Source organism: Myodes glareolus, chromosome 9, assembly GCF_982192425.1.
Source record: "Myodes glareolus chromosome 9, mMyoGla1.1, whole genome shotgun sequence".
Classification (NCBI taxonomy): Eukaryota; Metazoa; Chordata; class Mammalia; order Rodentia; family Cricetidae; genus Myodes; species Myodes glareolus.
The window spans coordinates 72,171,059-72,312,956 of record NC_142034.1 but is presented as its reverse complement, the minus strand read 5'-3'; the positions used below and the strand labels follow the sequence as shown (position 1 = coordinate 72,312,956).

The 141,898-nt window shown below is 48.2% G+C and overlaps 2 protein-coding genes, 1 long non-coding RNA gene, 1 other non-coding gene and 1 pseudogene across 5 annotated transcripts; 3 read left to right on the top strand and 2 right to left on the bottom strand.

Moving 5' to 3' along the window:
• Positions 1 to 42,466: 42,466 nt before the first annotated feature.
• On the bottom strand, positions 42,467 to 52,398 carry LOC146892911 (uncharacterized). The gene is made up of 2 exons (XR_015003572.2): positions 51,315 to 52,398; positions 42,467 to 42,777 (listed from the first exon to the last, which is right to left on the bottom strand). It is a non-coding gene; the product is annotated as an uncharacterized LOC146892911 (long non-coding RNA).
• A 123-nt stretch (positions 52,399 to 52,521) lies between these two features.
• Positions 52,522 to 81,112, top strand: Vdac1 (voltage dependent anion channel 1). Of its 2 annotated transcripts, none has more exons than XM_087910646.1 (9): positions 52,522 to 52,660; positions 66,953 to 67,022; positions 67,639 to 67,688; positions 69,374 to 69,526; positions 69,648 to 69,700; positions 76,009 to 76,236; positions 77,804 to 77,954; positions 79,206 to 79,263; positions 80,179 to 81,112. In XM_087910646.1, exons 2-9 carry the CDS (start codon positions 66,956 to 66,958, stop codon positions 80,268 to 80,270), a joined length of 852 nt encoding a protein of 283 aa, XP_087766772.1. In that variant the 5' UTR covers positions 52,522 to 52,660; positions 66,953 to 66,955; the 3' UTR covers positions 80,271 to 81,112. The 2 variants fall into 2 exon arrangements, with proteins under 2 accessions (XP_087766772.1, XP_087766773.1); XM_087910647.1 differs by having other exon boundaries at positions 52,530 to 52,660; positions 66,956 to 67,022.
• Positions 65,834 to 65,960, top strand: LOC125402820 (small nucleolar RNA SNORA20). The gene has a single exon (XR_007232760.1). It is a non-coding gene; the product is annotated as a small nucleolar RNA SNORA20 (small nucleolar RNA).
• A 6,354-nt stretch (positions 81,113 to 87,466) lies between the features above and the next one.
• Positions 87,467 to 98,524, top strand: C9H5orf15 (chromosome 9 C5orf15 homolog). The gene is made up of 3 exons (XM_048437641.3): positions 87,467 to 87,635; positions 93,784 to 94,298; positions 96,783 to 98,524. Exons 1-3 carry the CDS (start codon positions 87,503 to 87,505, stop codon positions 96,912 to 96,914), a joined length of 780 nt encoding a protein of 259 aa, XP_048293598.2. The 5' UTR covers positions 87,467 to 87,502; the 3' UTR covers positions 96,915 to 98,524.
• Positions 98,525 to 124,063: 25,539 nt separating this feature from the next.
• Positions 124,064 to 124,513, bottom strand: LOC148120970 (small ribosomal subunit protein eS25 pseudogene; annotated as a pseudogene).
• Between the last annotated feature and the right edge of the window lie 17,385 nt (positions 124,514 to 141,898).

The following is a 141,898-nucleotide window of genomic DNA, read 5'->3' as shown; positions in this document are numbered from 1 at the left end:
CATGGCTGTCTGCAGTGCTTCAGTAGCCTCTGGCCTGACCCCAGACTTCCTCACACGGGGCAGGACAGCGCATGAGCTGTCACCAACCGAGCCCCTGCAAAAGATCAGGCGCTACCATGCCCAAGCAGGGGTTCAGTGTCTTAAGACAGGCACCCCCGAAGGAAGACGGCAACTTGGGTCTGTTATTGCCAGTGAAAGGGCTTTGGGTGAAGATCAAAGCCTGGAGGAAGTAGGTGGTTCTTTGACAAAAAACATTGTATTTTTAGAAGTTCTCTGTGGTGTAGGATGTTTTGCCCCGGGCTGCTTGCTGAAGGGGCGATGCCGGAGGTGGCCCCTGCCAGGCTGCCATCTTGGGCTGAGGGCTGGTGGGAAAGGTTTTCTGGCATAGGCTGGAGCTGGGAGACTGAGAGTGAGGGGAATCCCTCCGTTCCTGAAGGGGGCTTCAAGCCCTTCCCACCATGTAGCCCAGGCTGGCCTTGAACTTGTTCTTTCTGCTTCCACCTCTCTGGGGCTGAGGGGTCTCACCAGGGCTCCACCAAACCCCACTGAGGCCTCACTGAGAGGCTCAGAAGCTTGACCGGCCTCCACCCTCCTCCCCACTGTCAACAGGCACATGCCCTCTCCTTCTGGAGACTGGGTCTTGCGCACAGCAATCCGGCAATCACGGAGAACAGTGCTTTCATTCTGTAATCAGGGCTAATTGGTGTGGTCTACAAGGGGAGGGATGCCAAGCTCCAGGGGAAGAACAGCAGTGGGCTGCTAAACCAAGTGCCCAGGAATCCAGGAAGGGTCAGACTAGCTCTGGGGGTCTGGGGAACCTCAGGTAGGTGACAGGATAGTTATGGAAGGCCCCCAACTTGGCCTGAGTGTTGGAATAGTGGGAAGGAGGGCCAACATGTCCATAGAATGGATGAGGGGGTTGAGGATGAAGGCTTCAGGGTCCTTCCTGTTAGTTGTTGGGATCCCTTGTCCTTTAAGGTGCCTGGGAGAGTTGAGCTGGCCCCTCTGTTCATGCAAAAAGGAGCAGGGGAGGTAGGGGGCACCCAGTCCCCCTTTGCTCTCTTCAGTGTCTCTCCCTTATAATCAGGATATCTTTGCCTCAATGTTTATGCCAAAATCCCAAGCAGCCAGGCTGGAGTGGCAAGTTGTAATTTGCATCATTTTGCATCTGGGCTACAGGCTTTAAGGACTCAGCCTCTTGCAAATGGGAACCACATTGGAGTGGGAAACCAAGAGGAGGCCACATTAGGAACACTCCCAGGAAGCCACCTGCTTCTTGTTTGGGAACTGCATCGGTTTGTTGCCCTGTCCCAGTGCCCAGTGGTTTCTGGAGATGGCAGAACAGTCATGGGCATTCTCCTTGCGGGGCATCCGGTATTGAGGCTGGGGTGAGCCGCTTGCAAACCTCAGAATGGCCCATGCCAAGCTCTGCAGAGACTGTTGGGCACACTCTGCTCTGTGTCCCCTAGTCTCCACAGAGCAGTCTCCCTGAGAAAGAAAAATGTCGTCAAACCCTAGAGTCTGGGGAGTCCTGGGGCCCCCGGTTGAGGGCCAGGTCTGGAGAATTCCACATTCTCAGAATAGACACCCTGAGGTTGGCTGGGGAGCTACCTATGCTAGAAACCAAGGGACTGAGGTCAGTTAGGCCTGTCGGCTCACATCTGTAATCCTAGTACTCAGAAGGCTGAGGCAGGAGGATTGCAGTGAGTTGAGGACAGTCCGGGCTACATAGTGACTTTAAAGCCAGTCCAGTCTACCAAATGAAACACATATTCTCACAAAAGCAAATTAAGCCAGGTGTGGTGATACGTGCCTATAATCCCAGCACTTGAGAGGTAGAGGCAAGAAGATCAGAAGTTCAATGACAAGGCAAGGAGCATAGCTATGTTGGTAGAGTGCTTGTCTAGCAAGCATGAAGCCCTAGGTTTGGTTCCCCAGCTCTAGGAGTGGTGGTGCATGCCGGAAATCCGAGGACTCAGGAAGTGGAGGCAGAGCAATCCTCAGCTATAAATAAGGCCAGCCTGAGCTACATGAGGCTCTGTCTTAAAACAGACAAAAACAAAAGCTAAACAAATAAGCAAATGTACAATGACTGCACACACACACACACACACACACACACACACTCACATATTAGTATAAGTAAAATAGCTTTTAAGAATGTCGTCATAATGGTAATCTTGAATGAGGATCATGTGTGGGGCTGGGGCGTTTCCAGGAATGGCCATGCGTTCATGCTTTTGGTCAGTGCCTTAGCTTGTTTGCTAGGGTTTTGTTTTTAAGTAATATAATGTTGTTATTCATTCTTTGATACTTTTATGCAATGTATGTTTGATTATATTCACCCCCTTCCTGCTCCCAACTCTTCCCAGATGCCCCTCCTCCCACCCCCTTACCCCTTAGTGCAGACTGCCTCACAGCAACAGATGTCCTGCTCTTCTGGCTTTTAAAATCTTCCCTCCCCCTCTTCCCCCACGTCTCCTGAGCCCCATGCGGAAGGGTTGTGTTCTCCATGTACTAACTGGGCACAGGCACGCCATGTCAGCTGATCTCGGCATTTTGACCAGTGACGGCTTTCTGTAACCATCTCTGTCTGCGGCAAAGACAAGCTGCTCTGAGGAGGAGTGAGAGCACACCTGTGGGTGTGGGGACACAAATTTAGAATGCAGTTTGAGGTTATGTAAGTGTGTGTGTGCGCGCGCATGCGTGTGCGTGTGTATACTATAGAAGTATATAGAATGCTGTTAGAGATTAGACCCTCTTGACCAACAACTTGAAAGAGATTTCCCATACCTGGCATTGGGGGGTTTGTTAAACAGTTTATGGTTTTAGGGGGAACGTTGTCATCCAAGAGTGTGTGTTAACACACATGTGTATGTGCGCGTGAGTGCGTTGCACACACACACACACAGCACTCAGGCTGGACTCAAACTCACTATATCTTTGAACTGGTCGTTGTCCTGCCTCAGTCTGACCAGTTAAGTGTTTGGGTCACAGGCATGAGCCCAACCGAGCTCTGTTTCTTGCTCCTCAGGTTGCTGTGTGACTGTCCCTGCTGCCATTGTGTATTTCTTCTGTGTTTTCTTTGTTTGTTTTAGAATAAAAGAGTTAAGGGGCTGGGATGGCGCTTACTGGTAGAGCTCTTATTCAGACTTGGAAGACACAGGGCCAAGGCTTTAACCTCTAACATTACAAAAAGAAAAATCAAACTGAAAATATTTGGAAACCTACAGCAGGGGTATTGAACAACAGCCTGGCCCCCATTGCTCTCCCTAATTGGCTTCCTTCTGGTCTCATTTTTTCCCCTTTAGTCTTTATACAAGATTTTACTTGTCCCCTCTTCCACAGCTGTGGTCAGCCCACTCCCCACTTGGCTCAGGTCTCGGCCTGTGCTGTGATGTAAATGTGTATCTCTCAAAGGTTCACGTGTACCAATCTCAGTCCTCACAGTCATGTGTTGATGGCCTTCAGCAATGGGGATTTGGGGAACTGATCTGGAACACGAGAGGTTCGTGTGTGAGGGCAGGGGTTACTCTAAAGGTGGTCCTGGCAGCTCCTTTACCCTGTTAGGTTATAAAGCAACTGGAAGACCCTCATCAGATGCTGGCCTCCAGAACCATGAGCCAAATAAACCTCTTCCCCTTATCAGTTATTCCAGCTCAGGGATTTTGTTTTAACAGCAGAAGGTGGACCAAAGCAGTTTGGCTTCAGACTGCTGGGATCACAAGGCTTACTGACTCCCAGAAGCCTGAAGTTGGACATGGAGGCACCCTTCTTAGAAGCCCCTGGCACCCTGGCTTAGTCTGGCCCTGGGACCTGGGGAAGGTCTCCTCTTGGACTCGGGGACCAGTTCTCTTCCTCTGAGAAATTCCACAATTTCCCTCTGGGGTCAGGAATTGTCAGAATTCTTTGGCCATCTTTGATGGGGTCCTCTGAGTTGCTACTGTGCCCAGCAAGGGCATCTGAGCCAGAAGACCTTGTGTGTCACCAGCTGCTATTCTTTGGCAGTAGGTCTGCCCGGGGAATGCCAGCGGACTCCGAGACACACCCAGTAGGCCTTTCGCTGTGATGTGGAGCATGTATCTCTAGAACATAACATCTTTCTTTGCTGGGTGGTGGTGGCAGCGGTGCTCGCCTTTAATCCCAGAGGCAGGCAGATCGCTGTGAGTTCAAGGCCAGCCTGGTCTACAGAGTGAATTCCAGGATAGCCAGGACTGTTTCACAGAGAAATCCTACCTTGAAAAACCAAAATAAATAAATTTCTTTTCTTTTTTCTTTTTCTTCTTTTTTTTTTTTGTCTTTGAGATGGGGCCTCTTGTAGCCCAGAAAACCACTAAATAGGATACCTTGAGCTTCTGATCCTCCTGCCTCCACCTCCCAAGTGCTGTGTTTAGACCATGTACCACCACACCCTCTTATATGGTGCTGGGGATCCAACCCAGGACTTCTGGGCTTGCTAGGCAAGCACTCTACTGACTGAGATACATCCCATGAACCTTTTTGGGGAGAAAAACCAAATCTCTGATCTTCAAAGTTCTGCTGCTCTCTTTATTTTCTTTAGAAACTGTTGACACACAAAGCAGGGCATCACCTATGCTAGAAGGAACCTATGACAAAGAAAATTAACTGTGTGGGCCGGGGGCTCCTAGGTGGGAGGGGGCTGACTTCCTCGGGCTCCTTATTTTTCTGGGGCACACGAGTCTCCCCGAGGCACACAGTGCTCCCCTTCCCCTCCCCCAGACCTTTCAGGTGAGAAAACTTTCCATTGTTGCCCTATCTCGCGGTCATCCACTCGCCTCCTTGCGGGAACCACAGGTGCACACAGATCTGAGGCCCGATCTGTTCCACTGGGTGCCAGGCAGGGCCGGGGGACGCGAACCCCAGCATGAAACAGCGCCCGCAACCGCAAGGCCGGGTGTGCGCCCTCCGAAACCTTAGGTAAAGACAATTACCGGCAGTTTCCATCCCACCGTTTTGTTTTTTGTTCAAAGGCCACCGCGCATTCTCAGCAGCGGACCTGAGACGTAGTATTCCCACCACACGCCACCTTCACAAACGTGCGATAAAAGCTGTGGTCGCTTTGTCCCAGCACCTCCTTTTAACAGTCAAACCTTCAAGTTTGATGTTGAAACTGCTTTTTTCTTCAAGTGGGCTTTGATGCTTAGATAACGCTTAGAGATAAGGAACCTGCCTTCAAAACCGCTCACTGTACCTCCGGCTCACCACTAGGAGCGTCACAAGGGAAAATCAGACACCTGAGCTCATGAGAGGGAAGAATATGCTGAGTCTGTGAAAAGCTCCTGGGTCTGCCTGCTTGGGAGATTTGCTGGGGGGGGGGGGCGATTGCGGGAGGGGGAGGGAGAGGAGAGAGGGAGAGCAGCTTGGGAGTGTAGTAACTTAGTTGATCCGGGTTTGCATAGCATACCAGAAATCTTAGGTTCAATCCCAAGCATGATGTAAACCAGGTACAGCGTGGCTCATGCCTGTGATTTTGGCACCTGGGAGACAGAGGCAGGAGGATCAAAAGTTCAAGGTCATCTTTGGCTCTGTAACAAGTTCAGGGCTAGCCCTGTTTCAAATAAGTAAATAGATAAATAAGGGAGAGGGAGCACTGAGGATGGTAGCTTAGCTGGCAGAGGGCTTGCCTAGCATGCACGAAGCTCAGAGTCTCCAGTACTGTGTGGATTAATGATGGTGATACATGCTCTAATCCCAGCACTCGGGGGATGGAGGCAGGAGGACCAGTAGTTCCAGGTAGCTTTGGCTACATAAGGAGTTAGAGGCTTGCTGGACTATATGAGACTCTGTCACCACCACCGCCAAAATAAGGAGGAAGGAAAGAGAAAAAGAAAGAGGGTTGGGGTCGCCAGCACCATACAAAGTAGGCACTGGTAGCATATGCTTGAAGTCTAGATCAATAGTTGAAGGCCATCCTTGGCTACACAGTTGGAAGCCAGCCTGAGCTACATGAGATCCTTTTTCAAGAAAACAAAAACAAACAAACAAACAACAATAACAAAAAAATGTTGTCAGAATCACCCGTCAGTTTTGTTTAAATGGAGAGACTGTGACAGCCATCTGTGCTGGCAGGGAGCTGCGGTGACGTCAGCCAGCTATGGTCTGTAATCCTAGTACTTCACAGCCAGAGGGAGAAGGATGGAGTTCCAGCTTAGCCTGGGCTCTATAGCAAGACACTACCTCACAGAAAGACCCTGTGAGGCTTGTGTTAGGTGGTACCCAGCATTCCCTAGGACCTGGGACATCTGACTGTCTTAGGAGGTGGTGCTGGCTCGCGATTCATTGGCTTCTGTGAGTGAGGTCAGGCTCAGGGATATCTGCGATCTGCCAAGGCATAGAGGGCCACTTCTGTAACCCCTGCATTTAGGATGCCGGAGCAGGATGGCCTTCAGTTCTGGGCCAGGCCAAGGTGAGGTCATAGAGAGAATCCTGAGGCCAAGGGAGGGTTTCTTGGTGATGGCTCTTACTACATTTGTAGAGACAAGGGAAAGACTTCCGAGGTTCCCCTGCATCTTAAGACAAACTCTCTTGGCTCTTGGCTTTATTGTAATGCTTTTAGTTTGCTTTTCTTTAATTTTTTTTTACCTTACCATTTTGTGTGTATGGATGTTTTGCCTACATGTATGTCTATACACCACGTGTTCAGTGTCCACAGAGGCCAGAGGAGGCATTGGATCCCTGGAATTGGAGTTCTATACCATTGTGAGCCACCATGTGGGTGCTGGGAACTGAACCTTGTCCTCTGGAAGAGCAGTGGGCACTCTTAAGCACTGAGCCATTTCTCTAGCCCCACTTCCCCCCTATTCCTTTTTTAGAGTCGCATGTAGCCCAGGCTAGCCTAGAACTCTGTATATAGCTGAGGATGGTCTTATATTCTGGATCCTCCTAAATCCACCTCCCAAGCGCTGGGATCACGGATGTCTACCACCATGCCTGCTTTATGTTGCACTAGGGATGGAATCCAGGGCTATGTTCATGCTAGGCAAGCAAGTATGCTACTGAGATCTTAACCAGTCCTTGTTTTCAGCTTTGTCTTGTGACCGGGATCCCAAGGATACGAGTCTGAGAGGTTGAGGAGTGAGAGCTGGCTTAGATCAGAGAAACCAAGTCTTGAATTGTATCTTATTAACTGTGTGACTCTAGGCGAGTTCCTTCACCTCTCTGGGCTTCAGCTTCTTTACCAGGAAAATGCAGATTTCATAGTAGAAGCTTTTGAGATGTGAGTGACACTGCCAAGTGTGCAGCGTGTGATTCTATGAATCGCCAGGATTTGCATAAGTGTAACATCGTATAGGTTTCTCAGTGTTTTCAGATCTCTCGGCAGCTGGTTTGATCTCTGCCACAGAACTGTGGGTGTGCCAGGCTTTCATATTCCCATTTCAGAGATAGAAAAATGGAAGCATGGAGCGGTCAAATGGCTTTCGGAGGAATGGACCGTGATAAGCCGGTCAGTAGGCCTGGGCAGATGTACAGGGAGCTGAGAGCCTCTGTCTTAGAGAGCAGCCTTGGTACCACGAAGACAAAAATAAAATTGCTTTGGTCCTTCAGGCTTAACTTTCGGAACTGGGATTAGAACCTAGGACTTTGAGCTGGAGAGACAAGAGCTCTACCACAGAGCCACACCCCAGTCCTGGAGCCTAGAATTGGAATTTTATGAACTTTATGATTTAATGTTCCTTCACCCCACCCGGTTTCTCTTCACCAAGTCTGGTTCTATGACCCTGAAGTTTGGCATCCTCCTGCCTCGGCCTCCCAAGAGCTGAGAGGGCAGATGTGTGTCTCCACACCTGGCTATGATCTGACTTTAAAAGCCCAAGGCTTTATGTGGAGGTAGGAGGGTGAGAATTTCAAGAGCATCCTTGACTACAGGCCAAGTTCAAGGATGTCCTGGAATACGGGAAGCCCTTTCTTTCTCTGAGGCTGGTAAGATGGCTTTGTGAGTAAAAGTGCTTGTCGCCATGCCTGATGCCTGATGGCTTGAGCTTGGTTTCTGGAACCCACAGGGTGGAAAGAGAGAACTGACTCCCAAAAGTTGGACTCTGATGTGCACCGTGCATATGCACCGTGGTGTGAGCATGCCTATCTTCCCAACATACACACATCTCACACACACACACACACACACACACACACAATGGTGATAAAACATACACACATCATACACACACAGTGGTGATAAAACATACTTCATTCACACACACACAATGGTGATAAAACATACACACATCATACATACACACAATAGTGATAAAACATACTCACTTCATATACACACACACAATGGTGATAAAACATACACACATCATACATACACACAATAGTGATAAAACATACTCACTTCATATACACACACACAATGGTGATTAAAAACATACACACATCATACACACACACAGTGGTGATAAAAGCATACACAAACACATACATTGGTGATAAAAATGAAATTTAAAAATTTCTTAAGAAACTTTGTCACTAGTAATAAAAATAAAAATGAATAGGATGAGACATTAGCTCACTCTTTCTGGTACAGGATAGGGACACAGTTAAGTGTCAGCTTCTGGTGTCCCCACATTTAACCTGTGTGGGTGTCTTACCTCTCCAGAGGCCTGGCAGTTTCTATATAGGGCCCTTTTCATTCACGGTCTAAAAGTGGGAGAGGATAGGAGCCCCTGGCCCTGGTGCCTCAGGAAGCTTTTTCATACACATAGCATTCTTGGTCCAGAGTGGACCCCAGACCTCAAGTTGGCACAACAGGATAACCCCAGTTTCCAAGGACCTAGCAAGGGTCGTGTTGTGTGAACGGAGGCCAGTGGGGACTGACTTCAGATGCGCTCCGTCTCTGAAGTTTCGTCATTATCGAGGACGACTGACCACAATGAGCAGCCTTAAAGAGGCCACAGCTCAACTGACTTTGATGTCGCCGGGGCCTGTGACCTGCCTGCGTGGATACAGCGTTCCTCCTATACACCCTTACACCACTGGGCCCCCGCGTCCCCAGGCACTGTGAGAAGCCCCCACCGCAGGCCGCCCCGGCATTACTCACTGCTTCCAGTACCTGCCCGAGTTCAAACAGGAAGCCTGGGTTTTTCCTGTGTTGACGACAGCTCATGCTCTCTTTCTGTTCAGCTTTGGGGCTCCCTGGTGGCGTGGGTTTCTGGGGGATGAATGTTTGAGGAGATCAGTGAGCTTTGGGGTACTTCTAGCAAATGCCTCAGCAGAGTCGTTTCCTCCAGGAAGGCTGGGCAGAGGCCTTTGTGTCCTCATGCCTTGAGAGTGACCTAGATTATTAATTGCTTTGCCAGTGAAGATGGGCTCTGGCCGAGCACACAGTAGGCCTGCAGTACACATGTGCTCAATCAATCTACACTGAAGCTGCATGTCCCCAGACAAGCCAAGCTCTTTGCATGTTTCTGGGATAGTACCTGCTCTGTGACCATGGCCTAGGTGCCCTGGAAGTGTCTCCTGGCTTTTCTCTTCCTCCTTTTCTTCCACAGTAGAGACAAGTCCATTTGTCCTTCTTCCTCAGTGTCCCCAAGTTCAGCTCTCCCCACTGCCCTCTGTGAGGGTCTTCCTCACGATGTCCTCACTGTCCTGCCTCTTCTCTTTCCCCCCACAGACTATACGGTGGCTAGAGCATCTCCCTGGATACCTCAGGGACCACATCACAAATGGACATCTCTGTTCCTCATCCTCACCCACCTTCTGTGTGGTGAACCTGAAGCCCCTACAGTGGCCTCCCAGGCCCAGAGGAGGCTCTGTCCTCTTGGAGCTCATCTGTGTTTGTGAGAGCCAAAAGAGGCCATAGTCTTACTGGTTTCCTGAGCTCCGCGCAGGGTTCTGACAGAGCCTGCTTGCTCCTGACCTCTCTAGCCGCCAGCTCTTACCCTCTATGATCCCTGCCACTGTCCTCATGGTTCCCTGATCTCAGAGTCGGCCTCCCTCCTCTGATGTTGTTTGTTTGCTAGCTGGCTGGCTGGTTTTAAGATAGGGTCTCATGTAGTCCAGACTGGCCTCTAATTCACTATGTAGCAGAGGATGATGTTGACCTTCTTATCCATCTGCCTCTCCCTCCCTAGTGCTGGGATAACTGTATGTGACACCATACAGGTGTGGTCTCTTTCCTTTGCTTGTGTGTGGTGATCCATTCTACAAGCATTCTCTACAGGGGGTCTCTGGCCTTAGAGAGCAGGGGGTTGGAGATGGCTTCCTGTTTGAAGACCAGCCCCAATCTACTTGGTCAAGAGGGTCCTTCCCAGTTGGGGGTGGAGGATCAAGCCCAGGCCCCGAGACCCATCTGTCTAACTCCCTGTTGGAGTATGTGAGTGCCCGCATATCTCTCCTGAAATGAGGTCTCTCTATCATAGCCCAGCCTGCCTGCTCTTCGCCAGATTTGGGCCTCCGTCGAAGCATGACATGGGTACCCAAGGGAAGTTTGAAGGCATAATCTGGCAAAAATGATTGCAAATTAGATTCCCTTATAAATAATTTGAAGCATTTCTTCTAAACATTCACCTTAAACCTCTTTATTTTCTCAATCACAAAGTCTTCTTCCTTCCAGAGTAAAGGGGAAAATTAAGTGAAATCAGACACTCCAAACGCACCCAGCAAACTCCCCTTCCTCCCCAGACAGGATCTTATGTATCCCAAACCCACCTTGGACTTGTTATCTTGTCAAGTATGATCTTCAGTTCCTCCTGCCACCACCTCCCCAGTTCTGGGGTTCAGGTACACACCAGCCAGTCTCATTTTATGCAGGGTTGGGGATCTAACCCATGACTTTGCGCTCAGTGGGCAAACTCTACCAACTGAGATGTATCTCCATGCCCAGCCAACTTACTGGGCGCTTACTGTGTGCAGCCCCTGCGTTCACAGTGCAGCCTCATGAGAAAAAAGGCAGCATGGTCCCACCAGTGTGTGGCCTTGTCTTCTCCACACAGGGACTTGTACCCTCTCTGCCATGCTGGTATGCCCCAGGGTCCATATCCGTCATCATCGTTGAAACATCAGAGCAGACAGACAGCCTGGTCACACATGATGTCATCCCAACTTTCAAATGGCTGACTAGAGCAGGAGGCCTGAGCAACATAGCGAGACCCCGTGCCGAAAGAAAAGAACAGATGTGAGTCACTGGGTTTAGAGTTTTTTGCATACTCTCTCAGTTAGTCAACATTATCACCCTGCAAGGCAGTCACTCATTGTGTGAGGGGACCAAGGCACCGAGAAAAGCCAGGTCTCCTTTTGGACTTCCCAGTACCCAGTCATCCTGCCACAGAGATGGTGGGTGGGGTAGAGAACAGTTTCTTCAGAGCCAAGGGAAATGGAAGGTACGTTGTCTGGGGGTCCCAAGTCTTAGCTGAGGTCAGATCTCTAGTTAATAGCAGGAAAGGACATTAAAAGGGTTCAGTAAATATTCAGCAAAATGAATCTCCAGCAAAATTCACCTGGAAGGCCAGAAGGGACTCCGGCCCTGCTCCCTAAATTTAAAGCCGTAGAATCTTCCTAAAGCAAGCTGCAAATTAGGGCAAATTAGTCACACTTCAGTATTTTCAGCACTTGGAAAGCTAAAGCAGGAAGATTCACAGTTTTAGGTCAGGCTGGGTTACAGAGTAGAATCCAAGTTTTTATTTAAAAGAATCTGATCAGCTAGACACGGGGGGGGGGGGGGGTGCGCCTTTTACCCCAGCTCTCAGGAGGCAGAAGCCAGTGGATCTCTGTGCTACCCACATAAGGCGCTCCAGGTTGGTCAGGGCTACATAGTGAGATCTTGCCCCAAAAACAACAGCCACAAAACAAATAAACAACCAGCAAACTGGATTGGAATTGGGCACGGTGTCATATGTGATCCTTGCATTTAGGAGAGAGAAACCCCTGGAAACAAGCTATGATACAGATCCTAAGTTCCTTCCTTATCTCCTGAAGCAGACACTCCATGCGTCTGGCTCAGCACCTACAGCTTTAAAGGCTCTCCAGGTTGTTCTCACGCAAAGCAAAGTTTGAGTCTCGCCGATGTGGAGTGACATTATTTTATCTCTTACTTGAACGCCTTCTCTGATAGAGGGCTCATTGTTCAACAAAGCAGCAAAGCTTTAAGCGAAGGAGGCTGTTTGGTCCCAGGACATCTGCTGGACTGCTGCTTGTGGTTGTGACAGTCTAAATACAATGTGTGTATTCAACAGTGGGGCTGGGTACACACTTGGAATACTGTACAGTCATCCACAGAGAGTAAATAATCCCAGCCATCTGGGAAGCCAAACAGGAAGACCTCCCCCCACCTCCGCCCTGCAAAATTCAAGTTTTGTCTGCAAAGTGAGATGGAAGCTAACTCAGGCAACTTAGAGAGACCTTGTCTCAAAATGAAAGCAAAAAGAAAGTTGGTGATGTAGTTTATTGGGAGAGGACTTGCCCAACAAAAGAGAGGCCCGAGGGCTAATTCCTAGTACAAGAAAGGAAGAAAGTCCGGCTCTTAGGAGGCAGAGGCAGGTGGATCTCTGAGTTTGAGGCCAGCCTAGTCTACAGATTGAGTTCCAGGACATCCAGGGCTACATAGAGAAATTGTGTTTGGGGAAAAAATTTTAAAAAACAAAAGAAGAAAGAAAAGAAAAAAGGAAGGAAGGAAGGAAGAAAGGGAGGGAGGGAGGGAGGGAGAAAAGGAGGGAGGGAGGGAGAGAGAAAGAGATGAGAAGTGGCTGATCTTCAAGATGTACCATTAAATGAAAAAGGAAAGTACTAGGAACTGGAGAAATGGCTCAGCGATTAAGAGCACTGTCTGCTCTTCCAGAAGACCTGGGTTCAATTCCTAGTACCCACATGGTGACTCACAACCATCTGTGACTCCGATTCCAGGAGACAGGACACCCTCTCCTGGCCTCCACAGATGCACATGGTGCTAGACATACATGCAGGGAAAACACACATACACATGAAACAGAATAAAATTTAAAACGAAGTTGCTAAATAATTATGTGTAACTCAGATTCAAGGGCTCTAAGACTGCAGCTCACTGTAGAGCGCTTGTCTGACAGGCATAGATCTTGGGGTCTGTCCCCAGCACTGCAAACAAAACAAAACTCTCAAGCTTGTGTAATATCACAATATTGGGGTACAGCATACTGCAGGCAAATCCATCCATGCTGTGTGAGTGTACATACGTGTATACACACAGAGATGGACAGAGACAAAGTCTATTTTATTTTTTACTTTTTGTTTTTTTCTGAGGCAGGGTTTCTCTGTGTGTACCCCTGGCTGTCCTAGAACTCACTCTGTAAACCAGGCTGCCCTCAAACTCACCAGAACAGCTGCCTCTGCCTGGGATTAAAGGTGTACGACACCACCACTGCCAGGCTAACAAAGTCTATTTTAAAGGATGTTATCTGGGGAGGGGACCAGGAGATGGGGAGGAAGAAGAGGAAACCGAAAACAATCCCCCTCTCCAGTGGAATCTTCTAAAGGTCTTGCAGAGCCAGCATGCCCTCTGTGTTCTTCATATGGCTGCAAGAGGTCACATTGGGTGGGGAGAAGCAGGGCTCTGGACCCTTGCGACTAAAGACCATCTGGAAGGAGCCATTGCTCCCCCACCCCACCCCCACCCCGTTCCTTCTGGTGGCTTTGGAAGTCACTTCTGCACCTGTGCAAACAGCTCATCACAAGCCCCAGGGTAGTTTGGTTATAGGCTGAAAGCCAGACACCTTTGCCGGAGAGCCATAATGCTCCACTGCTCAATGGGTCCTTGCCCTTTACTCTATCCATGAACATGGGCCACCTGAGCTTCAGAGAGAGACTCTCTGGACTGCTGGCTCTTCTCTTTATTGCAGGGATCCTGTGGGAGGTCAGGTCACCCGCCACATATGAAAAGGGAGGAGAGCTGCTCCGGGCCTCACCACTTGGGATGCTAAGATGCCATATCGCTGCTGAGACAATGATGTGCCCAGGGAGCCCCTCTCTCACTCACTGGGTTACTTCTGAAGTCCTGTCCATCCTGGCTGATCTATACACGTGTGTGATCCCAGCACCTGGCACATAGTTAAAGACTCCGAGCTGACTCGACTGAGGGAATGGAGCAAGATTTTAGAAGGGATCTACAAAGATGGGCTCAGCTCCTCAACCCCGGGAAGTGGGGGCTACAAGGGACAGCCGTTTAGGTATCGGAGACCTCCTTGCACCCTACAATGGAGGAGGTTGGGGCTCATTCCTATAAACGACGTCTGCATCCAGGGCTAACTTGAGACGAGCTAAGCATCAAGGGGGGAGTGCAAAGGCTTCCTCTTCCAGTGAGAAATGAGGTGCAGTGGAACCACGAGCGTTTTCTGAGCCTGCTGGAGCGGAGCCCAACCAACTTCTACCCATACCAAGGAACGGAAACGAGGGGCTCTGTCCAGGACCCCACCAGACACCCCTTACCCACCTTCCCCTCCGACTTTGCAGTAATATTGGAACTAGGGTGGGGGTGGGAATGGCAGAAGAGTTTAACCCTTTGTGACTCAAAACCAGACTTCTCATTTCTTTCAAGACGCTCCTCTAACCCAATAGACGACAGCGGAGCTCAGGGGAATTCTGCTTGGTGGAAAAGCTTCTGGCCTGGGTGGTACAGGCCTCGGCTTTCCTTCCTACAATCTCAGGCGAAAAACGCCCGTTACTTGGAGAGCTGTTGTCGCTGGAGGGTCTGCGGATCCGACCCCAAAGGAACTAAATCTGAGTAGGTGGGGATAGTAGAGAGGGTCACCCTTCCGCGGGCCCGGGATGCCCCCCCTCCATCTATAGTTCTCAAGCAGAGAGCTTTGAAGTGGTAACTGCCCCAGACAACTCGACTTCGTCAGCACCGTCCTGTTCGCTCCCTCTACGCCTCCCGCCTCAAGCCTCCCGAGCTACCTTGGGAGTAGCAGCCCTTGCTTTGCATAGAAATGGGTTGATGACACCCACTGGGCGCTCTCTGTTCTTTAAGAAGTCAAACTCCCAGAGGAGAGCTAGGGGCTTCCCTGCAGATTTTGCCTTTGAGTGTTAGGGTGTGGGCGCTGGCATCTTTCTGAGGATCCAGAGTGGGGACCATTCCAACACACGAGGGTTTCCCTCTTGTGGAGTGGGGAGATCAGTGCAGCGCCAAAGTCCCCAAGTGGATCTGCGCTTGGCAGTGTGAGGGCCAAGCACCAGTGTCCTGTGAAATCCCTGTGCAGACTTTTGACCTATGAATAGCATTGCTGAGAAAGAAACATAGATAAAATGCAAAGACGCTTAGAATATTATTTAGAATTGGGGAGCAAATGGAAGAAATTCCAGAGCAGGGGAAAGAGAGAAACTGGCTGCACTCACTCTTTATCTCCTGTCAGACAACAGCAGAGGAAGGCATGACTTCAGATCATAAAGAACACTGAGTATCCAAATTGTAAAAATCCCTTGCTATTAGGTTGGCCAACTCTGTAAGCCTAAAGAACCAGTGTGGAGTGGGGTGATGGAGAGTGGGGGTGGGTATAAGACACCAAATTACTAACAGTGATTCTCTTTGGCTACTGGGTCAAAGGAGTCTGGACTCTTATTACCTTAGGTGTTCCTGAAACCTTAAAAATACTTTATATCATAAACTGTAATTTAATTTAGTTCTTTTACATATGTTTGTTTTGCGTGTGTAGTCTAGTGCCAGGCAGTTCATTGTCAGCATATTTAAAGAGCAGTGCAGTTTAGGAAAAGGTTTCCAGGCAACAATCAGTCCCACCAGGTGCACAGTGAAGCTCAAGGGGCGAGTACTCCGCATCTCCTCTACCAAGCACGTGCAACCGTGAAGATGGGTCCTAGAGCTAAAAACACCTGGAATCTAGTGTGGTCTCTGACTGGTAGCACCGAGGTCAGCAGGCTGTAAATACATGTGCCGTCCCTCTAAGGATGGGTAACGGTCCAGGGAGGGAAGAGTCTGGATCATCATTCTGGGGGATCTGGGTGAGGTCTGCCTGGATAGCAAAAGGTGGGTGAGCTCAGCCTCCACAGAGAGCAAAAAGGTCACCAGGTCATTAACTAAATCCCGTCCCAGGGTTCTGGGTGGGAAAACAGGTGTTTTATCTCCTCCATCGAGAGGAGCCCCCGTGTGTTTAATATTCCTTGTCGTCCTAGTGATTTGTGGGCACGAGGATCATTGTGCCCATATTTCCCTACTTCTCATGTCCCCAAGACTTTCCCTGCCTTTGTTTCCTGCCCCAGCCCCAGCATGTATCTTCAGAGGTGGTGCTTTGAAAGGCAGGTTAGGAAACAAGAGTATCTAACACCTCCTACTCTCGCCCCCATGCCCATCAAAGCCAACATGTGAGACCCAGGGACTGTGTGTCTGTCACCTTTTCCCATGTCTGTTCGTGATACCTGCGGTGGTAGAACACTTTCTCCTGAAGCCTCCCTACAAAAAGTGATGGCTAGCAGGTTGGATTTTAGGAGCTGGTCAGTGAGCGAAAAGCAACGAGGCATGGGTCATCTCTAGTTAGACTCAGAGGGCTTGGGCTACAGCCCATTACCACAGGACCCTCATCATTTACCATAAGATTGAGAGCGCGCGCGCACACACACACACACACACACACACACACACACACACACAAAATCCCCCTCTCTCTGAAGCCCTGGAGAGCCTTTGAAGTGAGAACTTGGCAGTTTATTACAGTAAGTCATTCTAAACTTCTGATTTCTTTTACCATTCATATTTTACTTTCATCTGAAAGCAAGTAAAACGTCGTGGCTGGGGAGACTGTGAGCAGGGGAGACTTGTTGGGGTTCCCAGGAGCACTAGAAGTAATTAAAATTTGGTTTTACTAAATCTCTCTCTCTCTCTCTCTCTCTCTCTCTCTCTCACACACACACACACACACACACACACATATATACACACACGCAGAAACACACACACATACACCATGCACACACACTCACTCACCTCTCCCAGGGAAGTTTATTTTCTCCTAAATTCACTTTGAAGAAATGTACCACTTAAGCCTAGAGGGGTGTGTGTGTGTGTGTGTGTGTGTGTGTGTACATGCATTTGTTTTTTGAAATAGGATTTTATATTTTCTAAACTGTCCTCAGAGTAACAGTACTGCCTCAGTCTCCAGAGTATGAAGATTAGAGGCACATGTCACCATGCCAAGCCAACATAGAATCGAAAAGACTGAGAACACATGAAGCGGGTCACGTGCATTGGTTGGTAGAGTGCTCGCTAACACACCCAAAGCTGTGCTGTTCTAGAATGAGTGCCACACAGACTTTTTTTGTTGCTGTTGTTCTTTTGAGACAGGGTCTCTCTGTGTAACATTCCCGGCTGTCCTGGAACTCGATTTGTAGACCAAACTGGCCTCAAACTCAGTGATATCCACCTGACTCTGCCTTGCAAGTACTGGGATTAAAGCCATGCAGCACCATCGTTGGGCTGACATTTCTTTCTTTCTCTCTCTTTCTCTCTTTCTTTCTTTCTTTCTTTCTTTCTTTCTTTCTTTCTTTCTAAATCTTTTCTCATTTTACATACCAATCCCAGTTCCCACTTCCCCCCCTCCTCCCACATACCCCATCTTCCACCTACCCTACCCCCATCCACTCCTTAGAGAGGGTAAGGCTTCCCATGGGGAGTCAGCAAAGTCTGGCACATCACTTCAAGGCAGGATCAAGGCCCTCCTCCTTATATCTAGACTGAGCAAGGTATCCCTCCAAAGAGAGTGGGCTCCAAAATACCAGTTCGAGAACTAGGGATAAATCCTGGTCCCACTGCCAGTGGCCCCATAAACTGCCTCAGCCACGCAACTATCACCTCCATTCAGAGGGTCTACTTTGGTCCTATGCAGGTTCCCCAGTTGCCAGTCCAGAGTCAGTGGGCTCCCACTAACTCAGGTCAGCTGTTTCTGTGGGATCCCCATCATGGTCTTGACCCCTTTGTTCATATTATAGCTCCTCCCTCCCTTCAACTGGACTCTGGGAGCTTGGTCCAGTGCTTAGCTGTGGATCCCTGCATCTGCTTCCATCAGTTCCTGGATGAAGGTTCTATGATGACAATTAAGGTAGTCATCAACCTGATTACAGGGGAAGGCCAGTTCAGGCACCCTTTCTACTATTTCTTATGGTCTTAGCTGGGGTCATCTTTGCGGATTCCAGGGAATTTCCCTAGAGCCGGTTTCTCACTAGCCCCATAACGGCTCCATCAATCAAGAGATCTCTTTCCTTGTTCTCCCCCTCTGTCCCCATCTCTGCCATCCGGTTTCCTCATGTTCTCTCCTCTTCCCTTCTCCCCCCACCTCTGCTCTCCCTTCTTCCCCCAACTCCCAATTTACTCAGAAGATCTTGTCTATTTCCCTTTCCCAGGGGGATCCTCCTTGTTACCTAGCTTCTCTGGGGTCATGGACTGCAGCCTGGAATAGTCTTTATGTCTAATATCCACTTATGAGTGAGTACATACCATGTTTGTCTTTCTGGGTCTGGGTTACCTCACTCAGGATGGTTTTTCTAGTTCCATCCATCTTCCTGCAAATTTCAAGATGTCATTGTTTTTTAGAACTGAATAGTACCCCATTGTGTAAATGTACCACATTTTCTTAATCCATTCTTCAGTTGAGGGGCATCTAGGTTGTTTCCAGGTTCTGGCTATTACAAATAATACTGCTATGAACACAGCTGAAAAAAATAAAAATGAGAGATTGGAGAGATGACTCGTGGTTAAGAGTACTGACTGCAACCGGGTGGTGGTGATGCACGCCTTTAATCCCAGCAATCGGGAGGCAGAGGCAGGCAGATCAATGTGCATTTGAGGCCAGCCTGGTCTACAAAGCAAGTTTTAGGATGGGTAGGACTCTCACATAAAGAAACCCTGTCTTGGGAACAAAAAAGAGCACTGACTGCTTTTCCAGAGGACACGGGTTCAATTCCCAGCACCCAGATGGCAGCTAACAACTGTCTGTAACTCCAAGATTTGACACCCTTACACAGGCACACATACAGGCAAAGATAGCAATGCACATAAAATAAAAATAAATTTAAGCAAACAAAACAAAAACATAGAAAGACATTCACAGACAGACTCTTGCAAAAACACCAATAGAGAGCATTCCTTAGAAACGGGGACATTAACTCTGAAGGGTGATGCAAGAGGATCCTATGTTTGAGGATACTACATACCTAGCTAGAGAGAGAGAGAGAGAGAGAGAGAGAGAGAGAATAAAAGCCGGTGTGGTGGCACAAGCATATAAGTCCAATGCTTAGGAGTTAGCATAGGACCAAGGGTTAAAAATGTTCCTTGAGTTCCATATCTCATAAAAATGTTCCATATCTCAAAGGAAAGAAAAGGTAGGGGTGGCAGGGCGAGCTGGAGAGATGGCTCAGTAGTTAAGAGTGCTTGCCTTGCAAACACGGAGTTCCAATCCCACCATCCACAGAACAAGCCAAAATGGTCCATCATATCCCTATAACCCCACCACGAGTGGGGTGGAAACAGGAGGGTATGAGACTTTGAAAGAGACCCTGCATCAAAAGATCAAGGCAGAGAGAGATGGAGCAAGAACACAATGTCTTCCTCTGCCTCTGCATGCAGACAGGTGCACACACCAGCCTCCGCACGCATACAGGTGCACACAACAGCCTCCGCACGCATACAGGTGCGCACATCAGCCTCCGCACGCATACAGGTGCGCACACCAGCCTCCGCACGCATACAGGTGCACACACCAGCCTCCGCACGCATACAGGTGCACACACCAGCCTCCGCACGCATACAGGTGCGCACATCAGCCTCCGCACGCATACAGGTGCGCACACCAGCCTCCGCATGCATACAGGTGCAACACCAGTCTCCGCACACATACAGGTGCACACACCAGCATAAACATTCATATCCACACTCTCTCCTTCACACAGGAAAGCAATACAGAAGGAAATTGGAGTCTGGAAGAAGTGGAATAGAAGAATAATAAGGGGAAGAAAGTACATGCTGGGTAAATCTAAAGAACCCTCTTATAGTAAGCAGCCATACTGAGAGTTGCTGATTGCAGAGGGCTAAAAAAAGAGAAAGAAAGACATCCAAATAATTTCTCGGGAGAAGAAGAGGCCATGAGGGGAAAATATAAAACATTTGTAAATCTGGGTTGGAATTAGCTCAGTAGGACAGCACTGGCATGTTGGCCCTGGGTGTTGTGCTGTGCTTGGAGATCTTCTCTGGGGTGTGTGTGGCGGGGAACAGAACAAAAGCAAACCTTGGGCTCTTTAAAAAAGCAGAAGCAAAATGCCAAGATAAACACCTAGGAAAATGGACCAACTGCGAAGGGAGAAGGAGTCACACTTGAAGGTAAGAAATGAGAGTTGGTGCCGAGTGGTGGTGACGATATTTGTGCTCGCCTTTAATCCCAGTACTGTGGGTTCAAGGCCAGCCTGGTCTACAGAGCAAGTTCCAGGGCAGCTAAGGCTGTTACACAGAGAAACCCTATCTTGAAAAACCAAAACCAACAACAACAAAAAAACCCCAAAAGCCGATAACCAAACAACAACAAAACAAGCACCGGCTGTGACCCCAGAGGTTTCTAGTTTGGTCTTCAGACCTGAGTTCCATTTCCAGACGCCATGTCGGGTGGCTCACAGCCTTCTCTGACTGTGGCTTTAGTGGCTCCAGAGGAACCGATGGCTTCTGGCCTCTGCAGACACCTGCTGACATCCACAGGGAAAGAAAAAGAAACAGAAATATTTAAAAGGAGAAAGAGAGACTAAGTGTAAGAGATTTTGTGATGAGAGAACAACTGCAAGCAACTCTTTTTTTTTTTTTTTTAAGTAAATTTGAAATGTCAAAAGAAGTAGCGTTCGAGAAACATGTAAAGCCCCGGCCCTACTCATGATCTCAGAGGAGGCTAGGGAGATGGCTCGGGAAGTAAAGGACACACAAGCTTGATGACCAGACTTCTGTCCCTGGAATCTGGAACTACAGAAAAAGCTGGATTGGGGCCTCACAGCCTCCTCCTGGAACTCCAGCTCTGGAGAATCTGAGTTCCTTCTGGCCTCTTCAGGAATCCATGAGCATGTATGTGTGCGTGTGCACAGAGTCACACATCCACATAAATAAAAATAAAATAAAAAAATTTTTTGAAAATAATCTACAGGAAAGCAAAATAGTTCTATACCCGTTGTGTAATTTATCTATTGCTGGGTAGCAAACAACACTCAAACCCCATTCCAAGTGCGCATGACTCTGGCTGACTGTGCAGAAGGGCTTGGCAGCTGGTCCCGGCTGGGGGCCTCGCAAGGGCAGCTGTCTAGCATGGCACCTCCTCCAGTGAGTGGCAACTGTATCGAGTCGCAGTTCCATTAGATCATTCCAGATTCTTGTGTTTGTAGGACCCTCAGCAGGTCACAAAGCAGGGCAGGCACCATAAATGGCTGTTTTTCAAGCCTTGGCTGGTATCACGAATGTCAATGTGTGATTGGCAAATTATAGCAGTTCTTGGCCAGAGCAAGTCACTGAATCAATGTGGAAGAAATTGTGCATAGGACTGGGGGGGAGGGTGGAGTGGAATACCGGCTAGCTGCCATGGCACACGTCTTTAATCCCAGCACTAGGGAGGCAAAGGCAAGCGGATCTCCGTGAGTTCGAGGACAGCCTGATCTATAGAGTGAGTTCTAGAACAGTTAGGGCTACACAGAGAAACCCTGTCTCAATGCCCCCCCTCAAAGAGGAGCTGTGGGAGCTCTTACTACAGTATTAACCAAAACTACCAAAAAAGCAAGAAAATCCACATTGCTTTGGATACCAAAACAGGAAAACTGTTGAAATACAATCAGAGCCGAGTTCAGAGTTGGCAAGATAGCTTCATGGGTAAAAGCGATTGGCATAGGCTACAGAGATGGCTCAGTGGGTAAGAGCATTGTTGCTCTTGCAGGGGACCCAGGTTCAATACTCAGCACCTACATGGAGGCTCACAACTGTCTGTAACGGTAGTTCCAGGGATCGCTTGTTCTCCTCTGGCCTCCACAGGCGCCAGGCTTGCTTGTGGTGCACATACACTCATACACATAAAATACAAATAAATATGTGTTAGTTATGGTGAAACATTCCTTTAATCCCAGAGGCAGAGGCAGGTGGATCTCTGTGAGTTAAGGCCAGCCTGGTCTACATAGTGAGACCCTCTCTCAAAAGGGGCTGGGGTTGGGGAGGCTGGAGAGTTGGTTCAGTGGCTAAGAGCACTTGTTACTGTTTCTGTTGCTTTGTGTTTATGTTTGTGTGCGTGTGTGTGTGTGTGTGTGTGTGAGAGAGAGAGAGAGAGAGAGAGAGAGAGAGAGAGAATACAATTAACAAAACCTGAACAAACTGAATAACTTAGGAGAAAAGTGCCAATGTGCCCATGAGAGGGCTCAGCGGATAAAGCGGCTTGTCACACAAAACTGGCAACGGAGTTCAACCACCAGAACCCATTGAAGATGGGAGGAGAGAGTTGACACCATGAACTCCACCTCTGACTTCCATGTTGCCCCGTGGCCCATGTCTTCCCGCCTGAGAAAAAGAAAGAATAGAAACCTTCGGGTGTGGTAGCCAGTGTCTGTAATCCCAGCACTTGGGAAGCAAAGGCAGGAGGATTACTGTCAACTCCAGGCTCACACGTCTGTAATCCCAGCACTGGAGGCTAGCCTGAGCTACACAATGTGTTCTGGGGCTACAAAGTAGGACTCCATCTCAAGAAACAAAACCAAAAATAAATAAATAAAAGGAAAGGGGAGGGAGAGGGGTGTTGGAAGGTTACTTGGGTTGGGAGGGAGAAGGTGTGGTTTTCAGTTTTCCTGGGTGCACTCACCTCAGAGTTTATAGTCCTTTGTTTCCTGAGGACCTCCCCTGGGCCAGGCACTGTGCCAAGTACTGGAAAGTGGCTGGGGTGGTGGTTGCACTGGGACACTGTGAGTTGGGTATCCCGGCACAGGAGCCCTGGGTCAGCTGCCACTCAGTGGGGACCCCAGTATTATCCTGTTCATATCTCTACTGATTTCTAAGACATGGCACTGAGCTTTCCTCTGTGGGGCTTCTGGGCCAAGCTCTCCTCAGGCCTTGCTTAGCTGTATCCCAGGCAAGCTCACTAGTCTGTCTGTTTCCTGGAGTAGCTAAGGCTACCAGCTGGGAGTGTAAACAACTCACTGCTAGCAGAGCCCTGGGTGAAGGACCCTCAGGGCAGCAGCCCAGGCTTTGGGGGTTGAGAAGGGGGCTTCTCAAGGAGACACACAGTCTCCCTGGGCCTCTGCCCAAGCCTGGCATTGGCCCTCATTCCTTGCTGTGTATACCTTTGGGCAACCCCTCCAGCCACACAATCAAACATTTCTGACAAGAAGAAAAGCTGAATGAGACATCAAATTTAGGGAGCATGTAAATTTGCTGTTGTGGAGAATGTGGTCCTGAGCTTAAAGGGACGCTGTTGGGGGTAGGATACAGTTGGCTTTGTTAGAACAGCACGAAAATTCTCTGAACCTTCTGGAAGTGCCTGGTGCCTTGGCTAAGCATATGCCAGAGCTAGGAGGGCCTGTGGTATCTCAGAGGCAGTGCATTGGCCTCTGACTTCCTGCTCCTGAACCAGGCAGCTCCATGTCCCGGCGTATTTTGGGGGCACGATGGAGGGGACCTCCAGAGGCCACCCACTGTAGTGAGCCCAAAGCAGGAGCTGTGGCCTTACACCCTCCAGAGCTGCGGTGTGTGTGTGTGTGTGTGTGTGTGTGTGTGTGTGTGTGTGTGTATGTGTGTGTGTGGCTCTGGTAAAGACAGTTTCCTTCTGGTCTGAGGCTGAGGACGTCCTGTGTCAGGACATGTCCGAGCCTAGACGTTGGCACTGCAGCCTGGTGGCTGGTGGGAGAGAAGCCATAGGAGTGTCCTGCCGTATGCAGGCCTGTCTGAGCCTCTCTTTTCCCATGGCCCCAAGCCTAGGGCTCCTGAGCTCCCTGCCAGCGTTGCCGCCTCACAGGCTGGCACAGCCTGCACCTATGGAAGGCTGTAATTTGTGACTCATGGCCTGTCGCCGACTAGGAGTTGGCAAGCCTACTGTCCGGAAGTGCTGACTCACCAGGGCTGTTTCCTCAGCCTCCTCATGGGTACTGGGAGTAGCTAGGTCCACCCGGAGCTGCTGAGAACAGTTGGACAAAGGTGAGAGACAGGACTTTCTGTGGGATAAGATGCCAGCCAGGGTTTTTTGTTTTGTTTTGTTTTTCGAGACAGGGATTTCGCTGTAGTTTTAGAGCCTGTCCTGGAACTAGCTCTTGTAGAACTCACAGAGATCTGCCTGCCTCTGCCTCCACAGTCCTGGGATTAAAGACGTGCGCCACCACCGCCCGGCTTCAGCCAGAGGTTCTTGTAGCCGCGTCATCAGAGCTGTGTCAGATGTCAGTCTCTGCCTCTGGAAGGTTCCGGAAGGCCTTAGAACCCTGTGCCTGTTATAGTGGTAGTAAAAGACCCATTAAAGGAATACTATTTCTTTATGGACAAGACAATGGATCCCTGATCTGGGCTAAGACCTAACATTGAGTTGGGCAGGACAATCAACCGACTAAAGGGTCAACCCTCTGGAAGGTGGGACTGGCCATTAGGGAGTTAGAGATACCCTGGCTGCGTTAAAGAGATAAGAGGAATAATTATCCCTTTAATGAGATAATGTGCCGTTTACAATTTTGGCTCTTTTATTATTTGTGTATGTGCCTGTGCATGCTGTACCCGAAGAGGCCAGAAGAGGGTGCCGGATCCACTGGAGCTGTTGTTTATATCTGTTGTGAGCTGCCCCACCTGGGTGCTGGGAGTCAAACTCAAATCCTACAGAAGAATAGCAAGACCTTTGGACCTCTGAGCCATCTCTCCAGCTCTGAGATAACGTAATTTTCTTTCCCCTTATTCCTGCCACCGAGCGCATTTGTTCAGGGTGCTGCGGCCGCATGGCTGACGTGGTAAGTTGGCTGGATTTCCTGAACTACTAAGAAAGATGAACTTTCCCTTTAATCTCTTTCTCAAGTTTGCTTTGCAGAAGGGTTCCCGACTTCACTCTTGCTCTAAGGTTCCCTCCCTGTGCCACGAGGCTGACCTCATGTCAACCAAACTCAAAGGAATGGCTTTTCCTCTCGTGGTTCTCCATCTTCTCCATCTCTCTCCTCTAGGCAGCTCTCGAGGTTTACCACTCACCTGCTCCGGAACTTTTCTTCTAAACCCAAATTAAATTGTCCTGGATATTTTTTTAGAGTTAGTTCTTCCTCCAGGGTGACGATGGTTTTGTTTTTTTGAGGCAGGGTTTCTTTATATATTCCTGGCTGTCCTGGAATTCACTCTATAAACTAGGCTGGCCTCTAACTCACAGAGATCCACCTGCCTCTGCCTCCTGAGTGTTGGGATTAAAGGTGTGTGCACTACCACCGCCTGGCTTAAATTTTTTTATTACTGAGACTGAACCCTGAGAGTGAACCCTGATTTCCCCGAAAACACCCAGGAATGGAAGTTCCTTCCCTCTCCCATCTCATATGGTCTGGAATGTACTGTCCACGGTCAAGGCTGCTACACTGGTCTGTCCCAGACCTCTCAAGATGGTTTATGAGTCAGTCACCAGCCAGGGGACACACAGTGAACCCAGGCCCTCCGGCCAGTCAACCTCACAGAGTGTGAGCACAGACATCAGACCACGAGGAACACCTTTCTCTTGTCCTTCCTTCTTCTCTCTTGTTCTTCTGCCTTTCAGACTGGCAGAAAAGGTAAATAAAGGACAAATGACATCCAGCATTGAGAGGAGGAAGGAGCTGAATATTGTGGATCCAAGTCTGTTTCTTAAGTGTCATTTGGCAATGTCTGTAAAACTCAAATTTTATTTATGTGTGTATCTATGCATTTATTTATAAGTGTGTGTGCACCTGTGTGTGCATGCACGAGTACACACATGCACTCCTGTCATAGCGTGTGTGTGATGTGTGTCAGATGACAACTTCATGGTGTCAGTTCTCTGCCCTCACATAGGTTTCTGGGCTTGAACTCTGGTTGTCAGGCTTGACCAGCAAGCGTTTTTTACCTGACCCATCTTGCCAGCCCTAATTTTTATTTATTTTCACTATGTACCCCTGGCTGTCCTGGAACTCACTATGTAGGCCAGGATGACTTCAAACACACAGAGCTCCCGCTGCGTTTGCCTCCTGAGTGCACGACCACACCCAGCATAATTTTTATTTTTAGAATGAGTGAACACGCGTTATTGAAAGGATCAAAAGTTCAAGTCAGCATCAATTGCATAGCAAGACCCTGTCTCATGAAGGAGGGCTGGGTGTGCTGCCCAAGATCCCGGCACCAGACTCAGAAGGTTGAGGCAAGAGGATCGGGAGTTCAAGATTCTCCTCAGTTATCTATATAAAATTCCAGACCAGCTTGGGCTACTTGAGACAATATCGCAAAAAAACAAAAACAAAAACCTAGAGGGGACAACAGACATACACACGAGAGAGAGAGAGAGAGAGAGAGAGAGAGAGAGAGAGAGAGAGGAAGAGAGAGAGACAGGATATGAATGAATCATATAGGAGGAGAGGCTCATCTCGAAGGCATTAGGCTCTAATGTTACGTCAGCCAGAGGCTGGGAGATGCACAGCACTGCACACTAAAGCGGACCAGAGGGGCTGGAGAGTTGGCTCAGTAGCACTTGCTGCTCTTTCTGAGGACCAGAGTTCAGTTACCAGCACCCAAGCTGGGTGACTCACACCCGCTTGTGTGTCACTTCCGGAGGGCTCAGACGCCCTGCTCTAGTCTCTTTGGGGACCTTCAGTTACTGCACACAACAAATTGAGTTACATACAACTCTCACAGATACACCCACAAATTAATATCTTAAAAAGAGGGCGGGGTTAGGCAAGGCACGTAATCCCAGCACTTGGGAGACAGAGGCAGGCGGATCTCTGTGAGTTCAAGGACAACCTGTTCTACCTAATAAATTCCAGGACAGCCTGGGTTGCACAGTGAAAGCCTGTCTCACTGAGAATAAAGATAATAATGATGAAGATGATGATGGTGGTGACAAAGTGAAGGTGGTGATGGCTAGAGAAAGAGGAAATGTGAGACAAATCGCAGCCAGAAGCGTCCCTAACGCCCTCTATGTTCTAGTTCTTAGGGTTACCATAACGAACTGCCACTAGCAGGTGGCTCGGCACTACAAGAATGTAGTGTCAATGGATCCCCTGAAATCTGGATGCCAGGAGACTTTGCTGCCCACTAAGACCTTGTCGCGTCCCAGCAGGTCAGCCCCACCCTTGCCACCACACTGGCAGGGCTCCTTAAGAAACCAAGTAATTAATACTTCAGGGTAGCTTCATTCAGAAAATTACTGCAGCAAGGAGGTGTCTCATCGAGAACCAACTTAATTAAAAGACGTTTGGTGGACTCCTGTAAGAGACAAGGATGGCGCTTTCCAGAGCGGAATGGAATGTTTTACTGCATATCAAGTAGTTATTAAATCCTTAATATCCTAATTCCCGAAGAATGCCATTGTTAGGGACAACCGCACACAACAAAGGAGCGAATTGTTCCCTCCTCTTGGCTCCAAAAGCCACAGGAAGTCAGAAGAACTGGGCTCTCTGAGGTGCCCCCTTCCCTGCCTCTGCTCGAAGTGAAATGAGGAAGTGGCAGCTCCACTGGGAAACTGAGGTTTATCCAAGTATGACAGCAACCGCCATAATCCTAGTGCTCCCGAGACCGAGACCGAGGCTGGGCATCAGGAGTTCAAGGTCATTCTCAGCTACAAGATGAGTTTGAGACAAGCCTGGGCTCCATGAGACCTTGTTTTGAAATGAGATTTAAAAAAAAAAAAAAGTTGTGCATATTCCATACTTTAGGGGAATTCACTAGCAAACAGGGTCCAGGGCACCAACAGTCCCCCCCCCCCCATTCTTACCCAGCTCTGATATCGGAGTCTAACACACTCACCGACTCCCCGGGGTCTCTGACTAAAGTTTCCCTACTCAGTAAACAGAACTATGCAGATGTGGGGAAGCTGAAGAAGACCTGGAAAGAGACCATTCCCCTAGCAGCTTGGTGACATCGCTGGGGTAAGCGGGCAGAAGAGATCCGCCAGCAGAAGCTGAGCCTGAAGATGTCCCAGCATGGGGACCAACCAGGATGAGGTTGTGAGCCAAGGAATGGCAGCAGCAACTGCAAGAAGCGGGAAAGGGTAAGGAGAGAATTCTGAAGGTCGCTGCTCTGCTGGCACCTTGGTTAAGACTTCAGTCCTCTTGTCACAGTGGGATGTGAAGCCAACATCCTGGGCTACACACACACACACACACACACACACACACACACACACACACACATTCATCTGGTGGGAGCAGCATATGCCACGGTACACGTGTGTAGGTCCGAAGACAACTTGCAGAAATCCCTGCTTCTACCGTGTGGTTCCCAGGGATGGAACTCGGGTTGACAGGCTTGAGTCTTTACATGGTGTGCCATTGTGCTCGTTAGAACCTCTAGTTTTGTCCACTGTGAGCTTTGTGGGGGTTTGGCCTGTGATCTGACTGCAGAGACAAGGCACAGGCCTTTGCAGGATGGCCTTTGTTGTGAGTCGCTGGGTCCTTTGTCCTGGCTGCTATTCACCAGAGGCCCAATGCTCTCCAGTTTGGGCCCAGCCTCCTGTCTGGAATGACTGGGCTGAGGGTATCTCCTAGGAAGGTGAGCTTACAAGGGCTCAGAGGTCTGTGGGGTTGGTCTCTGCTGTATACTTAGATCCCACACGGTGCCTGGGGAGGCGGTGTCAACTGGGTGGATGGGAAAGTCGGAGATGGATGCACAGTGTGGGCCCCAGTTACTTCTATGCATGCACACCAGCAGAGCCCAGATACACACATAGAGTTCACACACGTGAAAACACATACAAGCCGGGCAGTGGTGGCACACACCTTCGATCCCAGCACTCTGGAGGAAGAGGCAGGTGGATCTCTGAGGTTGAGGCCAGCCTGGTCTACAGAGCGAGTTCCAGGACAGCCAGGGAACTCGCTCAGGAACTACACAGAAAAACTGAGTCTCAAAAAAACCAAAACCAAAACCAAAAAAAAAAAAAGATAAGAAAATACATATAGATGGGAGGTACACACACAACCTGCACAGATCATGTGTACACACAAAGCTGCACACACATCAATATACAGATAGCTGGAGACCTGAGATTCACACAACCATGCACACTCCTGTGTCACACACAGACCTGTGGTCTAAGGAAGAGAGATGACTGTGTGCACTGTAGGAGCTAAGATGTCACCCAACCGAGCGAGGCCTTGGAAAGCTTTGTGAGTTCACAGACACCCAACAGCTGAGGATGCAGGCGAGAAGAATGGCTTCGGTCTCCCACTGGTGGGGAGTAGGCCCCCGGATGTTGGCTGCCGTTGGTGGGGCCGTTAACACACACCTGTGTAACAGAAGCTGAGTGAGGACAGAAAGGAGCAGAGCCCCATGCAAATGTCACCCGGCAAAGGGGAGGGGGGCACGGAGAGGGTGAGCCTTGTAGTTTAGGTCCCAAAATGCAGCTCACATCAATCCTAGAGCAGGCTCACAGAAGGGAAGGGGCAGGAAGCTGGCATTTCAATATAATGAAGAGACAGGGTGAGAGGCAGAGACCCCTTGCTTTACGGCTAGAAAGACACCACCTGCTGCTTTAGCCTTTTTATTTTTTTTTCTTTTTCTTTTACATGTTATTATTGTGTGTCAGGAAACACACAGGCCATGGAGGTCAGAAGACAACTTTTGGTGTTTGCTTTTGTTTTTCAAGGCAATGGTTCCTCTATGTATCAGTCCTGGCTGTCCTGGAATTTCTCTTCGTAGACCAGGCTGGCCCCGAATACACAGAGATCTCCTGCCTCTGCCCCACTGAGTACTGGGATTGAAGGCATGCGCCACCACCCACTGGCTGAGCAGACAGTTTTGTGGAGTCGTTGATTTCCTTCTACCTTTACTTGGGTCTCAGGAGCCAAACTCAAGTCAGCAGGCTTGGGCGGCAAGGGCTCTTATCCTCTGAGCCGTCTCGCTGCCCCTGCTGGCTCAGCTTTATCTCTCTGAAATGGCCAATGGGGACATTTCCGTAAGGGATACCCAGAGATTAGTTGAGAATGGAACTCAAACATGGTGGCTTCAGAAAATGGAGGCCTTTAACAAAAGCCTACCTACCCCTCCCCATCGTGGGCCCACAGAGTAAGGGGTGTTGGTGAGAGTCCTTGGAGTCACCTCCCACCATGCGGTAGATTCCTGCTCTGAGTGACCTAATTCCTGGCCCTGGATGTGGCCCAATGCTGACCTGGTCTTAGCCTTGCATCTGAGGCTGGCTTACTGTGTGTTCCTCAGTAACTCGCTTTGCCTTTCTATACCGCAGTGGCCTCATCCTCTACAGCTTAACTTGTTGTGAAACTCAAATGAGATTGTGCATCTAAAACTATCAGAGAGGCCAGGAGTCAGCTGGGAGCCCCCACTTGTTCAGGCAGTGGTGGGGTACCGCTCTACAGTCACCTGCCCGTCACCACCCTTCAGACTCTGTTCACAGATGCTGGGGACATCTGCTGATAGGCCGTCCCCACCAGCCTGTCCCCTACACCCACACTGTGTGGCGACCACGGGAACTCTGGTCTCTGACCTACTGTGTGCACTTTCCTGGAGGCAGGTACCTCAGGGATTCCAATTTCACCAGGGAGCCCACATCTAACAGGCTCATTGGATAGGGCCTGACTGCACACCCCAGAGGCCTCCCGTGCTAGATGGGCTCTTATGTCTCCCTTGGGGCAGAGCACCAGGCCCTGGACATCTAGTCTGGGCTTGGGAGCTAAGGAAGGAGATGAATTTGCCCTAGGGGTCTGAACCAACCCAATCCACTCCCACCTGGGGTGGAGCCATTAAATGGGAAACCTGCTCCTCTCTGGGCCCAGTCATTCCCAAATACACATTACCTAGGGTTAGTGGGGGTGGTCATGGCCCCAGTCCCCAAAACTAGTGAGCAGACAGCCTTGTTACTGAGTCCCCAACCCTGCCCTGACTCATCCAGAAAGCATGTGGCCACAAGGAGCCCTGTCCCCTTTGCCTTTGGTTTCTGCTCCCCACTCAAGCAGCCTTGTTTTCAAGTAAAAACCCACAGAGCGCTTTCCCCACTCTGATCCCCCAAACAAACAAAGGATGTTGGTCTGTGTTTTGGTTTGTTTTGAAGCTGCTGAAGAGGGTGAGGGAAATGGGGTCACCACAGGAGCTCCAGGGGTGGCAGCTGAGGGGTGCATTTGGTGGTGTGCACCAGCCCAGAGGACTGTCTGGCAAGGTCACCCTGGGTGGGCCCTAATCTTTAGGGAATGACTCACCCACCGACAGGATTGCTCTGACCTGGGGGGTCCTTGCGGAGGTCAAGGGCAGGGCCACATGGGGAAGGCAGTGGCTGGAATTCCAGGCAAGGCTAAGGAGGCCCTGTGTGGGGTGACATTAGGCAAAACCTGTTTTTCTCTGAGATTCTGTTTCCAGCTACCAGGCTCAACCCTGATCCTGAGCTGCAGGGTCTGGTCCGACGGGAAAACACTATCAGGCCTGAGTCCAAAAGGGCTGACTTTCCCATCCCAGGCCTCCTGTATCTCCCACTGGTCAGAAGAGGCTGCCACAGTACCTGGGGCTCATGTTTCATGTCTATGTCCCTAAGGGACCTGTGACTGATCCTCAGAGGTGTGCAGGTTCTGGCATCAATAAGGAAGAGGTCTCAAAAGTTTTAGCACTGACCCTGTTTCTTCTTTCCCATGCAGCAACCTGAATGCCAGCCAGCCCTTGAGGGATTGGTTTTTGAGATGAAGTCTCAGGTAACCAGGACTGATCCGAAACTCACCATGTAGCCAGAGACGAACTCGGACATCTGATCCTTGACTTCTACCACCCAAGTGCTAGCAACACAGGCTGGCATCACCACACCCAGTTTAAGCAGTGTTGGGGTTCCAACCCAGAGCTTCATGCCCACTAGGCAAACTCTCCACCAACTTAGCTGCCTGCCCAGCCATTTTTTTTGACACAGGGTCTTTCCACACAGCCCAGGGTGGCCTTGAACTCATGCTGATCCTCCTGCCTCAGCCTCTGCAGTGTTAGGCTTAAGTCTGCCTCAGTGGTTCATGCTGAACTCAAGTCTGTGTGCTTTGGCCTTTTCTGTGTCCTTACTCCTTCTAATGAAAGCCACAGCCCCTCTCCTTGGTGCAAGATGTACAAGCCTAATTTTGCATATTATGTAGAGAAGCTCCCAGGCCTCCTAGGCTTAGTGCTTGGCCAGTTAGAGAAAAGCAAGCAGAAGCTGCCTGTGGGTCTGTCTCTCACTTCAGAGATGACCCAGTAAATGCAATGTTGCTGTCAGAGAAGATCAAAGGATGAGTGCTCCCTGCTTCTCTCTCTCTCTCTCTCTCTCTCTCTCTCTCTCTCTCTCTTTCTCTCTCTCTCAAAGCTAAACAAACAAACAAACCACTTCAAGTGGCCAGAGGCTAGTGCTTGCTCCTTTAATCCCACATCACTCTTACCATTTGGGCACCAGGAAGAAGGGATCCCTTCTCTTTGGTCATCTTCTAGTGCCATCTGGTGGCTATGTCTTCAAAGAGCAACCGAGCTTGCAATAGACTTGGCCAGAGGGAGCGTCAACACATGCCAATAATCACAGTCAAGGGAAAATGGTCTTTGGAGTGAAGGCCAGCTTTGGTAGCACTCCCCAGATGATATCAGCATGAGCAAGGGCTGCAGAGTCACTAAGATACCTGTCTGCTGGCTTTCTGTTTCTCTGAAAATCAGCAAGGAAGAGTGAGTGGGGCTGGAGGGGAGACAGCCTGAGGGCTTCCAAAGACCCTTACTTCCCTGGCGTGGAATTGATTTTCACTGCCTAAGGAACGGGCACTCACCACCAGGATGGAGTATGGTGCAGACAGCCGACTGAGCTCATAACTGACCCTCAGTGACGTCAGAGTCTGTAGTGTTTCACTGAGGCCCAGTTGTCCACATTTTGTGTATTTTAAGCCTAATGTGTGTGTGCACGCGAGACAGGGAATCTCTTACTTTATAGCTCAGGATAGCCTGTAACTGGTGATCTTCTTAGCCTTTCGAATGCTGAAATAATAAGCAACAGCCTTTTTTTTTTTTTGGAGACAGGGTTTCTCTGCATAGTTCTGGCTGTCCTGGAACTTGCTCTGTAGACCACCAGGCTGGCCTTGAACTCACAGAGATCCACCTGCTTCTGCCTCCTGAGTGCTGGGATTAAAAGTGTGCACCCACTGCCTGGCTCTACATTTGTTTTTTTTATGCTGCTCTGAATTATCACAAATTTAGTGAGTTAAAGAAGCACTGCTTTGAGTCAGAAGTGTTGGTACAAACATATAAATCTCCACACTTGTGAGACGAAACAAGAGGATCACCAAGGCCCCTCTGGTCTACATGCTGAGTATGAGGCCAGCCACAGCTCTAGAATGAGACCCTGTCTCAACAAAACCAAGCAATATTTAAGGGCTAGCAGCCAGACCTGAAATGGCTTCCCTGGGTGGGAGCTAAGGTACTGTTGGGAAAGCTTGCTCTCTGGTTCTTGGGGACATCCATATGTTGTCTTCTCTGACCTGAGAGCTGCAGTCCTGCTGTGCATGTGACTTCCTCCTCCTAAGCCAGCAGGTGGCATCTCTTGTCACAGGAGCTCTCCTGTCTCCCTGTCTGTTGAGTGAGTATACATGACAGTGGTCCCATAAGATAACAAGACAAAGAATTCCTGTTGCTGCCAGGCAGCGATGGTGCACACCTTTAATCCCAGCGCTCAGGAGACAGAGGCAGGTGGATCTCTGAGTTTGAGGCCATCCTGGTCTAAGAGCAGGTTCCAGGACACTCAAGGCTACACAGTGATAACCTGCCTCAAAAAGCCAAAAAAAAAAAAAAAATCCTTTTGCCTCCAGGTGGTCGATCACAAGTAACACATCAGTCCTGTATCCATGGTGATGCTAGTGCAAACACACCCACTGCACTGCTAGTAATGTAAAAATAGAACATACAGGGGGCTGAGGAGCTGACTTGACAGTTGGGAGTGCTTGCCGCTCCTGTAGAGAATCGGAGTTTGGTCCCCAGCACCCATATCTCCTGCCCAGATCCCATCGTCCTTGCTAAAGTCGGTCCCTTCTCTGTCATGCTGCCTTGGTCTCTCAGTTGTCCCCATTCTCACACTTTTCCCCTTACAAAGACACCACCTCTCCCTGTACCCCATCTCCTGGAAGGAAGGCAGGACTCCTGCATGTCTGGAGCCTCCAGGATCCCGCACAGAGGCCCACCCGTGCCTCCTGCTCAGCGTTATCCCTTGATTCCTCATGGAGGAGGCTCTGAGGAGAGGATGTGGGGATGCTTAGGACGAGGGAGACTGTGGAAGGCCTTTTCTGTCTCTTCACAACCCATTGCTCTTGAGTCTGATTAACAATGTCTCTCAGTCTTATCACTGGTGCCACCGTGGGATAGACAATTCTTTGTCATGGAAGCCTGTCCTGTGTGGCAGCATCGCTGGGCAGCGCCCCAGTGACTCCAATATCGTAGTTACTTATCCTGGTGCCATGATGAAATACCTAACAAATGGCTCAAGGAAGGCAAGGTTTACTCTGGCTAAGGATTTGAGGGTACATCCGTGGGGGTGGGGAAACCTTGGAGGCAGGGGTGGTCACATTGCGTCTGCAGGCAGGAGGTGGACAGGGATGCTGGTGATCAGCTGGCTTTCTCCCCGCCCCGCCCTTTTATTGAGTTTGTTTTGGACCCCAGCCGTGGGATGGTACCACCCACATCCAGGGGCTTCCCTCCTCCGCTAATCTTCCCTGCAACCGCCCTCACAGACATCCTTGGCTGTTTCCTAGGTGATTCCAAACCCAGGCACGTTGACAGTGAAGACATCCTCCTACTTCCAACCTGTGAGGATCAGAAATACCGCTAGAGGTTGCAGGATGCTCCCCAGACGCAAGGATTGAATTTCCTTTAGGACTGGGTCAGGGAACCATCAGACACTCCAGTGGGTCCGAGACCTCTGCGTGAAGATGAGCTGCAGCTGCGGATCGTTTTTTTCCCCAGCCCGACTTTACCCATCAGGAGATATTGACCGGTGCCTGTCCCCTGAAAGGAAATGAGGGTGTTTACTTTTGAAGGGATTGCGTAGGCTTCCAAGAGAGCAATCTGTGGGGGTGCTGCCACCTGTTGGTGAGTGGTTGGAAGTGCAGTTTTCGACGACCCGTCCAGGATGGAGGGAAAGCAAGTTGTTGACAGGTGGGCGGGCTAGTAAGGACCTCTCTAAGACTCAGCCAGGGAGCCCCAAGGAAGGCAGGGCAGAGGGCGTGGAGAGCAGAGGAGTGAGAAGAAATCGGGCATTTTACATCACGTTTGCTTAAACAGTGATGTTGAAAAGAAACCTGGGCTTGGTTCAATTGGCTTTTTTCCTGTGGTTACTCACCATGACCCTCCTGTAGTGATACTGTTTGTAATCTGACAAGTAAAACTTGCCTGGAGATCAGAGGAGCAGAGCGCCAGCCGCTAGAGTTCTTACCTCTACCAATGCTCAGATCAAAGAGTCGATCCTGTCTCTCCAGACTGCGTCCTCAGACTGCATCTGAGCTCCTGTCTCCTCTCGCCTTGTATTTCTCTCTCCGCCCAGCCATATTCCTTCCTGTCTCCACCTCCCTAGTGCTGACTCCCAAGTGCTGGGATCACCTTTGTGTAGCTCTGTTTCTCTTACAGACTGGATCAATTTCGTGTAGACCAGGGTGGCCTTGAACTAATAGAGATCCATCAGTTTGTCTCCGAGTCCCGGGATTAAAGCTGTGTGCCACCACTGCCTGGCCTCTCGTGGCTCACTTAACTCTGCTCTCTGATCTTTAGGCAAGCTTTATTTGTTAAAATGCAAGCAAAATACAACTACACCCACTTTCGTTAGAATCACTGACTGTCTCTGTGTATTTGTGTCAGGGAAGGGACCCCAAGTATCAATATCCAGCTACTGACTAGCAATAGCTAACCAATAGCCCTTGGTTAGACTGATGGACATTCCAGCTCCTCCCCAAAACTGGCCTCAGTGGAAATCAGGAGGACGGCACAGCCCGTGGCCATACCTGCCTTCTTCCCTGGAACCCACCTGTCCTCCAGCCCTTCCAGCCCAATGTAGCTGAATAGGATAGCTAGAACCAGCTCTAGCCCGCGAAGCCCGTGGCCTCTGCTTCATCTAACTTCCACCTTCATCTCTGGGCCACTCTCATCTTAAGCCAGAGGCTTCTCCAGGACTAGACTTTTGTCTCCCATGAGGCTGACTGCAGTATGCATGGGGCTGCATTCAGCTGGGGATTTTGCCAGTCTTAGAATCTTCTATGCTGCTATAGATTACATTCCTTGTAGCATCCCTGTCTGGGGGGGGGGGGGGAATGGGATGAAGAGGCTGCTGGAATCCTTTCTGCAGCGTCTTTTTATTTTATTTTTCTTCTTGAAACAGGGTCTAATTGTATAACACCGACTAGGCTAGAACTTGCTACATAGATCAGGTTAGCCTCAGACTCATAGATCCACCTCTTTCTGCCTCCCAAGTTCTGGGATTCAGGTGTGTAACTGGAGGTTTCTCTCCTGCTCACCAGTTCCCAAATAACCACTCTGAGACTTAATATTAATTACAAATTGTTTGAAGTATTAGCCAGGCTTGTTACTAGCTAGCTCTTACATTGAAATTAACTCATTTCCGTTCATCTGTGTATTGACATATGGCCCATGGCTTATCGGTAATGTTCTGGCATCTCACTGTCTGGCAGCTTTCAGAGTCTCTCTTGATCCCTCCTTCTTCCTGTATTCAGTTTGGCTTTCCCATCTAGTTTTATTCTGCCCTGCCATAGGCCAAGGCAGCTTTATTCATCAACCAATAAAAGCAACACATATTCACAGCGTACAAAAGGACATCCCACAACCCGGGTGGGTGCCACTATGCCCAACTAGCCCCCATTTTTTTTAAAGATAAGATTTCACGTAGTCCAGGCCTCAACCTTTCTGTGTAGACAAAGATGACCTTGAACTCCTGATCATCCTTCCTGAACACCAGAACGACTGGATTACAGGCCCATGACACCATGACCGGCCTTTGCATGTCATTTGTGTGGCATTTTGAGCAAAGTCCATCTAATCCTGTACTGAGGTCTGCGAGGGAAGCGGTAGTGTCTGCTTCTCCCGCATCCTGCTCTGACTCAGTTCTTAGTGCTGGGGGGAGCAAGACGTGGATGGAAAGCTCCCTGAGTGAAGGAGCTCTGAGAGGGAGGGACAGCACAGAAGCTGGGAGGCAAAACGGCATCCAGGCACAGGTGTGCCTCCTGCTGGCATGCGGGTCTCAGACCCTGAAGAAGACACAGGGATGTGATGGTTTGAATGCGAATGGCCCCCATATCTTTGTGTATGTGTGTGGTGTGTGTGTGTATGTGTGTGTGTGTGTTCGAGACAGGGTTTCTCTGTATAGCTCTGGCTGTCCTGGAACTCACTCTGTAGACCAGGCTTGTTTTGGAATTTTCTCTGGGCTGCCAACCAGCTTCCAAATAAAGACATGGAGAATAATTATTATGATGCTCAGCCTTAGGTTAGATTTGTCCCGCTGGCTCTTTTAACTTAATTTAACCTGTTTCTCCTCACTTACATTTGCCTCTGGACTTTTTACCTTTCTTTTATTCTGTATGTCCTCCTTTCCTGATTCTTCCATGTCTGTCTGGCTGTCTCCTGGCATTTCCCTGTTGTCTCCTTTTCTTTCTCCTTTCTTTCTTCTCTGAGCCTAAATTCCTCCTCCAATTTACTCTCCCTGCCTTAGGTCCTATATACATCCTCCCTCATTATTGACCATTCAGCTTTTTATTAGACCAATCAGGTGTCTTAGACAGGAAAGGCAAAACAGCAGCACATCTTTACATAGTAAAACAAATGAAACACATCTTTGCATAGTTAAACAAATATTTCACAATAAGGCTAGCCTCAAACTCAGAGATCTATTTGCCTCTGCCTCCAGAGTGCTGGGATTAAAGGCATGTGCCATCACTGCCTGGCTTTGGCTTATATTTTTGAATGATTGGTCCTTAGTTGATGAACTTTTTAGGGGGACGAGTAGGCCTAGTTGGAGGAGGTGTGTCACTGGGAGTGGGCTTTGAGGTTTCAAAAGCCCAAGGCCAAGTACAGTCTCTCTCTCTCTCTCCCTCTCTCTCTATCTCTCTCTCTCTCCCTCTCCCTCTCTCTCTCCCTCTCTCTCTCTTTCTCCCTCTCCCTCTCCCTCCCTCTTTTTTTCATATTTATTTATTTAGTATACAATATTCTGTCTGTGTGTATGTCTGCAGGCCAGAAGAGGGCACCAGACCTCATTACAGATGGTTGTGAGCCACCATGTGGTTGCTGGGAATTGAACTCAGGACCTTTGGAAGAGCAGGCAATGCTCTTAACTGCTGAGCCATCTCTCCAGCCCCCTCTTTCTCTCTCCCTCTACCTTTCTCTCTCTCTCTCTCTTTCTCTCTCTCTCTCTCTCTCTCTCTCTCTCTCTCTCTCTCTCTCTCTCTCTGCCACGTTTTTATGGTTCAGGATGTAAGCCCTCAGCTGCTCCTCCAGTGATATCTGCCTGCCTGCTGCCGTGCTCCCTGCCATGCTGGCCATGGACTGAAACAGGAAGTATGCTCCTTTTATAAGATGCCTTGGGATGGTGTCTCTTCACAGCAACAGAAAAGTAACTAAGACAAGGGTTAAAGTTCCTTGTTTGTCCTCTCCAAAAGTTAGGTTGAAACTTAACTGCCAAGGTGACTACAGAGGTCATTAAATCTCAAGAACTCTGAACTCATCAGGTGATTAATTCCAGTGTAGCAGGAGCTATATTCTCTTGCTCACCCAACCTTTACCCCGCCATCATGTGATGTCCCCCACTGTGGGAAGACGCACGGAGAAGCTCCTGCTAGCTGCTGGCACGACACTTGCCGATTTCTGCAGCTGTGAGCCATCTGTTTCTCTTTATCGTTACCTACCCAGTCAATGAGAGCAATACTAACGAACTAAGTGCAGGAAAGATGGCTCTCTGTTCTTGCAGTTAAGATGGCACTCTGTTCTTGCAGAGGCCCCGAGTTCAGTTTGTATCTCTCACTCTGGGCAGCCCACAACCATCTGTAACTCCAGCTCCAAGGAAGCTCATGCCCTCTTCTGGCCATGGCAGGTATCTGACCTCAAGTGTACATACACATAGACACACAAATGCACACAGGTTTTAAAATGCAAAACAACAACAAAAACCCAGAAAGACATTCCGGGCCAGTGAGATGGCTCGGAGGGTGAAACCACCTGCTTTCAAGCCTGACACCCTGAGTTCAATCTCTGGAACCCACATAATGGAAGGAGAGAACAGAACCAACTTCAGCAAATTATTTCTGACTCCACTCTGTGGCTCACACGCACTTGCACACACACACACACACACACACACACACACACTATTTAAAAATATTTATTTATTTTTATTTTATATGTACGAGTATTTTGCCTGCATATACATAAATATGCACATCTAGTGCCCAAAGAGGCCAGACAAGGGCACCACATCCCCTGGTGTGGATGGTTGTGAGCCACCGTGTGGATGCTAGGAACAGAACTTGGACCTTCTGCAAGAACAGGAAGTACTTTAACTGCTGAGTCATCTCTATGCCCCCCCCTTTTTTTTAAGTGGGTTTTTCTTGTTTGAGACACTCTCTCTATTATGTAGTCTAGGCTGGCCTGAACTCACAGAGATTCACCTGCCTCTGCCTCTGTCTCCCAAGTGATGGAATTAAAGATGTGCACCATCACTCCTGGGAAAATTATTTTTTTTTTTAAAGTCCTGAAGTTCTCAGAATGGTAGTGTATGCCTGTAATCACAACATTTGAGAGACTGAGGCAGGACAATCTCTAAGCCACTCTATAATACGGAGGGAATCCTTGTTTTCAAAGAAAATAAAGGAGAAAAAAGTTCTGGATTATTTTAAAGACAGGTTGAGTGTGGTAGTGCATACTTGTAGTCCTTGCACTTCAGGGTTTGAGGCAGAAGGATTGCCACAAGTTCAAGGCCAACCTGAGCCACATGGTACAGGCCTCGACAGGCTAAGCCTCCAGAGAAAACAGAGAATGTGGTACGAGGAACAGCAACCATGTTCTGAACACAGCCCCACTCTGGATTTTCTTTCTCTTGCTAAGGGCGCACACTTCCAGGCCTGCAGCTCTCCCTGCCTTAAGGTGCTTGGGGAGAACGAGAGTGACAGCCGCACTCCCCAAAGAGAGGCGGAGACCCTTGAGGTGGGGTGAAGTCCCAGAGAAGCATCCCCAGCCTTCCTTCCAGGACTCCTGGGTGTGCAACCTTTTCAGAATCTACTTCTCTCCATTTCTCTCCACCAAGCTGGGACTTCTTCAGGGCACAGTGGCAATCTCCTTTAGCCCCAGTATCCGGGAGGCAGAAGCACATGGATCTCTGTGAGTTCAAAGCCATCCTGTGAGTTCTAAGCCAGCCGGGATACAAACCAAACCAAGACATCATCAATAACAAAACACAAAATTGAAATTTGGATTTTTCTTTGTTGAGACAGGGTATCCAGGCTGGCCTGGGATGCTGCATTGGCTGAGGAGAACCTTGGGTTCCTGATTCTTCTACCTGTACCTCCCAAGTGCTGGGATTATAAGCATGCGCTCAGTTTGTTTGTTTGTCTTTAAGACAACATCTCATTCTGTAGTCCAGGCTAGTCTGAAACTCACTATGTAACCCAGGCCATTTTAAAATTCTCTGCAATCTTCCTGCCTGCTCCCCTGAGAGCTGGGATTATAGGCATGAGCCACCATGCTTGGCTTCAGATTGGGATTTTTCTTCAACTGGCTTTTACTCTAGGGTACTGCTTTAGTTATTTTTCCACTGCTGTGAAGAGACATTAGGACAAAGGCAAAAAAAAAAAAAAAGAAGCATTTTCCTTTCTTTTTTTTGTTTTTTGTTTTTTTCAAGACAGAGTTTCTCTGTAGCTTTGGAGCCTGTCCTGGAACAAAATTTAATTTGTGGATTATCTAACATTCCAGAGGGTTGGTCTATGATCTGTGATCATGGCGGGAAGCAGACAGGCATGGTGCAGAAGCAATGGCTGAGTGCTTTACATCCTGACCCTCAGGCAGTAGGCAGAGAGAGAGAGAGAGAGACACTGAACCAGGGATGGGCTTTTGAAACCTTAAAGGCAGTGACATACCTCTGACGTAGGATGTTGTTCCGCGCTTGGTCTCGCCTGCAAGAACCACGCGGGACACAGGATTCTTCTGCAGAAATAGCTTTAATGTCTCTTGGGAGCTAGAGCATAAGCCACATGGCGGAGACCCAGATATGAAGGAAGCCATCCCTTATATATGAAACAGACCCTGCTTCGGACGTGTCACTCTTGGATTGGTCCGCTGCTCCCAGTCCCAGGTGATGCCTCGGGAGTAGGCGGGACAGCGGTGGGAAATTACTGAGCACATGTGCGTTCACCTGGCAGTGAAGCCGGATGTCAGTGCCTTCTTGATGATGGAGAATGTGGCTGTGGCCCTCTACAGTAGGAGGGTCATCTGTCTATGTGTTACTTTCATAGGTTATTAAAGAGACTGCCTTGGCCTTTTAATAGGGCAGAAAATTAGGTGGGTGGAGCAGATTGAACAGGATGCTGGGAAGAAAGCAATGAGGCAGACGCCATGATTCCCCTTCCCGAAACAGACGCTGGCTAGACTCATGCCAGTAGGTCACAACCTTGAGGTGACATACAGATTATTAGAAATGGGTTAGTCAAGATGTGAGAGTTAGCCAGTAAGAAGCTACAGACAGTGGGCCAGGCAGTGTTTAAATGAATACAGGTTCCGTGTAATTATTTCGGGTGTAAACTAGCCAGGGAACCAGGATCCCGGCAGGAACACAGCCCGCCGTTCCTTTTTCAACATACCTCCTCTAAGAAAGATGCATCTCCTAATCCTTCCCAAACAGGGGACCAAGATTCAAACGTATGTGTAGTTGGGTGTTGGTTGTTTTATTACTCTTTACTCTTGGGGACAGGCAGCCACCCAGCTTCCAAATAAATGCACAAGGAGTCTTATTCTTTCTTATGAATGCCAGGCCTTTGCTTGGCTTTTTTTCTAGCCAGTTTTTCTTAGCTTGAATTATCCCATCTACCTTTTGCCTCTGGGCTTTTATCTTTCTCTATTTCTGTATACCTTTCTTTACTTCTTTCTCCGTTGATTGCTGTGTGGCTGACCTCTTCTTTTCTCACTCCTTGATCTACTTTTCTCATTCCTAATCTCCTCCTATTTATTCTCTCTGCCTGACAGCCCCACCTATCCTTTCTCCTGCCTGGCTATTAGCCCTTCAGCTCTTTATTAGACTAATCAGGTGTTTTAGATAGGTAAATACTGCTTCACAGAGTTAAACAAATGAAGTATAAAAGAAAGCAACGCCTCTTTGCATCATTAAACAAATGTTACACAGTATAAACAAAAGTAACACATTTATTATCTTAAAACAATATTCCACAACACACATGAGCCTGTGGGGACCATTCTCATTGGAACCACCACAGGGACTTTGTATCTCTTAGGATCTTTGTGGTTTGATTTCCCTAGAAGGCTTTGGAAACAAGCAATCTTCTATGTTTCCCTTTACAGGCCAGGCATGGTGTTCGGTCTCCTCTAGTCCTGCAGGATCACATGGCAGCCACCCCAAGACTCAGCTCTCTCTGGCTCTCTCCTCTCGCTCTCTCCACTGGCAGGCAGAATTATAAAGTGTGTGCTTGGGACTTCGCCTGTGGAGAGAAGGGGAGGTGTCCCTGATAAAGACAGCTTTGGCATAGTGAGCAGGAAAGCTTCAGGGAGGAGCTGGGGGGCTGAGGAGGAGCAAAGGTCTGATCTGCTTATGTAAGAGTCACAGACCAACTTGTTTTGTGAGCCCAGGCGGCAGAGCTGCTAACTTTAGACTAGAACCTGAAACTTATAATCCTGGAAAGGCATCCGAGGCTGTGTCCTGGGCTCCACAGTGTGTGCCCTGCACCTGGAAACTGGTGAATTTAAGAGAGAGGATGGGCCTATGGGTTTGGGGGGAAGAAGTTAGGGCATGCCACAGCAAGCCCTGAAGCTCAGTCTCCTGCTTCTTTCTTCTAGAGCACCCAGAAGCCAACGAACATGGCTGCTGACTTACTATCTGCCTGCAAGTCATTGCCAAGATCAGAAAGAAAGTTCCTCTCTCTGGAGGGACAGAGAGCAGGGCATTGTAGGAGGGGCCACTGGGCAACAATGAACCCCTCTGCTGAGGATCCCTGAGGGGGTCCAGACTTTGCATACAGCATAGTGTCTAGTTTGACATCTGATCTCAGTCTGTGTGTGTGTGTGTGTGTGATATGCATGGACGTATGGCATTACCATAATGGAGATAATGGAGGCAATACAGACACTACTCTTAACATAGAAAACAGTCTATTAGGCCACACCCACACCCCCTCTGTTCTGACACCAGTTGCAAATCTAGGAATCCCCAAGGCCACCCTCATATTTCAGAACTCATTGAGACTTCCGCCTTCCTCACTGTCTCAGGTAAAACCAGCCCAGGGAAGAGTAGGGTGGGCAAGGCCAGGAGGATCCCCAAAGAGCTGTCTGCTGTCTTCTGCCGATGGAGCCCCATTGGCCTTAGAGTATCATCCCTTGCCTTGCTACCTAGAATGTGTACTGGGGTTCCCTACTCGCTGCCTGTGAGGCCAACCCCAGTCCTCCAGACCTTCCAAGGTCCAGCTGCATATGTTGGGTCAAAGCCCATAGTCACATTGTTGATTTATCCAGTGTGGCCAGCTCTCTCTAAATGAAGATCCTCCCCTTGGGCAGTGCTTTCTGGAGCTGGGGCAAAGTCCAGACCCCCCCTCTGTACAGGGTTGAATTCTTCACTTGTATGTGGATAAGTTCAACCCCCAGTCTGCATTAGGCTGCAGATTCCATTCTTATGGGAAGACTGAACCCCCAAGGGCTGTCTTCAGCTGTCCACATGCACAGTACAATGCAGGACACAGGAGCCCAGGGGGCTGGTCACCTGCTTTCATGCTGAGGGTCACCCATCATCCACTGGTGGTGTGTTGGACACCAGTCATGTGACAATGCTCTGAAAAAGGGACAAGGCCGACAAGCCAAAGCCAACCCTGACCCCTGGACGGCATTCATCCCAATAAGGAACTCAGCAAAACTGTGATTAGTCTGTCGTTCCTGAAGGAAGCAAAGAGCTGAAGGAAGAAGGAAAACACAGAAGAAAGAACCTGCCTTTGGCTAGGAGTGGAGGAAGTGACCACTGGCCCGAGGCTGTTGCTCAGGGAGGGGGTTGAGCTTAGCATCTAGCATGCAGGCAGCCCCAGGGGTCAGGCCGCACCGCTGCACAAACCATGTAGCTGATGAGTGTGGTAGCTCATGCCTGTAATCCCAGCCCTAGGAATGGAGGCAAGAGGACCAGGAGTTCAGGTCGTCCTTGACTACTTAATAGTGAATATGAGGCCAGCCTTGAGACCATGTCTCAAGAAAAAACAAAAAAACAGCCGTGAAGTGGCACACACTTTTGTAAAGCAGAGGCAGGTGGATCTCTTTGAGTTCAAGGTCAGGCTGGTCTACTTAGTGAGCTTCAGGACAGCCAGCGCTACAGAGTGAGACTCTGTCTAAAAACAATAACAATAACACAAACATGAAGTTGCACCTGTTAGCAGAGGCCACAGTAACGGGTGACTTGGTCAGGTTCTTCAAAGACTTGGGTAGCTAAGTCAAGTGACAGAGGCAGGTGCAGCTTCATCTCTACGGCAGACCCCTTCTTTCTATTCATCGTGTAGCCTGAGAAGACAATGCCTGTCCTTGCAGTACAATGGAATCTTAGACACACACACACACACAGACACACAGACACACACAGACACAGACACACACACACACACACACACACACACACACACACACACACTGGCCAGAATGTGCTGAGGAAAGGAGAAACACTGGCCTTTTTCTCGGCTCAGTGGTGTCCTTAGCTCAAAGGTCTCTGGTAGGAATGCAGCCTCCATCAATTGAGTCTACTTTCTACACTCAAACCCCAATCCAAGAACCTCACAACTTCCAGGGCGGGCAGATGGAGGCCTGGGTTTGCTACCCAATAGCGGAAATAGTGAGTGGCCTCGCTCCAACTCAGAATCATTTTTGAAGCAGCAAAGGCAGCAAGAGCCTCTGTCTTTGTTTGAAAAAAATTTTTTTTTCACTTATTGCTCTTTTTGAACAGGGTCTTACCATGCAGCTCTGGCTGTTCTGGAACACTTTGTAGATTAGGCTGGCCTTGAACTCACAGATATTTATCTGCCACTGCCTCCAGAGTGCTGGGACTAAAGGTGTGCACCACCACACTTGGCTAAGAAAAGATTTTAAAATACAGTACGTGTGTGTGTGCGCGCACACATATGAGTGTGGTGCCTGCTGAGGCCAGAAGACTGGAACCGAAGTTATGGGGACAAGGGACATGGGTGTTGGGAACCAGACGCAAGTCCTCTAGAAGAACAGCAAATGCTCTTAACTGCTGAAAATTCTCTCGACTCTCTGTCCCCCAGGGTCTCACTCTGTAGCACAGGCTGGCCTCAGATTTACTGCAATCCTACCTTCGATCTTTGTCTCCCAAATGCTGGGATTGCAGTATGTGCCACTTGCAGGCTGACTCTGTCTCGTCTCATGATCCAAATCTAGCAAGGACAGCTCTGAATTCTGCATTAGGCTGCCCCCACACCAGACTCCTCTCAAGTGCTGGGATTACAGGCTGCCTTACCAGGAATCTGGGCCATCATGCTTGCTAGGGAAACATTGTGGCAACTTGGTAAACTCAAGGCCAGCCTGGGACACAAAGTGTGTTCAAAACCAGCCTGGGCAGTTTAGCAAGACCTTGTCTCAAAAAGTAAAAATTGTGCGTCTGGTGAGATGGCTCAGCCGTTAAAGGTAAAATTAAGTCTGCTGACATGAGTTAAGTCCCTGGGACCCATGGTGGAAGGAGAGAGCTCCTATAAACTGTTCTCCCATTTGCTGTGGCAAGTGTGCATCCCTCCCAAAATTATTTATTTAATTAAAGGCAAGGGCTGGTTATGTAGCCCTGGCTGGTCCCCAACTTCCGGTCTCTGCCTCAACCTCTCAAGTCTTGGGATTCCTGCTGTGTGCCACCACAGCTGACCCTTAAGCATTGTTGGCATATGGATGCCATGTGTCCAGCTGCCTCACATGCCCACTGCCAGCCTTTCCTGTCAGGTCAGAAGGCATCCTCAAATCCTGAGCCAAAAGAAACCTGTCCTTTGTTGAGTTGCTGTTGTCAAATACTGTGTCTCGGGAAAAAAGTCACAAATGCAAGTGGTGTATTTTAAGTTTAAACTAGCTGTGAAGAGAGATTGGTTTTGTTTTCTTGAGATGGGGCCTTGCTGTGCAGCTCTAGGCTGGCCTTGAACATAAAATCCGCTCTGTCGGTATATAAAAATCATGTCCACAAACACTGCCACTTATGTAACTCATAATACTTAGGTAATCATTAAAAAGTTCTTAAAAGCAGGCTGCAGAGGAAGTGGCTCAGAAGTTAAGAGCACTTGCTGTTCTTGTAGAGGACCCTGGTTCAGTTCGCAGCACCCACAAGGAGGTGCGCTACCATCCCTAACTCTTGCTTCAGGGGATCTGGCGCCCTCTTGCCTCCATGGGCAATGCATGTGCATGGTGCACAGGCATATATGCAGGCAAGACACTCATACACATAAAACAAAAAATAAATCTTTTTAAAAAGACAGAAGGCCGGGCGGCAGTAGTGTACATCATTAATCCCAGCACCTGAGAGGTAGAGGCAGATGGATCTCTGTGAGTTCCAGGCTAGCCTGGTCTACAGAGTGAGTTCCAGGACAGTCAGAGTTGTTACATAGAGAAACCCTGTCTCAAAAAATCAAAAACCAACCAAATATACAAAAACAAAATAAAAGGGGCTGGAGAGATGGCTCAGAGGTTAATAGCATTGCCTGCTCTTCCCAAGGTCCTGAGTTCAATTCCCAGCAACCACATGGTGGCTCACAACCATCTGTAATGAGGTCTGGTGCCCTCTTCTGGCCTTCAGGCATACACGCAGAAAGAATATTGTATACATAATAAATAAATAAATAAATAATATTTAAAAACAAAACAAAACAAAACAAAAGGCAGGTGAGATGGGTGAGCGGGTAGTGATGTCTAGTGTGCAAGCCGGCCCACCTGTGTTTAATCTGTGTACAGAAGAGAGCTGATTACATATTGCCTTCTCACGTTCGCACACATTCTTCATGCCCCCCACACCTCCTAATAATAAATAGCAAATAGTTCTTTTTCAAAAGGTTTCTATAGTTGTTTCTTATATTATTATAATAAAAATATAATTGTTAATAATTACTGATTAATACATTATATTTTCATGTGTATGGATTTTTTGCCTGCCTGTATGACTGCGTTATGTTTGTGCAGTGCTCACAGAGGAGGCTGTTGGGTCCTCTAGGACTGACTGGAGGTACAGGTGGCTGTGAGTCACCACATGGGTGCTGGGAAGTGAACCCAGGTCCTTTGGAAAAACAGTCGGTGCTCTTAAACCCTGACCCATCTCTCCTGCCCCAGATTTCTTTAGTCTTATGTTATGTGTGTGAGCGCTTGCCTGCATGTATGTAGATGCACCACACAATTGTCTGGTGTCCAGGGATGCCAGATTGCATGGGACTGAAATCACAGGAGTTTATGAGCCACCATAAATAAAGCCGGGAATAGGACCTGGGTCCTCTGTAAGGACAACCAGTGTTCTTAATGGCTGAACCACCTCTCAAGTCTCTAGAAAGAGTCATTACAAGAAAACGTAGGGCTGTGATCGACACCTGTCCAGGTTGTTGATGGGGATGGTTTCCTGGATGTTTGCATCTAAAGTTATGGAAATATTTTATGTTGTTGTTTTCTTTCCTTTTCTCTTCTTTTTATTTCCGAGACAGGGTTTCTCTGAGTAGCTCTGGCTGACCTAGAATTCACTCTGTACACCAGGCTGGCCTCGAACTCACAGAGATTCACCTGCCTCTGCTTCCTGAGTGCTGGAATTAAAGTTGTGCACCACCAAACACAGCTGAACGGTGGGAAATCTATGTATTAACCATGTATAGTTTTTCTATATGCCAACCACACTTTAGGAAAGTTCTTTTCAGTTTTTTTGATATTATTTATGTATGTAAATGTGCATTTGTGAATGTATGTGACACGCGTGCAGATACCTGCAGAGGCCAAAAGAGGGCATCAGAACCTCTGTAGCTGGAGTTTCAAATGGTTGTGAGCTTCCTGATGTGGGTGTTGGGAACTGAACTCAAGTCTTCTGGAGAGCAGGCAGTGCTCCTAACCCCTGAGACATCTCCAGTCCCAGGAAAATAGGTTTTTAAAAAAGATCTTTAGCCAGGCATGGTAGTGTTCGCCTTTAATTCCAGGATTCAGGGGGCAGAGCCAGGAGGATTTCTGTGAGTTGAGACCAGCTTGGTTTATATAGTGAGCTCCAGGAGTACATGGAGAGATCCTGTCTCAAAAACAAAACAAAACAAAAACCAACCAACCAAACTAAACAAAAACATCCTTGCTGGTGGGTGGAGATAAGCCTTAGTAGTTAAGAGCACTGATTGCTCTTGCAAAGGACCTGGGTGCAGTCCTTAGCACGAACTTGGTGGTTAGTAATTCTTAGCATCCACATTATGGTTTACAACCATTCGGAACACCAGGGGATCCAACACTATCTTCTGATCTCCCGGGGCACCAGGTATGCATGTGGCACATAGACATATAGACATATGTACAGGCAACATATAAAAAGTAAAATAAATGGATCTTAAAAAAAAAAAAGCATTGCTGGGCAGTGGTGGCGCACACCTTTAATTCCAGCACTTGGGAGGCAGGGGCAGGCGAATCTCTGTGAGTTCGAGACCAGCCTGGTCTACAAGAGCTAGTTCCAGGACAGACTTCAAAGCTACAGAGAAACCCTGTCTTGAAAAACAAAACAAAACAAAACAAAAATCATTGGATATGGTGGTACATACCCATGATCCCAACATTTAGGAGGCTGAGCAGAAGGATCATCATGAGTTTAAAGTCAGCTTCAGATATAGAACAAGACCCTGCCTTAAGGAATGTACTCACAGGGCCCCATAACTAGGATGGGTATCTCTTGCCATTGTCTGGCTTGTCATAACTTGCCTGTAGTCTGTAATGTGGTCACAATAATGTGGACAGCATTATGATGTTTCCATTATTATTAATGTTTCCATTAACAACTATGAATGAGGATTTCCTCACAGAAATCTCTGGAACACTTTAGCAGACTGCAGATGATAGGGGTGGGACAGGACTGAGGGTTCATCAATCTCCAGGACCCAGATGGAGAGATCAAAGAATGGGGACCCCTGCAAGCTGTCCTTAACCTGTGCATACATAAATAAAAATTGAAAATATAATTACAAATAAAGATCTAGTATAAGAAAGAATTTCCCTAAGGTGAAAAATGTATTTTTTTTTTTTTTTGAGACAGAGTTTCATGTAACCTAGGCTGACATTGAGCTCACTATGTGGCCAAGGATACACTGAATTGATCTAGCCTCTAAAGTAGTAGAGTAAAATAGTCTTACACTCATAACTTCTTAAATACCTCCCTAGATGGTTTACTTTGTTCTGTGTGAAGGAAGGCAGCAACCAGGTTTAGTATCTAAAAAACAATCCAACGTAAACAAACTAGGCACACACCACACACACACACACACACACACACACACACACACACACACACACGGTGGGAACCTACTGTCTCAACTGGGAAGCGGCGGGGAGGCTAGTGGCAGCACACTCTAGACACACAGCTGACCTCTGCCCCAGCTTGGATTTTAGGGAAAGTCTATTTCCATAGCTTGAGATCTCCTCCAGGGTCTCACTGGTTCCTCCTCAGAGTCAGGGGAGAGCAGGGCTCTGTAACGTGGCACTGCCTCCTGCCCCAGGAGTCAGCCTCAAAGAAGTACACACTCTGGAAGTGATACTGGGTCATTTACCCCAAGAGAAACTATGGCAGGGCTGGCATGTCCCCACAAGCCAGCAAGACCTCTCTGGATTCACTCGACTAGCTACTGGGGTGGGTACGTGAGGAAACGGGTCCAAAGCCTCTTGCAATCCCACAGTGCTTTGCTTGCTTTTCAGGGCGGACAGAGATGCAAAGCTTGCTGACTCCAGGACCACCCCCTTGTTTCTCTCGGATGCTGATTTTTCTTAGTTCAAATTTGCAAGGAAGAACCCTACTGGTCGGGGTTGGGTCAGGTTTTCTGTCCCTGCCCAATCAGCTTAGGCAGGCTGGGAGAGGAGGGGACCTGCTGCTACCTCCCCCTAAAGGCTGTGATTGGGAAGGATCAATGAGTCACCCTTCCAGGGCGGTTAGTTAGATCCCAACCCCAACGGCTCACTCCCTATCCTAGCTGATTTTCTTTACCTTTCCTGTGCAGCTAATTCCTTGGGATAGAAACATTCCCTTCTGGAAGAAAAGAGATACATAAAGGGCTGGAAACTGCCTAGCAAGCTCCAGGTTCTAAGTTCCCTCCCCAGCACCAGAAAGTAAAATAAAAAACCAGCAAGCTGTTGAAAGGCTTGGGCTTGGGAAGTTCAGTTGTCAGACTCGTGTGGGTCCATATCTAGATAGCCAACAGTCGCTGGAGACTCGGGTTGAACTGCCTGCTAGCTGTGCCCTGCTCCAGGGATGCATGCAGCTTCTGGGGGCTGGGAACTATGATGGGCTGGGTTTTTCAGCTACCTTGAGTCACCTTGTAAACGCCTTCAACACCTTCCTTGGTTTGCCAAGGGAGACTCTGGGTGGAACGCTTTAGTCGGTCATCAGTGAGTAGTTGTTTATCCTCCCCAGGAAAAGCGACACAAACCGCTCACCGAGTCTTGGTCTGCCTCATCCCCAGCCCCCATGCGTTTCATTTAAAGCTAACACCAACATTCCCAAGTTGAGGTTCTGAGCAGCCAGACTTTGTTCCACACAGCCAAAAGTTGCCTGGAAGCTGTAAGGTGATTTCAAACTCTACCTGGGGCAGCTGGGGAGGACAGGGGAGGCCACTAGAACTCTCCAGGCTGAGGGACCTGAAAGGGATGCTGCTCTGGTACTTGGAGGGTGAGGAGGACCTTGAGCATTGGCTTTCTGCCCCACAACTGGGCATCAGGGCCCAGGGCCAAGGGCAAGACTCTTGGAGACAAGTCTTCCTTGTCTCTCGGTCTTGTCTTTCCGACTCTGTCTCACCTTGCTTGCTCCCCGGTGACTCAGCAGCTTACCGGCTGGCCTTACTCTGGGAGTGGGTTGGGTCTTTATTGTCAGGTAGATCTGCAGACTTGGGATGTTATAGAAAAACTGTGGCTCGAACTCGGGTTCTTCCAAATGCTAAGCAAGCTCTGTACCACTAAACAGTCTGCGCGCCCCCAAGCGCGCGCGCGCACACACCCTTATCAGTTCCCTTCTTTCAGCCCACTGGAACAGCATTTTAAACCCAGAGCGGCCGTCAGTGTCTCAGCTGCCTTATTCAGCCACAACTGGTTGTGAGGAACCAACGAACTTGGCGCTTCCTCCGCTGGACCCCAAATGCCTGGATTCTCCTAGGACGTCTGTTAGTTGCAGGGAAAGGGTGTGAGATCTTCATTCACCCGCGATTACAGATTCTCCAAGCTTGTTTTGATTTGGTTTGGCATGGAGACGCTGAGAGCCACTCTAGGGAAGGAGACCATATGCTGATACCAGGCTGGGAGAAAGTGACGGTCCGCGCCACATTGCAGGAGAGCAGACATCCAGAACCCATGTGACCTCTCCACACAGTGAGATTCTGCAGGGAGTCCCCCCAAACTCACTTTGCCTTTTCTAGCTTCTCAATTGCTTGGGAAATGGCGGCTAGCGGCTTCGATACGAGGGAAAATTGCACGCAAATTTGCAGTGCAGAGCCGGCTGTCAGGGGAGTTTAATTCGCAAATCACTCGTTGACGCACGCGGGCGTGTAGCAGGCTCCGGAAACCTGGTGTAGCGAGGTCGGAGCGCAAGACAGTAGCCGCTCTGCCCTATGCAGCGCCACCTCCGGAGCCCCAGTGTCCCCACTGGGCCTCGGGATTACTCGCAGTCTCGAGGCTGCGCTAGGAGCCACAAGACTCCGGCGCCCCTACCCGCTGAGGTCCCCAGGCCACCGCTCAGTGTACCGGAAGCTCCCCTCCCCCGTCTTCCCAAAAGCTTCCAGCAGCCTGGAGGCTCTAGCAGTGACCCGCGTGTCCCCGCGCACGCACACACCTCACGCACGTCAGCCCCACGCTTCCTTATCGCTCCGTGCCCGTGTGCACGCAGGCCTTTACGCGCTGTCGCACACGGTCAGAGAGCCACTGAGGGTCAGAGCACTGCGCGAGGGGTGGGAAGAAGACCCCGGGACAGATCTGGGCGCTGTCCGAGGTGGAGCCGGGGGTGGAGCTTCGGAGCCGGGCGCGCAGAGCTGGGGCGTGTCCGCGCCGCCGTGATCCTCTCCGCTCCTCCCTCGGCCCGCTCCCTGCGCTCGCAGCCTCCTCGCCGCAGCCCCCGCCGTAGCTGTCGCTGCTCCCGCCGTCACCACCTCCGAGGTAGGCGCAGCAGAGAGGGCCCGGGCAATGCCTGAGTCCCTGGGGGCCTCGGGCAGCGCTCCTAGGGAGTCTCGAGGGAGGCGATCGAGGGACGATCGGGCGAGGGCGCAGGGCCTAGGAGAAGGGCCACGGGAAGGGTGAACCAGGGAGGATCATCGCGGGCCTGGAGGGTCAGCGGGAGGGTGGAGGAGGCCTGGAGGGCGGGCGCCGAGCGGATCTCTGGAGGGAGAGATCCGAATCAGAGCGTGCAAAACATCTGCAGTTGGGAGAGAGGGGCGATCTGGACAGAAGGGCGGAAGGGCAAGGGCAGCCGCGTGCAGGCCCGGCGGGCCGCGGGTGTAGGTGACCTTCCCCGGCGGCGCCCTCTGGCTCTAGATCCTTAGGCACGGATCTGGAAGAGAGACCCTTCCTCAGCCCAAGCTCTTCCCCGCCAGCCCCGAGAGCCTGTGCAGACCCAGCTTCCTCCTCCGAGAGGACGAACTCTAGGCATGGCCATACCCTGGAGCCCCTGGCCTCTACACTCCATAGTCGGCCTATACCCGGTGTAGGTGGCGCTGGGTCCCTCCCGCGCATGCCACTGCCTTCCCAGACGGAACGGGCTGTCCTGGGTGAACTTAGGCCTCAGGGACAAGCACCTGGGCCTAGACTGGAGGCAAGACCCCAAGGGGAGCCCTATGCCTTGGCCTCCTTGGCCTTAGGGATGGATTCCTTGTTCTGTGTCGTCAAATGCGACTGTGCATTTGGGAAACTGTTTTCAGGGCCTGACATCTGATTGGAGGCCCACAACTCTGCGTGGTTTGTCCAAGGTCACACTGGTAGGAAGATTTCAAACTTCAGGTTTTTTTCATCTGCGAATTAGGGACAATTATATATACTTCGTTGAGTTTGGGGGAAAGAATAAAATGATCCGATTAACAAGAAGCCTTTAGGCATGCAGAAGGACGCCTTAGAAACTTTGATACTTACCTTAGGAGCTTTTGAGGAGGACTGAATCCACCCCCGCACCCTCTGCCCACCAGATCATTTGTTTCACGTGGGTCCTGGAAGGGACTCAGATCTAGTTCTGTTATTTTAATGCCATTGATACGATGTTAGTAGCAAGCATTTGTGCACCGTCAGGATAATTTATGAAACACTGTCAGTCTTCAGGCAGGGAGCATCAAGTCAGACTGCAGACCCGGCTGGCTTGCAGGAAGGATCTGGGCTTAGCCCCCTCCCCTTGACCAGAGAGATGGGTGAAGGTCTCCTTTACCTAGGCAGCTTTGTCTTCAGGGTCTTGGGTGGAACCACTTGGCACACAGTAGGTGGGTAAGAAAGGTCTGTGGGACTAAATCCATTTTAAAAAGTGTCTATTTAAATGTATGTGTCTGTGCCTGTGTGAATTTGTGTGTATGCATGCAGGGGCCCTCAGAGTTCAGAAAGAGGGTATTGGAGCCCCTGAATCGGAGTTATAGGCAGTTGTAAACTGCCCGATGTGGGTCTGGGAATCAAACCTGGGTCCTCAGCAAGAGCAGTACGCACTCTTAACCCCTGAGCCATCTCTCCATTTTTTTGCATACCACCCTTCACTACCCCAGCAAGTGGCACATGGTAGGTCTACATTCAGCTGTGGACTCTTGAACACCCATTAGGAGACGGGGCATCTTACTCACTTCCGGAAGCTATCCTGGCCTTGCAGAGTCACCGACGTTTAAAGAGCTATTAGGGCACATACTCACAGCAGTAGTCATGAGAGATGAGAATCAACTCCTCTAACATTCCACAACTTCCCAGTTCTTGTGGGGACTTGTCAAACGGGTGTTTCTGGGCTTGGAGCTAGAATGGGATTCTGGCCAAGGTCTTAGGCCTGATGCACTTTCCCTTTCTGACAGGTGTCTGTGTGGGGTGGTGCCCACTATCCTGTGGCTTCGAGTAAGGTGCCCCCCCACTGTAGTGGGTGCTCCCAGGTGATTGCTTTATTTTCTGATATCTAGAATGAGGCTTTAAATGGGCTGTTTGGGCCCACAGAGCACTCATGCTGAACCAGAGGCAGGTGTAGACTCTGGACTCTTGGGATGGTGGTGGTAAGGGTAACCCCGATCCCTCCCCACTCCCCATCGTCAAGGTGATCTGAGGCCCTTTACTCTTAAAGAAATTTCCCACGGTATGAGGGACACCTCCAGTGGTAGTGACCGAGGGACACTGGCTGAGAACTGCCAAAGCCAGGAGGTCAACCCTCCACAGGATTCCGGAAAGGTTGTGGTCTGTAGCTTTGTGTTTTCCCCAGGTTCCTGTGGTAGCCATCAAGAAAGGAGAGCATGCTCAGCTGTGCCTGGGCACGGACCTCCTCCATTTCACTGTTTGTCACGGGATCTAAGCACTTTACCTAGAGCTGAGAAAGAAAAAACTCCAGAGGGCAGCCTGGACTCTCAACACTGATCGGACTGTTTAGAGGCACAGGGTCTAGCTCAGGTTAAGTAGCTTTCTTATGTCTTAGTTTTTTCTGTTATAGAAGGTTTTTTTTTTATTTGCTTGTTTACTTGTTTCGTTGTGGTTTTTCTTTCTTTTTCTTTTTTTCTTTTTGCTTTTGTTTGGAGGGGGCAGCCCATGTGGAGGCCGGAGGACAGCTTTCCGGTCTTCCTGTCTCCACCTGCGTTTTGGGATTGTAGATGTGTTCCATCACACTGGGGTCTGCTGTAGAAGTGTGATTGTCGCTGTTGGCCATTCTCTATGTATTCTGTGACCCTACTGTGTATCCTTGGCGGCTGGGCACAGGGTAGTTCTCTGCTCCTACCCCCACACCGCACTGCCGCTGTGCTTTGAGGAGCTCGTAGGTGTGAGTTTGTAAAGTAGAAATCACCGTCTGGTTGGGAACAGAGGAAGAGACATGTAGCTGGTGTTGGCCATCTGCAGTGGCCAGTGTCCAGCAAGGACCTTGGAGCTGAGTCTTAGAAGGGCTGGTTTTCCCTGGGATGATATGGGAGGTGTTCTTCCAGGGCCTGGCCAGACAGTGTCCAGTCCAACAATTCCTCTTTATGGATAAGGTGGACTCTGGACCCTGTGGTTCAGGGTGAGTCTTTGACAAGATGCTCAGAAACCTTTATTATAATAGTGAATGTGCAAAACAAGGGCTTGGTTAGATCCCTGGCCACAGATATGGCAACAGAAACTATTGGGTGGGCATGGAGTGCAGTAGAATGCTTGTCTGGCATGCAGGAAGCCCTGGGTCCCATCTCCAGCACTGTAGAAAGTCAGCCTGATGGGGCATACACTCTGGTAGAGGTGGAGGCAGAGGGATCAAGTTCAAGGTTATTCTTGGTGACCTAACGAGTTTGAGACTCACTGATGGGCCACTTTATACCTTGTCTCTAACAAAAATAAACAGGGCAGTGATGGTTTACAACTTTAATCCCATCACTTGGGATTAAAGGCAGAGACAGAGGCAGATTGGGAGGCAGAGGCAGGCAGGTCTCTGTGAATTCCGAGACTAGCTTGATCTACAGAGTGAGTTCCAGGATTGCCAGGGCTACACAGAAAAACCAAAACAAACCAACCAACCAACCAACCAAACAAACAAAAACACTATCCATCTGCTCATCAACCAATAACTTGACCTATCATCTATCATTTTGATAGAATTCTAGTTGTGTTTGTTTCATGCCTGCTGTGTGTACTAGCCACAGTATTACATGCTTTATATTGACGAAAAATAGGGTCAGAGAGACAGACTAACCTGGGTTTTTGTTTTTTTTTTTTTACCTAGAAAGGGGAGTAGGATGTGGGTCCAGAAACTATTGATTCCCAAGGCTGAGTGCTTAAAGAACTGTCTGTGTCAACCCCCACGTGCCTGTCAGGGCTCTTGAGGTGCCTGTGGCTATGCTGGAGCCCTGGTGTGCCTGGCTAGACCTTAGACCCTAAAGTGCTGGCTGCCTGCATAAGCCTTCCCCTCTTCACGGGTGGGTGAGTGGGCAGGCAGGGTGCCCTGAGTCAGCTGTATTCTCCCAAGCCTTTTGGAAGACTGTGCTGCTGCTGGTGTCCCAGCTTCCAGAGTGTTTTAAAATAGAAGCAACGCCTGGAAAGCCAGGCTGCCCCCTGTGAGACTCTATGGAGGGGGGAGGGAGGGCAGCTGCTTTGGGAACATAACCTGCTTCCAGAGCAAGGGCCAGTGCCTTGCCAGCTCTGGATCCAGTGACCGGTGACTGCTCCCTGGACTGCCTTTGCTTGCAAAGACAGTGTTGCGCTGGTGTGTGTGTATGTGTGTGTGTGTGTATGTGTTGGGACTCCTGAGCTGGGCCTGCCTTCCTCTGGGAGGTTGATTCTCCGCCCCCATACCCCCACCTCGGTCCCTATGGCTGGGCCTAGGTAGCTGATTTTGCTGTAATTGAACCTGGCCTCTTTTATTTTTCATTTTGTGTGCGTGAGTGTTCTCCCTGAACATATGTTAGCACACCACATTCATCTGGATCCAGAAGAAAGCATCAGATCCCCTTAAACTGGAGTTACAGGTGGTTGTGAGCCCCTACGTGGGTACTGAGAACCGAACTGTGGTCCTCTGCAAAAGCAGCCAGTGCACTTAACTGCTGAACCACCTCCCCATTCCCTGATACCTCTTGGGTCCATTTTTGCTCTGGCAAATCACCCAAAGCTGTTGGAGAAACAGCAGAGCCAAAAGTTGTCCCATGATTCTGTCATTCAGAGGGCACTCCTGGATGGTGATGGGGGAGTTTGGTCACTGTTGATTTGGCTCCCGACAGTATCTAGCACGCTATTGTCTGGTTATTCCTGCGTAAGATGAGGAAGTCATTTGCAAAAATGGGGCCAGGATTTAGGGTACCTGCGGTGGGTCTTTTCATGCCTGGGGCCCCTCTGCCTTCCTGATGTCCTGCCGTAATCACCTATAGCTACCTGGATGGTCTGGAAGATGCCATAGCAGGATGGCTCCTGCTCTTTGGGAAGTTGTCCTGTTTCCCCCTGGCTTTTGGAGGTGGGGGTCTGAGCTCTCTGGGGGTGTTATCATCATTCAGAAGACTTTATTTCCTGACTGGGTATGAGACCCACAGCCACCCTGATGCCTGTGTCACCCACGGGCAGAACCTATGTCAGTTTTGAGGTTCTGGTGGGTACATAGTGAAGAATGAGCCTGGTCGTTTTTGTAGAACATTGCTGCCTGCTCCCAGGCGGTTTGCCCTGGCAATTCTCACATACACTGGAGTTAAGGAGTTCTACCCTGCTCTTGCCTCATGGGCAGAGTGGCTCAGATGTTGGTGGTCCCTTGGGAATGGAATGTGCACCTATAGGCCTTGCCCAGTGGTAGGGCTACTGTCTCAAGTTTTAGTTGGTTCTTAGAACCAATATGGACACTATTTACACAGCTCTTTTCCTTCTGGCATCTTAAAACTTTATTTTATATCAATGGGTGTTTTGACTGCATGTATTTATGTATGCGCCATTTGTATACCTGGTGTCCTCAAAGGGCATTGGATCTCCTGGAATTGGAGTTGCAGACAGTTGTAAGCTACCATGTGGGTGCTGGGAATTGAATTCAGGTCCTCTGGAAAAGCAGCCATTGCTTTTAACCAATCAGCCATCTCTCTAGTCTCTTCTCTTAAGACAAAAAAAAAAAAAAAAAAAAGCCAAGTTATGGTGCTTTAATCCCAGCATTCAGGAGGCAGAAACAAGAAACAGACAGAGACAAGCAGATCTCTGTGAATTCAAGGCCAGCTCATCTGTCTGTCTGTCTGTGCAGTGTCCAGGAAGCCAGAAGAGGGCCCCGGAGCTGATTTTATTGGTGGTTGTAAGCTACCATGTGGGTACTGGAAACCCAGCCCAGGTCCTGTGAAGAACAGACAGTGCTCTTGGTCTCTCTGCCTTTCCTCTAGCCCTCTGGCATCTTGACTGTCGTGACATGTTGGAACATTGCTGACTTCCGGTATCTTCCGCTCTTCACAACAACATGTAAATAACGAAGTAGAATAAAAAAAATGAAAACCACATCTGACCTTCATATCTACCTTCCTGACTCCCTGTCCCTCCCCGAGGCAGCCATCCTGTTTATGGGACCCATCTTTCCTGTTCCCTCCTGCTCACTCACAAGTTCGCAAATGTGTAAAGAGGCGCATGTAAAAGGACCTTACATTAATGATGAGGAGTTAGAAATGTCTTGTGGTGCACTGTTTTCTTTTTCTTTTGTTCTGAGATAATGTCTCACTGTGCAGCTCTGACTATCCTGAACTCACCACGTCGACCAGGCTGTCCTTGAACTCACAGAGTTCTGCCCCCGAAAAGCTGGGATTAAAGGCGCGTACCACCACAGCCAGCTTGGATTTCTATTTTCATTCAGCTGTACTTAGTGTTCTAAGCTATCACATACAAATCTACCACTATTTTTATTGTTTTTGAGACAGTCTCCTAACTCAGGTTTCTCAAATTCCTTACTAGTCAAGGATGACCTTGAACTTTTGATCCCTCAGCTTCCCTGTCCAGTGTTGGAATTTCAGGCTTCTGCCTCCGTGTCCATCCCACCTCATTGTTTCTGGTGACTATTTGGTTGTCCTTAGTCTGTTGGTATCCTGCTTTTGGTTCATTTTCCAAATAATGAGCATGTTGGTAACTTCACCTCTAGGTTTGGTGTGGTTAGGCAGTGAGCATAGGTTTTTGGGTGCCCAGAACACTACAGTGGGGTGTTCCTAGGAGTAAGATTAAGGCTGAGTTCATTGTCCCTTTATTGCCCTCCGAAGGGACTGTATCCACACCCTGTTTCCTGGATCTCAGCATTGGCATTTTGCCAGTCTTGGGGTTGTCACTCTGCAGTGGCTCTTGGAATGAAACCCGTGCCTGGTGTTGAGACCTGAAACAGTAAACTCTGAGGGTACTGGGTCCCTCAGCCTGGGCTCCCCTTTCCCTAGAGGGTTCCTGCTCTGGGGTCTCCCTGTCTAGTCTACTCTGGCTCCGCAGCTGCCTTGCGCGGGAAGTGCCTACTTCCTGGTTACATTGTAATTTTCTTGTTCCTATTGTCAGACAGAGTTTCTACTTTCCTCCTTTTGTTACAGTGATACTCTTTACTAAGTCAGAGCGGGCCTAATAGCCCTGGTTCATCCTGAGCTCCCACCCGCTCCCTCCCCGCCCCTTTTATTCTCTGCCCTTCTTCCTTCCCTTAAATTTTCTGTGTACGAGTGCTTTGCTTTTGCACGCGTGTGTGTATCATGTGTCCACAGAAACCTAGAAGAGGAAGTCTAGCATTATAGATAGCCTTGAGCCCCGTATGAGAGCTGGGGTTCAAATCTAGGTCCTCTGCAAGACCAGCAAGTACTTTTAACCTCGGAACCATCTCTCCAGCCTCTCCTTTCCTCCATTTTTCAGACGGGGTCTTATGTGGTTTAGGTTGGTTTTGACTCACTGCAACCAACGCTGACCTTGAATCTCTTCTGTCCCTTCTGCCTCTACCTCCCAAGGGCTGGGATTATAGTCCTGTGCTACCAAGCCTGGTTTCTGCAGTGCTGGGGATGGTGCTCCCGGCCTTGTGCTAATGCTAGGCAAACACTCTACCAGCTGAGTCTCATCCCACCCCTCTGAAGCTCTCTGAAGCTGCAGCAGCAAAAGGCACTCAGAAAACGCAACTTGCAATACTACTTTGGTAGGACCGATGAGACGGCTCACTAAAGGTAAAGGCTCTTGCTGCCAGGTCTGAAGACCCGAGTTCGGGATCCCAGAACCTACCTGGTGGAAGGAGAGAACTTAGAACTGCAGGTTGCCCTCTGACCTCCACAGGTGCTCCATTGGCACACACAGGCTCACTAAATACATGTAATTAACAATATCACATGTGCCACTCATTGCGTGTTTGCTCACGAATGCCCATTATATGCCAGGTCTTGACAGCTGTAGACACATTTGGACAAACATATGCTTGACAGGCTCTCTGAGGAGCCTTGAGTTCAGGGTGTAGGAGGAGGAGTGGAGGGTGGGAGCGTGGTGAATGAGCAGCTGTCACTCGCACTAGTTGACAGGAAGTCAGGAAGATGTTGCCATTCCCCCCACCCCACCCCCCCAGGTCCCACGATGGGGGTTATGTAAGTGTGTTGTGTAGACTGCTGGGTGATATACAATCCTTTCCCTCAGAGCTTCCAGTATGGCTGGGTATCCATTCCTTAGGCTGGAGGGGTTGGCTTCATTTGTTCAAGGTCGGCCAGGGAAGACTTGGGTTGGTAGGCTGGCGGCAGACTGGAGGGGAGGCAGGGAGCTCTGCGGCTTGTGACTTGCTGGTCCTCTTCAAAGCTGGCCCTACCCATCCTGCTGTGTTCTTGCCTCTTACTGGCGTGAAGCCCCCAGGCTGTGCTTCAGCTCCAACACCCAGGCAGAGCTGTCTGTAGTCAAGTCTTTTCAGGCCGCCTTCTGACTGTGTGCAGGATTGACTGCCTGACTGTGTGGGGCTGCCTGTCTGACTGTGTGTGGGGCTGACTGACTGACTGTGTGCGGGATTGACCGACTGTGTGGGGCTGGCTGCCTGACTGTGTGTGGGGCTGACTGACTGTGTGGGGCTGGCTGCCTGACTGTGTGTGGGGCTGACTGACTGTGTGGGGCTGGCTGCCTGACTGTGTGTGGGGCTGACTGACTGTGTGGGGCTGGCTGCCTGGCCTGTGTTGGGCTGCTCTGCTTCCTGCTCAGGGCCTGCTTCTGAAGGGGTGTGGGTGATGCTTCAGAGGGCTGTTCTGTGGAGACAGCTGTGTCTCCACAGTGCCTGATGACTGACTTAACCAGGCAGGGTTAAGAGAGTGAGAGGAGGCATCTCTTTCTAGCCCTCACTCGTGGACTGAGGAGCCTGCGCTTTGTTCCCACCAGGGAGGCATTTCTGAGTGAGTTCTGAGATGCGAGGAAATGGGTGTCTTCTGGGCGCTGCTTATTTTTGTCAGGAGATTGCACTGCTCTGGAGAGGCAGAACCCTCCTCTTGTCTCAGGCTGCCCTTAATCCTGCTGGATAAACGCACCACAGGATGGGGCGTGGGTGACTGGAGGGTAGAAGGGGAAGCCACTGAAACCTAGCCACAGGGGGCACTTGGTGAGAGCTGAGCCGTCCTCACGCTCAGAGGGGTGTTGCCTCTGGCCCAAAAGAAAATATGACTCTCCTGTACATATTCCCCTCCCCCCAAAAGATGGAGAGCACACCTTCCAGGCTGGATGTGGACAAGCCTGTCACCTTGTTTTAACGGCCTAGACTTGGGGACATTATGTTCCCCTCTCTGTTCATGGGACTTAGGAAGGGGTGTTAACTTGCATGTGGGGAAGCTGGTATCCTCAGTGGCTGACGTAAAGTGTTGGCAGCTAAGACTGTTTTTGTGTGCTGCAAATTCACTTACACGCAGGAGGTGCCAAATAAAGGCAGCATGGTAGAATAGTCAGAGGGGACCCCATAGAGCCTGACCCTCCGCTCTGAGCTCTGGTGTCCCATCTCTTGTCCTGGACACTAATCTCCTTAGTGCTGATAATTTAGCTGTGGGTTTTTTTTTCTTTCTTTTTTAGCAGGTGGCTTTCCGTGCTAGGCTTGGGATTAGTGTCAAAAGACGCATTTGGGGAACACTAAATAGTGAGTGTTCTGCCTTCTACTCAAGGTGGGGTCTGGTCTAGATGCAAAGGGGACCCTGTCTGCTGGGTGGGTCGTGGGGGCAGACTTTTCTGAAAGCCAGGGAAGAGTAGCGGGAAAGACCTGGCCTCTGACAGACTGGAGACACAGTCCCGTTGGCAGAGGCTTTGCCTAGCATGCAGAACTTTGTTTCCTAGCACTCTCAGATGGAGACAGGAAGATCAGAAGTTCAAGGACATCCCTGTCCACATAGTAAGTTTGAGGTCAGCCTGGGCTATATAAGATCCTGTCTCAAAAGAAAAAAAAGTTAAAAACTGAAAATCAGGCACACATGTAGGCAGGCACACTATCAAGATGGCTCAGGGGTTAAGAGCTCTGCTGTTTTACTTTATTTATTTATTTTTTGAAATACGGTTTCTCTGTGACCCTGGTTGTCCTGGAACTCACTTGCAGACCATGTTGGTCTCCTGAGTGCTGGGAATAAGGGTGTGTTTTAATACTGGACCTGAGTTGGGTTCCCACCTCCCACTTTGGGTGGTTCATAGTCACCTGTAACTCTAGCTCCAAGAGATATGGTGTCTTCTGGTCTCTGCAGGCACCTCTGCACATGTGCCACATTTGTGTATACACACACACACACATACACATTCACACACATGTGTATACACATGTAAAATGAAATCTTAAAAACTGGTCAGAGTGTGGATTTTAGCGACCTTGGGTCCTGCAGACGGGGCTGGTCCCTCTGTTCCCACCTGTTGGGGAGAGACAGCTCTGTCTACAGATGGCTCTTTTTGTTTGCTTTATTTTGTTCATTTCTTAAATCTATTTTATTTTATATGTATAACTGTTTTTGTCTGCATGTGTGTGTGTGTGCGCTATGTGCGTTAGATTCCCCAGAACTGGAGTTATGGACAGTTGTTAGCCACCGTGTGGGTGCTGGGAATTGAACCTGGGTCCCCTGCAAAAGCAGCAAAGTGCTCTTAAACAAGGAGCCATCTCTCCATGTCCCTGTGTTTGTGTTTTCACATATAGCTCTTAGCCCAGGCAGAGATGGGGAATGTTCTGGGCTCTCCGCTGAGATGCTCTGCAGGTCTGCCGGGCTGCATTACCTTCCAGCCCAGGGCTGAGTGCTGCTGACTTTTCTTAGGAAGGGTCAGGCCCATCTGGCCTGAGGTGTGTGTGCCGTCTTTCCAGGCCTGGGTGTGAAGTCTGCTGCCTGCCACTGGGGTACGTGTGCCTGCTGGAAGGGGCTGGTGGGAAGAGGAGAGTCCCCAGTTCTAGAAGAGCTGAAAGCAGGGCGGGCGAGCAGAGCCTCTGAAAATGTGAAGTCCAGCCCGGACTGCAGACAGCATTGGAGCCCATGATTGGTTCTATTATAGTATGCACTGCGTTTGTTTGTGGGCTGCCTTTTACTTCTTTTAATGACAATTCTTAACTTATTGATGGGTTGATTTATTATGTGGAGGTCACAAGGTAACTTTTGGGAGTTGGTTCTACCTTTCACCCTGCATGTTTCAAGGATTGTCAGGTGTGGCAGCAGGTGCCTTTTCCTGCTGGGTTATCTTGCTGGCCCTGCTCTGGGCTCTCTGTGGTCTCTGAAGGGAAGACTTTGGTCAATTGATGTTGATTGTTTCCTGGGATCACCTGAAGTCTTTCCCAGGGGGTTCCCACTTGTTTGTGAGTGTGTACATGTGTCACGCCAGGTGACATATATGCAGATTCAGTTTGATAATTTAGGTGTATGATATTTTAAAAGTGAGAAGAACCAGGCTGGGAATTTAGATCAGTTGGCAAAGTGCCTGCCAGTGTACACAAAACCCTAAGTTTAACCCCAGCAAAGTTCAAACGAGGTATGGTGATATGTGCCTGTAATCTCAGCAGTTTAGGGATAGAGGATTAGAAATTCAAGGTTATCCTTTGCTATAATAGAAAGTTCTAGGCCAACCTGAGCTACATGAGACCCTGTCTCAGGAAGAGGGAAAAAAAGTGGAACCACTCTTGTGGTTACTGAAGTTAATGATGCTGAGATGGGACTTTCATTTATGGTGCCTTCTCTTCTTGTACAGAAGTCACAGTGTGGCTGACCCAGAGTAGGATTTTAATTTTTTCTATACAGCTTGTCAATATAAAACTTTCCAGGAGCTGGGTGATAGTGGTGCAAGCCTTTAATCCCAGCACTAGGGAAGCAGAGGCAGGTGGATCTCTGTGAGTTCGAGGCCAGCCTGGTCTACAGAGCTAGTTCCAGGACAGGCTCCAAAGCTACAGAGAAACCTTGTCTCGAAAAACCAAACCAAACCAAACCAAACAAACAAACAAAAAAACAAAACAAAACAAAAAAACCAACCTTCCAGGAATATAACGTCATCCTTACAGCGGAGACCATCACAGTTATTCTCTTTCCCTGACCACTGAGATGCTGAATAAATATTTGACTCAGTCATGTGTAACAACCAGCGCCCTCTTCTGCCCCCCTAGGATACCTGCGCCCATGTGTGTGTACTCACCCACAGACACATTAAAAAATGAAAAGCTAAAAAGAAGAGTTTTTAATTTGATGATACTATCGATGGAACCCAGGGCTTAGCGGGTGGGCTACCCCGGGCTCTAGGCTCAGCTCCCCATTTAGTACTTTGATAGTGTTTTGTTTTGTTTTAATTTTTTTTTTTTTTTTTTTTTTTTTTTTTTTTTTTTTAGTTTTTGTTGTTGTTTTTTCAAGAAAGGGTTTCTTAATGTGTAGCCCTGGCTGTCCTGGAACTCCCTCTGTAAGCCAGGCTGACCTCAAACTCACAGAAACCCTCCTGCCTCTGCCTCCCAAATGCTGGGGTTAAAGGTGTGCGCCACCACTGCCTGGCTGATAGTTGCTTTTAAAGATAGAGGCCCAGTGGGCTCAGCGCTGCTCTTACAGAAGTCCTGTCTTCCATGGAGATGTGACCATCTGTAGCTCCACTTCTAAGGAGTTCCAGATGGTTTCTGCCTTTCCCCCTTTCGGCCTCCTCAGGCACCAGGCATGACTGTGGTGCATTTACCTACATGCAGGTAAACACATAAAATAAAAATGAATAAACTTTTAAAAGCCAAAGTCATACTGGAGTGCAATAAATGTTTAAAACCTTGCTTGGTAATCCCAGAGGCTGGAGGGTCAGGAGTTCAAGGTCATCCTGGGCTACTTAGTTTCCTGAGGTCCTGAGAAAATACTCTGACCAAAGCTATTTGAGGCAGTTTGTCCTGGCTCAGTGTTCAAGGGTGCCGTACACAGGGCAGGAGATGCCGTATGCTGGTGTGTGTGTGTGTGTGTGTGTGTGTGTGTGTGTGCGCGCACGCATGTGCTCCGTGTACGGGATGGGAAGTGCCCACACGGGGCAGGAGACCAAGGCAGCAGGGTCTTGGCAAAGGGTCACAGCCAGGAAGCAAGCGGGGAGCTGCTGAGTGCTATTCTCTGCTCCATTCCTCTGTTTAGACAGCCCGGGAGCTCAGTCTAGAGAATGATGCAGTGAGGTCTGTTTCCTAAGTGATGCTAAATTCTGGCAAGTCTGACAATAAATCAACCATCACAGTGAGATAGTGAGTTCCAGGGTAACCTGGGCTATATGAGATTTTTGTCTTAAAAAAAATTGCTTTCCATTTACTTGCTGCCCTAGGCTCTCAGTGACAGGAGCAGTTTTACGCATAGGATAAAATAATATTGGGCAATTGTAAATCGAGATGAGGTGATTTTCTCTCTTCTGCATGGTCTAGACATTGCTCTTGGTGCCTTATATGTAAATGTGAGCAGGATTTAATCAAGGGTGTTTGCAGTTAATACTGTTTTCATTAATTAAAAAAATACTAATGAAAATAATTGCCGGCTGTTGCTGGTGCCCATCTTCAATCCCAGTACTCCAGGAGTCAGAGGCGGATCTCTGGGTTTGAGGTCAGCCTGGTCTACAGAGTGAGTTCCAAGACAGATACGACCTCAAAAAACAAACAAAAAAAAATCATTTTTTTTTACAATTTTTTAAAATTATATTTAGTTGTTTTATGTATGTGTGTGTGAGTGGGTGCAGAGGTCAGAGGTCAACCTGCTTGGGGAGCTCTGCCCTGTGGGTCCCAAGGACTGAACTCAGGTAGCCAGGCTTGGTAGCCAACGACTAAAGAGCCACCAAGTCATCCCGCGGGTCCTGGATTCCCTTTTGTAGCTTGTGGTTGGGTTTCTTTTCATGTGAGGAGTTACCTAGCTTGTCATACTGTAAAAGTGGTTCCTGAAATGTGTACTCCATTGATACTAGTCGAGAGAATGAAATCAGAGTCTGTGTGTGTGGAATACATCGATCGCTGTGGGGAACTCCGGTTCCCCTCTGCGCAGTCACCGGCCGAACAGCCGGAGTTTGTAAGAAGATATGTCGTATTGGCGAGAGTTCTGCGGTTCAGCAATGTAGCTGGCTCCTGGGAACGTGTCTTCCAAAGTTCATTCATTGTCAAATATTGACTGACGCTCCCTGTGCTCTGGGTCTGTGCTTAGGCCTGGGGTCGCTAAAGTCAGGTTGATCACTAAGTTCCTGCAGTTCTGGCCTCAGAGGAAGGGCGAGACCGCTCACGTCACACCCACACCCGGCAGGGAAAGATGCCTGGGACTTTTAGAGCTGGGTGGTTTTTATTGGTTGTTTAATTATATCAAATAACTTTTACTGGTGGTAAACTAATTTCCATAATTACCGATGCATTCATTCATATTGGTGCTTCTTTTATTGTGGCAGAAGATGGCTGTGCCTCCCACATATGCTGATCTTGGCAAGTCTGCCAGGGATGTCTTCACCAAGGGCTATGGTGAGTGTTGGAGGAGGGAGTTGGGAGCGCTGGAGGGATGGAGGGCCTTTTACCTACAAAAGGTGTTTGAGACACTTGGTGGTCAGCTCCCAGCTGCCAACAGTTCCCAGCTGTGCAGTCAAAAAGATGAGCTTCCTGCGGCTGTGCGCCACCCAGTGGCGAGGCTCAGGCATTGCAGGACAAGTAGCAGACGCTCCAGCTTCTGTACCGGTAGAAGAATGGCATTCTAAATTTAGCCTGCCGGGCCTACCAGCCCTCCTGACTGTGTCTCTGCCAGCTGCTGGGAATCTCCCCCACCCCCTTCTCCCCGGCCCTGAATGGGCACAGGTGGAGCCTGCGTTCTCAGTCTGCCCCTGTTGCATCGGCTTCTCGTAAGCAGCAGCAGGGGTCAGGTGCCCCCAGCGCTTTAGGGCTGTAGTGAGTTTCTGTAAGCATCTCCAGAGGGCCAAGAGGAAGGCAGAGGTGTCCTAGCTTCAAGTTTTTATTTTTCTAGTGCTGGGAATCCAACCTAGGGCCTTGAGCTTGCTAGAATCGTTCTACCATTGAACTGCAGCTCCAACCCTTCTGACTTGGTTAGTTAACCTGTTTATGGTTGTTTTTCTTTTTTCTTTTTTAGGCTTTGGCTTAATAAAACTTGATTTGAAAACGAAGTCGGAGAATGGATTGGTAAGTTGCTTCGCTTGCACGGGACAGAATATTTGTTTCTGGCCAGTAGGAGGTGCTGTGGCCAGACTGGCTGAGCCGGAAGCAGTTGCCTATTTGGATTGTGCCCTTTGTGCTTGTCCGTCTTATCATATCTGTGTGATAGGTGGTCTGGGACTATAGTAGCTGCTGCTATTCATAGGAAAATGAGAGTGGTCTCTGGTAAAATTGTCGTTACGTTTGCTGCTTTTTTACAAGTTATTTTGTGGTGTTGGAAGAAAATCAAACTCTGGCCCTAACACACTGTAGGCACGTGCTCTACCATTGACCTAAACCTCTAGCCTGGTTACTCCTTGATGTTTCTTACTTCAAAATGGGCCTTTCTTTTTCTCTTCTTTTTTAAAAAAATAATTTAACTTTATTTTATGTGCATTGGTGTGAAGGTGTTAGATCCCCTAGAACTGGAGTTACAGTTGTGAGTTGCCATATGGGTTCTGGGAACTGAAGGTGGGTCCTCTGGAAGAACAATCAGTGCTCTTAACCACTGAGCCATCTCTCCAGCCTCCTTCCTTCCTTCCTTCCTTCCTTCCTTCCTTCCTTCCTTCCTTCCTTCTTTCCTTCCTCTCTCTCTTTCTCTTTCTCTCTCCCTCCCCCCTCCTTCCTTCTTTTTTTTTTTTTTCTTTAGCTTTTTTAGTTTTTTGAGACAGAGTTTCTCTGTAGTTCTGGATGTCCTGGAACTCATTCTGTGGACCAGGCTGTCCTGGGACTAAAGGTGTGTCCACTGCTCAACTGCCTTTTTTCTTTTTTAAGAGTTATTTGTGTGTGTGTGTGTGTGTGTGTGTGTGCACGCGCACACGCATATGTGTGCCTCTGCCTGCATGAGTTTGTGTGTACCATATGTATGAAGGAACCTGGGGGCGCCAAAAAAGGGTATTGCATCCCCTGGAACTGGGGTTACTTTTACAGGTCACTGTGAACTGCATTGTGGGTGCTGGGATTTGAACCCACATCTTCTACAAGAGCAGTAAGTGCTCTTAACTGCTGAGCTGTCTTCAGCTCTGTTGACATCTATTTTTGTTTATTTATTTCGTTTTGGTTTAGTTTCGGTTTTTGAGACATGACCTTGGATGCCCTAGAACTCATTGTGTATACCAGATTAAAGGCATGTTCTACCTATATTTTTGTGTGTGTGGGGGTTTGAGACAGTGTTTCTTTGTGTAACAGTCTTGGCTATTCTGAAACTCGATTTGTAGACCAGGCTGGCCTCGAACTCACCAAGATCCGCCTGCCTCTGACTCCCAAGTGCTGGGATTAAAGATGCATGCCACCTATGGTTTTAGTGTTTCATTATTATTTAGAGAACATTCATAGATTGTTGGAAGGAAGAGTGTGGGTTTAGAATTCTGCTGTGTCAGCTTTCGCTCAATGACTCTCTCTGTCTAAGACTGGAGGCAGCCGAAAGCTGGGTGGCTTCTTATCCAGACTTTAAGGGCCGTAGGGAAAGAAGGAAGCTGTCTTCCAAAGAACTCCCCAGAAGCTTCCTTTTGGTAGCAGGATCTTTCAGTCCTTTGTATTTTCAGTATCTAACTGAACTGTAGAAATAGTTCTGGTTGGATATGCCAGGGACTCTCTGTTGCTTAAGGTCCTGGAGAGGCACGGAGGGCAGGCTGGACTGTGGGACTGTGGGCTGAGACTCTCTTTCCTTTAAGGAATTTACCAGCTCAGGCTCCGCCAACACAGAGACCACCAAAGTGAACGGCAGTCTGGAAACCAAGTATAGATGGACTGAGTACGGCCTGACGTTTACAGAAAAGTGGAACACAGACAACACCCTGGGTACCGAGATCACCGTGGAAGACCAGGTAAGGCCTCCCCGCCAGAAGTGCTGGCTCTACCCATTCCCATCCTGGCTCTACCCATTCCCATTGCAGCATCCACGGCCCTGCCCTCAGCTAACCTGTACCACCGCTCTCTTCCATGCAGCTCGCTCGTGGGCTGAAGCTGACCTTCGACTCATCCTTCTCACCTAACACTGGGTAAGGGTCTCGCCTTTGTCCCATGACGACATTTTAGGATGTTGTGGGCCTTGGAAGTCCTTAATGACAAAGGATTTTGATGTTAAGGGTGACATCATGTTAAAGGTAGCCTCTAAACTGGGAGACTGGAGGGTGGGGAGAGATTGTGGAGTCAGGGCCAGCCAGGGCTAAAGTGAGATTCCATATTAAAGAACAGAAACTAATGAGACAACAGTAAGGCTGCTTTGGTCTGAGCTCTGTATATTCTGAGTTCTGTGGTGGTGTTTTGACCAGAACACAGATATCCATCTGTTAGTGGGCTGTGCTGTAGCAGGCATTAGAAAATACATTTTATCTAACACATGGTTTTGTGTGTTCCTCTGCTCATTTGGGGACTGAGGTTGCCTGGGCCAGGATGCTGTTAGTCCCCAAGGAGCTTCCCTTTTCCTTTTGACAAGGGTCTCCTGTAGCCCAGGCTGGCCTTGAACTCATTATGTAGGCAAGGATGACCTTGAACTTCTGATCCTCCTGCTTCCACCTCCCCAGTACTGGGATCACGGGTGTATGATCCAGTTTCTGGGGGTGGGGTGGTAAGGGTCAAAGCCAGGGTTCATGGTCCCGGGTGAGTGCTCTACCCACTGAGCTGTGTCCCCAGGGCTGAGGATTGTCCTTGGTAGCAGAGGACTCAGATCAGTGTTCCAGGATCCCATGATGCCCATTGTGTGTCTGGCTGCAGGCAACAGCTTTCTGTCCCAGTCAATGTGTTTTATTTAAAGCTGCCAGTAGCAAAAGTGGCCAAGACTGAAGGGCAGAAGTGGCATTTGGAAGCAGGGATTATCTGGTCACTGCTGCCTGTTTTGTAGGTGTGGAGGGCCCTTCTCCCAGTTTTCTGAGACACTGAGATCGCTGGAGCTTAAGCACAAGGTGGCTCCTGAGCTGCCAGGTCCTCTGGCCAGAAACGGATTAGACCTGTTGGTTGTTGACACATCAGAGGGCAAAGAGAGCAAGCCGGCCTTCCTCAGCTCCTGAGGCTGTGCAGGACCAGGCAGAACGTTTCCCTTCTAGAATAGCCTACACTCTTGTGATTTTGTACTCGAAGTGGTGAGTCTCCTAGATCAGGGGAAGCTTGTTTTGCCCACTGATGATCGAGTCTAGGCTTTTACTAAATCTCATGTCTTTGTTTTTTGGTTTAGCAGGTTTTTGGTTTGGCAGGCTTTTGGTTTGGCAAAACATGTATAAAATTTACCATCTGCGTCATCTTTAATATTCACAGTTCATGGCATGTGTTTTTATTTTTTGTGATTCTGGGTTGGTTTTTTTTCTTTCTTCCTTTTTTGATTGCCTGTCTATGCCTCCCTAGTGCTGGGATTAAAGGTGTGAGCTGCTGTGTGGGTGCTGGGAACTGAACCTGGGTCCTTCGCGAGAGCAGCCAGTGCTCTCAACTTTTGAGTCATCTCTCCAGCCCCCTCAGGTTAACCTTTTATTTTGAAATAACTTTGCAGTTTTTATATAGAAAATTGTGATAAAAGTAACCTGTAGAATTCTCTTCTCTTTCTCTCCTAGCTCCTTCTAATGTTGAAATCTTCTGTCTACCATCACATTATAACACAGCTCATAATGTATATAGACTATACAGCCATTTAAGCCGGGCGGTGGTGGCGCACGCCTTTAATCCCAGCACTCGGGAGGCAGAGGCAGGTGGATCTCTGTGAGTTCGAGGCTAGCCTGGTCTACAAGAGCTAGTTCCAGGACAGGCTCCAAAGCCACAGAGAAACACTGTCTCGAAAAACAAAACAAAACAAAAAAGAATATTCAGCCATTTGCTACATAATATTTCAGTTGCGCACTTATAGGAACTCGAGAGGATAACAGCTCAAACTTCCCTCTTGCTGTTGAGGCAGAGTGTATTTCCTGAGTGTGCGATAATTGTCCTAAACAGCACCCACTCCGCCTCCTCTCCATAAAAGTCTAGCATGTACAGATATGCACATGCCACAGTGTTTGGTGGTGGTACAGACGGAGAGTGTGAATGGCTCATGCACTCACTGTGCGTTTTCCCATTAGAGTGTGTTCCTTATAAAATGTTTCCTGTGAACGCCTGTGCTGGGTTCCATTGCCTGCCTTGAGCATCTTATGTGTGTTCTGTCCCTTGGGTGCACCAGGAGGCCGTGATTGAGTGATTAACCACGGCCATCTGGGGTTTCTGTAAGTGCACCCCGTGATGTTTGCTTAATGACCAAATGACCCAGCGATGCAGTTTGCAGGCTGTGTCCGTGTCATTAAGCAACTGTGGTGAAGGTCAGTGCCAGCAAGCAAATGTTGGTACCACACTGTTAACTGTCGCCCTGCTGATGTCCTTGTTCTGTCTCAGGATCCAGTTCTGGCTCTTCCATTGCATCAAGCGTTCAGGTCTCCCTTGCGGTCTCTTCCTGCGACACACTCTGCGTCTTTTTCTCTCGTGACCTGGACATTTTTGAAGAATGGCTGAGAGTTCTTGGCAGAATGGCCTTCTGCTTGGATACCCTGCTAATTCTTTCTGATTACATTCAGGTTGTGTATTATTTTTTGGCCGCTGAAGAAGTGGCACCTCATTGTGTCCATGGAACATGCTGTCAGGAAGACCGCCACCGTTGTGTCTTTATCAGTGTGGCTAATGTGACATCTGCTGGGTCTCTCCCCGGGAACGCTGCTAGGCTCTAGCTTTGTTCTTGGTGCATATGAAGCCGGGAGATACTGAGACGCAATGTGCTTTCCCATCATGCTTTGGGTCACATCCTTCAGTCCTCCATCATTATTTTGGGTAGTTATTCCCATCATCCCTGTCTTTCTCATGGGGTTTCCTGTAGGGAAGGGCTGTCCTACTCCCTCACTTACTGAACCAGTTTTTTTTAAAAATTATTATTAGATTTTATTTAGATGTATTTATCTTTATGTGTGTGTTTTGTCTACAAGTATGTGTGTGCATTGTGTGTGCCTGGTGCCTATTGAGATTAGGAGAGAGCATTGGATGCCCTGGGACTGGAGTTGGAGTTGGTTGTGAGCCACTGTGTAGGAATGAAGCCCATGTGGTCTGCAAGAGCACCCAGTGCTCTTGACTGCTGAACCATCTCTCTAGCCCTTTATTATTTAACCCCGCCCCCACATTTGTGTGTGTGTGTGTGTGTGTGTGTGTATGTATGTATGTGTGTGTGTACCGCAGTGTACATGTGGACATCAGAACAATTTGCTGGGTTTGGTTTTCTCTTTTCTCCATGCTAATCCCAGGGATTCGGCTCAGGTCATTAGGTTTGGCTGCAATCACCTCTACCTGCTGAGCCACCTTGCCAGTCCCTAATCAGTTTTTATGTTAGGATAGATTCGTGGACATTTATTCTGTGAGTTATATTCCGTTACATCGTGCATGTCGTGGCTCACGACTCAGTTGTGACAGTTTGGAGCTCTGCCAGGTTGCTATGTCTGTGCTTTGGAGGGGGCTCATCTCCCTTTGATCTCATCTATATTTCTTGTTTTAGAAGAGCTTCGTCTGAAGGCTTTGTTCCCTAGTCCTGCTGTCGGCCACTCCTCCTAGGAGCCTTGGGTAGGGTGTTTATAGGGTAGAGCTGTAGGCACGAGGTGTGCTGGGTAGTTGGGCTTTGATGGCTCTCGACAGATCGGACATGAACACGGGCTTTCTGACGCTCTGGTGATGCCTGGAAAACCCTGGCCACCCTTAGCCAAATGTGGGCCACAGCTTGGTGGGATTTCGGACCTCACTTAGGGATTAGTACCCCTAACAACCTAAGAGTGTTGCCTTCCACAGATAAAGTCTACTTGCTAACCATCGCTCTTTTGAGTGCTTGTCAAATTAGCACCCCCGCTTAAGTCGCTTAAAAAAAATCCCAGTGACATTTGAGAAAGGAGAGCTTCCCTGGCTTCACGAGGAGCAGAGGCCTGGGGATGGCTGAGTCACCCTAGCTCTGTCTCTGTCCTTTTTCTTTGGACGCATGAACCCCTGGCTAGAATCCCATGAGACAGTGAGTGGAGGCATTGTGCAAATCGGTGTGGGTGGTGCATGTGTCTGGTAGAGATTCTGCCATAGGCTCTGTACTTTGGCTAATAGCTGCTTTTCATTGGTTTGTCTTTTGAGAGACGGTCTCATGTAGCCCAGTCTGGACTTGAGTTTCTATGTAACTGAGGCTGGCCTTGAACTCCCATCCTCCTGCCTCCATGTCCAGGTGTGTGCCATTCATGTTTTGTTCAGAGAGGATCTGACTGTGTAGCTCAGGCTGGCCTCCAAGTTATGATCATCTTGCCTCAGCTTTGAGAGTTCTCTTCTTCTGTCTTGTGTGTTCTGGGGGCCCAACTGAGGTCGTTAGGCTTGGCAGCAAGCACCACTACCCTCAGCCATATTGCTGGCACTAAACTAAACATCTGCTATATTTTGGTCTATTGGCAATACTGTTCTTACCAGTGCTCACATTTTCCTGTCTGTGAAGCCCCCGGGTGGGAACCTTCTTATTTTAACAATTAGATCCATTTGCCCAGTTCCTGGTAATCTCTGGTAGCTTGGAGAGCTGCTTCAGGCTTCCTTTGTACGTTCCCTGCCCTGAATCTGTAACTGGCCACTCCCACAAAACAGCAGGGCCTCTGGGGAGGGAATGGTTTTAAAGCCTATGGTCTGCAGGCTTCAGTCTCGCTGTGAATAGGGCCAGGAGCAGGCAGGTCTGTGTGGTCCTCGACACTCTGTGCAGACCTGGTTTCTGTGGGCTAGGCTGAGAAAGCCATTGGCCAGGAAACCATCTTTCTTGCAATCATGTGATATAGTTTCAATTTTATTTGCTAGGTTCAATCTCCAAAAATTTTTTTTATTTTAATGTATTTGTGTGTACATGGCATGTGCGCACCCGCCACAGTACACTTGTGGGGGTCAGAGGGTGGCTTCAGGTTTGCTCTTCTTTTTTACCTTCTTGAGGCAGGATTTCTTTCTTTTTTTAATGATTTATTTGTTTTTATTTTATGTGCATTGGTGTGTTGCCTGCATGTGTGTCTCTGCAAGGGTGTTGTATCCCCTGGAACTGCAGTTATAGGCAGGTATGGGGTACCATGTGGGTGCTAGGAATTGAACCCAGGTCCTCTGGAAGAACAGACAGTGCTCTTAACCACTGAGCTATCTCTCCAGAATTCCTTTTGTTCATTGCTATATATGCAGGCAAGCTGGTTCTTGAGCTTCAGTGAGCCTCCTGTCTCTCCTTCCCATCTCCCTAGAGAGATTTACTGGGATTGCAGATACTTTTGCTATGCTTACAGCATTTGCTGGCCTCTAGGGATTTGAACTTAGGTCTTTCAGATTGTCTGGTAAGCGCTTTATCCACTGAACCATCTACTCAGCCCAGTAGATACTCTCTTATTCTCTGGGATTTGCTTTGGATAAAAATTATGACTCACCTATTCTTGCTGAGGGACACTGGGTCTTGAGAAATTGTTGGCAGACACTGAACTAACTGGTCTTAGATGCGAAGAATCTGGCATCACTGGGCCTGAGATCAGGACTTCCAGCCCCCATGACTGAGGGACTCAGGTTCCTTATCAGCATCCAGAACTCTCTGCTGTGAACTCAAGTGGGGTCTCACAACCATGGCAGTGAAGGTTCTCCTACCGTACTCAGTAAGTAGGGGAGATTTATTATTTGTGTGTGTGTGTGCGTGTGTATGTGTGTGTGTGTGTGTGCGTGTGCACACTCACCACATAGAGGCAGGTACCTGCAGAGGCTAGAAAAGGTATTAGATCCCCAGGAACTGGAGTTGCAGGCAGCTGTGAGCTACCAGTGTGGGTATTAGAAACCGAATCTCAATCTTCTGCACAAGCACTTTTAGCTTCTGAGCCTCCTCTCCAGCCCCAGGGATCTGCTATTTCTTTTCTTGCTGCCTACTGGATGAGCCACAAAGGTGACCAACTCCCTCAAATTGCTGCTTGGGAAGCTTTGTGGTATTGCGGCTCTTCTGTAGGTCTGGCAGACAACAAACACGCCTAATAGATGTAGGGTGTTGTGTTGAACATAGGGAGAGGCTGGAAAAGGAGCATGGTTAGCTCACTTTCTGGTCTCTTCTCATGGTGTGCACGGCACAGTGTTGATGCAGCCTTTTGCAGACCAGATTTGAGCTCAGGAGAAGTTGCATCTTGCTTGTGGCTCAGCAGTTGTTTAGGGTTAACTGGCCACCGGCCTTGCTTCTATTCCCTACCACCTCCCACTCAAACTGGGACCAGACAACATGTTGCATAGTTCTTAGCGTGATTGTGTCAATGTGGGTTAGCTTGGCTTTTTAATACATTTTTTTTTCTTTTTGTTTTAGGAAAAAGAATGCTAAAATCAAGACAGGGTACAAGAGAGAGCATATCAACCTGGGTTGTGATGTGGACTTTGACATCGCTGGGCCCTCAATCCGGGGTGCCCTGGTGCTTGGCTATGAGGGCTGGCTCGCTGGCTACCAAATGAATTTTGAGACCTCCAAGTCCCGAGTGACCCAGAGCAACTTTGCAGTTGGCTACAAGACGGATGAATTCCAGCTTCATACTAATGTGTAAGTGTGCGTCAGGGGTGTCTCAGTTACTTTTTTAATGCTGTGACAAAATGCCATGGCCAAAGCAACTTATAAAAGAAGGTGTTGAGAGTCCATGGCGGCGTGGCAGAGGCACAGCGGCACAACAGCTGAGAGCTCACATCTTGATCCACAACCAAGAGGCAGAGAGAAGGAGAGTGCCCTGGGAATGGTGGGAGTCTTAAAACCTCAAAGCCTGCCCCCAGTGACACACCTCCTCCAACAAGGCCACACCTCCCAATCCTTCTCAAACAGTTCCACCAACTGAGGACCAAATATTCAAACAGGGGCCAGGCTCATTCAGAATGCCGCAGGGTGTCATGTATTGGCTAGGGTGGTTGCTTTTCATTTTCCCCCGAAGATCGCTTTTCAGCCATTTGGGTCTGATCCCATCCCATGGTGGATAACTGGCAATGCATAGTCTGTACAGTGCTTAGCAGTGTACTGACTGCTGGACGGTGGGATGGTGGGCAGAGAGGTTGCATGTTAGGTTGGAGAGTCTGTCACTGGACTGGGAGGCTGAAGGATGTTGATGATTTGAGGGAATCAAAAATTTCAACCATAAGAATAATCTTATTTGGGGCTGGAGGGACGCCTCATCAGATAAGAACACGTACTGCTCGCGGAGAGGATGCAAGTTTGGTTCCCAGCACTCTTGTTTTGCATGACTTACAACCACTTTAGGGGATCCAACACTCTCTTTTGACCCCCAAAGGGTACACCCTAGCCTCCCTACATAAAAAAGAAAAACGGGGGGGGGGCAGTTAATTTTGTTTGAATTAGTTCCATGAAGCACTAACTTATTCTTTCCACTAGAGGGTGCTAAAAAAAGTAATGTCTTATTCAGCCCAGTAATGGTATTGCTCTAAACAAATACTATTTCCATTAATAACAATGAAAACATTTATTTGTGTGAACACCTCTGTCTCAGTGTAGGTTAGAGTACAACTTGCAGGGAGCCTGTTATCTTCTTTTGTATCCAAACCACAGCACTTACCTTCCAGGGATGGAATGTGGGGTCTGGGCTTTCTTGCTAGCCGTGTCTCTTCGCCTTTGCCTCCCTCCTGCCGTCTTCGACAGAATCATTTACAAAAGTAAAGACAAACCGTAGAAAATAGGAAGTTCTGTAGAATCCCAATTTTCTAGTTTCTGCTTCAATTTTTTTTTAAAAAAAGTTTGTTTTTATTCATGTGTATGCCTGTGTATATCTATGTGAGTGTGTGTCATATGTGTGTAGGTGCCCATGAAGGCCAGAAGAGGGTATTGGAGCCTCTTGAACTGGAGTTAAGGACAGTTGTTATAGGTTGATAAAATTTAGGTTCTTTGGGAAAGCAGTCAGGACTCTTAACCACTTCAGCCTCATCTGCTTCCATTTTTAGAAGAGCATTTGGGAGGGAGCTTGAGGTTTTGTGTTGGTCTGGTGGTTGTGTGGGGTTGGTGAGAACTCTGTTCAGTCTGTTTCTGGCCTCCCTGTTCTCCCCTTGGTGCTGGTGACATTTCAGCCCGTGTCCCCGGACGGCTGGACATCTACTGCTGTGTTTCCTTGCAGGAATGATGGGACGGAGTTTGGTGGCTCCATCTACCAGAAGGTGAACAAGAAGTTGGAGACCGCTGTCAATCTCGCCTGGACAGCGGGGAACAGTAACACTCGCTTTGGGATAGCAGCCAAGTACCAGGTCGACCCTGACGCCTGCTTTTCGGTGGGTACTCGTGAATCACCCGGCTCACGATTGAGAGAATTCTGTGCTTCAGCTTAAAGGCATTGGGCAAAGACTATTCTTGTGCTTAATCCCACTTGAAACAGATACCTCAAAGAAATTTTTTTCCTTTCTTTTTTTGGGGGGTAAGGGGAGCACAGTTCCACTGTGTGGTCTTGTCTGGTCAGGAACTCACTATATAGACTTCACAAAGATCCATGCACCTCCGCCTCACCAGTGCTGGGGTTAAAGTCATGTGCTACCACAACTGGTAGCTTTTTTATTTTTTGAAGACAGGGTTTTTTTGTGTAGCCCTGGCTGTCTCTGTAGACCAGGCTGGCCTTGAACTCAGAGATCCACCTGCTTTTGCCTTAATTAAGTTTTATTCTTGCCCTTGTTTTCATTTTGTTCTCAGTCCCTATGGTCCACATTAAAGTATCAGTGGTCAGGATGATATATTCTAAAGGTAGAACCTTTGCCTAGCATGAGCAAGGGCCTGGGCTTAAGACATATTACTGGGGGAAAAAGCAAACCAAAGCAAGGCCAGGGCTGTAGCTCAATTGGAAAAGTGCTTGCTTAGGATGCAGAAAGCCTGGTGCTTGATCCCCAGCACAGCAGAAACAGCAGGCAGAAGAATCTGAAGTTCAAGGCCTTTCTTGGCTATGATGTAACAAGAGTTCAAAGGTAGCCTTGGACTACATCGTGAGAGCGCATCTCTGAAAAGACAAAGCCAGTTAGTTGGTCGGTGGGCATCTTGTCTTGCCTACCACGTGGCACTGGTTAGAGGCCCCGAACTGCACAGGTTTTGTGGCGAACCCTGTTAAGCTGGCTTCTGTTGTCACACTATAGCAGCCACCCATTTCGGGTAGAATGAGGAAATGTAGACATTTCCTGCTGGTTGATGTAACTCACAGTCTGTTTTAAGTATCCTGACCTGGGAACAGGATTTGGCTCCCTCAACATCAGCCATGCATGTAAAACCAAAGGACAAGGGCCCCCTTGTTGGGAACCTAAAGAAATGGTTCGAGAGACATGACCTGCCAAGAGCCCTTACTCTCCTCGCTCTGTCTGTCCTTGGGAGGTCACAGGGGCAGGAAGGCACACACACCTGCATTTGAGTCTTAGGAGATGGCCGTGAGCAGACACAGTTTGCGTCTGACGGCTGGGACCTGAGAAGAAGCCCTCACTCCTTTGGAGGCAGACTTTCACGGTTGTGGGACGCTCTTTTCATTGGGCCTATCTTCTTTCTTTCAGGCCAAAGTGAACAACTCTAGCCTGATTGGCTTAGGGTACACTCAGACCCTCAAGCCAGGTATGTATCGCCTGTGTAAAGCTGGTTAGTTCTCTGTCTTACGAAAAAAGTAATGGTTACATTTTGCTGACTTTTGCTATTGCTGTGGGGCATTGTAAATGAATGTATATAAATGTTTGTAGTTGAGTCTTTATAAAGGAGTTAGGTCATTGTCAAAAGAAAAAAGGTGGATGAGAAATAGCAAGCCAGAGGGAAGCACCGGCAAATACCATGTATACGATGTTACGTCCTGGTTATTTCCGGTAAATACCATGTATATGATGTTACATCCTGGTCATTTCCTGCCATCCTTTTCCTGGGGTCTGATACTTGTTGTCTCCAGGCCGCTGGCAGGTTTAGCCTGTCAGTCATCCTCACTATAGAAAGGCAAGGGTGTAGGAATGGTGGTTAGCGCCTCTACTCTGCGTAGCTGTCCCAGCCACTCACTGGTGTGTGAGGGCTCCAGGGGCTAATCCCACTTTTGAGCCCTCAAAGCTGATTATGTGTGATGTGAGAATCAAGTTCCTCCTGGGAACACCAGCCCATTCGATCTAAAATTACAAGTCCCAGGAAAAGGAGTTTATTGTTTGTGTGTGCGCGAGTATGGGTGCGTACATGTTGCGAAGATGAACGTAAGGCTGATATAGGATAGAGTTTCCCTCCAAGGCAGTGTTGCTCAAACTACTTCCTGTGTGGTACCAGAGGTCGAGTGCTCATTGTAATGGGGGAAACACGAGTGGGTGTTTCAGCAGGGTTTCTGCTCTGAAGGGTTACTTTGCTTGGCTGTTTGGCCACTGATGATTGTAGCTGGAACAAATTCGGACTTTGGTGTTAACCTTTTTTTCCTTTCCTTTGTCTCTTCCCCCTTCTTCCTCCTCCTTCCTCCAACTGCCACCCCTCCCTCCCCACACCCACGTCTTTCTCATCCCCCTGCAGGTATCAAGCTGACGCTGTCAGCTCTGCTGGACGGCAAGAACGTCAATGCGGGTGGCCACAAGCTTGGTCTAGGACTAGAATTTCAAGCATAAGTGAATATTGTACAATCGTTAATTTTAAACTATTTTGCAGTATAGCTACCTTCAGAATTTAGTGAACCTTTTAATGTTGTACGTTGGGGATGCGAGAATCGATAAATACCACGTTAGATCTCCAGGTTAAGGATGACTCGGCTTTCCGGTGTTTACCATTTCAGAGGTACAGCAGACACCCCATTCCTGAAAGGGTCCTTTTAGCTGTCGACGTGGGCTGGGGAGGAGACCCTCTAGAGATGCCAGGCCACGAGTGGAAGCTCGGAATGTGCGGGCCCTTTGTAAATCTGTATCGAGTCCACAGGTGAAGTTGTGACTTCCTGAGCCACCTTGGTGTCCCGATCCTAACTGCTGAGAAGCATGCGCGCGCGCACACACCTGTGTGAGAGGGGCTTTCTTAGACAGATCTCCGTGGCCTGTTCCCGTCCTCGCCCAGTTACCTGTTTTACACCAAAAGCACTCTTCTGGTTAGCTATTTCCTTTGTGCCATTTAGGGTGGAGAGAGTGGGCCGATGGAGCCGGTCATTTAGGACTTGATTCTTCCTTGTGTTGTGGCATGTTTTTTTTTTTTTCCTTTTCTTTTCTCTTCTTCTTTTTTCTCTCCCACCCTCTCTCCTGCCATTGCACTAGAGTATGAGACAACTTTAAGCTGGGAAGGTGATTGTGGTCACCATGACAACACTAGGGATCTAAAGTGACCTGTTAAAGCCACACCACTCTTTTTTAGCAGTTTAATGGGTACATTAGAGAGTCTTCCATTTTGTGTGGAATTAGCTCCTCCCCTTCAAATGCTGTAATTAACATCACTTAAAATAAAACTTGAATAAAATATTGAAACCTCATCCTCTTGTTGCTTTTGTTAAGAAAAATATGGGCAGGGCAGTGGTGTTGCATGTCTTTAATCCCAGCACTCGGAAGGCAGAGGCAGGCAGTTCTCTGTGAGTTCGAGGCCAGCCTGGTCTATAGAGCAAGTTCCAGGACAGCCAGGGTTACACAGAGAAACCCTGTCTGGCCAGGGCATTGGTTTAGATTTGTACTTTGCTCCTTTGTATTCTGTGCATTGATATTTTTTGCTCTTGGTGTCTCACAATCATCACTGACCTGATCACATAGAAGAGCATTCCGGAGGCTGGAGAGGCGGCTCAGGGCGCTTCCTCAGTGCTTCCTGTTCCCGAGGTGGCTCTGAGGCTGCTCACAGCTACCTGTAACTCTGGATTTGGGGTATCTGACTCCCTCTTCTGCTGCCCCTAGGTACCACACATGTGACACACACACATAAATAAATCTTTGAAAAAACACTTATGGTTGGATGTGGTGATACATCCCAGCACCTTCGAGACTGAGACAAAAAGATAAAAAGATATACAGTGAGACTTTTAGATCTGAGAATCACGAGGAGAAAAGACCAAATTCATGATTGTCCAGTTAAAGCGAGTTATATTTTGGGATGCACCCAAGACTGGCCAGCTGGCTGTCTCACCCTAAGTTGGGACCTGAGAGAGCAGCCCATGCTGGCCTCTTGAGGTCCTTTTTATGCAGAGGTAAGATGTTCCTGGGGGTGAGAAAGTCGGCTGTTGTACATTGCTGGAAAGAGAAGAAGCAGGGCTAAGGACAGATGCCATGTGGATGTGAATGGGGTTGAAAGTTTAGTGTAGGTTGAAAAACATGTTTTGCAGCTTACATCAGATCTAAGAAACAAACTTAATTTTATTTTTGATTTTTTTGAGACAGCCTTGGCAGTCCTGGAACTCGCTCTGTAGACCAGGTTGGCCTTGAATTCACAGAGGTCTGCCTGCCTCTGGAGTGAGTACTGGGATTAAAGGCAAGCGCCACCACTGCCCAGCTAAGGTTATTTCTTATAAGTGAACGTTTAGAGTCTGTCTAGAAATTGTGCTCTGAACAAAGTGGTTTCTAGGTCTGTGTAGTCAAGGGCCAGGCATAGTATTAAATACCGTGCAGTGTACTAAAGTCCCCGAGTATAGGGGGATTTAATTCACCAGTTACTTATTGAATGTCTGCCTGTAGTATGCAGTGTGTTGGATAAAATATCACTGTAAAATGCCTTCCGTTCACAATAACTCATTAATTAAAAGATTTAGATGGGACTGGGTGGCTCAGTGGTTAGAACACTGACTGTTCTTGCAGAGGACCCGGGATTGGTTCCCAGCACCCACATGGTGGCTCACAACTGTAATTCCAGTTCCAGGGCATCTGATGCCACCCTGGGACAAATGGGTGTTGTGCATTTTTAACATATCAAAGTGGACCTGGCCAGGTGCTTCCAACATCCCTGAGTCCTTACCTGTTACAGGGTATGACTGGTACAGCCCCAAACCCAGACTCAGCGCAGGGTTGCACTGCTTTTTTCCTAGAGGCTCTTCCCTATATAATCTAGACATTTTGGTTATCTGCTCCTTTTGTACCTTTGCCCTCTTACCTGCTGCACCTGGTCTCCCTCGCTCCTCTCCTCTCCCCCCTCTCCCCATATGGCCCAGCTGCACTCTGGACTCTCCCAGAGTTCTCTGCCTCTGGCTATGCTTTTTTTTTCTTCCTTTTAACTAAACGTTCTCTTCTACTACACCTAGGAGCAGTCAGTCCTTTCCTTTTTCATTCAGTCGCTGATGATCCTGTACTCACGTGCAGAAATCCCATAGGACACATACTCATACTTAAAAATAAATCTGAAGCTGGGTGGTGGTGGCACACGCCTTTAGTCCTAGCACTTGGGAGGCAGAGGAAGGTGGATCTCTGAGTTCGACGCCAGCCTGGGCTACAGAGCAGGTTCCAGGATAGCCAGGGCTACACAGAGAAACCTTGTCATGAAGAAAACCAAACCAAATCAAGATAACAAAAAATGAATTGAGCTAATCTGTCACCGAGGAGAAAACACAGTAGGTTAGGGAGGAGGACAGAGTGTCACAGAAGCCACTCACTTGAAAACTATCTCTAAACAGGCAGAATGTAGGACTGAGACTATTCTCTGAACACTGGTATTTTCTGGGTCAGCAGAAAGCACAGCTTGGGGCATTTGGAAGGACAGGACCTTTGTGTGCTGACCTGGAAGGTTTGGGCACCATTCCATGCACACGAACTTGGGTAGACTGAGTTGGGATGACTGACTTCTTAGTTCTAACACTGAGTCTGTTTTTGAGCTGTCCTGGGGCCAAATACATCAGATTTGGGAGAACACAAGCCCTTCTCTATCCTGCAGAGGCAGCTCTGCTCTGTTTGGGGAGGAAAGCGAAGAGATGGCAGTGAAACTGGGCACCATAAATGACAGCTTTATGCTACACCGAATTTCCTGAAAAAAAAAATCAATAAAGTGGAACCTAGAGGAATTGAAACCTAGAGCTGTTTGCTTAGGAGGCAGTCACACAACGTACCCACAGACACAAACTCTGTACCAAGGCCCTAGGCAAACGTTCTAAATTTACATTTTCATATACTGAGGGCTTTGTTTTACAAAATGTAAAAGAGGGCTAGGAATATATTTTTTGGAAAATTTGAGGCTATTTTCAATGGCAGTCTTTCATTCTGACTTATGACCAATGTTCTTGCTTTTCTTTCGTAACACTATCGTGCCGTTACGTACCATCCATTCTACAGTGTGCCTCACGAGGAAGCAAGGCCTGCAAAGGCTGGCTTGAGTTTGCTTTGTTTATTGATGCACCCTTAAGTACGGGGAAATGTTAAATATTTGAGGAAACACTAAAGGATACACCGGGATAGTGGTTCATGCCTGTAATTCCAGCACCTGGGGGGTGGAGGAGCAGGAGTTCAAAGTCATCCTTGGATACAAAGGAGGCCAGCCTGGGCTACATGAGATCTTGGTTTTGTTTTTTTTTTTTTGTTTTTTTTTTTTTTTTTTTTTTTTACACAAAAACAAAAAATAAAAACCAAAAGAGTACTGGAGAAATTATTCAGCAGTTAAGAACACTAGAGTGGTTTTCAGCATCCACATGGGGTGGTGGCTCACACTCATGGCTCATCTAACTCCCCCTTAAGGGGGTCTCACACCCTCTTCTGGCATCTGAAGGCACCTGCACTGACATGCAATTTTTTTTTAGATTGTATTTATTAATTATGTATACAATGTTCTGCCTGCATGTATTCCTGCAGGCCAGAAGAGGGTACCAGATCTTATAAATGGTTGTGAGCCACCATGTGGTTGCTGGGACTTGAACTCAGGACCTCTGGAAGAGCGGCCAGTGCTCCTAACCTCTGAGCCATGTCTCCGGCCTCTTACACACTATTTTAACATTCAGTTTTTGCGGGGCATGGTGGTGCATGCCTTTGACACATTGAGTGCCACATAGAAATAGCGAAGACATACACTAGGGATGGTACATTTTTGGGCAAATTGCACATGATTTAAATCATAATTACAGATCAGGGTGCACTTTAGGTGTTGTTTTTCAATAATTATAATATTTTTATTTACAAAAACAATTAAACAACTAAACAATTGAAGTTCCTAGTATTTTTTTTAATGTATGGTACTGCATAAAACATTTTCCTCTATGAAGAGGGACCAAACAAAAAATTCTTTTGAAACAGGGTTACTCTATATTTGGCTGTCCTGGAACTCACTTCATAGATCAGGCTGGTCTCGAACTCACAGAGATTCACCTACCTCCCCTCCCGAGTGCTGGGATTAAAGATGTGCACCACCACGCCCATCTTAACAAAGTTTATGTAATTATCTAGATTCAATTCTTTTTCCCTTGGCAACATGTTGTAAGGAGGGGCAGCTTGTTTATTCCACTTCCCGGCTAGCTTACACCGAAATAACCACACAGAAACTGTATTCATTAAAACATTGCTTGGCCCATTAGCTCTAGTTTCTTATTGACTAATTCTTACATCTTAATTTAACCCATTTCTAATTAATCTGTGTATTGCCACGTGACTGTGGTTTACTGGCAAGATTCTAACCAGTGTCTGTCTCAGGCAGAAGATTCATGGCTTCTCTCACTCTGCCCTTCTTCCCAGCATTCAGTTCTGTTTCCTCTGCCTACCTAAGTTCCACCCTATCAACTAGGCCAAGGCAGCTTCTTTATTAACCAATGAAAGCGACACACAAACAGAAGGTACTCCTATACTAGTTCCCCTTTTCTGTTTAAACAAAAAGGAAGACTTTAACTTTAGCATAGTAAAATTACATATAACAAAACAGTTATCAAGCAAGAATTACAGTTACAATATTTATATCTACTTTATCTTTTATCATAATTAAGGAAAACTATAACTATCTATTCTTCAACTCCATCAAAGACTCCAGAAGGATATAATATTACCTAAGTAAACAGAAAGTGCATTGTAAGCAACTTCCAAAACTCTAGAAATGACAGAGACATCTTGCTGTCTGGGCAGTTACCCAAAGTTCTTATATACCGTTGGGACATCCATCTTCAGCCTTCAGACCCATAGTATCCAGCAGACTTTTCCATGAAGCAGGAAAATTCAAAGACAGTTCAGTCACTTTCTTCTGTATCCTGCAGAATGTCTCGCAGACTTTTATGAAGCAGGAACCCCAAAGGACCATCTCACCTTTAGGCAAGTTCAACAGTCATTTCTCTGTAGGTCATGCATGCCCAGTGAAGCATCCAGGCAAGAGCAGTTTCTTGCTCAAATGGCTAGCAAATTCCATAATGAGCCTCTTCGATGCCCATCTTCCTCTTAAAGTAGCTGGTGCTGCCAGGAGCAAATGCATCTCATTGTCCTAAGTTATTAAAAACATTTAAATGCCATATTCTGAAAGTCTCTGAAAGACTTGAAGAATACCTATCTAACTGAAATATATCTCTATAAATCTAGAAAATCTAACGAACATGACAACAAGCTTGACTATTAAAGATGACAGAAATGTAGTGACCCCAGAATTACCTACATACATGAGTGTGGTGGTGTGTCAATTCCAGACCAACAATTATCAGTAGCTTCATCAGTGTAGGGATCTTTTGGAAGCACTGCCACCTTGTGCTTCCTTACAGGTCTAATAATTTCACTCTCAGTAGAATCGTCAAACCAGTTATTCACATCTTTGATATCACTGGGAATATCTGATAAATTATTGTTAAATACTTCTGGAGGTACATCAGTTGTTTTTCCTTCTTTTTCTGAGAATGGGCCCTTCCTTCCTTCCTTCCTTCCTTCCTTCCTTCCTTCCTTCCTTCCTTCCTTCCTTCCTTTCTTTTTCGAGACAGGGTCTCTCTGTAGCTTTGGAACCTGTCCTGGAACTAGCTCTTGTAGACCAGGCTGGCCTCGAACTCATGGAGATACACCCACCTCTGCCTCCCGAGTGTGGGGATTAAAGGCGTGCACCACCACCGCCGGCTGGCCGAGAAAGGGCATTTCTAAAAGCGTCAGGAACTTGAAGATGAAGACTATTTGAATGACCAAAACACAATGTAACTGCAATGGGTTTGTTTGTGCAATTATAAAGTTTTCTTTTTTTTTTTATTCTTTCTTTCTTTCTTTTTTATTTTGTTTTGTTTTTAGATTAGCCTGCATGGTTTCCACCAGTGAGATCGTTTTATTCGATATGGACAAGACCGTGTATTGACACCTAACATTCATAACAGATGGAGTGTGAAAAAACGATGAAACTCATGAGCGGTCCTAATACAGAGAAACCCTATCTTGAAAAAGCAAAGTAAGATTTATTTTTAGTTTAGGCATAAAGGTAGGTTCACCCCAAGTGAGTAGTGCCTCTGGAGGCCAGAAGAGGGGGTCAGATCCCTTGGCGTTGGGGGCAGTTGTGAACTGCCTAACCTGGGTGCTGGGAACCCAGTTCTCTGCAAGAGTAGCAAGTGCTCTCAACAGCGGAACCATCTCTCAGGCCCATACATACAATCTTAAAAAAACCTATTTAACTATGTGTCTGGGTGTTTGGCCTGTGTGTCTCTGCACCAGTTGCATGGATGCTGGGAATAGAACCCAGGTCCTCTGGAGGATCAGTTAGCTCTCTTAACAGCTGAGTCACCTCTCCAGCCCCTAAAATAAATCTCAAAGACGATGATGGCAACAACAAGAAGCAGTTGAAAATAAACCATCTTTCTCAGCTCCCCCCTGCAATCCTCCTGGGCCAACAACCTCCTTGTCCCCTCCAGCTTCAGGGATGCGGCGTCATCACGTACGGACGTAGTTGCTTCGGGCGCGCGCCTTCAGACGCGTACCTGACGTCACCACGCAGAACCTAGCAACAGCGCAGGCTCCGGGCCGAGTCCGTTATGGCTGCCGCCGCCCTGGGCAGAATGAGCTGGGCTGCGCGAGAGAAGATGCTTCCCGGGCTGGGCACCCGGGGCCTCGGAGTGCTGGCGCGGTCGCTGGTGCTGGCGTTGCTGCTCGCGCCCGTCTTGTCTGGTAATGGACTCGGGGTGGCGGCGAGGATGCGGGCCGGGCTCAGTGGGGACTGAGCGCCGCCGACTCACGGCGGTTCTCACTCGCCGAGTTCCCACGGCCGGAGGTGGGCCCGGGCGTCTGGAGCGCTCCCAGTGCGGTCTTCCCAGTCCCGAGAAGTGGGGTCGTGAGATTCCGGGACCCGAGTGGGTGGGCGGGGACTGGAGGTGGCCGTGGCCTGGACAGAGTCTCGAAGAGTACTCTCCTTGGAGGAAGAGTGCTCGGGGTGGGGACAGGAGGTCCCCACAGTGCTTGAGAATGGGGCGTTCGGAGGTCTTGCGGATTGGTTGGGAGACAGCCTGAAGTAATGGTCGGGGTTGGGGAAAGAGATGTCGTCTAGAGAGAGGCTTGGGGTTGGGGGGCAAGCAAGGCTAGGCAAGTTTTTGTTTTGTTTTGTTTTCTCCTGGAAAAGGTGAGGTCAGAGATAAAGGTAGCGTCAGTGACCCAGTGCCCGGACTGAACTGATTATTTCAGAGTGGAAGAGGGGGCAACTATTTGTGGGTTCCATCTCTGAGGTCCGGGTGGTTCTGGGGCTGTTGACAGAGGCGGAGTCCGGGGGCTCTGGACTGCTGAGGGTCTTGGGAGGAGGAGCAGAGTGTAGGAACAAAGAGTCTTTGTCAGTAGTGATACCCCTCCTTGCCTTGAGATTTAACTAGAACACCTTTGCCTCATTCTAATGGATCTGTAGCATTTGAGACAGAAGTTTTTGCAGATGTTACAACATAAATCGGGTTATTAAAGCCTTTATTGAAAAGGAAATCTGTAAACTGTGGCAGAGATTTAGTGGGAAAACCCTACTGTTGAGAACTTAATCATTAAGCATCATTTGAGTAGTTATGTTTTTCATTCCGTCCAAGGTGCCATCATTCTCTCCCCAAATCTTTGTTGAGTTTTTTGTTTTTTTCTTCAGATGAAAAATAGCGTGACACAGGGATAGTTTTCTTTGCCAAGGAGAATGGTCCAGTCAATCACTAATTCCTTTATTTCAGTGCTAGGTTGTGTACACTTGTTTCCTCAGCGACACTGAAGACAGGCAACTGACTGTCCTACCAGGAAGATTTTGGAGTTTGTGGGGGAAGGACTGGCATTTCCAAGGCTCTTTTATCGTTGTAGAATATAATGAGGATATCCCAGTGGATGCAGACGTAATTGCTTTGACTATTTAATCATCTAACGGCAGCTCTAGAAGGGATCTGACACACTCTGTGGGTACTGCACCTATGTGTGTGTCACACATACCACCCCCCCTCTCCTAAGTTTGTGTGTGTGTGTCTCTCATACACACCTACACCTGTTGCCTTTAAACTAGAGGCAGTACCAATTTGGATGGGGTCCAGAAGGGACATTTAGCCGTCTCTCAGTGATACCTGTGTTTGTGAAGCTCAGCCATGAAGTCGGAGCTGTCTGACTTCCCTGGTCCTGAGTTCTCTTTGTCTGACTAGATCGACTCATCTTTGCATCAGGTGGTCCAGGTAAAATCTTGGCTTGTTTTCCTGCCCTATACTGCTGTGTTTCTTCCACATTTTATGTCCTGGCTTCCCGGGTGCATAGGTGTAGGCCTCTACCCATGAGGAGGGAGCCCGCCTGGCTGGGATTGAGGGAAGGGCCTTTGAGGAGGCACAGTGGTGTAGAGATGCTCTTTAGGGTGCAGTGTGGTTGTGATGAGATCAGGTCGGATGTGAGTGCAGCTAGTGTGTGTTCTCTGAATGGTGTGACCTTTTCAGAAGATGGGATGGGGAGCAGAGGGAGATTAGGACGTGGCCAAAGGGAAGATCAGGTTGTTGGTTTTTAAAAATATGTTTATTTACATTGCTCTCTCTCTCTCTCTCTCTCTCTCTCTCTCTCTCTCTCTCTCTCTCTCTCTGTGTGTGTGTGTGTATAGGACTGAGGAGTTCTTGCTTTCCACCATGTGAGTTCCAAAGTACAGACTCCCTTACTTGCCGAGCCACTTCTCTGTCCCTCAGATCGGATCTTGTAGACAGTTACTAAGACTGGCATTTTCAAGAAAGGGGAGCCTAAAGGGTTAAAAAACATTGTGTTCTGTGTTAGTCTGTCTGCCTGCCGTCTATGGGCATGTGGCGGTGGGTGCCCGTCCGTGGAGGGCAGAGCATTGTTGAGTTGCAGGTGGTTGTGAGCCACCCTGTATGGGTGTTGGGAGCAGACATCTGTTCCTCTGGAAAATAGTGTGTCATCTTAACCTCTGAGCCATCTCTCGAGCCCGCTAAAGGAAGTTTTAAGTAGAGGAATGTGTAGACACTTGTGTAAGTTTCTGCAGGATGGCAATGGGGTTGGAGTGGAGATAGGCTGGTCACTTGCAAAGCTGACTAACCATTGCATGGAACTAACCATTGCATGGAAGTGAAAACCTTCACATCTTATGCTTGGTGCTAAGGCTAGGCACTTATTTATTTATTTATTTATTTGTGGGTGAGGAAGTGGGGTGGGGTGCCAGAGTGTGAGTGGAGGCCAGAGGAACTCAGGGTCCTCTCTTTCCACCACGTCTTTTGTTCTAGTTGGATTAAAGTTTGCTTCTTTCACTTTGGAATTCTGAGAGTTCTTTATTTTAGGAACACATACTTTGGTATGGGACTTGCGAGTAGCTGTCTTTCTTGTGAGACTCTGGCAGAACAAAAACTTTGTCTTTAGAAGACTAGCAGTTGCCAGTTCTCTCATGCGCTGTGCTTTCACTTTTTGGGTGAAATTTAAGAACTCTTTTCCCAGCTCCAGATTTCAAAGATTTTTCTCCTTTGTCTTTTTCTAGTTTTATCCTTTAATTTTTTTATATTTTGCATGACTTATGCTTAGTTAATTTTTGTTTAAGGTGTAAAAGTTCCCTGTGGGTTCCTCTGGCTTGATAGTGTGTGGATTACACTGGTGGACTTTAAACATCTTGTGGGTCTTGCAGCCTAGAGTAAACAGCAGCTGCTCCCCCCCCCCCCCCCCCCCCCCCCCCCCCCCCGTGCTCTTCCTAAGTTCCAGGTGTGTTGGGGGTTGAAACCAGGACCTTGTCTCACACAGCTGGGTCCAGCATTTCTTTCTGTTGCTGGCGTGGAGAACCTGAGGAGACTTGACAGGAGGCAGGGCTAGTGCCTGTTATCTCAGAGGGTTCCGCCTATGGCTGCCTGGTGCATCGCTGCTGCCCTGCAGTGAGCTGGAGCATGGAGGAGGAACTGTGGCAGAGGAGGCAGCTCACCTGTAGTGGTGGTTTGTGGAAGTTCTCTTGTGGTGATCATTTTTCTGAGAGACAGTGGTTGTCACCGGGTAGAGGGGGAGTGGGGAGGGGAAGTACCAGAGAAGGTGCTGGAAATGTGAGGACGCGTCAGGGAGCAGGAAGGAAATGGACTAGGAAGTTACAGAGTAAGCACTTAGTGTTAAGCACAGTGTAGAAGCTTCCACATTGAATTTCAGATGAAATGAAAACTGTGGGCAGCTACATGGTGCACTTGGGACAGATGCCCTTCCTGATGAGTGAGGCGGTGTGTGAGCGCAAAGGCAACTGGGCATTGACCACAGCACTGAACCCTGTTAGGAGAAGAGATTTTATCGGCAAGATTTGGTGGTGGCCACCAGTGGCTGAAAAAGGGAGGGTGGGTGTTTAAGCCTTAATGGATTGAGAAGACCAGTGAATGAATCAGAAAGCAACCAGCATTCCCGGAAGCAGTGTGCTGCAGAGGGTGTGGGGGAGAGCAGGTCATAGTGGGCCCAGAGGCCGTGGGGTAGGTTGGGCTGACTCAGCAGAAGAGAGGTCGTGGATTTTGAAATCCATATAGGAGCTCTTTGGCTGAGTGAGGACCCTGTAATTAGAAGCTGAAGTCTTAGAATGACGGGGCCTTGTAGGAGTTGGTGATAGGGAGATGAGTGTCCCCAAACCAGTGGCATTTCTGGAGAAGAATGGGAAAATCGTGTGTGGTAGGGGGCTGCACCCTTCCTCCAATCTGCAAGGCTGTGGGAGAGAAGCCAGCTGTGGAATAGAAGGGCTGCAGGACCAGTGTGTTTAGAAGGAATCAGGTTTCTGTTAGATCAACAGAGATGCCTGAGGAGATCCCCAGGGCCCAGTGAGGGTGTCCATGTAGTCACTCCTGCCCGTCCCAGTTCAGGTCCTTTAGAGACATTCCAAAAAGTTTGACAGGAAGACTGACTTGTTTGTTTGTTTGGAGACAGGGTCTTTTAGAGCCCAGGGTACCCTCGACCTAACTGTGTAGACTAAGGGTGACCTTTAACTCCAGAGCCTCCTGCCTCCTCTGCTCTGTGCTGGCATCGTATGTGTGAGTTGCTATGCTTGGCTCTAATTTACTATCTTAATATTTTTCTGGTGCTAGGAATCAAACCTAGTGCCCCACATATACTAGGCTACATTCCTAATCCTACTGTCTTTTGAAACGATTTTTGTTGTTAGAAAGTATTTTTCTGCGAGACTTCTGTCCTATTAAGACTCTGTCCCCTTTTCTGTGTACAAAGTAGATGTCAACTGTGTTACTTAAAAGAGACAGTATTCATATGAACAGTTGTTTTCTGTGCGTGGACATACTTGTGAAGGCCTGAGACTTGTCTTTATAGGCTGAAGGTTTAGAATACAAACAACAGGTATGTTTGTTTGTTTGAAGAGTAATTAAAGGTGGCCCCAAAGTTCTTCAGCAGTGGTGACATTCAGCTAGAGACTGGCCTGTTCAGCTTCAGCAGTTGTCCTCTGGACTAGATCGCATTGGTTCTTTGTACTGTGTGGAGTTCCTTCTGGAAGTTTTAGCTGTACTTTAGCAGACCTCCCTGAGGAAGTAGAGGCACAGGCTGGAAGATTGTGCAAGCATTTGGCTTCATTTTCCACCTGGAGGCTGCCTTTTTTAAAAATAGGCTGTAACTTAGCTTGCAAGGTCTAGTTTCTGGTTCCCATCCCTTAGAATTTTGGTGGTTTTTTAATTTTTTAATTTTATTTTTTATTTTTGAAGAATCTTCAAGTATGACTTAGAAATGCTGTGAACAACGTGTCTGTAGCCGTGTGTGCTGGTTATGTGCTTGAAGCAGGAACTTTTAGAGTAAAAGCCTGGACTCTGGCTGCCCTGGCAAACTAGGCTCTGCCACCTATCTAATCTATGCAGATTAGATCAGGACTGGTGAAAAGCAGAGAATTAATGTGGCCATACTGGGAAGAGGTAGAAACCAAGAAAGGGGCACAGTGACCCCAAAGTCCTGTTTTCAGGATCCTAAAAACTTTTTAAGTTTATGCATGGGGCAGGGAGGGGGCAGATTGCGCATAACTGAGCATCCTGTTCAGGGTGTTTTCTGGGGTTCTTGTTTCTAGTTTAGTTCTGCAAGGTGGTCAGAAAATCCTATTGCTTGAGGATACATGGTGGTTTGGGGGATGCACTTCTGTTTCGGGGTGCACCATCTCCCCAGTGGGCCACTGCTCTGTCCTTGGAGGGTCTGCTCAGCAGACTTGTGCCTGCAGGGTTGGGGCAGTGACTTATTTCTCTGCTTGCAGCCTTGAAAGGGGATGATGCAGACTAGACAGATGTGTCCTGAGTGCTTATCTGCAGAGGGATGCAGCACACAGAGAAATGAAGGCTTTTAAGCTTGGTCACTTTCTGGGCTCCAGTTGAGGGGTCAGTGGTTTTTAGCAAAGGCAGTTTCTAAGTACCTGTCTCATAGTGTGCTTAGTTCTAGCTTGTGTGCACATGTGTGTGTACCTGTGTGTGTAGTAGGTGATTTCTGTGACTCACCTGACCCAGGATTAGCCTCCTCTCTTTCTTGGGGATGAAGTGGAGCCTGGACAAGGCTGGCTGAAATCCATTCTTTGGTAAAGGGAAACAGTAGGTTGTCTGCTGACTTTGCCTGACCTGAAATCAAATGTTTGCTTGCTCTTTGAGTAGCAGACTGTGCCGCAGTGAGAGTTTTTTGCTTTGTTCAGTTTGTTACTGAGCAAAATAATTATTACCTGAGATTAATTGACCAAGAAGAAATGTAATTGAATGCTGGCCATTGAGACTTTACTGGATCTTAAGAGAAAGCTGCAGGAATTTATTATACTGAAGAGAAATGCTTAGTAAAAAAATTGATAAATGCTCTTTTCTCTTAGTAGAGAAAAAGTTGGCAATGTCGGGGTGCTTTTGTTTCTCAGGTGCTCCAGAGAACACGCCAGACGACCTCACTACTTCTCCTCCAGCTGCCCCGACACCTGGAAACAGCACGGAACCTTCTCTTTCCCAGATCAGCACCACTTCTCCTCCGCCAGCCAGTACAGAGAAAAATGGAGGCACCTCTGTGGCACCCGCTCTCTCCACTGCTCCTTCTGTGTCCCAGGACGAGGCTGATAGCAATGAAGATCCCAGCATGGAGGAGGAGGATCTTCTGGCGCTCAACAGTTCCCCGTCCACAGCCAAAGACACTCTGGACAATGGGGACTACGGAGAGCCGGACTATGACTGGACCACCAACCCCAGGGACGAGGAGCCTGATGATAATATAAACATAGAGATAAGCAGAGAGGACAGGCGCTTCCGGGGCTTTGAGGACTCAGTGAAGGTGGTGAAGCTCCCGCCCCCAAACAGAGAAGATAGCCATTTCTTTTTCCATCTCCTGATTTTTGCGTTCTGTGCAGCCGTTGTTTATGTAACGTACCACAACAAAAGGAAGGTAAGTTGGGATTTTAGCCCCTTCTGTAGTGCTCCATTGTCTCAGCCATACTGTGTAAATTCTTTCAGTTGGGTTGACCGTGGTGATCAAACGGTAACATTTCTATTGAAACTGTGGCTCTGGTACATTAGACAAGTTAGGGATAATGCTCCATGTGCTTCTAGAAAATTATTTGTTTTTTTTCCCCCCATAATGAATGAAACCAAAGTCTAGCGAGTTACTTATTTTTCAGACAGGGTCTTACTGTTTAGCCCTGACTGTATGGTACTCACTGTGTAGATCAAGCTGACCTTTGAACTCAGAGATCCACCTGTCTCTGTCTCCCTTCCAAGTGCTGGGGTCAAAGGCGTGTGCTCCTCATCTGTCTTGCATTTCTTAATTTAGTAATGATAGTTTGGTGGGAGTACTTGTGGGGCAAGAATACTAATTGAACACTCCTTTTAATTTATTATGTATTGACGATGATTTGACAGTAATGTTATTTTCTGGTTGTTCGAGGATTGGGCTGAGGATGTGGCTCCATTGATAGAGTGCTTTCTTAGCATCCATGAAGCCCTGGGCTCACTTCCTAGCGCTACATAAGCCTGTGCATGAAAGCACACTTCTGTAGTAACAGGAGAATCAGGAGGATCAGAGATTCAAGGTTATTCATTGTCATCTCTGGCTGCATATTGAGGGTCAGGCCAGCTTGGGATATATATTTAAGACCGTGCCCCTCAAGCTCCCCCCACCCCCGCCAAAAAAGGAGGAAATAAAAGGTCTTTATGTATAGCCAGGTGTAGTGGTAGGTACATGCTTGTAATTTTGGCATCGTGACACTTGGGAGGTAGAGGTAGAGGCAGGCCGACCACTGTTGTTCAAGTCCGAGCTGGAGTATACAAAACTGTGTGTCTCCAACAAACAGCCAGCAGTGGAGACGGCTCGGTGATTAAGAGCAGTGGTTGGTTTTGCAGAGGACTAGGTTTCAATTCCCACCACCCACGTGGTGGTTCATAACTCCAATTCCAGAGGTTCTGGCAATAAGTAAGTAAGATAAATAAATAAATGGATCTGGCCATAAAAAAAAAAAACCAGATGCCCAGAACAATATGTTTAATGTAGAAAATTCAGAAATCTGAAGACTTTAGGGAAAAAAAGAAAATTTAAGCACTACTCAGAGCATTAAAATATATTTTAGTGTATTTCTGGTCCACAAATATACATATACATGCATGCTGTAATTTTTTTTTTCTTTCTCAAGACAGGGTTTCTCTGTAGCCATGGCTGTCCTGGAACTCATTGTGTAGAGCAGGTTGGCCTTGAACTCCTGAGATCCACCTGCCTCTGCCTCCCAAGTGCTGGGATTAAAGGCGTGCACCACCACCACTTGGCTGCATGCTGTAATTTTTTTTTCTTGATTTATTTATTTATTATGTAGTCTCAGTGTTCTGTCTGCATGTATGTCTTCAGGCCAGAAGAGGGCACCAGAACTCATTATAGATGGTTGTGAGCCACCATGTGGTTGCTGGGAATTGAACTCAGGACCTTTGGAAGAGCAGGCAGTGCTCTTAACCACTGAGCCATCTCTCCAGCCCATGCTGTAATTTTATTGTTGTTGTTATTTGTTTGTTTTGTTTTTCGAGATAGGGTTTCTTTGTGTAACCCTAACTGTCCCGGAATTAGCTCTGTAGACCAGACTGGCCTTGAACTCTCAGAGATCCTCCTGCCTCTGCCCCCTCCCCCAGTACCTGACTTGTATGTTTTCAGAGCTGACTGTTTAGTATTGAATAAGCAATTGGTGTGCTCTTTCCAGTTCTCAATATTTCTTAGTTGCCTGTATTTCTTTGTGTGGGATTGAGGTCTCATGAGGTTTCCCTGTCCACTTAGGCACCATAACATACTATTTAAAAATATGGTTTTATATGTGCATAATTGATTGTGCTTTGATCCTATTGGACAGTTAGGTGATTCCAAGGTTTTGGTTCATGATGACCATGTCTATGCTGGAATTGCTTTCCTGGGTTAAGGTACCCTAATAACCAAGGCATAAGCTGATGGGGGCAGTGCGCCTTTCGGATGCTAGAGAAGCTCAGGCACAGCTTCCTCGATGTGTGATGCTCTCGAGAGTGTGGCTCTTGTGACTTGCCTCGTTAAGGCATTAATTTTCTTACCTGAGAAATGACAACATGGACCAATTAATTTCAGAATGTCTTTCAGCTCTGAGTGTTGGTGACCCAGTGACAGAAAGCAGCAGACAAACCCCTGGAGTCCCTTCTTAACTGACCTGAGCTATGTGCTGACACTTGGGGTGCAGGTGGTCTCCTGGTCTCCACCCCATGCCCACTGAGAAGCATCTTGCAGCCTTGTTCACAGGCTGGAAACGGGTGTTATTTTATTATTGTGATAATTATATCCCAAAGCCTAAGCAAGATCCTGCTCTTGTTACAAAACCTCTACCAGATAAGTTTTCTATTTGGCATGTCTAATTGCTTTGTTTTATTTCAGATTTTCCTTCTGGTTCAAAGCAGGAAGTGGCGTGATGGCTTGTGTTCCAAAACAGTGGAGTACCGTCGTTTAGACCAGAATGTGAATGAGGCCATGCCTTCTCTGAAGATCACCAATGATTATATTTTCTAAAGCACTGTGATTGGAGTCTGCTTCTTCTGTCATTTTATTTGCTTGACTTTTATATGGTGTCGTGCAAATTCTGCCACAGGCAAGTGGCGCTTAACCAAGAGGGGGCCCTCTCTTTTGCCTTGGTGCTTTGGGAACTAAATGTCACAAACAAGGAGTATATAATTTTTTAATCTGTTCTTTAGAGCTAGATCCAATCAGGTATCTTAAGTGTGAGTTAAACCTTATTGTATATTTTTTGTAGTAGTTATTTTTTCCCATTTATCGTGCCTCTGGCAGCACTGTTCCCTTTGAAAGACCCCAAACCAGAACTAAAGTCTCCTGGGGCCCAGCACTGCTGGTTTTCATCACTCGCTGCTGTCCAAATGCTGTTTTTCCTTTTTCTATTATTCTATTTCTAATTTTTGAGATGGGAGTCTTACTAAACAGCCTAGGCTGACCTTGAACAGTTGGTCGCCTTGTTTTGGATTCTCAAATGCTGGTACTACAGGTGTGGCCGCCTCACCCACTTCCAAATAGCCTATTTTTGTTTGTGTGTGGTACAAACTTTATTATACAAGGATATCATGATATATTGCTTTGTTTTACAGCAACATGTTTGCCACTCTTTCAAAACTGCTTTGAAAGATGGATGATAAGGTGGGCGCAGTCAGCGAGGGCGCTGCTGCCGGCCTGACAGCCTGAGTTCAGTCCCCAGGGCCTGCATGGTGGAAGGGAAGAGTGAGTTCTTGAAGGTTGTTCTCTGACCTCCACATGTGTGCCGTGGCATTTGTACACCTACACACGTGCTTATACACACATAGTAAATAAATATAATTATTAAAAAGAACACCGCTCTGGATGTTTTTTGGCACTTAGTGTAAGGTGATGTGGCTGCTGCTCCACTAATCACACGTTAAGCTGGTGTAGGAATTCCTGCAAAATAGCCTGCGGTTGCCGGTGAGCAGTGAGATGATAGGTGGTGTCAGCCGTCGGCTAGGGTTACTGCGTGGAGCTTCGGTGGAAGCTGGTAGAACAACAGTTCCGTCAGTCAGCATTTGATTTCAGCCCAGGTTTCAAGGGTTCAGGCGATGAGCAGAGTTTAAAACTTCAATCAGAGTTTTTTCAGTTTGTTTCTTGCTGCACAGTAAATTTGAAGAGACTTTAGAGACCATTATCACTTAAATGATACTGTGTCTCGATCCTGCAGTTAGCGTGATAATCTGAATATAGAAGTGACATTCAGACTCCCTGCCGTGTTTTATTATGTTGCTCCCCTCCCCGAAACTGGAATTCTTTACTGTATTCATGTTAGCCTGTTTTTTAGAGTTGATCAGAATGTAGATGTGTGATCTGAACCATGGTTGACTACCGAGCTTCACTGCAACTCTCCAGAAAGCATAGCCTTCACTGCATGCTCAGCAGAGCCCAGGCGAGCCAGCAGCCACGCTCCTGATGTGAACACGGAAGCAGCAGCGTTGTCCTCCCGTCAGGACAGGTGACTGTCCGAAGGATGGGCAGCATAGTGAAATGTACCTGGACTGTTTTATTGCAGTAGTTTTTTTTTCATATTTGAAATTGTATTATTTAATATTTTGAATAAGATTTTAAGAAATAAATGGCAAAGATATAAATCTGTGCTTTTATCAGTGTGTTTATTACAGTGCTGACTTTTGGTGGTTACTGCAGGCCTGTGCCGGGAGGAAGCGAGCCCCAGCCAGTTGTGGTGAGGCCTGTTCAGCCAAGGACGTCTGCCTCTAGGATGCCACTTACATTCTGAAGGCTCCCTTAGGCCCAGTTTGTCACTGGGTGCAGACATCTGCTAACACCAGCAAACTGGGATGGCAGAAAAGGCTTGCAGGTGGTCAGTGCAGGCTTTTCAGGCGCGGGCTCCTTGTCTGTGTGAAGCTGCCCAGACTAGGAGGATCAGGCCTGGTGGCAGATCTGGGCTTCCCGGGGACCTCATGGTGCTGGTGGGTGCTAACGGTGCTGCCTGCAGTAGCCTCCGACTTTGGGGGGTACCAGGTCATGCTAGGGTCAGACAGGCACTTGAGCTGCTAGGTGAGGGACCCGTGATCCACATTTGAACCTTAGCACTGATGGATCGAGACTGGCCACCTGGAACCTCTGCCCAGGGTTGGCACCGCATGGCTCCTCTGTTTGTTTGCTGAAGAGGCACGTGGTAAAACTTGTCAGACAGGAGGAAACAGTGTTTATCTGTGGCCTGTCTTGATATGTCTGTCTGTCTGTCTTTCATTTTTTGAGACAAGATCTTGCATGTGTTGCCATGCCTGGCTTGGCTAGGGTATCTTTGGGGTGAAGGCTGTTGGTGTGGATTGTTCCACAGACTGTGCTTGACCAGGAAGTGGCTGTTGCTTTCCCTACCCCCAGCCGGGCAGTTCCTACATTCCTTTAAGCTTTATATGGTATCTGAGAAATTAGAAGCAATTCAGCCCCTGGCTCCTTCCAGGATTGTCTAGTTGACTTCTGGTCTACTGCCACTGCTAGCAGTGAGGACACACCTGTCTGCGGGGTGACACCTGTCACAGCCCTCTGGGAAGATAAAGCCCGCCTCTGGTGAGGCCTCTGAGGTGTTTGGATGTGACGGGCGTGTTGAGGAGGCTGCACTTCAGTTTTTCCGCCTGGTTTTGATGCTGCAGCAGCTTGTACCCATTCAGGGATCCCCATGAAGCAGTTGATATTTGTGTCGCTTGACGGAGCAGAACTCTGGCCAGATTCACAGTGTCGCAGTCTTTAACTCAGGCTCTGTTCACTTGTGTTCTAACTTTCACTTAGGAGGGGAGAGGTTGGGATCAGAGTGAGGGCCGTGCCGACGGGTCTCAGTAGCATTCTCTGGTGGTAGCCTATGTTACTGAGGTCTGATCTCAGCAGTTTCTACCTGATGAGCCCTAAGCCTAGTGCTCCTGCAACTCTGTTGGAGCCCAGGCATGTTTATTGGCTGCTCACGAATGGCCTTTAAGGCCTCTGTTCACAGAGCCATCTGTTGCCCTAGTACTTTTGTAGTGAAACCTAGTAGAGAACTCCAGAGACGCTGTCTTCTGCTGACTCACGTCCTGACACGCCTGTCACCCTTCTTTTGTGCCACACTTCCTGGTGCATAGGTGGATAGCATGGTACCTGAGGCTCCCCAGGGAGATAGCGCCCTTGGGTGGGAGCTCCAGTGTGCCTTGGAGTCACAGGCTCTGTGCTGGATTCCCCCTCTAGATCTAGCCTCCAGGTTGAGGCCTCCCATTTTCAATCTTAGGGAGAAGTTAATACATTCATGTCAGTTTCTTGGGAGGAAGAGAGGTATCTCAAGGGCTGACTTAAATGTCCCAACCTCACGGAAGCTGAGGTAGTTCTGGTCCATGGTGCTCTATCCTCTCTGGAGCCAAGGTCCTGGTTCATGGTGCTCTATCCTCTCTGGAGCTGAGGTAGTCCTGGTCCATGCTGTTCCGTCCTCTCTGGAGCTGAGGTAGTCCTGGTCCATGCTGTTCCGTCCTCTCTGGAGCTGAGGTAGTCCTGGTCAATGCTGCTCCATTCTCTCTGGAGCTGAGGCAGTGCTGGTCCATGCTGCTCTTAGCTCATCTGCTGGAAAATCAGATGAGGAAGTCATGGAGGGAAAGGAGGAGTGTGGGTTGAAGCCAGTGCTGGGCAAACTTGAGCTTTGTACTGAGATGGGTAATTGATTAGTTCATAGAGCTGTTAGGAAAAGTAAGTGGATTAGTTGTTCCCAGAGATGTCATAGGTGGAGAAATTTCTTACCTTGTCATTGGCCATAGAAGGGCCAGCACAAGCCTTGGCCCACCAGAGAGGGAGTTCTTTAGGAAACTGCAGGACTGGGCTATAGTCCTAGGGCTCCTCTGAGGCGCACGGTTGGTCAGGGTTAGGTTTGTGCCATGCTGAGCCTTCCAGATGTATGTGACCCTACTAGGTGATGGAGAGAGAGCTTTCCAGTCGCATTCTTCTCCCTCCTTGTCTTGAAACAATGGGCCAATGGGATGGGGGAGGGAGAGGGATGGAAAGAGAGAGAGGGAGGGATGGAGAGAGAAACTGACTTTAGGCTCCTCTGCTTGGGGAGTGAGGACTGAGCAAGATGCAGGCTGCAGGGTTGCTCTCAGGTGCACACATTCCGTCTTCACTTGGGAAGATTTCTTTTTCAGCTCAGCGTTCTTTAGTTGCCTGTAGCTCTCTTTTTTTTTAAGTTTTTTTTTTTTTAGTAATTTATTTAGATTGATTTTCTGTGCATTGGTGTGAAGGTGTCAGAGCCCCTGACACTGGAGTTACAGACAGTTGTGAGCTGTCATGTGGGTGCTGAGACTTGAACCCAGGTCCTCTGGAAGAGCAGTCAGTGCTCTTAATCACTGAGCCATCTCTCCAGCCCCATGCCTGTAGCTCTTTATTCAGGGTTGAGGCCCTAAGATTTTCCTATTCCATGTTAACATGTTTTGGTGTGTCCTTGTCCTGGTATTGTTTAGGAAGCCATGTCAATGAGGCCTGACAGATAGAGCTTCTCTGATATTTCTAGGAGATGCAACCACACTGCAAACTTATGGTCTTCTGGCCATTACACCCTTTCTGCTGTGCCTTAGGACACTGTGACCACACCAGCTCTTATAAAAGAAACCATTTAATTGAGACTGGCTTATAGGTTCAGAGGTTTAGTCCATTATCGTCATGGCAGGAAACATGCAGAACACAGGCAGACATGGTGCTGGAGAAGGAGCCAAGAGTTCTACATCTGGATCTGCAGGCATCAGGCAGAGGGTGAACCGCTGGTCAAAGCCCATGCGCAGTGACAGCACTTCCTCCCAGGCCACCCGCCCTGATCCTTTCAAACAGTGCCACCCCCGTGAGCCTAAGGGAGCCGTTTTCCCACAGTCATCGGGTTAGGGACAGGAGCTTGTTGTAGATTTCAGTTGTGTTCAGCTCAGGGAATCCAAGGCCCCCACTGGGCACCACAGCGTCACGTGTTCTCTGCCTTTTGATGGTTGTGGTTTTTCTGTAATGGTCCCCATCTGTTGCTTGATGTTCTTAATGAGGGGTGAGACCTGTTCTTATCTATAAGTATAAGGAGAAATACTTAGAATGTAGTTAGGAATGATGCGGGTTTAAGAAGAACATTTTCTTAACTGCTGAGCCATCTTCCAGCCCCATTTACTGCTCTTTCATTTAGTTCCTCTATCCATTAATGAAGTGGTCTATGGAAGTTTCCAGTTATTATCACAGCGCTGTCTAGTTCCCGTCTATCCACAGGTTGTTTCATACATTCTGGGCCTCTGTTGTTTAACTTACATATGTTTATAGTTGTGATGTCTTTATTTTTAATGTTTGAAACACTTTGTTAGGGTAGAGTAACTTCAAATAAGTGAAGAAAATGGCTTTAAAAAAGGATGCAAGGCAGCTTGGAGGGAACATTAACTAGTAGTTAAGAACACTGACTATTCTTCCAGAGGCCCCGGTTCAATCCCCACCGTCCACATGGCTGCTAATAAGAGTCTGTAAATCCAGATCTAGGGGATCACATGCCCTCCTCTGGACTTCACCAGCACTACACACATACGGTGTATATACATGAACAGGCAAAACAGCTACACATAAAATAAAAACGACAGATTTGCAAAGGGAGAAAGGATGCGCTATGCTAGTAACATCCGCGGACAGCTACCCTGCCAGCTATGGGGAAAATGAGTATTCGAGCTAGATAGGGGCTCAGCAGGTCAAAGTGGGTGCTACCGAGTCTGACATGTGAAGTTTGAGCCCGAGACTGCACGGTGGAAGAGCTGACTCCCTAAAGTTATCCTCTGGCCTTCACATACATGCCATGGTCCATGCATTCTTCACACACACGTATCTTATACACAGTAAATACAATACAAAGTAAAGCTGCAGCAGAGCACAACATGTTTTCCAGTGGGGCAGGAGAGACAGCTCAGTGTTGAGAGCACCTACTGGCTTTGCAGAGGACCCAAGCGCAGTTCCCAGCACCCACGTGGCTGCTCCCAACTGTCAACTTCAGCTCCAGGGAATCTGATGCCCTCATCTGAATGCTGCAGGCATCTGCCCACACAGACACACTTACTTAAAAAATAATACACTTTTTTTTTTTTTGAGACAGGGTTTCTCTGTGTAACATTGCTCAGGCTGTCCTGGAACCCTCTCTGTAGACCAGGCTGGTCTTGAACTCAGAGATCTGCCTGCCTCTGCCATTTGAGTGCTGGGATTAATGGCTAAATAATAAACATCGTTAAAATAAAGGAGCCTGGGAAATGCTCAGTGGTTAAGAGCTACTCTTCCAGAGGACCAGGGTTCAGCACCCACATGGTAGCTGACAAACTTCTCTAACTGCAGTTCCAGGAGATCCAGCACCCTCTTCTGGCCTTTGTGGGTACCAACATGCATGTGGTACAGTAGTCATATTTGCAGGCAAACGCTTGGACACATAAAATAAGTTTAAAAAACCATCTTTATAAGGATTTTACAAGGTTTGTAACATAAGCTTGTAATCTTAGTATGTGGGAAACTGAGGCAGGATTGAGAGCTCAAGGCTAGCCTGAGTCACATAGTGAAATGTCTCATTGATAACAAAACAAGTCTTATAATGCTAGAGATGGGGAGGATGGCGTGGGCCACCTAGAGAGCTCGTGGATAGCATCCAGTGGGGCAGACATACCCATGAGCAGTGTTTCCATCCCTAGACTCGAAACCCTCTGAAATATTCTCCTATGGCACCATCATCACCATAGCTACCACACCATCACCATGATCACATCCACCCACCATCGTGATCACCATCACCACCACCATGGCTATCATCACCGCTGCCGTCACCCCCATTATCATGACTTCTGGTGTCACCAACATCACCATCCCACCACCACCACCGCTACCCCTTTCAGAAACATCTTTTATCTTTTATTAATTTGTGAATATCTTAACTGATTGACCTCCCTCCCTGCCTCCCCATCTCCCTCCCTACCACCCCCCTTCTCTTTCTGGTCTCAGTTTGTTTTGTTGAGGCAAGGTCCATTTTTTTGTTTGTTTGTTTAGATTTATTTTGTGTGTGTTCACATGTGGACACCAGAGGACAAATTGTATGAGACACTTTTTCTCTTTGATTCTATAGGTTCCAGGGATTGAACTTAGATCATCAGGCTTGGTGGCAAATGCCTTTACCCGCTGGACCATCTCATCGGCTTTATTTTATATTTACGTGTGTGTGCATGCGCCCATGCATGTTTGTCACAGAAGCCAGGAGTGGGGAGTTGGATTCCTTGGTCTGGAGTTCTAGGCATTTGTGAACCACCTGATGTCGGCGCTGGGAACTGAACTTAGAATCCCTGGAGAAGCAGCAAGTGCTCTTAGATGCCGAGCACAGGGTCTTGCTATGCAGTCCTGGCTGACTTTGTCCTCACAGTGTAGCTCAGGCCACCCTTCCACCTCAGCCTCCCAAGTGCTGGGATTTATAGGTGTGTGTCGCTGCCAGCAGCTCCTTCAGCACCTTAGTTGTGGCATTGTCTTCAGTTTCCTGAGTCTCTGATGAGTTCCTGCTTGTAACCCTGCTGGGGTCCCTTGCATGTGGCGAGTTGCTTCTCCTTGCTTCTTCAAGGTCCTTGTCTTTTCACAGCTTGGTCTAGTGTGTCATGGTGGCGAGGACCTCCTGAGTTCATCCTACTTGGAGTTCGGTGAGCTACTGCCTTGATGTGCCGGTTTGAGACAAGGTTTCTCTCTGCAGCCCTGGCCATTCTGGAACTTGCTTGTAGACAGGCTGACCTCAGACTCAGAGAGATCTGCCTGCCTGCCTCCTGAGTGCTGAGTTCTTAGTCCAATGTGGGAAGCTTTTTGGTCATTATTTCTTCAAATATTCTTTTATTTCTTCTTGCCTCTCTACTTCTGGGGCTTCCGCAATGCCTATATTGGAGTCCCACATGGGTCCTGTAGGCTCTGTTCATTTTATTTCTAGTTTTTTGTTTTTTTTTTTTAAATTCTTTGTTTATTATTGTGTGCATGTGTGTGTGTGCATGTGTGTGTGTGTGTGTGTGTGTGTGTTTGTGTGTGTACATGGTATGCATGTGGATGTGTGCGCTGCAGGCACACTTGGAGGTTGGAGGTCAGAGGCGACTCTGTGAAGGTGGCTCTCCTTTTCCACTCTTTTTTTTTTTTTCTTTTTTGGTTTTTCTCTGTAGCTTTGGAGCCTGTCCTGGAACTAGCTCTTGTAGACCAGGGATTAAAGGTGTGCACCATCACTGCCCCGCTCTCCTTTTCCACTTCTGTGTGTTTGAGATCGAAGTCTCCAGGCTTGCATGGAACGTACCTTTGCCTGTGAGTTGTTTCCCTGGCCCCTGTTTTATAGTTGTTTGTGGTAGAAGGGCCATACTTGCTCCCCCGTTTCTCCTCCCCTTCTTTCCTCCCTCCCTTTCCTTCATCTCCTTCCACTTCCTCCTGTTGAGGCAGGTACCCCAGGCTGACCTCTATATAGTTAAGGATGACTTTGAACTTCTGATGCTCCTGTTTCCACCTCTGTCTCCCAAGTGCTGGCATTCCAGGCACATGCCACCAGGTCTGGTTCACACTGTGCTGGGGGTCAAACCCAAGGCTTTGTGCATGGAAGCTGAGCACTCTACCAACTGAGCTACATCCCCAACTTCCCCCAACTCCCTTTTGCAGGTTATTTCTGGATGAAACGAACAATGTATTGGTAGAGGTGCTGAGACCGGCACGAGGAGGAGTCAGCCCCCCTCCCTGGTCCCTTGCCTCAGTCGGGTGCCCACAGACAGCAATACAGTGCCGTGGTGGGCTGGAGAATGTGTGTGTGTGAGCTTTCACAGTCGTACTGCAAGCAAAGGCAGTTCTCCCACATGACCTGTGGTGATAAGAGTATTTGGGATCCTGGGAGTCATTGGCCTTATTGTTGTCAACAAGAAAGTCTGCTTGTCTCTCATTAAGTATCCGATTCTGCCTGTTTACGGGGAGGCCGAGTCTGAGGCTGTCCTGGTGCTCCACGGAGGGGGGATGGCAACAGTCTTCTCTAAGGCATGTGTACTGGGGTACTTTCCTGCTGAATGTCTTTGACACATAAGCCAGGCTCTTGGCTTTGGGCCTGCAGGCAGAAAACCACATATCAACAAGCAGTGTTCCAGAAGAAGGGGCCCACAAGGGATGCCTTTGAGTTCATTAGGAAGGTGGCTCAGCCAAGTCAAACACCAGCACAGAGCCTGGCACCAAGACATCCTGTACCTGCAGAGTAAAGAGAGCCTGGCATCTCCTTCAGCCCCAGGAACCCATAGGCAGCCCATTCACACCGAAGGCATTTAATGATGGCGCATACCGAGCCAGGCCTTGGGCTGAGTTACAGATACAGGGCACGGGCAAGGGCAAGATTCTTCAAGCCTCAGCACTTAAATTGCTCTCTGGTCAAGTTTTAGCACCAAAGACAATTGAGAAAAAGCCTTACAGTGAACTCCCTTTCTTAGAAGAACACAGTATATGGACCACTTGGTGTTTTGAGAGGACGACTGCCGTGAGGGTGGCTGGTCCTGGCCTCTCAGCATCCTCAAAAATCCCTCAATCTCAATCTCTCTCTGGGTTTTTCTGTAGGGTTTATTTGTTTGTTTATTGATTTTTTTTGAGGTAGGGTTTCTCTGTGTAACAGCCGTGGATGTCCTGGAACTCACTCTGTAGACCAGGCTGGTCTCAGAGATCTGCCTGCCTCTGCCTTCCGAGTGCTGGGATTAAAGGAGTGTGCCACCATTGCCCGGCTGTAAGAGTTATTTTTATTTATATGTGTGTGTGCGTGTGTGCATATGTGTGTGTGAGTGCACATGAGTGCAGATGCTCACAGAACCCAGAAGAGTGCATTGGATCCCCTGGAGCTGGTGTGGTATGTAAGCCACCTGGTATGGGCCCTGGGACCCAAACTGTCTTCTGTGGGAGCAGTAGCCTTCTAGCACCCCACCCCCACCCCGTGGGTAGGTTTCTAAGAAGCAGAAAATGGTAGTAGTTCTCTTTCCTGTGCCCCCTTACGCTGGGGCAGGAATTGGCATGGGTCTTGTGGTTCCTGTGCCTGAATTTTCTCTGAAACTCCAGTTTTTCATGAAGGGGGTTCTGTCTGATAGGCCCTGGGCCTCAGGCTTCAGGAAGCTGCTAGGCCTGCAGAAGCACAGGCCTGGCTTCCTCATTGCATCGTGTAGTTATACTTCTTGTATAACTTTCTTGGTCATGGCCTTTGGGTCCTCTGACTCCAGTATAGAAAAGGAGAAGAAGGTAGGGCTGTCGTTTGAGGAGTTGTTTTGGACACATTGGTGAATAAAGCCGCCAGGTTGGGGTTCAGCGTGATATGCGCCTTGGCCATTCCTTGCCCTGCTGCCCAGCTTTGCTCTCCGCACCTCCCGCTGTAACCCTTTTCTCCATCACTCCTGGCAGGGTGGTGTTTATGCGCACGGTGCCTTCCATGGATAAGCCGAGACTTATCAGACGACATATTTATTTCTAGGGAGGAAATATCTGTGATATGATGACCAGGATTAACGAAGCTTATGCATTAAAAATTAAAGAAAACAATTAGGTCTGGAGATTACATTCCCCAAAGCCTCCAAATACAAATATTTGGACCCAGTGGGATGCTGTGATTTGAGGGTCGAGTGGGTCACTGAACTCTGTGAAGACAGAGAAAACTGCATAGATGATACGGGAGAATTGTCTGTATTCTGTCAATCATGTATTTTAATAAAACGCTGATTGGCCAGGCAGGTAGTATAGGCGGGAAAACCAGACAGGCAGTAGAGGTGATGCAATGAGAACAGGAGAATTCTGGGAAGCAGAGAGGTTCCTCTGCCACTCCTGCGCAGACCACCTAAGAGGAAAGATGTGAGCTGCCACGCTGAGAAAGGTACGGAGCCATGTGCTAACGTAGATAAGGATAATGGGGTAACATAAGTTATAAGGACTAACAAGAAGCCTGACCTAATGGGCCAATCAGCTTTATAACTTATAGAGATCTCTGTGTGATTGATTTTCTTTGGAACTTGCCAGTTGTGGGGTACCAGGTGGGATAGAAACCCCAACAAGCCGGCCCTCGTGTTACACATAGACCCTCAGGGGGCCAGTAGCTGAGACCTGGGCCACGGCTGCAAGGCTGCCCCCTGTTCTCAGCGGGGTAGGCATGGATACTGGGCTTGGGGAGAGAACACTGCTTTATTCATTGGTGTGGTACAGAAAACAAGGAGGCCATTGGATAATACTCGCTAGAGCTCACCAGGAAGGGGAGGCTAAAAGGGTGGGGTAGGGTAAAGCTTGAGATTTTCCAGAAATGCCCCAGAAAAGGGAGAAGGGACAAGGGAGAGGGGACAGGTCCAAGTCCTTGGGGAAAAACAGATGTCTGCCAGTATCGACAGCGTGCACCTGATGTGTTTGCATGGACTAGAAATGACACTCGTGTTTGGTGACCTCACTGAGGCCTGGTGGGCCCCATTCCCTTTCTCTCTTCTGACTCAGCCAGTCAGATGTAATTGGCCCTTGAAACATGACTGTAATCACTTTGTGGCCTCCTTCAGCGTATTTTTAATTACAAGGTCTATTGCATTGTTAAATTATTAACTCTCTCAGTGACTTCTTGTGGGGTTTTCTTATCTCAATGGAACTAGAAACAGCAAGGTCACGTTGGCTCATTTGAGATTCAGTCCAGTAGAGCTTCAGCCAAGCTGAGTCAGAGGGGCTCAGCTCTGGGGACTGCAGGGGGTCTGTTCTGGGAGCAGGGACAACGAACTCAGCACATAGGTGCATGCTCCAGGTGACAGGGCTGGCCAGAGCCTTGCCGTGGTAGTGGGAGGGCCCACAGGGTGTACATGGGCAGCTAAGCAGAGTCCATGGACATTAGCTTCTAGCAGGAAGTGGCATACGTCCTTCTGGCTCCTTCGCCAGGGTCCACGCCCTCTTTTCTTCAGCCTTTCCTGATTCTGCTCACTTCCTAGGCCTGGTCCAGGACCTCTGTATTCTTGCCTTTCTCAGACCAAACTCCATTCTCCCTTCTCTGATGCCCAGGAGGTGCTCATGGCTAATAACTAAACAAAACAAACACTTACTGAGTGCTTGCTTAGAGGTTAAAGCCCACGATTACAAGCCCTCATTGTCATGCTAAATTTGTCCAGCAGAGGGCAGTATGACTACACTGTAGAGTGAACTTTTTCTACTTTTAGGAAGAAGGGAGTGTTAGCATTTTTTCTCCAAGATCCTGGAATGATGTTTCTGGCTTTGACGGTGAATCCAAGTCTACAACAGATAGGTATACAGAAGAAACTCCCACTGCCACCCTTACGTCCCCAAACCTGGGAGAAGCCCAGGATCCAGGAATCCATCATTCTCCCTGAAATTATCCTGAGTTCAGGCACTGGCGTCCATCATGGTGGTGGTGCACACCTTTAATCCCAGCACTAGGGAGGCAGAGGCAGGTGGATCTCTGTGAGTTTGAGGCCAGCCTGGTCTACAGAGTGAGTTCCAGGACTGTCAGGGCGACACACAGGGAAACGCTGTCTTAAAAAATAAAAACAACAACAACAACAGTAACAGAAAGGATGAAGGACAGCCATGGAGCTGAGGGGTGGCGTGGTCTCAGCTGATGGTGCTGAGCGATTTCAGGAAAGGAACTTGACAGCTTCTTCTTTAGAGATGTACAAGGAGCCACCTGGTAGGAATCAGAGACTGAGGATTGGTGCGAGAGAATTGTCTGTATTCTGTCAATCATGTTTAAATAAAAGCTGATTGGCCAGGCAGGAAGTATAGGTGGGTTAACCAGACAGGAAGTAGAGGCGGGGCGATGAGAACAGGAGTATTCTGAGAAGCAGGAAGCTTTCCAGATCACTGAAGAAGCAAGATGTGAGCTGCCCTGCTGAGAAAGGTACTGAGCCATGTGGCTAACATAGATAAGAATAATGGGTTAATATGAGCTACAAGAGCTAATAAGTAACCTGAGCTAATGGACCAATCAGTTTTATAACTTATGGAGATCTCTGTGTGATTTTTTTGGGGGGCTTGCGGACTGTGGGGAGCTGGGCAGGACAGAAACCCCAACAAGCAGGCCCCTTCATGTTACAGAGGATGTACTGGTACCCGTGTGACCTTGGGGATGTGCACTGTGGTTGAGGACAGGCCCATCTGAGGTGGGCCATCAGGCAAGTCTGGGATAGCTAGCGTTGATGTGACCTGAAGTCCATGGGATGGTCCTGTCCTTTTTTCTTGGAGCCTGGGGACCCACAGTGCCCAGGTCCCATTTTGAAGATGAAGGGAGAGTTTTGCTGGAATGTGGTAGAGCCAGACTTTGGCTACTCTGACCTGTGGTGAGAAGGCAGGACTCAAGCTGACTGCCCTGCTCTGGCCTGGCTCCAGGTGCGGGTTTGTGGCGTGTGTATGACAACATTGGCACCCATTCGGGATTCTGAAGGCTGTTTTTCCACGGAGAGAAGTTTTTGTTATAGCAAAGATAGTCCGGACAAAGGTAAATCATTTCTCTCTCTCTCTCTCTCTCTCTCTCTCTCTCTCTCTCTCTCTCTCTCTCTCACACACACACACACACACACACACACACACACACACACACGGCTGGATGTCTGATGATCAACTTCTATGAGGCATTCAGAGATTCAGAAACCAGGCCTCCCTAACTCATCTCTGAGGCTCTGGCTTGATGATCAGAAGCACAGCAGGTGTGCAACCCGTCTCAGAAGTGCCTACTGCGGTACATATGTGGGTCATTCCTTTTTGTTGTTGCTTTTGTTTCTTTCAAGAAAGGGCTTTTCTGTGTAGCAGCCTTGGCTGCCCTGGAACTCACTATGTAGACCAGGATGACCTTGAATTTACAGATTAAAGGCGAGTGCCACCACCACCTGGATTTTAAAAAAAAATATTATTGAATTTGTTTTGTATTGATCAGCTAAGTCTGATTCTTTTTTTGATATATAATTTATTTATTTTATATATGTGCATTTGTGTTTTGCCTGCATGTATGTCTGTGTGATGAAGGTGTGGGATCCCCTGAATCTGGAGTCACATGTGGATGCTGGGAATTGAACCCAGGTCCTCTGGAAGATCAGATGGAGTCCTTAACCACTGAGCCATCTCTCCAGCCCTCATGTGGCTTACTCTTGGAGTCGCTCTCACAAGATAACTAGTGAAAGCTCGAGCAAAGATTTCATTGAATGACAACTTGAGGTCCCAGTCCTTCGTGGCAGGGAAGGCATGGTGGAGGAGTGGGAGGTGGCTGGGGTCACATGGCTTCCGCAGTCAGGACAGACAGGAAGTGGGACTAGACTATATAATCTCAAGGTCTGCCCCCAGTGGCCCAGTTGTTCCAGCAAGACAAGTTCTGAAGGTTCCACAGCCTTCCACAACAGCACCGTGACTGGGCAGCCAGATTCAGGCCACAACAATTTACGTGCTCAAATTACCCCGACTCCTCTTTGTAGCCTCTCCAAACCCTCCACTGTCCCCTGGGCCTCTACTGGAAGCAGATGCTCATCCATCTTGGACTCGTGACTCCGAGATAACTGGGTGTCTAGTGCTGGGCAGTGAGAGTGGACCTCCTGGAAGCTTCAGGCGGTGAACGGCAATGGCAAGATACAGGCAGGAACAACTGGAGAGAGGAGGGGCTCATCTTGGTTCATAGTGTGAAAAGTCAGTTTACTGGCGAGGAAGGCATGGCAGAGTTCATGGTGGAGTTCATGGCGGAGTTCATGGCGGAGTTCATGGCATGTTTCCAGGAGCATGAAGCCAAGTCTCCTCATATCTTGGTAGAGTAGGAAGCAGACAGCACAGGCTGGCTGCTGAAATAGATATAGCCTTCAAGGCTCAATCTTAGCAACCCACTTAGCCAGTCTCAAAGGTTCGACTGCATTCCAAACAAAACAAAAAAACCAAAAAACAATGCCACCAACTAGGGACCAAGTGTTCAAACATATGAGCCTGTGAGGACCGTTTCACAGTAACTGGAGCACCCATGTTTTAGGTCTCTGGCTGCACATACCTTGGCTTCTCTTCTAGTCTAGCTGCCATTGTGCTGAGTTCAGAGCCCAAGGAAGCTGCTCTCTCTCTCTCTCTCTCTCTCTCTCTCTCTCTCTCTCTCTCTCTCTCACACACACACACACACACACACACACACAGCCATGGGGGTATCTGTGAGCTGCACAGAAGGCAGTGCACCCCCCCCCCTCACTGACTGTTTCAGGGAGATTTGCCTTTCAATGCTTGAGACATGGGAAAAAAGATCCCAGAATTTCTGACCAGGACAGTCATTAGGAACAGTTGTATCTTTGGCTTATACTGATACTAATATTACTCTGGATATTAATACTAACAATGCATTTCTTGAATGCTCCAGTATGGACAAGGTTCTTCACATGGATTAACCAATTTAGTTCTCATAAGGATCCTACGGCAACCTGAGTTCGATCGCTGGGATTTACATGGTGGAAGGAGTGAACCAATCCTGCAAGTTGTTCTTGGACCACCACAAGAATGCTGTGGTGTACACAGCAAATTATAAATAAGTAAATGAGTAAATAAGTAGATAAATAAATGCAAAAAAGGTTAAAAAGAGAATCCTGTGATGTAGATCCCACACGTGATATAATATGTATGTCAGATACTGTAGTGTGTATCGTGATCATTCTATCTGTGGTAGCTATTATGTAAGGTGACCCTAAGCTGTAGAGAGGTTGGCTCAATGGGAGATCTCTCAGGGACTGAGTTCTGGAGCTAACACTTTAGGGGACGGGCTCTGAAGAGACTGGCAGACAAGCTGAAGACAAGTTTCCCCTGACAGTTGCTGCCACCCACCTGATCTGGAGGGACATGGATTTGTCATCGAGTGCAACCGCCCACACTGCAGTGTCCTGTCCCCAACTCCAGCGAATGTTGGAAGTGGGAGGAGTGGCTTTGTCCCTTAAATTCGAGGAAGCCATTCTGCTAGACTTTGGTCTGTTAAAATTCACTCCTTGGAATCCTGAGATGGAGGAAACTGAGGCAGAAAGGGCAGGAATTTGCTCAGCTTCTCAACACTCATCACTAGTGGGGCTTCTGGCTCCTTTCTCTGCTCCATTATCGCCAAGACAATGCAGACCCCTGAGTTTGGGCTCAGAAAAGACTCCATTGGACACAGTCCAGCAAGATCAGGAAGAAAAGAGACATTTTGAAAAAAAAAATCCAGTTTGAGTCAGGCATGGTAGTGGCACACACCTGTAAACCTGGCTCTCAGGAACATGAAGCAGGAGGATTATTGTGAGTTTGAGGATAGTCTTGGCTACACAGTCAGTTATAGACCAGCCTGGACTATACAGTGTATAGCCTGTCTTAAAAAAATATATATTATGTATATATAATATATAATACATATATATATAATGTATATATATTTTAAAAATCATATTTAAAGTGTGCTACATATTATTTTTGGATTTGCTAAAACATGTATGGCAGATGAACTCAAACAGTAAAAACAGCAAATGCTGACAATGAAATCGCTACCATTCTGCTGTCGCCTGGTCCTCTGCCCGACGCTGGTATGTATCATATACTCATGTGAATGTAATTGACTATGCATATTAAGCAGGTTAAAATTTCCTACATTTTTATTATGTGTGTATAGATGTGGGCACACGCATCTCCCAGCTTGTGTGTGGGGTTCAGAGAACAACTTGTGGGAGGTGATTTTCTCCCTACACTATGTGGGTCCCAAAGGCTTGAACCTGGGTTTTCAGGCTTAATGACAGTTTACCCAGTGAGCCGTCTTGATGATCCAAAAAAGAAACTTTTTACCTATTTCATCTGATGATGCTAGCCTAGCAAGGACCTCAGGAAGACCTTTTGGTTAGCCTGAGTTGGTGTATGGAGATGGGGAGGGCTGAAGAAGTGAGGCACAAAGGGCTGGGTAGGATGAGAAGGGGGGGAGCAGACAAGGGGGAGGGGCCAAGAGGAGGTGAGCTTGGCCTGGATACCCAAGTGTTCTTGTAGAGTAGACATGGGCACGTGGAACAGGGGCCATCTTGGATAAGAGAAGGCATCCTCAGCGGGGAAGGTGACTTCAAGGACAGATAGACTCTCCGTTGTCCCAGAAGCTGAGGAAGAAGCCAGGCAGTGAGTCAGTGGGAAATGCAACTCAATGTCCCATGCTGGTTCTCTGAAGATGTCACAGAAGTGCTCACAAAAAGGTTAAATCCAGAGAATATCAGTTTTAAAAAAAGATTATTTTTATTTATGTGTATGTGTGTATCTGTGTGTGTGGGTGCCTACAGAAACAAGAAGGATTAGATCCCTTGGGGCTGGAGTTCTGGGTGCTGGGGACTGAACTCGGGACCTCTACGAAAGCAGGCAGTGCTCTTAACTGTGGAGCCATCTCTCCTGCTCCCGTCTCTCATCTCTAAGGCTGCTCTAAGCTGGGCTAAGATAAAATATTAAAAAGAATCTATGTGGTGCACACCTTAAATCCCAGCATCCAGGAGGCAGAGCCAGGTGGATCTCTGAGTTTGAGGTCAGCCTGGTCTACAGAGTGAGTTCCAGGACAGCCACACAGAGAAACCTTATCTTGGAAAACAAAACAAAACAAAAAAGAAATCTATGCTGTCTGTGGTTCCTTACTCACAAGCCTGGCTCTCTGCCACCTCTGGAAATGACCTCTAATACTTGGTGTGTGTGTGTGTGTGTGTGTGTGTGTGTGTGTGTGTGTGTGTGTGTGTGTGTGAGGGGGTGGGAATGGAAGGTGTACCATGGAGAAAAAGGCTGAGAAAAGAGTCAAAACTCTAGGCTGTCTTCAAAACGTGAAAAGTGAAAAAACATTTAGCATTTTTTGCTTTGTGTTTAATATCGTATTATGGTTTAATTCTTCGCCCCAAATACTCCCTAGGGCCTCTGACTGTTTCTGCAGCCTTGTATTTGAAATTGCATCTTTGTTTCCCAGGGATAGCTTGAAGAATGAGTCAAAGCGAGTCACCCCCCCCCCCCCCCCCCCGCTTCTTGTTGTGGTGTCCGGCGATGCCCACTTAATGGGCTTGCAATGAGGTCCCCAGTGTCTGTGTCAGGGCCTTGAGAGTCTTATCTCCTCCTACAACTCTCTCACTTAGAATTAATGCCCTGTGGGGGAGCGGGAGGCATCAACTCGTTAGGGCCACTAACCCATTTCCTCCTCGTCACCTAACAGCATTCATTGCACGAGTGTGCGCAGAATAATGTCTAGTCTACAAGCCAAATGGGGAAAAGCTCTAATGTATTTCCCTGCATTTGGCCTGCCACGGCTGTAAATTACCTTGCTTAATGGACTTGGGGATTCTGTTATCTATTTGGAAACTTCTGAGCTCCCGGAGAAGCGAATCAAGCGTCTTAGTTCCCCAGGACAGATAGGCGGGCTTTGAAGATTTACCCTTTCACCGGCAGCGTTATTGATGTCTGTTGTGCCTTGCAAACACTTTCCAGTGAACGAAGTGTGCATGAGCAGGCTGTGGGTGCTTTGTTTCTTTTCTTAATAAGTCACCTTGAAATAATGACTGCGAGGGCTCATAAATCTCCTTGGAAATCAACATCCTAGGAAGATGTTTGGTCTTTTTCTTCTCCCAAGTCCACCCCATCTGCATGGGGGCGGGTTGCCAAGTCTCATTCTGCCCCATGACCTTTAGGTATTTACTTAGATCAGTAATAATAACAACAACAACAACAACAATAATAATAATAATAATATTGAGTGTACCTTTACTCCCAACACTAGGGAGGCAGAGGCAGGTGAATCTCTGTGAGTTTGAGGCCAGCCTTCAACATAGTGAGCTCCAGGTCAGCCAAGGGTACATACTGAGACCTTGTACCAAAGCAGCAGCAGCCGCAGCAGCAATAACAGCCTTCCTTACAGAGAGGTTCATCATCTCATCTGATGACGGGGAGAAACCGAGGCCCAGAGATGCCTCCTCATCGTGAGGGGGAGACAGTGGAGGCCAAGCCTCCTGACTTATCTGCTTTTCGTATCCCCATTTCTGTGATAATTGATTCTATATGCTAGCCTGACTAGGCCCAGGGATGCCCCGATATTTAGTGAGACATTGTTTGGAATGATTCTGTGGGGATATTTTTGGAAATTAACATTTAATTAGACTCTTATGATCATGAACCTGACAACTTCAGAAGTTGCAGAGCTGATGTCCCAGGTCACAGGCCACCAGAATTCTTACTGGGAGACGTCAGTCTTTTAATTCTGCCAAGCCTTCAACTGCTTGGAGGAGGCCCACCCACATTAGAGAGTCAGTTCCTTGTAGTAGACCTCACTGGTGGCTGGTGAGGTTGCTCAGCAGGTGAAGGCACGTGCCACCAAGCCGCACAATCTGAATTCAATACACGGCAACTGATTTAGGCTATAAAGTTCTGATGTAACCTGGACTTTAACAAGCTCCTGCTTACAGCCAAAGGGACCCAAACAATGAGAAAGGAGCATGGCATTTGGATGTGAAAGAGAGTAAGGGAGAATGGACTGCTTGGGTTGTGGGGCTGAGAACTGCTAAGCCAGACAGGGAGCCAGGAGGACATGAGGATAGGAGGGCCCGGAACAGAGGTGTCTGGGAGCAGTGGAGTCCAGGGAGGATGGGTGCTGGGAGGGGGGAGGGGGAGGGGCTAGTGGTCACTGCAGAGCCCAGAGAGAGTGATATCCCCTGGCTCCGTGTGGCCAGAAAAGCACTACGTGCCCCAGGCCTGTCCACTTTGGTTGACCTACCGCTTCTACGTGGCCTCAGCCAAGCCCTGCTCTCCACAGACCTGATTCTAGGAGACCCTGCCCACTTAGACCCTCTACAAGCCACGGAGGAGAAGCAGGATTTTAGAAATAACTCAGGACAACACCTTAAACATAGCACCCCTCCCCCGCAGCTGCAACACCCAGGGGCAGGGTTGTGCCATCTGGGGTGTGACAGTGTGACTGGAAGGTGCAAGGTGTGGGAAGAGGATGTCCCTTTGTCCTGCTCTCTGAGTCGCCCCAGGCTGCCATGAAGGGGTTGGGCTCAGAGTCCCTGGGGACACAGCCCCCTCAGCCACACTGAGCTTCCCCACCCTCATTGGTGACTCCAGGTTCCCTGCACTCTGTCTGATCCAAGAGAGCTGTCTTAGATTATTTGTCTGGATTGGCTTCAAAAAGGTCATTGAACAGTAAGGGCATGGCCAGGGAAGTCTCAGGAGGGACCAGCGTTCAGGGTCAGGCCTGTGGTCCTGCACACAGGTTCCTTACCAATGACTCAGCCCCAAGAAATGGGCACATCTCAGTCCTGGAAGTCTGAGTCTTGCCTGTTTCCTTCTTCTCTGTGGTTCCACACTGTGGTTACAGTAACCTTTCTTTGTGATGCAGGGCCTCATTAACCCAGGCTGACCTGGAACTCTCTAAGTAGCTGAAGATGGCCTTGGACTTCTTATCTTCCTGCTTCTACCTCCCAGCTGCTTCACCACCACACCTGGTTTACACCGCACTTGGGATTGAATTGACTTCCTGCAGGCTGGACAAGCGGTTTATCAACTGAACTTCATCTCTAGCCCCCACAGTAGAGTAGCTTTTATTTTATTTTTTATTAACCCAGCTCTACATAGTGGCATCCCTTGCCTGCCTAGACCATTCCCCTCTCTTTCCTTTCTCTGGTCCCTTCTGCCAGCCTTCTGCAAATGGGACTTCCAAGCTCTCCTGGGAGGAGGTTAGAATCCCATCATGCACTGTGAACTCTCGAATAGCTCTGGTTCTGAAAACCACTAAAGCTCCATGGGAGTGGGGTGGAGTAGAAGCTCCCTGGAGGTTGCTGTTCCATGGCCCCAGTACCTATTAATGGGGCTTGGCACATGGGTGTGCAATGAGGGAGGGAGGAAAATCTAACAGAGCGCACACTTCCTAGGACTGGAAACACACATCCCTACAATGGTGACTTTTCCCCACCTTCTAGAAACATCTGGCCACTGGATCCAGGTGAAGGCAGTGGGAGGCCAGCTGGGTGTGCCATGAAGCACTGAGGTCAGAGGTCATAGGATTCTTGGGGGCTACGGTCTTTTCCAGGCAGGAACAGGAGGGCAGAGAGATGGTGGCTCTGCTGTACATTGATCTCATCAGCTGCCCAGGTCCGAGGGCACAGAAAGAGAGCCCAGGGTTACTATGGCAGGTTATGGAGGGTGAGGCCTCCTCAGGTAAGGGTAATGTGGTCTTCTCGGTTCCTGGGAGGGTCACTGGAGGCTCTAATAGGTGTAAGGGTTGCACACCTGGATAGGGGCAGGGGTTTGCCTTGGCTTTCACAGCACCCCCGAGTCCTTCCTAAGGAGTGCAGGCTTTGTGTTACAGTAACAACGAGGTAATTCATGTCTCAACCAGAGTTCTAGAACCAACTATAGAGTCCCAGGTGACAGGAAGAAGGTTAACTCCAGGAAGAAGTGTGTCTATCTGGAGCCATTAAAAACTCCATAGATTTTTCAGGGCTCAGATGTGTGTGTGTGTGTGGGGGCATGTGGGAGGGGGAGTCAGAAAAGGCTGGATGAGAAGGAGGGGGAAGGAAGAGATGAGGGTAGGAGATAGGAGAAGAGGGGGCAGGCAGGGAGAAGGAAGAGAATGGAAGGAGGAAGAGAGAGACACCCTGGTCTTGGAGACAGGCCTCTCTTAGAAGCTCCCTTGAGACACAAGGCTCAACCTAACAGCCATGGGTAGAGAGCCCTTTGGCTTGAGCTGCGTATTAACAATCATCTCTTTGAGTGTAGACTTCGGGATGGATTCCAAGCAGGATTTTAATGCTCAAAGCAGCAGTTTGTTAACTGCAAGCATTTAAAGCATGGGTGGGGTTTATAGGCCCATCTGTGGGATATCTTTGCTCTTACAGCATGACCAAGTGGCCATCGTCCAGCCTCAAGCCTTGGGCAGTCCCACTGGGAGGGCCTTGGTGCTGGTTGCTTTTTGTCAACTGGACACAAACCACCTGAGAAGAAGGAACCTTAACCGAGGAGTTGTCGCCATCAGATTAGGTGTGGGCACGTCAATGGGACATTTTCTTGATGAGTGATTGATGTGGGAGGGGCTCAGGCTATTGTGCCATCCTGGGCTTGTGGTCCTGGGTTGTGCTACAAAGGCAGACAGAGCAAGCCTCGGGGAACAGTCAGTAAGCAGTGCCTCTCCATGATCTCTGCTTCAGTTCCTGCCTTCAGCTTCCTGCTTTGAGTTCCTGCCTTGGCTCTCTTTATGATTAGACTGTACTATATAAGTTAAACCAAGCCATTTCTCCTTGGGTTGCTTTTGGTCATGGTGTTCATGGCAGTATTAGAGAAGCAAAGTATGCCAGCCTTCTCCAGGACACAGCCCTGGACTCTTTCTAGCTCCCTAGTCTCGACCCCCACATGCCTGCATCTGCTGTGTGTGTCGCCTGGCCGGCACTGTGTGGGTCCTCAAGTTCATCAGGCCTCTGCGGGAACACCCGTAGAGTGATCAGAAATTCTGCACTTTTCAGTACAGCTGCACTCACACCCCCCCGCCAGGTATTTTCTACGTTTCATCAGTTGACTCTGTAGATGCAGTCAATGAGTTGAGAGGGCCGACGATGCACACGATTCACGAGAAGGGTGCTCTGCCGTGGATGTTCCACGGACAGCCTTTATTCTCACAACTACGCAGTCCTCTGCTCTTTCAACCTGTCGTATGGAGCCATTTCTCTATTTTGGGCTAGTTGGATTTTCCCAATTATTTTCCTATTAGGAATAATGTTGCATAAGATATCTGTGTATATCAGTCTTTACGCATAATCTCTCTTTGTCTCTCCATCTCTGTCTGTCTGCCTGTCTCTGTCTCTGTCTCTGTATCTCTCTCTCTGTATACACTTATGTGCATGCGTATGTGCACATGGCTGCTAGAGGTCAATGATGGAACTTTTATAAATTTACTTACTTTTTGTTTTATATTTGTTCAACTTTATTTTATATATCCCTGGAACTGGATTTATAGACAGTTGTGAGCTGCCACGTGGGTGCTGGGAATTAAACCTGGGTCCTCTGGGAGAGCAGTTATCTCTCTAGCCCCTTAACTTACTCTTTAAAACACTGTTGAATTTACATTCTAAGTTTCTGAGTAACTCTGTTTAGTCACTCAGAAGCTCACTAACTAGTTTAGTCTGACTGTCCGTCAAGCCCGGAAGCCTCCTGTCTTCACCTTCTGATGTACTTGGCTTACAGGTGTGTGCTGTATGACTATATTTTGAAATATGGGTCCTGGGGTTTTAAACCCCAGTTTCTCTTGGTGCAGTCAAGAGGCAGATGCCTACCCACAGTTCCCTTCCATTCAGTGGGGGTGTTCCTGCGTGCTCTCATCCAAATCCTCTCACAGCCCTGTAAGGGGACACCATCTCTGCCCCTGACTGACACAGCGGGGAACTGAGAAACACACAGAGGCTGATCAATTGCTTAAGATTTTGGAGTCTGTAAATGTTGATGTTGGGACTTAAAAACGAAATTAACAACCGAAAACTGCCCAGCACAGTGCAATGAGACCTTGACTCAGGGTCAAGCGTAGACCAGGCTGCCTGGGGTGGACTGGTTCTGTGTCTGCTCCAGGGTTGGGGGGTGGTTCTGCAGTTCACTCTTTCGGCTTGGGCTTCATACACCCCGTCTTTTGGGTTGGTGTTCTGAATGCTTCCAATTCAGGATTGTTGTACCTGACACTTCCTCTGCGCGTGTTTAGCTCAAGGCTCCCGTCCACCTCCACCCGCCACATCTGAAGTGGTGAGAAGAGAAACTCAAAATGTCACTGGAACAGGGAGGGAATGGCACATCCTCTGGTGGAGGGACTGGCTGTGACTCACAGTTGGGCTCTTAGCCACCAGAACGTTTCTCCTAGCAAGGAGACTGCTGTAACCAGCGGTGCTTTTTGGGCTGCAGGCCTGGCCTGAGTAGCCCCTGAAGAGAGAATGTGTCATGTGATTGATAATGGAAGTTCTTGTACTAGTTAGGTGATGAAACACCATGGCCAGAGCAACTTGGGGAGGAAAAGGTTTGTTTGGTTCACACCTCCATATCACAGTTCATCACGGAAGTAAGTCAGGCAGGAACTCCAACAGGGCAGGAACCTGGAGGCAGGAACTGGCAGAGAGGCCATGGAAGAGTGCTGCTTGCTGGCTTGCTCCTGATGACTTGTTCAGCCTGCTTTCTTTCCTTTCCTTCCCTTTCCTTTCCTTTCCTTTCCTTTCCTTTCCTTTCCTTTTCTTTTACTTCCGTCCGTCCTTTCCTCCCTCCCTCCCTTTTTCTTTCTTTTTGAGACAGTGTTTCTCTGTGTAGCTGTCCTGGAAGACAGTTCTTTGTAGAACCAGTCTGGCCTCGAACTCAGAGATCTACTGCTTCTGCCTCCCAAGTGCTGTGATTAAAGGTGTGTATCACCACACCTGGCTTAGCCTGCTGTAACATGAAGACCGGCTTGTTGGGGTTTCTGTCCTGCCCGGTACCCCAACAAGCCAGCAAGCCCCAAAGAAAATCACACAGAGATCTCCATAAGTTATAAAACTGATTGGCCCATTAGCTCAGGCTACTTATTAGCTCTTGTAGTTTATATTAACCCATTATTCTTATCTATGTTAGCCACATGGCCTTTCACAGCAGGGCAGGTCACATGTTGCTTCTTCCGTGATCTGGGCCGGACTGTGGAGGGAGCTTTCTGCTTCCCAGAATACTCCTGTTCTCATCGCCCTGCTTCTACTTCCTGTCTGGTTGACCCACCTATACTTCCTGCCTGGTCAATCAGCGTTTATTTAAAACATGATTGACAGAATACAGACAATTCTCCCACACCAGCCTGCTTACTTATAGAACCCAGGACAACCAGCCCAGGAATAGCACCACCCACCATAGGCTGGACCCTCTCATCTTTCACGAAAAAGTGTACTACAGACTTGCCTACAGCCCAATCTTATAGAGGAGTTTTCTCAACTGAGGCTCCTTCTTTGATGACTCTAGCTTGGGTCAAGTTGACCTAAAACCAGCCAGCACAGTTCTCGTTGTCTCCCAGGGAACCAGAGATGCCATGGGGAGAGTAGTCCAGAGTGTGCATCAGTCAATCCTGTCACCACACATACTCCGGCTCTTCGCAGTTTTAGCAGCTGGTAAGCTTCTGTTCATCTTCCAGAACTTTTTTCCCTTCTGCTAAAGCTGAGATGTTGATGAAGAAGGGGCGAAGGGGCTGGTGATGGTGGAAGTGCTAGGGGTTGGATGAAGTCACTCAGAAAGTTAAAGCCTAATTCCCAGCACTTTAGATACGACCTTAGTAGAGCTAGGGCCTTGGCTGATGCAGTTCTTTAAAACAAGGCGGAGCTGAATGGGTTGCCCTACATCACACTGTGTCATAGGAAGGTCATGGCAATGGAGGCAGATGGGAGCTGTAGTTTGGATGTAAAATGTCCCCCGTAGTCGCATGTCTGAACACTTGGTCCTCAGCCCGTGGTGCTGTCTTGAGAGGTTATGGAATCTTCCATAGGTGGAGGCTTGCTGGAGGAAGTGAGTCACTGGGGAGGAAGTGAGTCACTGGGGAGGAAGTGAGTCACTGGGGAGGAAGTGAGTCATTGGGGGTGGGCCTTGAAGTTTTCTAGCCAGGCCTCACTTCCTGTTCACTCTTTGCTTCCTGATTGAGGAATCCATGAGAGACTGTGAGTTAAAATAAGCCCTTCCTTCCTTTGGTTGGTTCTTGGCAGGTGTTTATTTGGTCATGGCAACAAGAATAGTAGTTCATAAAGGAGTGATGGAACTGAAGACTGCTGCTGTACCGGAAGCTGGTTGGCAGGTGTGGAAGGGCTCCATCTGGGATTTTATTAGCATCTTAACTTTGGACTTAGCATCCAGAACTGTGAAAGAATAAGTTTCAGTTGTTCAAAGCCACCCAGTTTCTGGGCACTAATACAGGGTAAGGGATGCTTGACCGAAGCTGAGGCACCACACCCCCATTCTTGGAGGCTAGGAATGTGGTCTCAGGGATGAAGGAAGTGTTAGCGTTTTCTACCCACATTCAGAGTGTAAGAAAATACTTTGAGTGCCTAGCTCCAAACAGGCACACTAGGCAGGTCTGTCCTCCAGTTCTTCATGTCTGTAGCCTGTGAGGTCCCACGGCACATGACTGATATCTGGGGGTCTTTGTATGTCCAAACAAGAGACTATGAAGTGATTTTCATTCAGTTACCTTCAAAAGGTTTTTTTTTTTTTTACTAGAATTTCAAGCCCATCGATCAGCATGAGGGTCGTCATTACTCTCTGTTGGTCCCTGCTTTTCTATTTTAATCAGAAAACAAAAGGCATTTGAGAGTTGTTGCATGTGGGAATCCCCAGTTCCCATATTCTTGGCTTTCTCCTTCCTTCCTGAAGTGAACTGGAGGCCAGGAGCTGAGGGCAAAAGGGGAGAAAGCCTCTGTTATTTGTGACCTTGGCCTGGGTCGTGGTGATCTATCTCTGTCACCAGCATAACCTCCACTGGTGATGGCCAGAGGTGATGGTGATGTATATCTGGCTTTGTCCTTTCTCAAGCTACAGTCCAAGTGGCCTGCTTAGGAGTCAAAGCTTTTGTCATTCAAACATGTCATCATTCAGACACCCTCCACTCTCCATCAGAGTCTAGACCTGGTGTTAACAGCCGTGTGTCTAATCGTGTGGTTGCTCAGTATGTCTTGTTCACTCAGAGCCAGAAACTCTGGAAGAACTGAGGTTCTGTTCCTTCTGTCTACTGTGTGCCCTCTGGCCCTAGAAATGCCTAGGTCAGGATGGAAACCCACATAACAGTGATCAAATCAATAAGTCAGAAAAGATTGTTGTTTTAAGGAGACATATACTGACCGTGTGGAAGGATACAGTGGAGGGACGGGCTTTTCTTCTTGAAAGAAAATAAGAATAGGGTTGGCCTATCTAAGAATAGATGGCCTGTCGATTAAGAACATTGTTGGTTCTTCCTGATGACCTGGATTCAAGTCCTAGTACACCATGGCAGTTCATAGCTGTCTGTAACTCCAGTTCTAAGGAATCCCACATATAGACATGCATGTAGACAAAACACCAATAGACATAAAATAAATATAAATAAATAATTAAAAAAGAAAATAAGGATAATCCAACTGTCCATGGTAGCACACAGCACTTGGGAAGGTGAGGCTGGAGGGTCATGAGTTTCAGGCTGTGTAAATGAACTCTTTTTTTTTTGATTTAATAAAGTTTTATTTTTCCAAATGTACAGCTGATTGAACCTGATCATGCATCTTCACCAGCATCTGGGGCATCTCCACCCTTTGTGTTTCTGGTGTAAATTACTTGGGCTCTGTGCTTTGAAACCAGCTTGATAAGCCCTTTACTAAGGAGCTCCTGAAGGGCTGCCCTGGCCAGGGAACCGCGAATCTTCAGTCTCTCAGAGACCACAGCTGGAGTAATAAGTTTATAGTTGGGAACTTCCTTACAGAGTTTGTCGTATGTAGCCTTGTCAAACAGGACTAGATTGTTGAGCTTGTCCCGAACTTTGCCTTTGGACCACTTCTTCTTTTTGGCCTTGCCACCAGATTTATTTACTGGGTCTTTGTCTTTTTTGGCCGACTTTCCGGCATCTTTCTTCTTCTTGTCATCCTTGGGCGGCATGATGAAGCTCGGAGAGAGGCCTAAATGAACTCTTTTTAAAACCCCAAACCATCTATTTAGTTTCCTGCTCTCAGCCATATACGTGTGTGTGTGTGTGTGTGTGTGTGTGTGCGCGTGCACATGTGTGTGCACATGCATCTGTGCTACAGCACATATGTGGAAGTCAAGAACAACTTTGCATGTTTTGCTTCTTGTGGAGGCCCAAAAATGTGAACCTGCTTCCACCTTGACCAAAGGTCAGAGAGTTGGAACTCGATTCCTTCAAGGTTATTGTGTTTCTACCTCAAACAAAGGTCTCACCTAGATTCAGAGCAGAGAGTTCTGCTCTCTCAAGGTGAGAGACAGATGTGGCTGATATCCATACCTTATATTTCAGGAATAGAGAAGTAGATCTGTTTCTACTTCAAACAAAAGTTTAAGGATCCAAATAAGGTTCCAGTTCCCTTAAGAAGATAACATTGGATTCCACCCATGGAGTGGTTTGCCTACAAAAAGGATGTTTTGGTCTAGGGTATGAGCATGTTTTGTTCTGGCAGCAGAATGTTTAACTATGGATGTAGCCCGCGACCTTCAACTGGTCTGTTCATTTCCTTGTATCATGCTAATGCAGTTTTTATCTTACTCCTACCTCTTGTGGTTGGGTATTTTAAGCAATTGGAAATTAAACGTGGGTGGATTTCAGTATTCATTGGAACTCCCTGCCGGTACTATTCTATGATTTTCTGTTTTATTATTTTCACACATGTCTTCGTATTCTTTACTAATATTTCTAAATACCCACAGCCCGATCCTGGCAAGAGGTGTTTTTGTCAAGGCTGGTCCCCGACAGTTTCTTCTTCCCATGTGAATCCTGGGACTTGAACTCAGGTTGTCAGTCTTGGTGGCAGGCGGCCATCCTGTTGAGCCATCTTACTGGTCCTCACTGCCTTCCTTGTGTCTTTTATTTCCTTTTAATTTTGGATCTTTGAAGCCAGCCCCCCTCTCTTTGCCCTTCTCACAGTGGATAAGTTGGATGCCATGATTTCTTCCTTAAAACAAAAGCCCCTGTGGTGGTGTGAAAGAAAATGGCCCCCAAAGGGCGTGGCACTCTTAGAAGGTGTGGCCTTGTTGGAGGAAGTATGTCACTGTGGAGGTGGGCTTTGAGGTCTCATATATGCCCAAGCCACACCCAGTGAGACAGATCACTTCCTATTGCCTGTGAGTCAAGATGTCAAGTCTCTCAGTTCCTGCTCTAGCACCATGTCTGCCTGCATGCTGCTGTGTCCCACCATGATGATAATGGACTGAACCTCTGAACTGTAAGCTGCCACATGCTTTCCTTATAAGAGTTGCTATGGTCATGGTGTCTCTTCACAGCAATAGAAACCCTAAGATAGCCCCCGCCCACTTCACTATTCCCAGCCATGATATTGGGGAGGGGAGGATGTGGTTGGAAAATAGGGCTATAATCTAGGATCTGGTCACAAGGCCCTTCTGGCCTCCTGCATTTAATGGTTTCGGGATTATTGGACCTCTGTGATTGCCAGTCTTCACTGTCAGTGTTACTCGATTTTGAATCACCTTCGGAAACACTCTTTTGGCTAATTCTCTGAGACTATTTCTAGAAAGGTTTAAATGAAGAGGGAAACCCTACCCTGAATGTGAGGTGCACCATCTTCAGAGCTTGGGTCCAGGTCAGAAAGAAGAAATTGAGCCAAGCACCAGCATTCATCTCTTTGTCTCCTAATGGGGTTCCAGTGGTGACTGGCTGCCTCCTATCCCTGCTGCTGCCCGTCTCTCCACGGTGGGCTCTACTCTCAGACTGAACCTTTCTTTCCTTAAGATGCTCTGTCAGCTCCCTAAGAGACAGGCGCTGAGGGAGCCTGCTGGGGAAGGGGCTGACTCTGCCGCTGCCCTCCTGGAGCCCAGTGGAGCGGCAGATCACTAGGTTCTTGCTCAGCGCTCCCGCCCACAGCTCCCCAGGCCCGACTGCATTACCTTCTCCGTGCAGATTCATCTCGCACTTGTTTGATGCTTCTCCAAAGAGCTCCATCTGCTTCTCTCACCATCCCTGACAGGTGGCTAACACAGCTCTCTGAAATGCCCCCAAACACCAGGTGGCATCTTCCACAGAACTGAGCAGGCTCTCGTGTCTCTCAGTCCTCATTTGCTACAATCATAGACATTTGTAGGGAAATGGAATCTACGTCTGTAAGGGGCTCATGGACACAGGTGGCTTTGGAATCAGGTGCTGGGGGAGGGGGCAATCTGCCTGACCCTGGCACCCACTCATGTGGCTCTGTGGCTCCCCCACCATGGCTCCTTTAGCCTTTGGGATGAGAAAGGCATCTTCTAGCTGGGATTTATGGCCCAAGGGGGTCTCCTTGGGCAATACGGCAGCTGTGTCGACATGGCCTCACTGCTGCTTTGTTGCCAAGCATATGTCCGGACCAGGGCTGGCCCTCCCTGTGGGCTTGTGTGGTGATATTCTTGCAGGGTAGGGAGATCCTGTTGGCCGAGTGACTACAGACAGGCTAACAGGTGTGGGTGAGCTGGGTGGAGGCCATCAACAGAGAGGACCAAGGCCTGCGTAGACAAATGCAAATGCTCGGTAGGCCGTCTCCTCTGTCATGCAGTTGTTGAGGGTTGTCCTTGGCATTTGGCGTTTTCAGGAGGGAGCCGCGCACTGAGTGCCACGCAGAGTCAAACGCTGAGTTCTTACCTCGTTACATGACGATAGTGGAGGGTCAGTCAGATGGACTCGTGCGGAGGAGACCCTCAGGATGGGGACAGTGCTCTCTAAGAAGAGAGACCAAGGCTCCTTTTCTCCACTGTGGGAAGAAATAGAATATAGCTGCCTGCCAGTCTGGAGAAGGTCTCCTGAGAGACCTTACTGGCACCATGACCTCCATCTTACAGACGGTGCAAAATCACAGCTTTTGTCTCAGCCACTTGGCCTGGGGTGCTTTGCTATGAAAGCCTGAGCTGACCGAGGCAGTAGGAAACATCTACCTGAAGAAAGAAAGTTTGTTTGCTCCAGGTCACATGACCCTGATCTCACATCTCTGAATCCCAAGGACCCTGTGCCCCAGTGGACGGTGGGCAGGAGTTTCCAAGGGAGTTATTTCAAAATAACAGCACCTGCTGGGTGCCTGAGGGCACGTGTCTCATTCAAACAACAGAGTGGGACAAAAAGCTGAAGGGGGTAGAACTTATGTCGGGCAGCAGTGGAAGATGGAAGCGGATGATCAGGAACGGGTTTGGTTTTCCTCAGTTTCACAGTCTTGAATTACCTTGGAAGGGAGGAGTCTCAATGGCCATTGTCTAGATTAGGTCGGCCTCACGGCAAGTGTGTGGGAAATTATCTTGATGAGTGTGAAGACACCATGGGCCGTACCATTACCCAGGTGGGGCATCCTCTATAGAGTGGATGTTTTCCTTAGTGTTATTATTGCTGTGATGAAACACCATGACCAAGGCAACTTGGCCTAATGTTTCCACATCACAGTTCATCATCAAAGGGAGTCAGGACAGAAATTCAAGCAGGGAAGGAACCTGGAGGCGGGAGCCAATGCAGAGGCCGTGAAAGAGTGCTTTTTATTGGCTTGCTTCCCATGGCTTGCTCAGCTTGCTTTTTAAAAATTTTATTATTAATTTTTTAAGATTTATTAATTTATGGGTAGTGGTGTCACATGCCTTTAATCCTAGCACTCGGGAGGCAGAGGCAGGTGGACCTCTGAATTTAAGGCCAGGCTGGTCTACAGAGTGAGTTCCAGGACAGGCTCCAAAGCTACAGAGAAACCCTGTCTCAAAAAACCAAAAAAAAAAAAAAAATTAAATAAAATAAAAAATAAAAAAGGATTTATTAATTTATTATATATACACATGCCAGAAGAGGGCACCAGATCTTATTATAAATGGTAGTGAGCCACCATGTGGTTGCTGGGAACTGAACTCAGTTCTGGAAGAGCAGCCAGTGCTCTTAACCTCTGAGTCATCTCTCCAGCCTCAGGACCAGCAGCCCAGGAATGGCACCACCCACAATGGGCTGGGCCCTCCCCCATCAATCACTAATTAAGAAAATGCCTTACAGCTGGATCTTATGGAGGCATTTTCTCAATTGCGGTTCCCTCCTTTCAGTCAAGTCTAGCTTGTGTCAAGTTGAAACAAGACTAGCCAGGCCAGTGGAGAACAAGCGCGTGCGTGCATTCATTGTTCTCAGCTCTCGACAGTGGGTGTCACGTGGCCAGCGGCTTCCCCACTGTGACGGACGGATGGATGGTGTAACCTGGCACTGGGAGCCAGCCAGACCCTTTCCCTGTAAGGTATTCTGTCATGGCAGTGGGAGGTGAGGTGGAGACAGTGCTGTTTGATGAAGGATCCCAAGGAGGTGGAAACAGTCTGCAAACCCTCAGGCAGAAGAAGCAATGGGTGGGAGGGTGTGAAGAGCTACAAGGAGCCTGCAGTGACAGAGTAGAGGGCCAGGGTTGGAGATGGTGGCAGACACACTGGCAAGCCCTCCCGCACTGAACTACATCCCCAACCCTCTTTTTCCTTTTTATTTTGAGACAGAGTCTCATCCAGTCTAGGCTGGTCTTGAACTCACTCTGTAACTCAGGCAGGCCTTGAATGCATGCTTCCTCCTCCTTTAGCTTCTTGAGTAGTTTGGGTTCTAAGTCTCTGCCCTCAGCCCAGCTCTGAGCTGGGTTTTTGTCATTTGTCATAGAGAGCATCCGAGAGAGCAGTGGTGCCCTACCATGTTACCCGATATGAGGGAGAGTCCCTTTCCTCCAGTCCCAGGATTGGTCCCTGTTCTATGGGGTTCAAGTCCTCTTTCCATAGTGGCTTCTGCTTTTAGTCCCCCTTCTCTGAGGCTGGTCAGGGAGGATGGAAGAGAAAGAGAGGAAGAATCATCTCCAGGAGTGATTTTTCTTGGTGGTTTAAGATTGATGTTTAAAATTTGTGTATTTAATTTGATGTTTTTGGAAACAGGATCTCACTATATAGCCATCACTGACCTTGAATTTGCATTAATGTTGCTTCTGCCTCCTGAGTGCTGGGATTATACTCTGTTTACCACTCTGCCCAGCAGTATTTACTGATTTGTTTTAAAGGGAGGAAATAACAGGACCATTTCTGTGCCTTCTACCCCAAAGAACCATGATGGAGGCGAGCCAATGGGCTGAGTGTTGGAAAAGGGCATGGGAGGGTTAGAGGGCCTTGAACACGAATGTTTGATCAGAAAAAGGCAGGGTGACGAGGGAGAGAGAAAGAGAGAGAAAGAGAGAGAGAGAGAGAGAAAGAGAGGGAAGAGAGAGAAAGAAAGGGAGAGAGGAGAGAGAAGAGAGAGGGAAGAGAGAGAAAGGAGAGAGAGGAGAGAGAAGAGAGGAAGAGAGAGAAGAGAGGAGAGAGAGGAAGAGAGAGAGAGAGGGAGGGAGGGAGGGAGGAAGGAAGGAAGGAAGGAAGAGAGAAATATTAGTGGACAACTCTCAGGAATCTTGTCTCTCTGTCCACCATGTGGGTTCTGTGGATGATATTCAGGTCGTCAGGTCTGGTGACAAGCTGTTTACTTGCAGAGCTGTCCCACTGACCCTTCTCATTTTTAATCTCTTTCTTTATTTTTTTTCCTTTTTATGTGTGTATCTCATTATCCCAGTTTGGCGTCAAACTCACTATGTAACCAAAGATAACCTTGAACTAGGAATCCTCCTGCCTCCACCTCCCAAATTATAAGTGTGTGTTACCTCACCAGACTTGTATGTTTGCTTTTGGAAGACATTTTTTTCCTCCAGGCTTTAAAGGTACTTAATTCATTAGTCCTTCCGCCATGTGTCCTATTTCATCATGTTATTAATTTGCATCTCATTTCCTGCAGTGACAGACCCCCCCCACTCATGAAAAATGTTATTGTAAATACTAAACAATCACCACGCAGGCCCGCTTCTCCCAGTGATGGCGCCCTTTGTCTGAGACTGGAAGTTTCCTAGAAGTGCAAAAGCAGGAGTTCAGTTTGTCCCCAGGGAAGAAGGAGGCAGAATAGGTCAGAAGCCCTCAGACAGCGCTGAAAGAGACAGGAGACCAGCACTTGGTGACAGGTGACAATTGGCTTTTGGACCTTATGTTACTCTTGATCCAGCCCTCCCAGCTCAAGCACCTGCTGGTCTCAGAGGCTGACGAAGACAGATGTCTGCTTCCACGCCTGTGGAGGGACACTGTGGCCAGGAGGCTGGAGCAGTGGACAGGTGTGGATGAGGTCTTCCCTAGGGGACAACCAAGCAGCAGGTGTGAGGTGGCCCTGGAAGAGAGGAGCAGATGGGCAGTGTCCAGCCCCAAGCCTCTCAATCGCTTCTGTCCCCACCAGACAGAGCAGGGTGTTCTGCTGCGGTGTTTGATAGGGACGGTGTGGATCGCAGTCATTTCTCTACCCTGGAGATAGCTGTGTGGATGATGCCTGGACCCCGAAGGGGCTGCTGCTCTGTGTAGACTTGGCAAGAGACACCTGTTACTCATTAGGAGAATTTGCAGCAGTGCTGGAGTGAACCAGCCATGAAATAGGAGTGACAGAACCCGCCAGCTGGGGCCCAGCACTGTGCGGGGAAGGGGAGGCTGTGCATACCATCCTTGCTCTGTGGACCCTGGACCCTGCCTGACTCCAGAATGCATCTGGGTCCTCTTTGGGGACCCTCACTAGCTCCCTCCTGTACCACACCCTGGGATGAGCTCTGGTTGTCCAGAGCCTTCTCTGGATGCTGTCTCCAGGCAGCCTCAACTCTGCGCCCATTCCCAACCCTGGCCCCTGACCATGGTCCCATTTCTGTTGCAGGTCCCCTTGTGGCCTGGCCTTGTGGGACTCCTAGATCCTTCCCTCTCAACGCCAGCTCACAGACAAATTGGAGAGCCTGAGTTTCAGTCTTTTAAAAATCACCCCTTTATGATTCTGAGGATCGAAATTACGGCCTCCAGCTTGGTAGGCAAGTACTCTACCACTGAGCTGCACCCAAACCACAGTTTTAGATTGTTTTCATAATCCTTATTGGATCCCGTTTTCTCTTCCCTCCTCCTCCCTTCTGCTCTTTCCCTCCCCCACTCCCTGTTTTCTTTTTTTCATTTTCCTTTTCTTCTCCTTCCCTTTCTCTTCCTCCCTTTACTTCCCTTTTTGATTTTCATTTTATTATTTTTAAAATTTTATAAAATGTATATTGTAGGTTAGGCATGCCCTCATCCCCACCCCCATAACCCCACCCTCTCTTTCCTTGCCCCCACCAGCTTCCTAGTTGCAGCACTTCCTCTCTGTGCCTTAGTTGGCATTCTTTGGTACAGAAAAGATTTTCCGTTGCCTTCCTGCCCTATTCCACTATGGACTGCCCCCTGTGTGTTAGACTCTCTGTGAGGGTGTCCTTCCTGCCCTCTTCCGTCACAGACACCCTCCCCCCCCCATGTGTTAGACTCTCTGTGAGGTTGTTATTCTTTCTGATGTGGAATTTGCCCAGATCTGGCCAGAAGCCTCCTAGAGGTTGATCCCTGTGTCCTTTGTCTCCCAGCCCAGGATGCTCCAGGTATAACTGTGCCGTCACCGCTTCAGATGAGCTGCTTTATGGAGAAGAACCTCGTTCTGTCTCCACTGTGTCCTTATAGGCTAAGGCTAGGGAAGATTCTGTCTTCCTTCTCCTTTTTTCTGTGTGTGTGTGTGTGTGTGTGTGTGTGTGTGTGCATGTGTAAGAGAGAGTGTGTGAGTGAGTGTGTGTGAGTGTGCATATGTATAAGAGAGTGTGAGTGTGTGTGTGTAAGAGTGTGTGTGTAAGAGAGTGAGTGTGTGTGTATGAGAGAGAGTGTGTGAGGGAGTGTGTGTGTGTGTGTGTCAAGAGACGATAATGGGCATCTATTTTGTGTGTGTATGTATGTATACCCCTTATGTGTATGGGTGTTCTGCCTACATGTGTACCACATTTGTGCAGTGCCCTCGAGGATGTCAGATCTCCTGGAGTTGAAGTTCAGGGATTTTGAGCTGCCATGATGGTGCTGGAAAGCAGACTGGAGTCCCCTGGAAGAGCAGTCAGTGCTCCTAACTGCTGACCATCTCTCTAGCCCCCTAATTTGTACTCTGGTATATACACCTAGCAAAATCAAATTATTACTCTGTGTTAGAGGCTTAATGGAAATCTTTGCCTAGAAACTATATGATTATGTAGAAGGAGGACGAGTTAAGTTTTATTTAAGTGTGCTGATTCCTGCCTGTTGTCAAAGTCTTTCCTCTTGTCTTAGAGAGACAAACTCTAGGGGAGAAACGGCTACAGTCCTCAGCTCAAAGGTCATATGGTGGAAAGAAATGTCCTAAGGACTACCTGCAAATGTCCTGTAAACATGCTTAACTGTGGTAGCTACTTCCCTGATGATCTGGGGACTCAGAGGCCACTCTCAGAGGATCGCGTAGACCGGGGTTAGAGTACTGTTATCCAACCTATAAAGGCTGTAAGGAGTTGTGTGTTGTGGCCTTCTCAAAGTCTTTGCATGGGTCCTGGCCACATGTAAATCATTCTACCCTCTCTCCCAGCATATGGACAAAGAGGGGTTCTCTTACCTCTCCCAGTGCCCGGGAGACTCTTCGGTGTTAGGTTTCCATAACATGTGCATGTGAGTGTGCTTGTCCACACAGGTGTGGAGGGCAGAGACCAACTTCAGGCACTTTTGTCTATTGCTTTTTATCTTTTAAAGATTATTTTAAGTTGTGTGTATATGTGTCTTTGTGTGGTTATATGTACGTGAGTACAGGTCCATGGAGGCCGGAAGAGGGCAGCTGATCCCCTGGAGCTGGGGTTACAGGTGGTTGTGAGCTGCCCACTGTGGGTGCTGGGAATTGAAATCAGGTCCTCTATAAGAACAGCGGTCACTGCTAACCCAGAATCCATCTCTTCAGCCCACAGCCTTATTTATTTATTTTTTTTTGGAGACAAGGTCCCTCACTGAACCTGGAGCTTGCCATCCACTAGGGCAGCGGTTCTCAACTTTCCCAATGTGACTTTTTAATGCAGTTCCTCATGTTGTGGTGACCCCAACCATAAAATTATTTTTGCTGCTCCTTCGTAACTGTAATTTTGCTACTGTTATAAATTGTAATGTAAATATTTCTTTTATGATGTGATGTGGTATGTCCTTCTGTATATATGTTGCTTTTATCGGTTAATGAATAAAGTTGTTTTGACCTATGGCAGGGCGGAATATAGCCAGGCTGGAAAAGATATCTATAGAGAGAGTAGGCAGAGCCAAGGAGGTGTCTTGTGGCTGCCGAAGGAGAAAGACGCCAGCCAGAACCTTATCCAGCCTCGTGGTGATACACAGCTGAATAGAAATGGGTTAAGGCAAGATGTAAGAGCTAGCTAGGAATACACCTAAGCTAATAGGCTAATAGGCTTAATAGTGTTGTAATTAATACAGCTTCTGTGTGATTATTTAAGTTTGAGTGGCCAGGAAGCGAACGAGCAGTCTCCACCTGCACTGATGGTCTTAGGTGACCCCCGTGAAAGGGTCCTTTGACCCCTAGGTTGAGAATCGCTGCCCTAGAGTTCTAGACTCGCACCATCACGCCAACTTTGACATCACCAGTTCTGGGGCTCCTCATTCATGCTTGTGCAGCACTGTCTGTCCCCAACAAGCCACCCCCCAGCTCCTCTGTATCTTCCCTGCTCTGCTCTGACTTACTGAGTCTCATCTGCTGCAGCACGAAGGGACGAGAATGTCGACGTGAGATGAAGTCGCCTAAGCTGCGCAGGTAGATCCCAGGGAAAGTCAGCTCCCAGGGGCTCAGAGTTCAGCTCCGCACGGTCAAAGCTCAGCCCTCTCGAGAACTCGTGACTACAGGCTTTCCTGAGTGTATTTTTTGCTGCCGCTGAGTTTTGGAACCTCTGAGAAGGTGAACTAGGAGTGGCGCACAAGTTCCTGGTGGCCAAGGCCAGGAGGAAGAAGACCTCAGGGGACAGGTTTCTACAGAAACCTCACTGTAGCTGAGAGCAGGCAGGGCATCCGACCTTGGGCCTAAGCAGAGCCCTCCCGCCCCTGAACAACAGAACTTCTTTGACCCTCCTTCTCCTGGCTCGCGGGCCAAACAGAACCATAAATTCCGATTAGGGAAAGACGCTGGTTGACAATGACGTTCCAGAAAGTTTGTGACTAGTGAACTGTAAAAGCTAACATGACATGGCTCGTAATTGGGATGTATTTACTGCGTGAGGTTAAAAAAAAAAAAAACCCATCACGTTGCCACTGGGGCAAAGTGACTTTGAGGGAACTCTCTGAAGGGGACAGACACAGCTTCCCTCTTTTTCTCAGCAAATAGCAATATTTATTGATGACGCTGTTCAAATGGTAGCCACGAGGGTAGGGAGAGTGAGGCAGGTGTGGGAGATGGGGAATGGTGGAGGTGGGGTGTGTGGTGGTAGAGGGGAGCTGCGACTCCTTCTTCAGAGCTGCTTTTCAGTGTCGTATTTTCCAGGTGGCTAAGGAGCCCTGATCATTTGCGGCATTATCCCGGGTGATTGATGAACCCACAAAGAGCCCACTCCATTTCGATGTTTCAGGCATTTTTTTTTTTTAACAACAAACCTTATTCCAATATGATCAATAGAGGTTTCTCGTCCTGGTCTGGGAGGGGAGTGCCGTGTGGGTTTATAGTAAAATCAATATGAGGATAAATGGTCAGGCGAGTGAGTCCCTTGTCAGGGTGGAGAGAGGCTGGGGAAGCCTGGGCCAGGCAGGAGGGACCTGACTAGAGGCTGGCCCGGTGGGTGCTCTCTGACCAACCTCCTCAGGGGGACAGTCACATGGTGGGGAGAGAAAGCTCAGCCACATTTATTAAATATAATAATAGGTATATTTGTAAGTTATCCCCTAACAGTTGGATGTGTATTTCCTTTCCCCTCTCTCTTGTCTTCTCCCCTCCCCTCTCATCTTGCACTGTAGCACAGGATGGCCTGGAACTCACTTTGTGAAACAGACTGGCCTCAAACTCCTGACAGTTTTCCTGTCTCTGCCTCCCAAGTGCTGGGACTGTAGGTGTGAGCTACCACTCACTGGCACCCCCTCCCTTCCTGGCATCTTTCTTTGAAACAGAGCCTAGATCTATCTATCTATCTATCTATCTATCTATCTATCTATCTATCTATCTATCTATCTATCTATTATTTTTGGTCTTTTGAGACAGGATTTCTCTGTGTAGCTCTGACTGGCCTCAAACTCACAAAGATCTGCCTGTCTCTGCCTCCCGAGTGCTAGGATTAAAGGTGGACACCAACATTCCTGGCCCAGAGTCTAGATTCTTATGTAGCCACTGTGATTTCAAACCCACGATCCTTGGGTCTGAGCTTCCTAAATACTTGGACTGCAGGTGTGCGTGCTACATGATGTCTGACTGAATGTGTGATTCCTAATGTCAGCGCAAAGACACACACAGTTCTGGTGCCAGAGAGGGTAACAGTGTTTCCTAATGTCAGCGCAAAGACACACACAGTTCTGGTGCCAGAGAGGGTAACAGTGTTTCCTAATGTCAGTGCAAAGACACAGTTCTCATGTCAAAGGGTAACATAAAGTGGGGCCAAATACTAATGATCATGGCCTGGTAAGTCTGTAGTGGGAATCTAGTAGAGTTATTGTATCTAGGGTAAACATTAGAATGAAGTAATTGTTCCTCACTGTATCTAAGCAAGAGTAGGATGTAATAGTGTTTGCTGAAGGTACCTAGACCTTGAAAAAAATCATAGCAGAGAACAGTGATAGTTTTCTATCATTTATAGAGCTGTTTTTCTGAAGGGCTTCTACATCCGTTGCATGGCTTTAGTCACGGGACTATTGAGGCTCACTTGGAGGTCCTGCATTATTGGGTACTGCAAACACTACACAATAAGGACCAAGGTTGCGGGCTATGATGGTTTCCTTCAGAGAACATATAGAAAAGACCGAAGGGGCTTTGGTATGAGGAATTTGTTGTACCTCAAACACAACGTTTGTGTACAATCAATAAATATGCTTCTGAATGGAGGTTCGAGGTTCAGTTCCCAGAAACTGTCCCTCCCTGCTGCCATAGAGCCTAAAATGACATCTGGGCCGATTCTCCTCCTTTGAAAGACCCACGCAATACTTGTAACACTGACAGAAGACAGATTCTGGTCTCCCCAGATTCCATGTTTCAATGTTGAAGCAGTCTCATAAAGTTTTTATAGTAACAGAATAAAGAGTCTTACGGTGTCTTTAGCTTTTTGCTTATTTATTTGGGTTTTCAAGATAGGGTTTCTCTGTGTAACCCTGACTGTCCTGAAACTCAGTCTGTAGACCAGGCTGGCTTTGAACTCAGAGATCTGCCTACCTCCACCTCCCACATGCTGGGACTTAAGGTCACTACTGGATGGCATTTCCCAAATTATTTAAGCACACATTGCATAGGGCTGATGAGAGGACTCAGTGGTTAAAGGTACCTGCTGCCAAGGCAGACAAACTGAGTTCTAATCCCTGGATGGATAGAGAGAACTTTCCTAAGTTGTCTTCTGACCTTCACATAAGTATTGTAATATACATCCCCCATCTACATGATAAATGCATATATAATAATAAATTTAAAATAAACCACATTGCAGCCATCACACTATTTTATCTCTATTTCAGTATGCACCCGTGAAAATAAGATAAACACTCATATACAACCGCAATGCCATGATCGTACATAATAGTTTCCTGACACTAATTCCTTGTCAAACATCCCCAAACATGCCTTACAGTCTTTTCAGTCAGCATCTGATCAGGGGACCCAATGCTGCCTTTGATTGTCACCCACAACCTTCCAAAGAGCCCAGTGACCTCGGTCAGTGGCTTCTGCACTCTTCGGGGTGAGAGTAGGCGGCTGCAGGGCCAAGGAGATAATTGTTCGTTATGGAGAAGCTGCACAATTGACTCATTACAGCACTCAGGGCTCGTCCCTGGTAATTTATGGGCCCCAATCATGGGCACTTACATCTCTTAAGTGCTTTCCATGGTTAGTTGGGTACCAGGGTTATCTCCAGCAGAGCATGGGAAGGGGGGCCCTCAAGGGCACTGGGCTGGGGCAGGCTGAGCATGTTCTGGGCCCTGTGCCCAGCTCCTGGCAGCAAGAAAAGGCTCCTGGACCCCCCTCAAAGGGCAGAAGCTAAAGGACAGATGGAGCAGGGACCCAGGTACTGGGTCCAGCATTCCAGCACCTGATTGAATTCAGCCTCCTCTCTGTTAGAGGAGCCCAGGGGCTAACACAGTTGCTCATGTATATGACACCATAATGGTGTCAGGTCAGTTTAAAGACATTAAAGGAGTTGTGCTGTGGCCTCTAAGGTGGCTCAGCGAGTAGCAGAGATTGCCCTAAGCCTCTCGTCTCGAGTTTGATACCAGGGTCTCACATGGTGGAATGGGAGAACTGATTCTCGTAAGTTGTCTTCTCATTTCCACACTTGTGCCCTAGCATGGACACGCATGTGCATGCATATGTACACACATGTGTACACAAAAATAAATGTAATAAAATATTTTTAATGTGGCATTTTTAAACAGTTGTATTCAATGTCCAATATATCCTTCCCTAGAGTTGATAATTCTTTTTTTTAATATTTATTATTTATTATGTATACAATACTCTGTGTGTATGCCTGAAGGCCAGAAGAGGGCATCAGACCTCATTACAGGTGGTTGTGAGCCACCATGTGGTTGCTGGGAATTGAACTCAGGACCTCTGGAAGAGCAGCCAGTGCTCTTAACCACTGAGCCATCTCTCCAGCCCCTAGAGTTGATAATTCTTTGCTTATGAATCATTTCTTCCTTGATAGCTGATATATAACAAGCAATTAATAAGTGTTGCCTGGGGCCTGGAGAGATGGCTCAGGGGTTAGGAACATACTGGCTGCTTTTCCGGAGGTCCTGAGTTCAATTCTCAACATTCATGTGGTGGCTCACAGCCATGTATAATAAGATCTGATGCCCTCTTCTGGCCTTCAGATGTACATGCAGAACACTCATACATTAAAAAATATAAATAAATAAGATTAAAAAAAATGTCGTCTGACAGTTATTGTCATCTATATTATTTATCTCTTTTTTGAGGTAGGGATTAATGTAGTTCAAGCTGGCCTTGAGGTATCCAAGGATGACTCTGCTTCTTAGTTCTGGGATTGTAGGCGTGTGCTACTACACTGACTTTGTGTGGTGGTGGCATGGGAACCCAGGGCTTTGTGCATGGTAGGTAAGAACTCTACCGGCTGAGCTACATCCTAGTCCCATACAGTACTGATTTATTAACAAGACAAAGCCCTATCAAACTTAACAAGCTCCTCTCTAGACTACTAAAGCCTGGAAGAAGACCCTGTGGAGCAGTGCTCATGAGCTTGGGCTCCTGGTGGGTTATGGAGGTCAGAACAGAACTGAGTTGTGCAGTTCTTAGGGAAAGGAACTGGGGCTATCTCCGGCATTCACCACCACAAAGCTCCAGAAAAGTCCCAAGCTCTTCCTATCCAAAGTCCATTCAAGACCAGAGTGTCGGGGCTGGAGAGATGGCTCAGTGGTTAAGAGCACTGACTGCTCTTCCAAAGGTCCCGAGTTCAATTCCCAGCAACCACATGGTGGCTCACAACCATCTGTAATGGGGTCTGGTGCCCTCTTCGGGCCTGCAGGCATACACACAGACAGAATATTCTATACTAAATAAATAAATATTTAAAAAAAAAAAGACCAGAGTGTCTAAGACCAGCTTGGAACCAAGACTTGGTCGCGTTAATCTCCGTCAGCCTCAGTTTCCTTGTCTGTCGGTTGAGTGTATTAATGCTTGCTCCAGCATGACCAGGATGGCATGGAGGCCAGAGTTGAGCATGACCAGGATGGCATGGAGGCCAGGCTGGCAGAGCTTTGTTCAATCTGACATGGTGTTCACTAGGGCTTCTCTTTGTAGTACCAACCTGAGGTGCAACCCTTCCCAAAGTGGGACTGGTGAGATGGCTTAATGGGCTAAGGAGCTTTCTGGAAACACTCTCACGCACTGAGCCATTTCCCAAGTGCCACCCATGTATTACATTTTATTTGTTGATAAGTTGTGGCTATAGTGGGGGAAAAATCTTTAAAAATATTTTTATTCCCTGAGAATTTCATATATGTATTATCCTTAGCCTCCCTCCAGCTTGTCCCTTAACTCCTCCCAGGTCCACCCCTACCTCCTTACCCCCCAACTCATGTCCTCTTTTTAAAAAAATGCATATATTTAAACGAATATATTTAATATTTTAATATATGTATATATATTTGTAAACAATTAGCCCATTGACTGCAGTTTGTGGTGTCTGTGTATTTCTTCTTGGGTGTGGAGCCATTCACTGGAGCATGGCCAGCCTACCAAGACCCACACCCTTAAAGAAAACCGAGTCTCCCTCCCCAAGAAGCCATAAACTATTCATGGCACCTCAGTTAGGGCTGGGGTCTCATGAGCGCCCTTTCTGTGCTAGAAACACTGACTGACTTGATCTGCTGCAGGTCTTGTGCGGCGAGCTCAGGTGCTGTGAGTTCATGCGTCATAAGCACATGACAGTGGTCCTGTCGTGTCCAGAAGACACGGTTTCACCCTGGTCCTTCCTGACCTCTGGCTCTTGCAATCTTTCTGTTCCCCATTCTGCAGTGGGACCCGAGCCTTAGGGAGGGAATATGACCTAGAGGGCCCATCTGTGGCCCAGTGGGAGAATTTAATGGTGGAAGATGGGAGGCATGCATTCTGGGGAATGACTGTTTGCTCCGAGGTGCCCTCAAGCACAGATAACTCTGGGGTAGAAGGAAATAGTATGGAAGTAGTTCTACAAGTTTCTTTTGAGCAGATGGATGGTCTGAGTCCTGGCCTGTGAGGAGCTAGAGACCATGTTACATGGTAGACCTGGATGTCCAGGGTGGAACTGTGGAGAAGGGAGATGGAGGCATGTGCAGGAGGCATACTGATTTCAGCCATGGGAACTTCATGCTTTGAAATAAGCAGTAAAAGTAGGGCAATGCTCACCTGCTCCCATGAAGCTTCCGCTCCTAGTATACCTGTCCCCAGAGCCTCCTTCCGAGGTGCTCAGCTGCCGCTGCCTCTGTAGTCCGTCTCCCCATGAGAAGCTTTCTTTGGTTAAAGCCGACAGAGGACAGCTCTATCTCTTTTGCTACTTCCACCCAGCAGCTCACAGTGATGTCTGCTTTGCCATCTTTGTGATGGACATAGGCATCGCGGCGTCCTTGTTCCCAGCTATCTGGGGCACGTGCAGGTAGTCTCAAGCATCAGAAGTTTTAAGTCCATCTGGCTGCAGGCTGCTTTGTTGGGAAGAGGGTCTTCAAGGGACCCTGGCCTGAGGCTCCCCCAGTTGTCCTATGTGAAGCCAGACTGATTGCCTGCCCAATGAGATAAGACGGACATCTAGACTTACAGGCAAATCTCACACCCTGCAGTTAAGACCCCTAGTTTGTCCCAAAAGGTTCGGCTTTGGAGCTGTCGAGACACTGACATGTCTTTGAATACTGATGCCTGGTGTCCCTGCAGGAGGACTTAGAGCAGCACCCTCCCAATCACAAGTGATAACAGGGAGACCATTGCCATGTCTCATTATCTTCTGCCTTCATTTACATGGGCTTTCTGCAAAGTGCTTTATAATCATTTCGTTAGTCATTCATTTGCTTAATTGCATAAGCTTCAATTTGCTTAGAAAAGTCGGATTTTTAAATTTCAGTTTCCATGGTCACAGGTTTTGAATTCAGAGAACTTTTTTATTCCCTCTACAGGTTGGAAACTCTTGGGAGCTTGGCTGGCCTTGTCTTGTCAGCAGGGCCTGATTCTGGATTCCAGAGTGAGAGGAAAATTTGAAAGCGACTGCGAAGGGACCTGGGGATGTAGGGAATGTAGCTCAGTGGTAGAATGTTTGCCTAGCGTGCGTGAGGCCCTGGGTTCGGTTCCCCAGAGTGTACACATACATACACATTCATACATACATACATGCGCGCGCGCGCGCGCACACACACACACACACACACACACACACACACAGAGGGAGGAGGTTTGTCATGTGGCCTAATCCAAGCCTGTAATTTAAAGTAGCAGAGAAACTCTCATTGTGATCCAGAGGCAGGGAGAGGGCTGAGTGCACACCCTCCACAGCTGTTAGCCAGGGCGTGGTTACTGAAGATCCACAAGACCCGTGCATGGATGCTTTCCAACCTATTGATTTTGTGTGAGACAGGCTGCGACACAGCAACATTCCACAAAGGAACCGTCACTGCAGCATGGTCCGGAAAGACCGCTCTGAACCGAGAAGTGTCCCCTGTGGGAAAAGCCATTCTCCTGTACTTTCTGTCCTGGGTTAGCGGCAGGCATGTGGGACTCTCGGATAGGAGTTCTGACCGGGAGTCTTGGC

What these genes read in the sequence shown, in the direction of transcription:
- Vdac1 (XM_087910646.1), top strand. Translation starts at nt 66,956, where the DNA reads ATGGCTGTGCCTCCCACATATGCTGATCTTGGCAAGTCTGCCAGGGAT. An exon ending in TGTCTTCACCAAGGGCTATG is followed by an intron (nt 67,023 to 67,638) that starts GTGAGTGTTGGA and finishes TTTCTTTTTTAG; the next exon opens with GCTTTGGCTTAATAAAACTT. An exon ending in CACTCAGACCCTCAAGCCAG is followed by an intron (nt 79,264 to 80,178) that starts GTATGTATCGCC and finishes ATCCCCCTGCAG; the next exon opens with GTATCAAGCTGACGCTGTCA.
- C9H5orf15 (XM_048437641.3), top strand. Translation starts at nt 87,503, where the DNA reads ATGGCTGCCGCCGCCCTGGGCAGAATGAGCTGGGCTGCGCGAGAGAAG. An exon ending in GCTCGCGCCCGTCTTGTCTG is followed by an intron (nt 87,636 to 93,783) that starts GTAATGGACTCG and finishes TTTGTTTCTCAG; the next exon opens with GTGCTCCAGAGAACACGCCA. An exon ending in CGTACCACAACAAAAGGAAG is followed by an intron (nt 94,299 to 96,782) that starts GTAAGTTGGGAT and finishes GTTTTATTTCAG; the next exon opens with ATTTTCCTTCTGGTTCAAAG.